The 134,735-nt window shown below is 41.0% G+C and overlaps 2 protein-coding genes and 1 long non-coding RNA gene across 4 annotated transcripts; all 3 read left to right on the top strand.

Moving 5' to 3' along the window:
• Positions 1 to 23,127: 23,127 nt before the first annotated feature.
• On the top strand, positions 23,128 to 94,875 carry pold1.L (polymerase (DNA directed), delta 1, catalytic subunit L homeolog). Of its 2 annotated transcripts, none has more exons than XM_041568545.1 (27): positions 23,128 to 23,283; positions 25,760 to 25,958; positions 29,430 to 29,543; positions 33,258 to 33,398; positions 35,389 to 35,514; positions 35,766 to 35,934; positions 36,774 to 36,888; positions 37,805 to 37,934; positions 39,629 to 39,795; positions 41,116 to 41,220; positions 42,792 to 42,932; positions 48,114 to 48,224; positions 49,634 to 49,825; positions 50,965 to 51,053; positions 51,331 to 51,447; positions 52,788 to 52,901; positions 53,831 to 53,978; positions 60,625 to 60,720; positions 61,230 to 61,367; positions 62,530 to 62,705; positions 62,849 to 63,001; positions 72,501 to 72,603; positions 75,726 to 75,858; positions 77,653 to 77,766; positions 89,765 to 89,817; positions 91,536 to 91,633; positions 94,048 to 94,875. In XM_041568545.1, the coding sequence occupies exons 2-27, from the start codon at positions 25,769 to 25,771 to the stop codon at positions 94,142 to 94,144; spliced, it is 3,330 nt and encodes a 1,109-aa protein (XP_041424479.1). In that variant the 5' UTR covers positions 23,128 to 23,283; positions 25,760 to 25,768; the 3' UTR covers positions 94,145 to 94,875.
• A 15,718-nt stretch (positions 94,876 to 110,593) lies between these two features.
• spib.L (Spi-B transcription factor L homeolog) lies at positions 110,594 to 125,702 on the top strand. The gene is given in 6 exon segments (NM_001086179.1): positions 110,594 to 110,666; positions 114,993 to 115,017; positions 115,523 to 115,610; positions 119,320 to 119,522; positions 121,810 to 121,972; positions 124,183 to 125,702. Coding segments are annotated over 6 exon segments (846 nt in total). The 5' UTR covers positions 110,594 to 110,643; the 3' UTR covers positions 124,527 to 125,702.
• A 5,369-nt stretch (positions 125,703 to 131,071) lies between these two features.
• LOC121395638 lies at positions 131,072 to 133,644 on the top strand. The gene is made up of 2 exons (XR_005962606.1): positions 131,072 to 131,301; positions 131,350 to 133,644. It is a non-coding gene; the product is annotated as an uncharacterized LOC121395638 (long non-coding RNA).
• The last annotated feature ends 1,091 nt before the right edge of the window (positions 133,645 to 134,735 follow it).

Genomic DNA, 134,735 nt, shown 5'->3' with positions numbered 1-134,735 from the left:
TGCCTCACAAGGAAACTTCGGGCGACTTCGGAAAACGCCTGTCTGTGGCCAGACCCTTACACTGGGTTAGCTTTAGTGCACATGCTCCTGTTTGATGATTTATTCCAAACTAGGAGCGGAAGTGACCCGACTGAAAATGGCAGCCAACAACCCTACTGTGACCTCTGAGTTTGGGAAGACAAACCTGGATAACAGGGGAGATGGGGAGGGGAGTGCCCTTGAGGAGCAAATTAGCCAAAAAAGTTAAAAACCCCTATGGGGCATATTTGTCAAAGAGTGAAGTTAGAGTGGAATTTCACCAATCTCCATTCATTTCTATGGCATTTTGAAAAACGTATTTATCAAAGGATGAACTTTCACCCATTGATAAATACTCTTTTAAAAATGCCATAGAAATGAATTAAGAGTGTCAGATTGTGGATATCTCTAACGTCACTCTTTGATAAATATACCCCTATGTGTTGTTTAAGTTGACCATACACCTAAAGATACATAAGTATAAGCAGATCTTTGCCCAATTTGGGTCATTTGTCCCCAGTACTGTTGGTCTACAAAGATAATGGTGGGGCAGACTGTTGTGTGAGACCCATAAAACTGCTAATAAACTGATGAATGGGTCTGTAGGGGCAGAATCAGCCCACCTTTACTACTTCTATACATAGTTTTGGCAAACAACTAGCGCATGCCAGTAGAACTGAACTCGGACCTTGACAACCGTAAAATAAACTGGATCCGCCAGAGAGAGAGCACAAAGAGCTTCTTTAGAAGAGAGACAAGAGCTGAGGTGTATGAGACCGTCTCCATCTACAGGCAAGTGAACTCTTCTTATTGGCCGGGGAGGGGGGGAGAGAAGTATTGTATATCATACAAACCATGACCGTGCAATTTACTGTTATATTTATATACAAAGTGAAAAATATAGTTTCGAGAAATTCAACATTTGGTTTTCATACCACGACTTCTGTGTCAGGAAAATGTTTTTTTTTTTTGCTTAGAACAAATTGTTAGTGACAAGAGTCTAATGGATGTCAATGACAATAACTGTTTCCTTTTCGTAATTAATCTCTAAATTGGAGTAGAAAGATAAAAAAATTAAAGAAAACCGTGCAGACAATCATTGGCATGCAGATCCTTGTTGTTTATTGTTTTGTCATGGAATCCTGGGAAGGTCATCGCATCAGATCAGTGTTTATAGCCCACTAAATATACAGCACTAAAGCACAGAAGGATGAGTAGGTATATTGTAGGTACATATGTATGTATATAATCACACGTCTGTTTTTTGTGTGTGTGTATTTATTACATAGGGATGGGCTTTCTGCATCAGGTTGAACAACAAACTATTGCTTGTGGCTGCAGCATTAAACTGGGCTGGTATATTACATCAGAGGGTAAAAACAGGCTGAGGACAACAAGCTTACACGTCATGTGACTGCAGAGTGATCACATACTCCTGAAACCAGTCAGTGCTGTTCTTCCGGATATCCTGCTACTTTGCTTGTGTAAACAAACGGGCTACAACCTGCTCTCTGATTGTGTAAAATATACATTTGGTAACGCTAGGCTCTAGTACTGATGTATGTAAGGATATTGCACTGCTTTCGACTTGATAAAGTCAAATTTATGGGGCATCCCCAACGGCTAAGGCATTAACCCTTTCCCTGCCAGCCGTTTTGCCCTAAATGCAAACATCTACTGCCAAGCAGTATTTAGACTTTTTGTGCTCTTTCAATTTAAAGGGATCCTGTCATCGGAAAACGTGTTTTTTTCAAAATGCATCAGTTAATAGTGCTACTCCAGCAGAATTCTGCACTGAAATCCATTTCTCAAAAGAGCAAACTGATTTTTTTATATTCAATGTTGAAATCTGACATGGGGCTAGACATTTTGTCAATTTCCCAGCTGCCCCTGGTCATGTGACTTGTGCCTGCACTTTAGGAGAGAAATGCTTTCTGGCAGGCTGCTGGTTTTCCTTCTCAATGTAACTGAATGTGTCTCAGTGAGACATGGGTTTTTACTATTGAGTGTTGTTCTTAGATCTACCAGGCAGCTGTTATCTTGTGTTAGGGAGCTGTTACCTGGTTACCTTCCCATTGTTCTTTTGTTTGGCTGCTGGGGGGGAAAAGGGAGGGGGTGATATCACTCCAACTTGCAGTACAGCAGTAAAGAGTGATTGAAGTTTATCAGAGCACAAGTCACATGACTGGGTCAGCTGGGAAATTGACAATATGTCTAGCCCCATGTCAGATTTCAAAATTGAATATAAAAAAATCTGTTTGCTCTTTTGAGAAATGGATTTCAGTGCAGAATTTTGCTGGAGCAGCACTATTAACTGATTCATTTTGAAAAAAATTTTTTTTCCCATGACTGTATCCCTTTAAGGGCTTTTAGTTTACCCAGGAAAACTATATATTGTGTTTTTTTCAGGACAACATGAGCTTTCAAAATCTGCTAGAATTTTGGTGTAATTCTACTTCTGTAAAAAGATATAGGCTTCTAAGTGTCTAATAAAATAAATCATGTTTCACATAGTACAATCACATATATCAGAAACAGAATTTATTTTATGTACAAGAACACAGCAGATTTGGAAAGTTCTATGTCTCCTGAACGCACCAATACCAAATATATATAGTTTTATGGAGATTTCTCACTTGTATAGATCAAAATCTGCAGGCAGTACACTACCAAATTTATAAAGCAGTGCTGCACAAAACGGCATACTTCTGATTTGAAGGCCATACACTCCACTAACAGTAGGTTTACCCTAGAAAACTACCCATTATTAGAAAGAGCAGATTCTGGCCAATCAAAAATGGGTAAATAGATCTATATACGCTAAACTACCAAGTTCCAATTCTTTCCTAAATTTATAATTTTTTATAGAAATTGGTGAATGTTTTGAAAAATGACCACAAAGCTTCCAGTCTACAGCATCATATCTCCTACACATCATTAGATACCAATGCCAAACATCCTGAATATGATTGTCAGGAGTCCACTGAACAATTTGATGCCCAATATGTATTGGTTTACCGAAGTATGTGGCATATAGGGGCCCCAAAATATAGACACCCCATTTGAGCTATCAGTTCTTCCAAATACTGCAAAATCAACACATTTACATAGATTTGGGGGGAACAAAGGTAGAAAACAGTATGTTCACCACAGAAAACCATACATTTTTGGAAATTACACATTCCCCCGAATCCAAATTGGGTATGCATGTCTTTCTACTCCAAAGCACCAAGCCAAAAACCTTTACTAAATTTGGCAATTTTGGTGACACTTCCAAAAATCACCTCAAAATTTCCACCCTGCAGCATCGTATTTCCTACATTTTATAAGGTATAATGATAAATCACCCCACATATGAAAGCCTTGGATCCTCTGAACATTTTTATGCCCAATATGTATAGGTGAACCTAAGCTCATGGCATATAGGGGCCCCAAAATGAAGACCCCCTCAATATGGTCTGTCATTTCAGGTACTGCAAAATCAACACATTTACATAGATTTGGGGGGCGCAAAGTTAGAAAACAGTACATTCACCCCAGAAAACCATACATTTTCGGAAAGAACACATTCCCCCGAATCTAAATTGAGTATGTATGTCTTTCTACTCCAAAGCACCAAGCCGCAAACCTTTCCTAAATTTGGCGATAAAGGCAGCTGTTTTTACATTTCTGAAAATCGCATAAAAATATTGAAATTGGCCACATTTATCTCACCCAATTTCTAACATACAATTGGAAAACACCCTAAATATTGACGCCATGTTTTGACTGAACAGTTTGATGCCCAATATGCATAGATATAACCAAAGCAGCTTGTGTGGACCTCAAATAAAATTAGTGCATATGAATTTTCTCCGCTGCCCTTTTGCCTTCTTTGAACAAAGAACTGTGACTGCGCATTGTCTGCCACAAGACCCTCCTAACAGCACAAAGACCCCCCAGAGCCATATATTTTTGGAAAGTACGCATTCTGACGAATCCAAAATAGGTAATTATGTCTTTCTACTTCAAGCTACCATACTGCAAAGCTACGCTAAAGGCAGGGGTTTTTATGACATTTCTGGAAATTGGCTAAAAATATTTCAATTGGCCGCATTTATCTCACCCTATTTCTTACATACAATTGTAAAACACCCTAAATATTGACGCCAAGAGTCTACGGAACAGTTTGATGCCCTGTATGCATAGATATACCAAAGCAGCTGTCATGTGCGGACCCCAAATCTCCGCTGCCGATTCGCCTTCTGTGAACAAAGACCTGTTACTGCGTATTGTCTGCCACAAGACCCTCCTAACAGCACAAATATCCCCTAGAGCTATATATTTTTGGAAAGTACACATTCTGACGAATCAAAAATAGGTAATTATGTCTTTCTACGCCAAACTACCATACTGCAAAGCTAAGCTAAATGCAGCAGTTTTTATGACATTTCTCAAAATCGCCTAAAAACATTGCAATTGGCCACATTTATCTCACCCAATTTCTTACATACAATTGTAAAACACCCTAAATAATGACACCAAGGGTCCTTATGGAGGAATTCAGGGATGGAATTCCAGAGGGAAGGAGCAGCAAGATAGAAGGGTTTGAGACGAGAGGTGGCAGTGAATGTGAGAAGGTGACTCTGAGAGGAGACGGCCAGGAACATACGAGACAAGTGAAGAAATGTAGTGAAGAGCAGAGGAGTAAAGGGCTTTGAATGTTAACAGAAGGATTTTACTTGGGATTGAGCAGGTTCCCATTTAGGAGAGAGCAGGAGGTTCCTAGTTAGCAGAGTTTAAGATTGGCCGTAGAGGAGAGAGATGGGACTCAGGAAGACTTGTTAGCAGGAAATTGCAATAGTCTATTAATATAAAGCTGGCCATAGATGTTGAGATTATTAAAAGATCTGATCGTCATCGTGAGACCACGATTATCTCAGAACGATCGTACGAATTGTCCATCAACTAAAAAGACCCATTTGCCTGGAAAACAAAGGGGAGCTGCCTGCTTGGCCCTGCAAACATAGAGAGATTGCACTGGAACCGACAAAGATTTTTTCACCTGGCCGATCAATTTCCTGACGGATGTCGGCCGAAAATTCGTAAGATGTACGATCGTTCGAATCCCACTAACCGCACGATAATTTCGAAGGATTTTTCGGACTTCACTAAAATCGGTTGTTCGGCAAGAGAAATCTTTGAGTCTATGGGGAGCTTGTGAAGTAGAGCCAGGCACTTGCAGATTTACTGCAAAAAGTTTTATTTCACAACATCAAGTGATAAAGGGCTTTGCCCGAAACATGTTGTGAAATAAAACTTTTTGCAGTAAATCTGCAAGTGCCTGGCTCTACTTCACTTATACTAATATATTTGCCATTTACGGACAAAGGCAGGGCAGAAGGCACGTAAAAGGCAACACTTGGAACCAGTTATTTATACAGAATTGCAATAGTCTAAACAGGATAAGATAAGGGCATGGATTTGTGTTTTGGTTATTTGTGAAAGAAAGGGGCGTATCCTGGCAATATTACGAATGAAGAGACTGCAGGTTTTGGCAGCAGTATTAAAATGATTAGAGAAGGAGAGAGACTGGTCAAAGATGGCCCCCAAGTAGCATGCTGAATTATTAATGGTCATGCTATCAATAGTAATGGTGAAAGGAGAAGGGCTTGGTTTGGGTGGGAAGACCATGAGCTCAGTTTTGGTCAAGTTGAGCTGGAGGTGGTGTTGGTTCATCCAGGAGGAGATATCTAGTCGGCAGTTTTGCTATCTGGGTCTGATTGTCAGTAGTTAGTGAAGGAGTGTCTAAATACATGTGGATGTCACCAGCATACATGTGATATTCAAGGCCAAATGAAGATATAAGGTTTCCTAAAGAGAAAGTATACAAGGAGAACAGCAGAGGACCAAGTACCTAACCCTGAGGCACCCGAAGCTACAATGAACTGGGGGAGAGGATTTGTTATCAAAAGTAACAGAGAAGAAGTGGTCAGAAAGGTATGAAGAGAACCAGGCTGCAGGTGATCCCCGATACCAGATGAATGGAGAATTTTTATTAGAACAGAATGGTCAGTATCAGAGGCAGAAGATACGTCCAGGACAGTGGTGGGCAAACTTATTAGTCAACTGAGCCAAATATCAACAAAACAGCGATTGAAATTTCTTTTGGGAGCCAAATTTTTTAAACTTAAAATATATATATAGGTCCTATAATATATTTTAATTTAAAAAAAATTTAAATACTCTTATTAAGTTAAAAACAATGCACCTGTTTTAGCAGACAATGGCAACTCTTTAATTTTTTTTTAGAATATCTTCTTTGTTCTTAAAATCCCTGAATAACTCTTCAGATGCATTTATAAAACAACGTTTTATGTATTCACCATCTGCATATGGTTTTCCTCTCTTAGCAATCTCTTGACTAACCACAAAACTTGCAAAATGAACATTGTTGGAATATTGCATCCAGTGCTTAAATACAGAACTTGATTTTTTTGACTGTTCTGAAGTTCCTCAACTGCTTTCCTCCTCGCATCACCGACAGGATATTTATTATTAAATGACACGTGTTTAGTTGTAAAGTGTCTCTCCAAATTTGATTTCTTGTTATGCGCCAATCTTTCCTTACAAATAACACAGGTCGGAAGGCCATTTACATTTTGAATAAATGCAAAAGTCTCGGTCCATTAAACTTTAAATTCTGTTTTTCGTTGCTTTTTCTTTGTAGCCATGTCAAACAGGGCACCTATAAAAAAGTTTCATTTTAAAATAAAGCCGCCAACACCAAATAATGAAAACTCTGTTGACAACTGATTGAACAAAAGTACCTGTAGATCCTACAGTGTTGGTCAGGATTTGCGGCTTCACAGCAGATTCACCCGTGCGGGCAGGGCAGCCATCAGGGGGGAGAGTTGTAGGGGGCCCGAGGGTAAGGGGGCCCTGCCACACTTACTTGATTAGCCCGGCCCCCCATCTTTCTGAGAGCTGCTGACTTCGGGAAGGCATGGATGTTTAAGGGGCCCTGGCCACCAATTTTCTCATAATGGGGGGGGGCCTGGCCACAAATTTTTCTTTGTCCTTCCACCAAAATTTTTTTAATGGGGGGGCCCTGACCACCAATATCTTTATTTTTTATTAACATGTGGGAACCCTAGCCACCAATATTTTTTTTGTTTTTTTACTGTGTGGTGGACCTGTGGGGTGGGGAGGGCAGACCTGTAGGTGGGGCTTGCGGTGGGTTCAGCCCAGGGGGCCCAGGAGATTTTGTCGTATGGGGCCCTGCGATTTCTGATGGCGGTCCTGCGTGCGGAATTAGCAGAATTGACTGTTGCTCATGAGACTGCAGACTGTCACAGGCTCACTCGTGCATGAAACTGCACTGCGTATCCCACCCACACCTGCGCCTGTGTCTTCCGCAGCGGCTAGCCGCTGGCGGCGCCTAAAGACCACCCCCTGTTGCCACGTGCAACGAAAATGTGATCGCACTGTACGTGCGAGGCCGCACCTGGAAGAACCAAATTCAAGGGGCTAAAGAGCTTTTCCTGGTGGAATGTTCAGATTTTAACGTTTCATTTGTAGACGGATGGAGTGAGTTGAATATGGAATATGGAGCATTCATGGGTTGGATTTATTATTATTTATGAGTGCATTATAGTATTATTGTGTAGCCTGGGATAGGGCAGTACTAAGGCAGGCCATAAGAACTTTATAGTGGGGGAAGTCCTGCAGAGGGGCAAGGGTATTGATAGCAGCAAACAGAACCCAGTTGTATCTTTTTACCAGAGAATCAGGATCAGAGGAAGTAGTGATGGAGGAGAAGGAAGACCTGAGAAAATGAGATAGAGAAGTTATATCAACAGCGCGGGTGTTACAAACCAGAATTCTTGGTTAAGGGTTAGTACAGGGGGGAGTGTTCGAAACAGAAAAAGAGATAAGATGGTTATCTGAAAGGGGAAAAGGGTCACTGTTGAATGCAGAAAGATTTCGATTTTTAGTGAAGATCAGATCTAGATCTAAGTGACAGTCCTTATGGGTAGATGTATTTGTCCACTGCTGGAGATCAAAGAAGGTGGTCAGATGGAGAACTTGTGATGGCCACGACTGAGGGGGTCATCAATGTGACAATTGAAGTCGCCCAGAATAATTGCCGGGCTGTTGGAGCATTGGAAAATAGATAGCCAAGATTCAAAGTCAGGGAGATTGGTAGAAGGGGGTCTGTAAATAACAGCTAACCGGCAGCAAGAGGTAGAATAGTTGAACTGCATGTACCTCAAAAGGAGTAAACAAGAAGGAAGGAGGTGTAGAGATTAGTTTATAGCAGCAATGAGGGGACAACAGAATGCCTAGTCCTCCCCCCACGGGGGTATGAGCAAATACTCTGTAAGACTACAAATTCAGTTATTGCTACTAGTTTATTACTCATCTTTCTATTCAGTTCCTCTACTATTCATATTCCATTCTCTTATTCAAATCAGTTGCTAGGGTCATTTAGATACTAGTGATCAGATGGCTGAATTTGCAAACTGGAGAGCTGCTGAATAAAAAGCTAAATAACTCAAAACCCACAAATAATAAAAAAATTAAAACCAATAGCAAATTGTCTCAGAATATCATATGTATGCCCTTATATCTGCTGTTTTGGGCAGAGCTCTAATAAAGAAGGATGTTACACAGTGAATATATACATGAACTCCTGAGTGATTTCCAAGTTTTTGCCCATAATATTAGTGGCAGTTCCAAGAAAGTCCTGCAGAGGGAGCTACAGATTTAGATTTCCTTCACTTTTTCTGCCTCACGGTTTAAAGTGGCGTCAATACGAGAAGGAAAGACATTGTCACATTGTCCAATAAAATGAGAAATACATAGGGGCAGATTTACTAAAGGGCGAATTGTCATCAGCGGCAGCTTCGCACCCATCACACCACTTCACCAAGCGCAAATGTGCTATAAATACGCCATTTTTTTTACTTATAGGGGGGAGCCCTGACCACCAATACCAATGTTGTTTTTAAAAAACTTTTATGAGGGCCCTGGCGCCAATATTTTTTTTTTTACTTATAGGGGGAGCTCTGACCACCAATACCAATGTTTTTTTAAAAAAAAAATTTTTATGAGGGCCCTGGCGCCAATATTTTTTTTTTACTTATAGGGGGGAGCCCTGACAACCAATGTTTTTTTTAAAAAACTTTTATGAGGGCCTTGGCGCCAATATATATATATATTTTTTTCTTATAGGGGGAGCCCTGACCACGATTACCAATGTTTTTTTTAAAAAAAAACTTTTATGAGGCCCTGGCGCCAATATTTTTTATTTACTTAGGGGGGAGCCCTGACCACCAATGTTGTTTTTAAAAAAACTTTTATAAGGGTCCTGGCGCCAATAATTTTTTTTTTTACTTATAGGGGGGAGCCCTGACAACCAATGTTTTTTTTAAAAAACTTTTATGAGGGCCTTGGCGCCAATATATATATATATTTTTTTCTTATAGGGGGAGCCCTGACCACGATTACCAATGTTTTTTTTTAAAAAAAACTTTTATGAGGCCCTGGCGCCAATATTTTTTATTTACTTAGGGGGGAGCCCTGACCACCAATGTTGTTTTTAAAAAAACTTTTATAAGGGTCCTGGCGCCAATAATTTTTTTTTTTACTTATAGGGGGGAGCCCTGACCACCAATGTTTTTTTTAAAAACTTTTATGAGGGCCCTGGTGCCAATATTTTTTTTTTTTACTTATAGGGGGAGCCCTGACCACCAATGTTGTTTTTAAAAAACTTTTATAAGGGCCCTGGCGCCAATATTTTTTTTTTTTACTTAATGGGGGAGCCCTGACCACTGTTTTTTTTTAAAAAAACTTTAATGGGGCCCTGGCACCAATAGTTTTTTTTTTTTTACTTATAGGGGGGCCCTGACCACCAATGTTTACTTATAACTTGTGAGTGAGGGGGTTTACTGTTTTTAGCACTAGGACCAGGGGGCCCCCGTGATTTCTGATGGTGGCCCTGCAGGCAATGCACTAATGCACTCAAGGAGTTAATCTTCCCGTGTGACATACAATAACCTGCAGGGATTCCAGACGCTGGGTAAGGATTGTGTAACACGACTTTACACAAATAAAAGCCTGACCCACATACACACACTGAGGAACATTTGGGGAAAGTCCGAGGCGACTGGGTAAATCCCACATTGGCTCTGAATGTTGGATCCTAAAAAGATTCCATTGCATCATGGACCATTTAGTTTAAAGGTGAAATAATGATTTTCCTGATAAGAAAAGGTAATTTAAGTTAATGTGACATAAGTAGGTGACACCACTAGAGAGTGGGTGAACATTATTCTGCTGGACAGGCTGGAAAGCCCAGAGAGTGTCAATGTTTTACTCATTACTGTGCAATGGTGGGATGGAGAATGTCCAGGTTCTTTATTCTCTGTCTAATAGAAAGTCCACCTAGAAAATAACTGTGACAGTGAGACTCTATAATCCATGATCTTACGTGATTATTACTCAATGCATTGTAATGAACCTTGTTTTTTTTCCCCCCTAAACCACCCAGTGTTACCCCTTCTGCCCCTGAAAGAACAGTCAGCCATAGGGTGGGGTACAACCCCTAGATGGGGGTCAGAGACACAATTTGAAAACTGAAAAGAATCAGAAGAAAAAGGCAAATAATAAAAAAACTATAAAAAAATAATTATGAAGACCAATTGAAAAGTTGCTTAGAATTGGCCATTCTATAACATAAAAAAGCTCATTTAAAGGTGAACCACCCCTTTAAAAAAGAACAGAACTGACGTATACACGACTATAACCCACATTATCTCCAGTCTTTGTTTCTATATTGATTTACTATTCATTAATAGGTTACTATTAATTAGAAATTAGCCTGAGCTTTATAAACGATCATTTTTAATGCTTCATGATTATTCTTTCTTTGAAGAAGGATTTGGCATGTCCCATGGGGGGAATTTTCTACCTTTTCTAACAAAACCGTTCTGTTATTATAACCCATTCTATAATAAAGTTTAGTGGTCGCACCTATACAAATGGACTGCGCACAGACATCTTTAGTCTTGGGAAATACCTTTATTAGGAAATATGGATAATAGCAGGTTATCCTAATGAACATGATGTAGGTCATACTCTTTGTCTGTTGTTCACAAACATGGAAACAGAAGCTGCTACAAGTCTGGTACACGTGTGCTAGATAGATTTCCAATAGAAGAAAAACCCTCTAGTAACCCTTTGTTGTGACTGTTTTGTTACAGGAGCTCATTGTGCAAAGGGAATTTTTTTGTGCCCTGGTAATTTAATTATTTCATTTGCAAAGACCAAACATGAAGAGGCTTCAGTTCCAAGTCTGCCCTGTTTAATGGAGAGGGGGTGCAAATTTGGCATGTGGGGAGGGCTGAGCAGAGGTAGGTGGTGGCAGCAGCAGTTTGGGTGAAGGCACGTTATACCCTAATACACAAGTAACTCTTGGCCCTGCTCTGCTAGTGTGTTCTATCTAAGCACCTCACCAATAGGTGAACAGGTTAGTGATTTAATTCACTGGAGGGCAGGACAGCCATCAGAAATCGCAGGGCCCCATACGACAACATTTCCTGGGCCCCCTGGGCTGCACCCACCACAAGCCCCACCTACAGGTCAGCCCTCCCCACCCCACAGGTCCGCCCCCAACCACACAGTAAAAAAAACAAAAAAAATATTGGTGTCTAGGGTTCCCACATGTTAATAAAAAATAAAAAGATATTGGTGGTCAGGGCCCCCCATAAAAAAACATTGGTGGCCAGGGCACATTAAACGTCCATGCCTTCCCGAAGTCAGCAGCTCTCAGAAAGATGGGGGCCCAGCTAATTAAGTAAGTGTGGCATGGCCGGGCCACCCTTACCCCCGGGGCCCCCTACAACTCTCCCCCCTGCCCCCCCCTGATGGCTGCCCTGCTGGAGGGTGCAGTTCTTCTAAACATCACCAGCATTTGCCAGGGATCCCAGGGATAGAGCAACATCAGAACACTTCTCTGTTTTCCCTTCTGAGCATACATTCCTCCTTGACTCTAAAAATAATTAGGGGCACATTTACTAAGCTTGAGTGAAGGATTCGAATGAAAAAAACTTCTAAGTATTTTTTTGGGTACTTCGACCATCGAATAGGCTACTACAACCTTCGACTCGAACGATTCGAAGTAAAAATCGTTCGACCATTCGATAGTCGAAGTACTGTCTCTTTAAAAAAACTTTAACTACATACTTCGCCAGTTTAAACCTACCTAGGTACAATGTTAGCCTATGGGGACCTTCCCCAGCAGTTTTCTAAGGTTTTTTTGATTGAAGAAAAACCATTCGATCGATCGCTTGAAATCGTTCGATTCGAAGGATTTTATCGCTCAATCAAACGATTTTTAGTTTGATCGAAGGATTTCGCTAAATCCTTCGAATTCGATATTCGAATTTGAAGGATTTAACTTCGAGAGTCAAATTCGAGGGTTTATTAACCCTCGAAATTTGACCCTTGATAAATGTGCCTCCCCATGTACATTGAAAAAGAGCAATTTTACAAGTTTATTTGTAGGTTTCCTTATTCTTTAATAATTCTCTCCAGATTAAAAACTGAAAAGCAAATTTAAAGGGGTTTGTTCATCTTTGAGTTAACTGTTAGTATGATGTAGAGAGGGATATTCTGAGACAATTGGCAACTGGTTTTCATGTATTAATATTTGTTGGTTTTTGAGTTTTTTAGATTTTTATTCAGCAGCTCTCCAGTTTGCAATTTCAGCAATCTGGTTACTAGGGTCCAAATTCCCCTAGCAACAATGCATTGATTTGAATAAGAGACTGGAATATGAATAGGAGAGGTCTGAATAGAAAGATGAGTAATAAAATGTAGTAATAACAATACATTTGTAGCCTAAAGGTGGCCATACATGGGCAGATTTAAGCAGCCAATATTGGTCCTATTCGGCAGTTTATCTGCCCGTGTATGAGTCGTTCCAATGGGCCTCGCCAATCAATATCTGGACATAAATCGGGCGGATATCGATCAGGCAGGTTTGATTTTGCCTTACGATATAGACCTACATCAGCTAATTATAATTTGAATGTTTGGCCATGATCGGATTAGCCCGAATATCGACCTGCCTTCGGTGGCCATATCGAAGAAAGATCAGCTTGTTTCATGACCTCGCCAAATGAGCAGATTTTATAGTGTACTGCCACCTTTACAGAGCATTTTTTTTCAGATGGGGTCAGTGACCCCTGTTTGAATGCTAGAAAGAGTCAGGAGAAGAAGGCTTAGAATTGTCCATTCTATAACATACTAAAAGTTAACTTAACCCCGTTAAGAACAATTGGTTTTCTTTTCACCATTCTCTCTGGTTTCTGTGTATAGGCAGTTTAATCTCATTGCCGGCACATTGCCAGTGTTTCCATAACAACATTTCAGACACTGACCACCCTGAGATATCGGTAAATGAAGGATCTGGCAGTCTCTACAGTGAAATCTCAATTTTACATCCCTGGATTTTAAGTTTTTCCTCATTTTACATTGTTTTTTCTTTATAGTTCCACTTATATATTATGCATAATACATTTCCCTGATTTTACATTTTTCCTGGATTTTACACCATTTTTTTCTGGTCCCCTGAAAAACATAAAATGGGGGTTCTACTGTATTAGGAACACTGTTGTGCATTCTGGGAGTGAGTCAGTAGGGGGCAGTATGTGGCCGCTGGTTCCTCCCCGCAGAGCTTACCCTATAGTTTGCATGACAGAGCTCCATGCAGACACTGATCACTAAGTTGAGCAGCAGCCTCTGATAAGATCACAAAGTTGCAGTAAATTTAGATAAAGGATTTTGCACATCTCCAGCTCAAACCACTGAAATAACGCTCAATATAAGATGTCCTCTTAACCCTTTACTGTCACAGATCATGGAATAGGTGATGCCGCTCAATAGGGAAAAACGTGTTGCCAGGGGAACCGGATGGCACTCATACAAACCCTTGACACTGAATAAGAAAATGTACAGACATCTACAGGCTATTAAGGACACAATACAAATACATTCAAAAATACACCTTGATGGTGGCCCTGTTTGTCCTACAACGTGCAAGAGATGCGGAGTATAGGTATAGGACCTGTTATCCAGAATGCTCGAGACATGGGATTTTCCAAATAACACATCGTTCTGTAATTTGGATCTTCATACCTTAAGTCTACTAGAAAATCATGTAAACATAAAAGGGATACTGTCATGGGAAACTAATTTTTTTTCAAAATGAATCCATTAATAGTGCTCCTCAAGCAGAATTCTGTACTGAAATCCATTTCTCAAAAGAGCAAACAGATTTTTTTATATTCAATTTGGAAATCTGACATGGGGCTAGACATATTGTCAATTTCCCAGCTGCCCCAAGTCATGTGACTTGTGCTCTGATAAACTTCAATCACTCTTTACTGCTGTACTGCAATTTGGAGTGATATCACCCCCCCCTCCCTTTCCCCCCCAGCAGCCAAACAAAAGAACAATGGGAAGGTAACCAGATAATAGCTCCCTAACACAAGATAACAGCTGCCTGGTAGATCTAAGAACAACACTTAATAGTAAAAACCCATGTCTCACTGAGACACATTCAGTTACACTGAGAAGGAAAAACAGCAGCCTGCCAGAAAGCATTTCTCTCCTAAAGTGCAGGCACAAGTCACATGACCAGGGGGAGCTGGGAAATTGAAAAAATGTCTAGCCCCATGTCAGATTTCAAAATTGAATATTAAAAAATCTGTTTGCTCTTTTGAGAAATGGATTTCAGTGCAGAATTCTGCTGGAGCAGCATTAACTGATTCATTTTGAAATTTTTTTTTTTTTTCCCATGACAGTATCCCTTTAAATAAACCCAATCGGCTGGTTTTGCCTCCAATAAAGATTAATTATATCTTAGTTGGGATCAAGTACAAGCGACTGTTTTATTATTACAGAGAAAAAGGAAATCATTGTTACAATTTGGATTATTTGTATAAATTGGAGTCTATGGGAGACTGCTATTCCATAATTCGGAGCTTTCTGGATAACGGGTTTCCGGATAATGTATCCCACACCTGTAAAATGATAATGGCATAAAATCTTGAGAGCCACATCCAGCTCATGACCATCCGGTGACAATATGCAGTTATTTTGCAGTGACGCTTGAGTGAGTCCACTGCTCTCCAATCAGGAATTTAGCTTTGTATAAAAGAAAAGAAATGACAACATTTAAAGTGGACCTGTCACCCAGACACAAAAATCTGTATAATAAAAGTCATTTTCAAATGAAACATAAAATCCAATTTCTATTTTTTATATAAATATATATATATATATATATATATATATATATATATATATATATATATATATATATATATATATATACTTGTGCATGAATAGCAGGGACCTTCCTCATGTGTGTGTGTATATATATATATATATATATATATATATATATATATATATATATATATATATATATATATATATATATATATATATATATATATATATATATAAGCAGGATCAAAAGGCACTCACCATTCAAAAGTGTTATCGCCGGGTGCTAACCAGTAAATCAATAAAAAGTTCAAAGAAAGCACTCACGGCATTGCCCATCAGGTGTGATTCAAAGTGTATTTATTCATGCATGGTGCATCAACGCGCTTCGGCTCTCATCCTGACGACGACTCTATGAGAGCCGAAACGCGTTGATACACCATGCATGAATAAATACACTTTGAATCACACCTGATGGGCAATGCCGTGAGTGCTTTCTTTGAACTTTTTATATATATATATATATATATATATATATATATATATATATATATATATATATATATATACTGTATGTATATCTAAAGTAACGGCACTCCCAGGCTTTGTATAGCAAAAAGCAAATATGGTTCTTTATTAGTCTCAATGTTTCGAGCCCGCACAGGGCTCTTCATCAGGAGAATAAAACAAACCACAAGGGCCTGAGGAAGAGCCCTGTGTGGGCTCGAAACGTTGAGCCTAATAAAGAACCAATTTTGCTATAAGCCTGAGAGTGCCGTTACTTTCCATATATCTATAACCGATCTTACTGGCACCCGGGTCTCACCTAAGTTAACGGTGTGCACCATTGCATCATACATATATATATATATATATATATATATATATATATATATATGTTTGAATACATATGATACATATGCAATAACACTTTCTTAATTTTTTGCAAAATCCTGGTGTTGCTGGTCTTTCTTTCTATATTTTATATATATATATATATATATATATATATATATATATATATATATATATATATATATATATATATATATATATATATATATAACAAACAGGGGAAAGTTGTGCTCACCACTATTTTTTAAAATCATTAGGCGGGGGTGCAATGAGGGTGTGACCACAAAAAACATATAGACAAATACAGGAGTCCTCTGCACTCAACTCATTATCAATATATTTAAGACAGAGACATTTTGTGCATACTGCTACTGAAAAATGCCTTACCATTTAAACAAAACAGGGATTGTTTGTCCATATATTGCAATATATTTAAGCTGGCCAACTACGTCAAAGTCATCCCATATCTGGCCAGTCCTATGCTCAATTTTCATCTGATTCATTAAGAATTAATATATATATATATATATATATAATATAATATATATATAAATGTGTGTGTGTATATTTATTTATTTAGCTTTTTAATTAGCAGCTCTCCAGTTTGCAATTTCAGCAATCTGGTTTCTAGGGTCCAAATTCCCCTAGCAGCCATGCACTGATTTCAATACTAGAATATGAACAGGTGAGGCCTGAATAGAGAGATAAATAATAAAATGTAGCAATAATAACACATTTGGAGCCTTATAGAACATGTGTTTTAGGTGGGGTCAGTGACCCCCAATTGAAAGCTGCAAAGAGTCAGAAGAAGAAGGCAAATCATTCAAAAACGAAAGAAAATAAATAATAAGGACCAATTGAAAAATGACTTGCTCCATTGACTTGAAAGAGAAACCTTCTATATAAAGCATTTTGAAAATATGTTGGAGCAGTATAAACAGAGGCTGATACCAATGTTTTTTGGGAGCCATGTTTTTTAGGATTTGCACGTTCCCTGTACACACAAACATACACATACAAACTCTCCACTGGCGTAACTACCTATACAGCAGACTCAACAGCGGGGAGGGGTCTGAACAACTGGGGGGGCCCAGACTATGGGGTCGGCTGCATCCCCACCCCTCTTAGCGGGGTCAGGGGAAGGACTGGTTTTTTTTGGCAGGACTGCAGATTTTTTGGCAGGGGGGCCCAACACTACCAAGTTACACCACTGCAGCTCTCCAAATTAATCTCCCAAAACAAAAAAAGGAAGTTGCTCTCACATAGTAACCACAAGAAAACACTCAATATGATAACTATGCAAATAGTCAATAAAACCCTGACATAGATCTCTGTAATACAATCAATACGGTGGGCGATGTTTGCAGAGAGCAGAATGATACGATTAATATTACAATAAAGAACAAGAGGGCAGTTAAAAAAAAATTGGAGGGGAAAACCAGAAACAGAAATCCCCAATCTGCTCTTGTTCATTCAATACCCTTGATTATTCATAGTTGTTCAGCTATAAATACTTATCAGGAATTATGTGGCATTGTTTGGCATTGAAATTTGGTTAGTTCCACATTGTAAATTTAAATCCTAATATTCCTTATTCCTGTGTAAGGCTACATGGCCAAAGCCGATAAAGGGGAGCAATGTTTTAGTGGTTTCTGGGATATTATCAGCTTAAAGGTGGCCATACACGGAGAGATCCGCTCGTTTGGTGATGTCGCCAAACGAGCGGATCTCTCCCCTATATACCCACCCAAGGTGGGCAATATCGGGCTGATCCGATCGCGGGCCCTAGGGCCCAACGATCGGATCCTAACGCATAGTAATGGGCGGTTGGATCGCAGGACCGCATCAATGAATAGATGCTGCCGCGATCGGACGGGATTTTTCGTCCCATCCGATCGAGATCTGGCCAACTTTCGGCCAGATAACGATCAGGGAAGCCCGTTGGGAGCCCTATACACGGGCCAATAAGCTGCCGACACGGTCTGTCGGCAGCTTTTATCGGCCCGTGTATGGCCACCTTTACACTGCTAACGTCAGGCTTTGGGCTGAGTTGCTTGTATTCAGGTATAATAGAGAGTTTTTCATGATTTTGCATATTCTTTATTTAGTTTTCTTATTTTCAAACAAGTATGTGAAACCTATAAAAAAGAAAAAGAGTTCATGAAAAAGAAATGAAAAGGGGATTCTCCTCAACACTGGACTCAACTGGATTGTGGAAGTGAATGATCTTAATTGTACATTATTTTAACAATAAAAATGTGAACTGGTTACACACACTTGTTTTGTTTTACACAATGGGAATCCTAAGGAGGGGGGACTGGGTAAGGGTGGATCAGAGCATCTCAACACTGTTAGTTTTTCCTGCAATCTTTTATTTATTAATGGTTTATTTAAGGTTTCAGTGTTTGAAGGAATCCACCAAATTCCACTGGATGCCGTAATAATAGAGGGTTTTTATATACTGCCCTCCAACAGGTTTCCCTTATTGATATCCAGGGTTGGACTGGGCCGTTGGTACACCGGGAAAAAACCCATTAGGCCCTGGGTTTGGTGGGCCCTGCCGCCCAGACCCGCTCCCTGCACATGACTCTGCCGCTGCTTCTGATCTCCCTACCTGGCCTCCGCCATGGCCGCAAGAAGAAAAGGGTACGTGCAGGTGGGCTGAAGGGGGGTTGCGGCTCGGGATGGGCACCAGCGGGCAAGGTTGGACTGGACCCTTGGGGGCCCACCGGGTTCCATACCTCCATGTGCGCATGCGCGAATGCCGGCATGTATGCGCACCGCCTAGCTAGTTGCAAGTTTGTTTTTTTATGGGCCCAGCCAAATGGGGAGCGTGTCTGGCCTGGCGGGGGCCCATGAGGGTCAGCACCTATGGGTTTTTTTCCCATTGTCCCGTCGGCCCAGTCCGACCATGCCAGTGGCTGGGGTGCAGAAGGTCCTGAGATAGCTTCTCCAGTGGACCCTGGGCCCCTCAGTCCGACACTGTCAATATCCATTGGATCGAGGACAGCATCAGTTCATTAATGTGGTCCTCATATCGACTGCCTGAATTTCCGAAATGGTGATCCGATTGTTGGGCCCTTGACCAGCCTGATATCTCCCAAGATGGGCAAATCGGGGCAGTATCCGCTAGGCAACCTCTCCAAACGAGCGGATCTACACATGTATGGTCACCTTTAATGCAGTGGCACTTGCGTCTGGCTCCATAGTAAACAATTGTAAAAGGTGTAGTTTACCTTTAAATTAATTTCTCGTTATAACATAGACATTGATATTGTGCTTGAATCCCTTAGGGGATTTAGATTACTTTCATGGAGATCTTATACAATATATAGATCAATGGCTGTTTTCTCATTTCTCATTTGGGGGGGCCACAGGGAGGATATTCCAGATACGTCGGATCACATGCAAATTACGGGCATAATCATAACGAAACCAGTGCATTAAAGGAGTAGTTCTCCTTTAAGTTAACTTTTAGTATGTTATAGAATGGCCAGTTCTAACCAGCTTTTCGGCTGGTCTTCATTATTTATTTTTTATAGTTTTTTTTAATTATTTGCCTTCTTCTTCTTCTGACTCTTTCGAGCATTCAAACGGGGTTAACTGACCCCACTTAAAAAAAATAGATGCTCTGTAATGCTACCAATTTATTGTTATTGCTACTGTTTTTTTTAGTCATACTTCTATTCAGGCCTCTCCTATTCATATTCCAGTCTCTTATTCAAATCAGTGCATGGTTGCTAGGGTCATTCCGGCCCTAGCAACCAGATGGCTGAAACTGCAAACTGGAGAGCTGCTGAATAAAAAGCTAAATAACTCAAAAACCACAAATAATGAAAAATGAAAGCCAATTGCAAATTGTCTCAGAATATCGCTCTCTGCGTCATACTAAAAGGTGAGCAAACCCTTTAACCTCCAGTTATAATTTATCACTGTTGTTTCAGCCAAGGAAGAGCTGAGTTTAGATTTCCCCAACCTCTCAGCGTTGTTATGTTATCACCTGCTTTGCATATAAACAGTTGGAAGTTTGTATAAAGCCAAATGATAATCACAACTTTATATTTCTTTCTTTCTTCTTGTCACAAATAAAATATATGGCCTTGTAGTATCTTCAACTCACCACACGGTCTGTCAGGGGAGGAAAAGAGGAAGTTCTCATTTTTCTCTAAATTTCCTTTTCCCCTCACCTCTTCTGTAGAAATGTATTCCCCCTTTATTTCCATAATGAATGTCCTTTCATCTCTTTGTCAAATGGAGGGAACAAAGAGCACAGTGTAGTTACAAAGGGTAACTGCCATTAAATAAATGATTTTAAAAAAAAAAGAAGGAAGGTAAACAGTAAGAACACATTTAGTTCTATAATTAAGTAGATTTCTGTTGTGTAGATTTTAAATTCCACAGACACGGGGCATTGTGAACTTTATTTTTTATCATATAAGCACCCTATTGGCTACTGCCCAGACCCTCAGGCCTTTTATAGTATGAAGCACCATACTTTAAGGCTACTAAAAACATTTAAAGGGTCTTACAGTCATAAGATGTTATTTTGCAAAATATAAAGTGATCATTCTAAGCAACTTTCCATTATACATTACTCAAACTATTGTAATGTATACTTTTGTAATGTTTTTATAATGTAATAAAATTCTTTGTATATGTAAAACTGTTACTATAGACACCATCTCTCCCTACTATACCTGCTATTTCACAGTCACAGTCCCTTCCCAGAGACTATTATCCACTGTTACTATAGACACCATCTCTCCCTACTATACCTGCTATCCCACAGTCACACTCCCTTCCCAGAGACTATTATCCACTGTTACTATAGACACCATCTCTCCCTACTATACCTGCTATCCCACAGTCACACTCCCTTCCCAGAGACTATTATCCCACTGTTACTGTAGACACCATCTCTCCCTACTATACCTGCTATCCTACAGTCACACTCCCTTCCCAGAGACTATTATCCCACTGTTACTATAGGCACCATCTCTCCCTACTATACCTGCTATCCCACAGTCACACTCCCTTCCCAGAGACTATTATCCCACTGTTACTATAGGCACCATCTCTCCCTACTATACCTGCTATCTCACAGTCACACTCCCTTCCCAGAGACTATTATCCCACTGTTACTATAGGCACCATCTCTCCCTACTATACCTGCTATCCTACAGTCACACTCCCTTCCCAGAGACTATTATCCACTGTTACTATAGGCACCATCTCTCCCTACTATACCTGCTATCCCACAGTCACACTCCCTTCCCAGAGACTATTATCCCACTGTTACTATAGACACCATCTCTCCCTATTATACCTGCTATCCCACAGTCACACTCCCTTCCCAGAGACTATTATCCACTGTTACTATAGGCACCATCTCTCCCTACTATACCTGCTATCCCACAGTCACAGTCCCTTCCCAGAGACTATTATCCACTGTTACTATAGACACCATCTCTCCCTACTATACCTGCTATCCCACAGTCACACTCCCTTCCCAGAGACTATTATCCCACTGTTACTATAGGCACCATCTCTCCCTACTATACCTGCTATCCCACAGTCACACTCCCTTCCCAGAGACTATTATCCACTGTTACTATAGGCACCATCTCTCCCTGCTATACCTGCTATCCCACAGTCACACTCCCTTCCCAGAGACTATTATCCACTGTTACTATAGGCACCATCTCTCCCTACTATACCTGCTATCCCACAGTCACAGTCCCTTCCCAGAGACTATTATCCACTGTTACTATAGACACCATCTCTCCCTACTATACCTGCTATCCCACAGTCACACTCCCTTCCCAGAGACTATTATCCCACTGTTACTATAGGCACCATCTCTCCCTACTATACCTGCTATCCCACAGTCACACTCCCTTCCCAGAGACTATTATCCACTGTTACTATAGGCACCATCTCTCCCTACTATACCTGCTATCCCACAGTCACAGTCCCTTCCCAGAGACTATTATCCACTGTTACTATAGGCACCATCTCTCCCTACTATACCTGCTATCCCACAGTCACAGTCCCTTCCCAGAGACTATTATCCACTGTTACTATAGGCACCATCTCTCCCTACTATACCTGCTATCCCACAGTCACAGTCCCTTCCCAGAGACTATTATCCACTGTTACTATAGACACCATCTCTCCCTACTATACCTGCTATCCCACAGTCACACTCCCTTCCCAGAGACTATTATCCCACTGTTACTATAGGCACCATCTCTCCCTACTATACCTGCTATCCCACAGTCACACTCCCTTCCCAGAGACTATTATCCACTGTTACTATAGGCACCATCTCTCCCTACTATACCTGCTATCCCACAGTCACACTCCCTTCCCAGAGACTATTATCCCATTGTTACTATAGGCACCATCTCTCCCTACTATACCTGCTATCCCACAGTCACACTCCCTTCCCAGAGACTATTATCCCACTGTTACTATAGGCAACATCCCCAATAAGCAAAATCCTAAAATCTGGCAAATTGCAAGTCATCATGAGTTATAAGAAACCCCTCATCACATCCAAACATTAAACTACTCTAATGAAATATGCCACTTGGTATAAGACTGACATGCTGCCACTATTTCACCAGTTCAGGCTGTATATTCTTTTAATTTAGCAGGCAATTGTTAAGGAAGATAAACCATAAGAAGGAAGACATTGTATTCCCAGATACTAAGCAGTATTTGGAAAAAGTAAATGGTTTACTGCTGAAAATATATCGTTTTCAATCAACCTAACTGAGACAAAACTAACAATAAAACCTCTGGTATCATCTACACTCTAGTATACCATCCATGGGTTATTATGCCGCCCAAGAATGTTGAGCTGCAAGCCTGCAACTCTCACCACATGGCAACAAAACTACTTCCGCCACACTAAACAAGGCGCGCTTTCCACAACTCCGCCCCTGACATCACTCGCAAGCGCCACGGACAATATGGCGGTAACGCTTCGCATTGGATGCTGAGAATAGAAGGGCTTTCTATAGGCGTCAGGTTTCCACGGCAACAGCAGCAGCAGAAGAGGGAGGGGGCACCTGCAGGAAGGAGTATCTTTGGCGGGAGAGTGGAAGCGTTGAGCAGCAGCGGGAAGTAAGGTGTGTGTGTGGGTTTGTGTTGGGGGATGTGTTCTACGTCATTTTTATACTAATTGTGTCCCTTTAATTGATATAACATTGTCCAGTTTAGTAGAAACAAGGAAGATCTGTTTCCTGGAACCCATAATTGCCCCTATCCATAATGAGACATTGTCAGTCTTGCCTAGAGATGTGGCTGCTGCAGAACTACAACTCCCATCATCCCTCCTGACAGGGCTGCATAATTATCATTAGCTGTTGTTGTGTTATAACTCCCAGCAGTCCTGTGTCAGAGGGGGTTGCCAGGAGTATATTGTGTATGTAGTGAATATTTCCAGTCAGTGATCAGAAGCCTTTTCCATCTCTGAATGACTTCTTGACTATCAGACAATGTTACAATGGGCTTCATTTGCATATGGAGGATCTGCAGACCTGATATTGCTCTCAAAAAGATTATTGTGGCCCAGATATGGCTCAAGATTTGGTTTGAACTCATTGGGTGACGATCTGGTCCCCTAAAATAGTTGGACAGCTCTGCGTGATAAAGGGGAACTTTCAGGAACATGAAAATGTAATATAAGCTTCATCATACTGAAATAAGAATAAGAAATAAGAAACTTTCTAAATACAATCAATTAAATATTCTGTTCTGTTTCTAAAATAATCAAGTTTATCTTCACTATCCCTCTCTCAGCATCTGTTTCTCTTCATTCTCTTTTCATGCAGCAGTTGGGTGTCAGATATTCATTGACAGTTAGATCCAATATATGTTATAGGGGGGCTCCTTTTGCCTAGAACAGAGGTCCCCAACCTTTTTTGGTTGCAAAGGAAACTTTTTTGCAAGAATTGGGGTGAATAGCAGCAACTGCACATCCAATTTGTCGCGCGCCAGCATTAATTGCGGGCTAGGCTTGGTGGCCCAGTTCAGGACTGTCAGTGGCCCGATTCTGAGCCCGGTGGTTAGGGGCCCCTGGCCTAGACATCATGAGGAAAATTTACTAACCTCTGAAAATTCGCCAGCGACGGCTTCGCTCACATCGCAAAACACTTTGCCAGGCGTAGATTCGCCAGGACAACTATAATTCACTAAAATCCGAAGTTGCATCCAGGGCACCGAACGCTGGCGAAGTTGCACTAGCGTTACTTGCGGCAAGCGAATCACAATTACACTAGTGTTGCCTCATTTACATACGACGGGAAGTTAAAGTTCAATGGACGTATATGTTGCAGCAAATACATTACACTGCACAATAATAAAATAAAGTTGTTATATTGCCCTACGCATGAGCCCAGTGTTTAGTTTATGAGCCATATGTTAGGAACTGTAGGGGGGAAGCCGGTTACCCCACAAAAAAAATGTACGCTCTTTTGCAGCCTATCACCCTGAAAAAGGAAAAGACGCCAGCGTTTTTTTTGGGACTTTTAAAAAATTTTTTGAGGAACTCTTATCTACTCTATTGCACTTTGCCTGGTCTGAGGTGGCGAAGCCAAGGCTGGTGCAAGAGGTAACGTTCAGTAAAATTCGCATTTTAGTGAAATTGCGTAATTACGTCCATTCGCGAGAGCGCAAATTCGCCAGGCGTTCGGGAGCGAAGTACCGCTAGAGTCTATTATCTCCTTTGCTAGCGAAGTTATGCCAGCGACCGTAAATCAGCAAAGTACCGAAACTACGTCATGCTGACGAATTTTGCTAGCGTTAGTCACTTCGCTCTTTAGTAGATCTGACCCTATGTCTCTCTACATGCAGAATTTGTGCAAAAGGCAGTTATTTTGTTAGATTGTGTTTGTACTGGATTCAGTTATTTAAATGAGCTCGGATTCATCCCCTATAAGATATATTGGATCTACTACTGGGCGACTAGTATGCCCAGTGGCTACTAACAAACTGTAGACTCCTTGGCTATAACTAGCTGTCCCTCAGCCAATGTTGTATCTGGCTGTAAATACTTCCTGCACTAAAACATTTTGATATCAAAAGGGCTAGTTCACCTTTAAGTTAACTTTTAGTATGTTCTAGAATGGCTAATTCTAAGCAAATATTCGATTGGCTTTAATTTTTTTCTTTCTTATAGTTTTTAAATTATTTGCCGCCTTCTTCTGACTCTTTCCAGCTTTCAAACGGGATCACTGACCCCATCTAAACAACAAATGCTCTGTAAGGCTGCACATTTATGGTTATACTTACTTTCTATTACTTGTCTTTCTATTCAGGTCCTCTCCTATTTATATTCCAGTCTCTTATTCAAATCAACGCATGGTTGCTAGGGTAATTTGGACCCTAGCAACCAGATTGCTGCTGATTAAAAAACAAAATAACGCAAAACCCACAAATAATAAAAAATTAAGACCAATTGAAAATTGTCTCAGAATATCGCTCTACATCATACTAAAAATTACTCTGACCCCTCCTAGCATGGCTGCTGGTAATGCCGTAAGCACTTTGACCTATTATACTACTTTTTTTATTGTTATAATACTTTCATGTTTTGCAGGCAGCAAAAATGGATTTCAAAAGAAAGAAAGGACCATCTTCCAGCCTGCCTTCTTCACAGACCAAAAAATTAAGAGGAGACTGGGACGACGATATGCCTTCTCAGTTTGAGGAGGAACTGGCCTACCTGGATGAAGTCGAAGCAGACATGGCTATGGAGCTGAGTGAGGGACAGCTCAGTGCTGATATTCTGCCTGTTGGTAAGTAGAATATTCCAGGTTTGCTTCCCTGATGTTAAAGGAACAGTAACACCAAAAGCTGCAAGTGTATCAATCTAATTAAAATGTAATGTACTGTTGCGCTGCATTGGTAAAACTGGCATGTTGGCTGCCCGTAAGACTAGTATAGTTTATATAAACAAGCTGCTGTGTAGCCATGGAGGCAGCCATCCAAGCTGCTGGAAGAATGGAGAAAAAATGCCAGTTAAATAGCAGATAACAGAAAAAACACAATTGTATTAGTTATGTGCTATGTAACCTGTGCCTTTTCTCCTTTTTTTACAGCTTGAATGGCTGCCCCCATGGCTACAGAGCAGCTTGTTTATATAAACTATAGTAGTACTTATCTGCTATCTACTGTGTATCCTGTGCTTGAATGGCTGCCCCCATGGCTACACAGCAGCTTGTTTATATAAACTATAGTAATACTTATCTGTTATCTACTGTGTATCATGTGCTTGAATGGCTGCCCCCATGGCTACACAGCAGCTTGTTAATATAAACTATAGTAGTACTTATGTTATCTACTGTGTATCCTGTGCTTGAATGGCTGCCCCCATGGCTACACAGCAGCTTGTTTATATAAACTATAGTAGTACTTATCTGTTATCTACTTTGTATCCTTTGCTTCAATGGCTGCCCCCGTTTACACAGCAGCTTGTTTATATAAACTATAGTAGTACTTATCTGTTATCTACTGTGTATCCTGTACTTGAATGGCTTACCCCATGGCTACAAAGCAGCTTGTTTATATAAACTATAATAGCACTTATCTGTTATCTACTGTGTATCCTGTGTTTGAATGGCTGCCCCCATGGCTACACAGCAGCTTGTTTATATAAACTATAGTAGTACTTATCTGTTATCTACTGTGTATCCTGTGCTTGAATGGCTGCCCCCATGGCTACACAGCAGCTTGTTTATATAAACTATAGTAGTACTTATCTGTTATCTACTGTGTATCCTGTGCTTGAATGGCTGCCCCCATGGCTACACAGCAGCTTGTTTATATAAACTATAGTAGTACTTATCTGTTATCTACTGTGTATCCTGTGCTTGAATGGCTGCCCCCATGGCTACAAAGCAGCTTGTTTATATAAACTAGTAGTGTTTCTGATGCAAACACACCAGTTTTACCATTGTATGCGAACAGCATTATATGTTAATTACTTTAAAACGACTTTTTTGGTGTTAATGTTCCTATCACACCTTGTTCAAAAGACGACCGCAAAGGGAACATTCTATCGATATCAATAACCTTAATTTGATGCATCTTCTTAGACTTTGGTCGTAGTCAGAGCAAGAACATTGGTATCTATATTTAAAAAATAAATGGTAGATCTTGCTGAAAAAAAAAATCTTTTATAAAATGTATTGACTAAAAATTATTTTTTGGAAAACACCAAGGAATATGGAGGTTATACCTGCAAAATTTGCTTTCTGACATGATCCATACCATATGGTGTTACTTCAGAGGAGGAATTAACTGGATACCTTTTGCTGATGGGATGCCAAGATGGCTGAGTTATATATTCTGAGACATATGCTTTATGAAGACCGATTTGTATAGGAAGCTGTGTCTTTATTGTGCAAACAGTTTGTATGGAGTCAATGTGCAAGTGGAATCCTCCACAGCTCTGTGTCGAGATACATTAGATAGAGAAATCCTATATAATACTGCAGTTAAATATATATTCTCTAACTTTTTTTTAATCTGGATATATGAGTCATAGTAGTAATAGTTGTTGTGGGGAGATTGGCTCTTCAATTGAACAGAGCTGTCGTCTTTTGAGATAATCCATTTCCCCCGTTCCCCATGTGATATTATGGGGTCCATTTATCATGCTCAATTGTGCAACTTCCCCCCAAAGAATGTATTAGACCTAACTGTCAATCAAAAACTGACCACCTACTACATGAAGACAGAATGAAGAGAAACAGGTTGCTCAGAGGGGGGAGAGTGAAGAGTAACTTGATTATTTTATAAATGGCACAAGATATTTGATTATATTGAGAAAGTTTCTTATTTCAGCAAGATGTAGCTTATATAACATTTTCAATTTTCGCGATAGTTTAAAAAGTGGAGTAATGTGTCTTAGCCTCAATGTGGAAAGGTCCTTGTCCACACCAATCGGTACTGGAGAAAAAAAATATGGTGGATCGCAGCCAATGAAAAAAAAAATCACCTACCTTCTGAAAGATAAGCTTGACAAATATGAACTAATATGGAATCCATGGACTAATAAAGATAACCTCACACAAGACATGGGAGTCTCAACAACGATGCTAAGATGTCATTTTAGCCTTTAAAAAGTAGTGAGCATGAGCAAGAATGACATGGTGACAGCAGCAAGTTTACGTAGCATTGTTATGATTTTATTTCATTTTATTTTTTTTACTGTATGTTTTGATATATTTTATTTTTTCTATTTTTCGCTTTTGTGCAAAATTAAACTTGAATAAAAAGTAAGTTTAAAAAAAAACCAAAAAGTGAAGTAAAACATTACTGTTGATGTTGCTCATAGCAACCAGTCAGATGTTTGCTTTTGTTTTCTAGCTGTTGAAATCGAATAGCTGATTGGTTGCTCTGGGCAGCATCACCTTTCTTTACACAGCATAATAAATAGGCCCCTATAAGTTTAAGGTAGGGATGCACCGAATCCAGGATTCGGTTCGGGATTCGGCCAGGATACGGCCTTTTTCTACTGGATTCGGCCGAATCCTAATTTAGGGGCGGGGAGGAAAATCGCATGACTTTTTGTCCCAAAACAAGGACGTTAAAAATATTTACCCCTTCCCACCCCTAATTTGCATATGCAAATTCGGATTTGGTTCTGTATTCGGCAGAATCTTCCGCAAAAGATTCGGGGGTTCAGCCGAATCCAAAATAGTGGATTCGGTGCATCCCTATTTTTAGGGCTTTAGCACACGGGCAGATTCGGGGAGATTTAGTTGCCTGGCGACTAATCGCCTTTTCTGCAGGGCGACAATCTCCCTGAACTGCCATCCGCCTGCTTTAATGAGAAAATGCCAGCGCCAATGCACTCGCGGCGCTTCGATTTCCGAAGTTCCTCATGAGGCAACTTCGGGAATCGAAGAGCCGCGAGTGCATTGGCGCTGGAGTTTTCTAATTATAGCAGCGGGAAGGCAGTTCGGGGATATTGTCGCCCTGCAGAAGTGTGGCGATTAGTCACCAGGTCACTAAATCTTCCCGAATTTGCCTGTGTGCTAGCTCCCTTATTTGTCCAGATGTCTGTTGCTCTTGTAATGATGATTCTCGTGCATTTCTGAATATTTATTGCTGCTCGCTACTAAATCACTGGCTGATGCAGCTGTTTGGTTCAATAACTGTGTATACTATTTGTTTTTTCCTGCTGTTCAAAAATTATTACTGAAGCATTATTCCAGCTTTTCACTTTTATTCCACAAATGTTGCATTATTGCTGCCCGCAGGAAAACTCATCTCTGACAATATCCCTCCAAAGTGGTTAAGGCCACCAGTTTCACTCACCGACCCCAAAGAGCAACATCTTTGCTTTCAACAGGTTGAACTGGACCACTATGTGGGTGAGTAATTTGGCTTCAGGGCCACCAAATGTACAAAACAGATTTCTCAATATGAAAATACCATTTACAGCCTTCGGAAATTCAGAAAATGTTTGACATTCCGTGTAATCTTCCTAAATACTACATTGCATAACGCGCTCCTCTTTGTCAGATATTCAGTTGGCTTAACTGCAGGACTTGTTGTTTACAGGAAATAATGGACATTATCATATATACTTGGATATAAGCCCCTGATAACTGATAGTAGAACACTGGTCCTTAGGATAATGCATGTTTTATCAATGAAAATAAACCCTTTTTAAATGGCCTGGAATTGCTTGAGATTTCCACGCCCGTTTCTTTACTACAATATGGCTATGCTTTTCCTCCGTGCTTAGAGACCTAAAACAGTTGGAGGTCTTCTTTTTGCCCAGAGCGCTGTAGAAGCTTCAGTTGGAGTCAATGAGAAGGGATTGGAAGCAGAGGAAAAATGGTGTAGAAAACACAAGAATATATGTAATTAATTTCCGCAAATGATAGAAAAGGGTGATGGCAAAAGGAAGAAAAATGTAAAAGAAAAGATGGGGTTGCACAGAAACAAAATGGCTAGAGTAGAAGGGAAGGAGAGGAGCAAAACGATGTGAAGGTATAAGATAATCAAGGCCGTATAGTAAAGAGCACGGGTATCGCAGCAGAGGGAAGAGGATGAATAGCTGAGAAAAGCCTGGAAGAGAGATTAAAAAGGCAAATGGATGATAATGACCACATTTTTGGACAGGTTACTAGTACAGTTATAGGATCTGTTATCTGGAAAGCCATTATCCAGGAAGCTCAGAATTACGGAAAGGCAGTCTCCCATAGACATTTTTATAAATGATTTCCTTTTTCTCTAATAAAACGGTAGCTTGTACTTGATCCCAACTAAGATATAATTAATCCCTATTGGAAGCAAAACCAGCCTATTGGGTTTATTTCATGTTTACATGATTTTCGAGTAGACTTAAGGTATGAAGATCCAAATTACGGAAAGATCCATTATCCAGAAAACGCCAGGTAATAATATAAAATAAGTAAAAAACCATAAATAATAAAAAAAAATAAAACCAATTGCAAATTGTCTCAGAATATCACTCTCTACATAATACAGTTAACTCAAAAGGTGAGCAACCCCTTTAAGACTTCTTTTCTAGACACTAAAGGGCAAATTTATCAAGCGTCGAATTGAAAATTCCAAATTTGAATTTTCAAGTTTTTTTTATGGTCAAAACTGTCAAATTCGACTAGAGAGTTATTCAATTTGGAGTCAAAAATAGAGTTTTTAAAATTTGAATTGAATTCGATTCGAGTTTTCGGGTCAATCCTATTCACCCGAGTTTAGAAAATTAGATTTTTTTTTTTTTTTTAAAAAAAAAAATAAATTTCGATTGGTCAATTTTATGGGACTTTAAAAAAAAACCAAAAAAAAACTCCAATGAAATCGAAATTCAACCCTTGATAAATGTGCCTCCCATTGATAATGAGACTTCAAAATTTAAGCATATGATTTGTAATTCAATTAGGTTTCAATAATTTTTATTGAAAATTTTTTCCAGGAAAATAACAATCATCATAATGACATCATCGATATTAGTAAGATTTTTACATCAACATATAAACTTGACTGTTTTAATCAATGAGACCTTAACAAATATCATTTGCTAACATATAAAGATACATAGATAAAAAGATAAAGTTGTCTTCTGTTGAGAGCAATCTATGTTTAATTATCTATTGTAGTTTCTTAAACTTATCTAATGCGTACTTTGCGTATTCTTACGCGTAATACTAAGTTGAATCAAAGAGTGTGAGTTGAAGTAACTTACGCGTTACGCGTTAATTATGCGTAACATTTTATTTTTACACGTATGTTATTAATGCGTAATGCATATTTATCATATGCTCCATTCTCGTATATCAATTTCTTGATTCTTTTATTTCTCTTGCGGAATTTAACTTAGTTTTAATACGCAGTGCGTATGCTGTAATTTACATGTTAAATCTGATTATGCGGATGAACATGCGTATAAATCACCAAGTTGGTGCAATTGATAGAATGATTTGTAATTCAATTAAAGGAGAAACCTGCTCCAAAGGTCCTAATACTTATAACAGTGTTACACGTATGGGATCCGTTATCATTCATAAAGTTCTGAATTACGGGAAGACCACCTCCCATAGACACTGACACTATAATATCTCTAAGTCATGCCAGTAGCCATGGCCTATGGGAGAAACATGGGCAACTTCCAGTTAAATGGATTAAAACAAATCTGGAGAGAATTCCCCAGTATTGTGTTAGCTGCAGTGTTCGTGCCCAACTGGGAAGCCATTCCACACACTGACCAATACGATTGCTTCCAGATCAGTCTCAACAGAACCACTGGTGGGCTGTACTCTTTGTTCTGCACAAACAGGGAAGTGCATTTAGCAAGATGATTGTCAGGTCTATAAGCTTTAGGGAACTTGCAGGTTAAAAAAACCAAAAATAAAACAAAGGGCGAATACACCCAATTTACTTTAGGAATTTCCCTGGTAACTTTTATTGTTCATTTTCAGCCGTTAGCTTGAAGTGTGTGCGGGTAGGCGGGTGGCCATTGTTGTAATAAATCTTTCTTCTACCTCTAATTAATTGATATTGGTTTAGTTTGTTTGTATTCTACTTAGATTTTGGAGATTTCCTCACTTCCCAAAAAATATATTGGCAGTGTTAGCCAGGGGATCAGAAAAAAAGGTACATCTTTGCACAAATTAGTTGTACAGGTATGGGACCGGTTATCCAGAATGCTCGGGACCTGGGGGTTTCCAGATAATGGATCTTTCCGTAATTTGGATCTTCATACCTTAGGTCTACTTGAAAACCATGTAAACATTAAATAAACACAATAGGCTGTTTTTGCTCCCAATAAGGATTAATTATATCTTCGTTTGGATCAAATACAAAGTACTGTTTCATTATTGCAGAGAAAAAGGAAATCGTTTAAAAAAAAATTGGGATTATTTGGATAAAATGGAGTCTATGGGAGACAGCCTTTCCGTAATTCGGAGCATTCTGGATAACGGGTTTCTTGATAACTGATCCCATACCTGTATAAATGTAATATTTTAAAAGTCAATGGCAAACTGTGTCTTGTTACCTGCATTACTTTTATTTTGTGGGCAAAATTGTTACAAATACCCCTCCATAGACTATTCGGGCAGCGGCCGCTGGTGAGATTTGCTACCCGTGATTATTTATGTGCGATTGCGGGCGAAAAAAATCTCCCGTAAATGCGTCTCCATTTGACTTAACTGAAATCGATGGCGGTGAAACTAACGTATCGAAAAGTCGCCGAAGTTTCAATTTCGGGCGACTATATTTCTGCCAACGATTGCAGTTTTTTTTTCAATTGGAGATGCATTTTCTGGAGATTTTTCTCTCGCCGTGCATAAATAATCGCGGGCGACAAATCTCCCCCTTGGCCATTCAATTCAGTCAGGTGAATATCGCCAAAAATGCAGAGTGATAATCTCCTGATGTATGGTTGCACTTGGGACATCCCTGCTCTACATCTATTATTATTATTAATATTATTAACATGTATTTATACATCTATTGCTTCCTTGCTTTTTCTTTCAACTCTCATCCCTTAACAGTCTCAGGCATGCTTTGCTGGTGTCTTTTTATGTGTGTTCTGACTGTTAATGTTTCCCTTGCAGGAAGTCATGTCTCGGGAATGCTGGGAGCGACAAAGGGACCTGTACCCATCATACGCATGTTTGGGATCACAGAAGAAGGAAACAGTGTCTGTTGCCATATCCATGGCTTTGCTCCTTACTTCTATGTGCCCTGTCATACTGGTATGTCCTTAATAAAAAGAAAACAGATGCCTGTTAGAAAGGAATTATAACGAGTATTTAATATATGCTTCAATTCATGGAACTAAGAAAGATTCAGAGTATAATTAATTATACTGCAGTAGCAGTCCACTAGCATTCATTTGGGAGCAAACAGTCGGGCTTGGGAGCAAACAGTCGGGCTTGGGAGCAAACAGTCGGGCTTGGGAGCAAACAGTCGGGCTTGGGAGCAAACAGTCGGGCTTGGGAGCAAACAGTCGGGCTTGGGAGCAAACAGTCGGGCTTGGGAGCAAACAGTCGGGCTTGGGAGCAAACAGTCGGGCTTGGGAGCAAACAGTCGGGCTTGGGAGCAAACAGTCGGGCTTGGGAGCAAACAGTCGGGCTTGGGAGCAAACAGTCGGGTTTAGAAACTTCCAAGGAACAATTACTTTATATTGAAAGACAGTTACCTCCATTACATTATCTAGGCAAAAAAAGAACACATTAGACTTATCAATCAAAATATGACTGACAGCTGCAGGTAGGGAGGTAAATTGCTGAAAGGGGCATAGTGAGGAATAACTCAAGATTGGAAAGGGACAGAATTTATAATAATAATCTATATCAGGACTAGGGTTGCCACTTGGCCGGTAAAAATTATGCTTGATGCCAAAGTTATTAGTGGGGGGGAAATTATGAAAGTATAGTTTTATGAAGTTTTTTTTCCCCATTAAAGGTTGCAAAAAGACACACGTCCAGCAAGTTCAACCTTTTAAGTCTATATATAACCTGCCTAACTGCCAGTTGATCCAGAGGAAGGCAAAACCCCATTTGAAGCCTCTCCAATTTGCCTCAGAGGGGGAAAAATTCCTTCCTGACTCCAAAATGGCAATTGGACCAGTCCCTGGATCAACTTGTACTATGAGCTATCTCCCATAACCCTGTATTCCCTCACTTGCTAAACACCATCCAACCCCTTCTTATACCTATCTAATGTATCAGCCTGTATCACTGATTCAGGGAGACAATTCCACATCTTCACAGCTCTCACTGTAACAAACCCTTCTGAATATTTAGCCGGAACCTCCTTTCTTCTAATCGGAATGGGTGACCTTGTGTCGGCCAGATCTCGATCGGATGGGGTTAAAAATCCCGTCGGATCGCGGCCGCATCTGTTCGTTGATGCGGTCCCGCGATCCGCCCGTTTGCGAACACTAGGATCCGATCGTTGGGCCCTAGGGCCCACGATCGGATCGGCCCGATATTGCCCACCTCAAGGTGGGCATATCGGAGGGAGATCCGCTCGTTTGGCGACATCGCCAAACGAGCGGATCTATCCATGTATGGCCACCTTTAGTTGCCCTTCTCTGTACCCTCTCTAATACAATAATGTCCTGTTTGAGTGAGAGACCAAAACTGTAAGGCATATTCTAGATGGGGCCTTACAAGTGCTCTATACAGTGGAAGAATAAACTCCTCCTCCCGTGAATCAATGCTCCTTTTAATACAGCTCAAGACCTTATTTGCCCTTGATGTTGCTGACTGGCATTGCTTGCTACAGACAAGTATGTTATCTACAAGTTAGTAGATCTGATCTTGTACAGGTATGGGATCCATTATCCAAAAAGCTCCGAATTACGCAAAGGCCATCTCCCATAGACTCCTTTTTATTATAATAAACCACATTTTAAAAATGATTTCCTTTTTATCTCTAATAATAAAAGAGTAGCTTGTACTTGATCCAAACTAAGATATAATTAATCCTTATTGGAAGCAAAGCCAGCCTATTGGGGTTATTTAATGTTTACATGATTTTCTAGTAGGCTTAATGTATGAAGATCCAAATTAGGGAAAGATCCGCTTACCCAGAAAACCTCAGGTCCCGATTATTCTGGATAACAGGTCCCATACCTGTAGTTCTGAGGTGGATGCTGAATCAGAATAAGCACTCATGAAAAAAATAATATAACTTTTTTTTTTTTCATTTATTTTTTTCTTTTATTGGGCTCTTCAGGTTTCAAGCAGGAGGATTTAAGTGACTTTAAGAAGGAGTTAAATACAGCTGTGATTAAAGACATGCGCTCCAACAAAGACGGCATCTCACAGGCCGTCCTTGCTGTGGACGTCTGCCACAAAGAAAGTAAGTATTTTGTATGTAGCTAATAGCATTATTGGGCCCTGTGACTTGTGTATAATCTTAACTAATTTGTGATATTGCCACTATATTTCTGATTGGTTTTGTTTGTTGTCATTTGTTTTAATTAATTCTATATCCCTGTGACTGTATTGTCATAAGCTAATACACTCTACAACATACTGCTCTGGTATCTTAAATGCTTAATTAACTGTGCAATTTGTGTGACCAACCAGTAACATTTTGTATTATCACAGATATGTATGGATACCATGGGAAGAGGATAATGCCTTTTATGAAGATTACCATGGCTCTTCCACGTCTCATTGCCCCCGCAAAGCGTCTCCTAGAACAAGGCTTGCGGTTTGGGAGGCACCCCATACATTGTTACCAAGCCTATGAAGCAAACATTGATTTTGAAATCAGGTATTCTCACCAGTCACAACCTAGGATCCTTTATAATTCCATCTTTCTGCTGAGGAGCAGAAATAAATAGTATCAGGGCTAAATTGTTCCCTTTCTATTCTGCTACATTGATATTTACATTGAAGTTGGGCTCTCCTATATTCCCGTTCTGTCCTTTTTCTTTTTCCCATAATCCAGTGAATCACAACTAGAGGGTCGCAAGCTACATTTTGGTTTTCACACCCTTCGATGTTGCTCCCAGAGGACCCAAAGCAGTTACTTTTTAATTTTTAGCTCAAAAGCAGGTTTTGTATGTATAAAGACACTTGTAAACTGCCAAAAAGAGCCTCCTGCAGGATACTGACAAAAAGAGCCTCCTGCAGGCTGGCCATTTATATGTAGCTACCATATAGCTCAGGGCTGGCTCCTTGTGTGGTCCCCCACCCACCTGCTGTGTTTGTTTACCGTGTGTAAAATTTAAATGGTATCACTACAGAGATTAACTGGCCCCTGCATTGTTTAAACCTCAATTTAAAACTTTAATCCCCTGTATTGTTCACACTTGTGACACCTTTATTGTTCACACCCCTAAAGCCCTGTACTGTTCACACCTGAGACCCAGAGCTACTACAATTAATGTGGATATGATCTTTTGGTAAAATGGGTGTGGTTTAAAGTGGGTGTGGTTACAAACAGGGAGTGGTCAACACTGGCTTCCATTATCGGTCCCCCACCATGTAAAATAGAAAATTTTGGCCCTTCGATAACACAGAAGTTGGACAGCACTGATATAGCTGATTATATCACTTTGCTGGCAACCCCCGGGAATACTCAATAGTATTCAATGACTTCTGTCGTAGGTTTATGGTGGACAATGATATCGTTGGGTGTAACTGGATTGAGCTCCCTGCAGGCAAATACCGTGTGCGGAAAGAATCACAAGATGAAGAACCTTCTAAAGACAATCCCAGCAAGGTAAGAATGAAGACTCTTCTTCTAATTAAAAGTTACAACTCCATAAAGAAAACCTTGGGGAAAAAGGGTAAAAGTAAAGAACCAATCCTTAAAGGAGCAGTAGACCACTATGTGTATCTTTAGTGAAACAAATAGGGCATGTACTGAACATGCCTATTGTTTTAAGACCCAAAAATCTAGAGGTTTTTTTTTTTTCTCAAGCTAAACAGGGAAACTGAAGCTACTTCATGTTAAGTCCTTGTGAAGTAGATAATTAGGTTCCCAGTGATTAAAGAAGTAAGTACACCCTATTCATTGAATTTAAGCTGAATTAGAGGATATACTCGGGCTGCCATTCGGGGAGTACAAGTGTACTGGGCCCGGGCCTGATGGGAGGCCCGGTAGTGCCAAACTTTTCTGGGCACCCCTTGACAGCCCTGAAGCCATGCCGCCTCTTTCTGAAGACGCAAAATGCGGAAGTGCCGAACAGCCGAAATCCTGAAGCAGCGAAAAGACCCGAAGTCATGAAAGGAGGCGAAGTTGAAGTCCTGAAGCCACGAGTTCAATTCTACTGAACACCAATTTGTGTTTGTTAATTGTTTTTAGTTTTTTTAATCCCCTGGCCACCAAAGTATTGCCCATGCTGCCAATGTTTTTTTAAAAATGTTTTTTGGGGCCCCCAATTTTTTTAACTTGTGAGGGGGGACCTGGCGCCAATTTTCCTTTTTTTTTAGCACTGATGTCTGTGTGGTCTTTTAACTGTGATGTGGAGTGGGCGGGATCTGGGGCGGTGCTTGGTTGCCTGGGTCGGCAGGGCCCACGGAGCCCCAAATATTTTGTTGTACGGGCCCCGTGATTTCCCTGGGTATACAGCCCCTTTAAATATGCTGTAGAATTGATGTGCGGGTTTTATATTGTCAGTATGACTGTGTTGCAGGTGTCCCTTGCTCAGATTGAGGTGGACATCAGCTGGGCTGATCTGATCAGTCACCCTGCAGAAGGGGAATGGCAGAAAATTGCCCCTCAGCGAGTTCTCAGCTTTGATATTGAATGCGCTGGAAGGAAAGGTAATGTTAAGTTATATTTTTTTTTTCTTTTTTAAGATTTTTAGTGTTGGTTTGGTGAACTAGGGTCCTATATTTCCTCCTTGGGATGTAGACAAGTCAGTCAGAAGTCTGGTCAATTGGCCTGTGTGTGACCATTCATTGGTTGCACAAAGTGTCGAATAGATATCAACCATTCAATTAATAAGAGACGTGATGCGTTCTCTATGGCCCCGGCTTGGTTTTTCAGAACGACAGAGGGCAAGGTTTGTGGTCTTGCAAGCCAGCTGATTAAATCTTCATTGTATATTCTTTCATTCATATTAAAATTTTTTTTAAAAAAAAGTGTCTCTCTATATATAAGCCAGTGTGTTTGGACTGAGCTGCCCAGCCCACAGGTATAGCAATAGATCAACACTTACCCCCTACTTATCCTGGCATCTAGAGAAAAGAATTGTAGATGATTGTTGGTTATGTGCTGTGCTAGCTAATAAGTACTTCAAACATATATGTTGTTTGTTTCTTTTATTAATAGGCCATTGTAGCAAATTGTGTGTCATTCAGCAGCTGCGCAATATGTTGGCCTCTCTAAAAATGTTTGTTAATAATAATAATAATAGGGACGCACCGAATCCAGGATTCGGATTCGGCCAAATCCTTCTGCCTGGCTAAACCAAATTCGAATCCTAATTTGCATATGCAAATTAGGGGCATGGAGGAAAATTACATGACTTTATGTCACAAAACAAGGAAGTAAATGTTTTATTCGGCCGAATCTTTTGCAAAGGATTCTGGGGATCGGCCGAATCCAAAATAGTGGATTTGGTGCATCCCTAAATAATACATGCCCTCATTATATAAATTTCGTATTTAAAGGAAAACTATACCCCCAAAATGAACACTTAAGCAACAGTTCATATCATATTAAGTGGCATATTAAAGAATTTTACCAAACTGGAATATATATTTAAGTAAATATTGTCCTTTTACATCTCTTGCCTTGAGCCACCATTTCGTGATGGTCTGTGTGCTGCCTCAGAGATCACCTGACCAGAAATACTACAACTCTAACTGTAACAGGAAGAAGTGAGGAAGCAAAAGACACAACTCTGTCTGTTAATTGGCTCATGTGACCTAACATGTATGGTTTGTTGGTATTTTTGTGAGTACAGTGAATCCTACGATCCCAGGGGGCGGCCCTTATTTTTTAAAATGGCAATTTTCTATTTATGATTACCCAATGGCACATACTACTAGAAAAGTATATTATTATGAAAATGGTTTATTTACATGAAGCAGGATTTTACATATGAGATGTTTTATGCAATATCTTTTTATAGAGACCTACATTGTTTGGGGGGTATAGTTTTCCTTTAATCATTGAAAATGAATCACTCTCTTTAAAAGGGTTATGATACTCCCTTTCTTTTAGGGATGCACCAAATCCACTAATTCAGATTTGGCCGAACCCCCCGAATCCTTTGTGAAAGATTCGGCTGAATACCGAACTGAATCCAAATCCTAACTTGCATATGCAAATTAGGGGTGGGAAGGGAAAAACATTTTTACTTCCTTGTTTTGTAACAAAAAGTCATGCAATTTCCCTCCCCACCCCTAATTTGCATATGCAAATTAGGATTCGATTCGACCAGGCAGAAGGATTCTGCTGAATCCTGGATTCGGTGCGTCCCTATTTATTAACTACACAACTTTTCCAGGTGTTTTCCCTGAGCCCGACAAGGATCCTGTGATCCAGATTGCAAACATGGTGCTGCGCCAAGGAGAAAAGGATCCATTTATTCGCAACGTGTTCACACTGGGCACTTGTGCAAGCATTGTGGGTTCCCAGGTGCTCTGCTTTGAACGGGAGGATGCACTTCTCAAGGTAAATTGCAGCTATTCCAACCGGCAGTACTGCTCCACCTCTGCACTGATTCTTTATTTTAACATAAATTGCTATAGTTTGCACTGCATTATTTGGCCAGACAGACTTCTCTTTTTTTTTTTCTTTTTTAGGGGTGCGCTGAATCCAGGATTCATTTTGGTATTTGGCCAGGATTCAGCCTTTTTCAGCAGGATTTGGCCAAATCCATGTGCCTGGACAAACCAAATCCTTGTGACCATGTGACTTTTCCTTAAAAACAAGTAGAGAAGGCGCACAGATCTTTCGCCCCTTCCTTGCCCTAATTTGCATATTTAAATTAGGTTCCAGATTTGGTTTGATATTCAGCTAAACAGCAGACTTGGTGCATCTTTTTTTACAAACTTTTTGGGATCTATTTAAGTATCATATTTTTTTGTTTTTTTTTTGCCACACAGTGGGGCTAAATTCACTGCAGTGTAGATATTTGCTGTAAGTGTTAAGTATTGATAACAAGCAATATTTTATGCTTTAGTATCGATCTGAGTTGCTGTGGGTACAGCTCCTTTGTGTAAAAGCAGCTCAATTAACGTGTTCATATTAATCTCAGACATACCCTTAAAATCCTTATTTTGCTTAGAAAGTTTATCAGCAACATGCAGCCCTCTCCCAATTTCCATACTGTTGATGCTGACAATACTAAGCTTCAGAATTACATGCTGATGGTTATTTCTGCAGCACACCCTACCTAATCCTCTCTATACTCACATATAATTCTCTCACATCTTATTGTACCTGTTCATTTCCACCTGTTGTTAATATCACTCCTTTCCTGGAACTTTCCCTCTACCATTCAGTCCTACTTTCCACGTCTTATCTGCTGTTAAGTTATACAAATAAAATCAATTGAAGCTTTCCAATGCTTGTTTACCTATCCCACTTATTCTCCAACTTCCCCATCTACCATATCATAAATAAATAACATATTACACCCACACACAGGTTTTTTTTTTTTAATTTTAACCTTGAAACAAACTGACATATAGACCTCTGGTCTATTGTGTATTCCAGACAAACATTTATTCCCCAATAAATTCAATTTGCTGAGTGGAAGGTTTTAGCCCAGCATTACTATCGCTTTATAGGCACAAATAACTCTCCATATAACCCCAAATCCCCAAACCGTGCCATTTGACTGACAGGCAGCTAACGTTCACCCGAGATGATCCACCTATGGGTCACATGTACAATTACTAAATAAAATGTGATTGTGTCTTCAGTTTCCCTGTTACTCCAAAGCTTGCTTGTCAGTAAATTTATTTACTATGTACTGTCCGTCCCTAGGCTTGGGCTGAGTTTGTTCGCATTATCGACCCGGATATTATCACTGGATACAACATTCAGAACTTTGACATGCCGTACCTGATCAACAGGGCCCAAACGCTCAAGGTAACAAGCTCCTCTAACCCTGCATCTTTGTCTTATAGGTCTAAATGGCTACTGTGAAGGCAGTCTGCCATAGTTACACCATTGTTAAAGGGATACTGTTATGGGATTTTTTTTATTTTTTTTTCAAAAAATCTGACATGGGGCTAGACATATTGTCAGTTTCCCAGGTGCTCCCAATCATGTGACTTGTGATCTCATAAATGTCAGTCACTCTTTACTGCTGTACTGCAAGTTGGATTGAAATCATCCCCCTCCCTGTCCTCCCCAGCAGCCTAACAACAGAACAATGGTAAGGTAACCAGATAGCAGCTCCCTAACACAAGATAACAGCTGCCTGGTAGATCGAAGAACAACACTCAATAGTAAAAACCAGGTCCCACTGCGACACATTCAGTTACATTGAGTAGGAGAAAGCAGTTCCATCCTAAAGTGCTGGCTCTTTCTGAAAGCACAGTACCAGGCAAAATGACCTGGGATGTAGACCAAAAAATGCCTGCGGCATGGCACTCGCAGCGCTTCATTTTCTGAAGTCAGCCAAAGTTTCCTCGCCATGCCGCAGGCATTTTTTTATTATAGCAGGGGGAAGCAGTTCTGGGAGATTAGTCGCCCCAAAGAAGAGGCTATTATTTGCCAGGCGACTAAATCTCCCCGAATCTCCAGGTGTGACCTTACCCTTAAGGAGAGAGAGAGCACTTTTTGTGCTTAATGCATTTTGATATATCTGCCCCTTATAGTAGTGTTGGTGAGATTACGATGCTATGCATGTACCCAGCTTTATGGGTGCTTGGGGGGGAAAAGAGATCAAACACGGTAGCGCCCTAGAAGAAATGTTTCAATACTTTGGTATCTGTAAGCATTCTACTTCTCTTTATACTGTTCGAAAGAATCTCTTTCTGTCTTCCATGCTAATCTTCACCAGTTCTTCATTTTAGGGTCTCCCAAAGATTTTTCTATACACTGTCTTTTGGAGATCACCAATTCATTTGGCCTTGCATACAGATGATATCTATATTTATTAGGGATCCACCGAATCCACTATTTTGGATTCCGAGCCTAGAGTCCTTTGTGAAAGATTCGGCCGAACCCCCAAATCATTTTGTAAAAGATTCAGCCAAATACCAAACCAAATTCGAACCCTAATTTTCATGTGCAAATCAGTATGACAAAAAGTCACATGATTATTCGGATTCGGTTCAGCCAGGCACAAGGATTCGGCCTAATCCGAATCCTGCTGAAAACCAAGTCCTGGATTCAGTACATCCCTAATATTTATTTTCAGCACCTTCACAATCCCTGGAAATTTTGGCTCCTAGCTATCTCCTGGATTGATCAACTTCATTTAAAATTGAGAGTGCCAAAAACTAAACAAAATCTGCCACCTCTTGGTTTAATATGTTTCTGATTACAATTTGCCCCCTTCCTGGTGGGCTACTGTAGGTGCATGTTGGGTATGCTATGCAAAAGGCAGCTGAATTGTAGCCCAATCATTTGTAGCGTTTTAGTTGATTTTCCTGGATGAGATATTGTTCTTTTAGGAATAATGCTAACAACTATATTTTTCCTACTTCTAGGTTTCTACTTTTCCTTTTCTTGGCAGAATCCGATCTCTCAAATCTGTTATCCGAGATTCTTCTTTCCAGTCCAAACAGATGGGCCGACGGGAGAACAAAGTCATTAACACAGAGGGTCGGGTTCAATTCGACTTGTTGCAGGTATCTGTTGCGTTAGCAGTTTGGCATGACATCTGCTAGTGGGTTGGGCAGACTGTGGTGGTACAGGTATGGCATCAGTTATCTGGAAAGAAAGCAAAAAGGTTGGAGCAAGGCACTCAAAGGTCACGCAGGGATCAGACAAATGTAGAGTAAAAATATAAATCTTAATTAGTATAAGCTACTCGTGCCTGACGTGTTTCGTGTCGAGGACACTTAGTCATAGGCAATATCAATGACAAACAAGGGTCAATATTTAAAGACCAAACCACCAATCACAAATAGATGGGGAGGGGAAACATATAATTGTGTTCACAATTTTACAATTATCCGGAAACCCGTTATCCAGAAAGATCTGAATTACGGAAAGGACATCTCCCATAGACTCCATTATACTTGATCCCAACTAAGATATAATTAATACTTACTGGAAACCAGCCTATTGGGTATATTTAATGTTTACATGATTATCTAGTAGACTTGAGGCATGAAGATCCAAATTATGATTAAGGTCCCTTGTCCAGGAAAACACCAGGTCCTGTGGATTCTGGATAACTGGTCCTATACCTGTACTTTCATTCTTGTTGGCGAGGATACCCAATTTCGGTCAGCTGTGAAAATAAATGTTGTATACCCAGTTATGTGAATGAACACTTGCATTGATGGGGTGGAATGGGTCAGGCATATTAGGGCAGTTTTTAAACAAACGAGGGTACATTTATGTCTTGCAGCCCATTAGCTGGTCCAGATCATGCCCGTCTAAAAGTTTGCATTCCCTCCCAGTGAACAGATAGCACTGGGGGCCTGTGGAAACCAGTTTGATATGGTCATTAGCAAACAAGCTAGCCAGATAGCTGTCTTGCTTATCCCCAAAAGACTAAAAAGCAGTTGTCAGGTGTTGGCATTGGACCCTGTATGGGCCAACTTCACACATCTACTTTTTTACTGATTAATAAAGAGTTGTCTATCCAGGATCCTATAGCTGTTGAACTACATCTTCCAACATCCTGAGACTAATGAAAGGAACAGAGATGCAAGTGAAGGATCTTCGTATGGTTTACAATGCTGAGGTCCCATGTTAGCGTGCATTCATTCCAGAGCTATCTCTATCAATCCTTTTCCATTCATTGATCTGCATAGAGTTTGTTTACAATGTCATTTGTCACTTACTTTATGATGGCAGTGCATATAGTAATGTTGGGTTTGTGTAAGCAGCTTGTATGCATACGTTTAGTAAAGAGGAAACTTAGGTTTGCAATTGCCTCATTTCTCTAAGGGAATATTTTTAAATCATAGGAGAAAAGGCAGCTTCTGGCCCAATGGTGCAACTACACACAGGACTATGAGAAATCTTCAAAAATTTATTTCAAAGCGGAATGCGGTGCATCGCACTCCGCTTTGAAATAAATTTTTGAAGATTTCTCATAGTCCTGTTTGCCGTTGGAATTCCTTTGCTGTACTCTGTTGTGGGGCTTGCCGAACCTCTGCCAGTGAGCACCAGGCATATTGTTGTCATCTGTTGGGTGTGCGGGATCCTGCTTTGTTCCTACCAATGGTGCAACTGCCATGCTGCACTGCCAGCAGCCCAGTGAAACTGGTGAAAATTTGCCTTGGGAAAAGTAGCCATAAGAAAAAACGCCCATTAACTTTTATGCATTCCGAGAAAAAAAGTCGCCATAAGAAAAAACGCCAATTGACTTTAATGCATTCCGAGAAAAAAAAGTCGCCATAAGAAAAAACGCCAATTGACTTTAATGCATTAGGACAAAAAAGTCGCCTTAAGAAAAAACACCCATTGACTTTAATGCATTCCGAGAAAAAAGTCGCCATAAGTAAAAAAACGCCAATTGACTAATGCATTAGGACAAAAAAGTCGCCATAAGAAAAAACGCCCATTGACTTTAATGCATTAGGACATAAAAAGTCGCCATAAGAAAAAACGAGCATTGATTTTAATGCATATGGAGCAAGAAAAATTAGTTGCACCTAAAAACGCTGATTAACTTCTATGCGCTTCGTGAAATTTCAGTGCAGTTTCGCTAATTTTTTGCCGAAGTGAAAAGAGACATTTGCTCATCACTAGCAATAATAAATTGCCCGTAAAGAATCTATTGGCTGGATTTTATGAGTTCTAGCTTTTGCCCATGATACATATATGTGTGTATAGCAATGCCACTGTTTGCAGTGCCATTAGCCACGGGTAGAGCCGACTCACTTTATGACATTTATGACGGCTGTTTGTGTAGTGATGTTGTGTTTGGGAGTTTTCAGGAAGGTCAGTGGGAGCAGCTGATGTATTGACTAGAAAAAGGGGAAATTCTTCCTGAATCAAAGAGATGGCTCGATCATTAAGCGGCGGCTTTTGGCACTATGTGATGTTTCTCTTTCACTGAGTTCTGTTTATCGAAAGGTAAACACACTTGTTACTGGCTTAAAGGGATATTGTTGTCTGGATACAAATCATTTCCATTTGACTGACACGTTTTAATTCACCTCTCTAAAGTTGGCCATAGACGTTACAATTATGATCTCTCCTGGAAAAGATGTTTCCAAGAAAGATCATTTGTTTCAATACACATGTGTAGAGCTGAAACATCGGATATACATATAGAAACAATAGAATTCTACCTGTATCTGACAATTCAGCACTAACAATGGCCGATGTTCAGGTGTCTTCAAAGGCGCCCAATCAAAATTTTCCTGCCAGCTCGCTGATATAGGTCGGCTCGTCTCCCACCATACACTCACCGAATATTGTACAAAAATTAGTTTGTACAATATTATCTGTTAGTCTAGGGCCACCTTTAGGGTTATTGTGGCTTTTTTGTGCTTTCATGGTGCAACTATTTTCTGCTCTTATTTGCTTTGGTCTCAAGTAATTTGTTCTCAAGTAATTTATGAACTCAAGTAATTTATGTATATTTTATTCATATACAGTAGAAACCCCCATTTTACGTTTTTCAGTGGACCAGGAAAAATGTATGTAAAATCCGGGCAAATTTAAAATCATAGAAATGTATTAAATGGGTCGTACACCTTTCAGCTTTTTTCAGTTGGTCTCAGACAGTTCACCAGAAATAAAAACTTTCCAATTACTTAATTTTTCACCTTCTAAAGCAGCTCTTGGAGAGGGGGGGGGGTCGCCGACTCTCGAAATTGTTCTAAATTGATACATTTACCGTATATACCCGAGTATAAGCCGAGTTTTTCAGCATCCAAAATGTGCTGAAAAAGTCTACCTCGGCTTATACTCGGGTCAGCGGTACCCGACCCGAGTAGCTGAAATTGCAGTCACTTTTAATCATTCCTATACCAACAGTTCACTTGGGGAGAGACTGCAATATCCCACAATGCCCTCTGTTGGTTATATGAAAGAATAACAGTACGCCCTCTGTTGGTTATATGAAAGATTAACAGTGACTGCAATATCACACAGCACCATCTGTTGGTTTTATGAAAGAATAACAGGGACTGCAATATCACACAGTGCCATCTGTTGGTTGTATGAAAGAATAACAGGGACTGCAATATCACACAGCGCCCTCTGTTGGTTATACGAAAGATTAACAGTGACTGGAATATCACACAGCGCCCTCTGTTGGTTATACGAAAGATTAACAGTGATGGCAATATCACACAGCACCCTCTGCACATGGTAGTGGGACAGTGGGACAATGCACACAGTAATCCGTTTGGCAATTCTCTGTCACCATCAGTTTTGCAAAGAAGTCCGGTTGATCGCTGGGGGGGTCGCTTTGGCAGAATGTGCGCTGCTGGGAGACAGGGCTGTAGTTGTGTCTAGGCTTATACTAGAGTCAATAAGTTTTCCCAGTTTTCGTAGGTAAAATTAGGTACCTCGGCTTATACTCGGGTCGGCTTATACTCGAGTATATACGGTAGTTGATCCATTTCTTATCTTTGTCCCTGCTGAGCAGAATCCTTGAGTTTCATTACAGGCAGCTGTTAGAATTGATACAATAGTTGCTAATACTCCAGAGATGCTGCTGAGAAATGGATCAACTAAATGTTGCAAAATTTTAACTGTTTTGAGTCTGCACCTGAATTACTGAGCTGCCAGACTGAAACACCAGAGACAGGGACATTCAACTTGGAAAAATGGTAAAAAATGGAAAGCACTTGGAAAAAAGTCTTTATTTCTGGAGAACAATTGAACTGAAAAAGCATTTGGAAGGTGAACAACCCCTTTACAGTAACTTTTTCTTTAAGAACTGAAAGGATATAAGCACAGGAGTCCGTTTTACTTTGAGATACAATATTTACTGTGTTAATAACAAGAGTAAAACATTGCAGTGTTAATGTTACACTATGGGACTCTCTGTCAGTCACATACACAAGCTAAAGCAATAAGTGATTGGTGCAGGACTGTATAACGGGCAGACTCATTGCAATTGACCATTTATAGGCAGAACCCTGGCACAATATACATCTGGTTAGTATTTTAAGCCTCTGTATTTCATAAATAATAACATTCATAGAGGGAAAAAAACAGTTTTTGAGTACATAAAGACAAAATTTCGATGTAAAATCCGGGAAAACATTACTTAAATGGACCCATTGAAATGCATTATAAATTGGTGGGACCACAAATAAAAAATGTTAAATGCGGGAAAACTTAAAATCGAGATTGCACTGTAGTACAATTTATCTTATGTACATAGTGCTGTACAGCAGAACATGGCTTGCTTTAGGGAAGGAAGGAATTACCTGACTCATGTGTTTTACCTGCAGTAACCTTCATTTGTCTCACGTGCAGTTTGTCACCCGCAGGTAGCAGAGATTTCCCATCACCCATGAGGAGACTATAATTATATTAGGGCCCATGAGTATCTGGCATTTACTAATCCACAACTCACTATAATCTAAGATTCTTGCTATATAATATGGAAACATATGCAAGAGGATTCTGAGAGTCAATCCTACTATTGGTTAGTCCATCTCCCCAGTATAGGAGCTAAGCAATAAATCATTTGGGTGCCAGTTTTATCAGGTAACCCCCCAGTGAGCCCTTCTTACTTAAGTAATGAGTCCAGTTCTGTTAAATCTTATACTATCTTATGTGATTATACAGCCCACCCCCATACGTTTAGTCAATGGGCCAAGTCTTCTTTTATTAATACATTTCTCTAATTTTACTTGCCTCTCACCGCTGCTCCTTTATTTCAGGTTCTCCTGCGAGACTATAAGCTCCGTTCTTATACTTTAAATGCTGTGAGTTTCCATTTCCTACAAGAACAGAAGGAAGATGTGCAGCACTCCATCATTACTGACTTACAGGTACCATAAAGCCCTAAGATCGTGTAGACTGATATGATCTATTAGGCGCCTCTGTTAAAGGGAAAGTATGCCCTATTTATCTGTTAGTTCTCATTCTTTTATTTGCCATTAAACTAATGGAACTCATTTTCATAGATGTCAAAAGTAACATAATATCCGTTAAGTGGTTGATGTCCTATCTGGCAATTTAGTTTATGTTTAAAGAGAAGTCCACTGTGATTGGCTGTTGGCCTAATGCCTAGAAAATAATAATGTTGAAAGTAGGGATGCACCGAATCCACTATTTTGGAATCATTCGTGAAAGATTCAGGGAAATACTGGACCCTAATTTGCATTTGCATTTGCACGGCTAAAACATTTTTTACTTCCTTGCTTTGTGACAAAAAGTCACATGATTTTAAGAATTCGGTTTGGCCAGGCACGAATATTTAGCCAAATCCTGCTGAAAAAGGCCGAATACCAAACCAAATCCTTCATTCTGTGCATCCCTAATTGAAAACACTTACGGTATGTGCAAACTAGGGTCCTTCAGATGGTTGGAAAGTGTCAGTTTTCAGCATTCCTTGTCTTTTATCTGTCATTGGCAGTTCTAGTTTCCTGTATGGAGGGTCACGGGTTGGCCCGTGTATGATCTGCCTCATTATTGGACTTTATCTGTATTAATTACTAATCAGCATTATATTGTGACATTTCTATTCTATGTGTACTTAGGGTTGCCACTTGGCCGGTACAACATCCGCCCAGGCCGGAGCCAGTATTACAAATTTACCGGCAATGTAGTTGTTTTGCCTGTAGCCATTGGCCTGCCCACCTAAGCCCTCAAGCAGCCTAGAACTTACCCTTTCCCTTCCCAGATCTCCTCCTTGTAGATCCCTGCTGCAGCATAGCTATGCCCCTTTTTACATCACCCACCACCACCTTGTGACATCATGATCCTCCCCCGCCTCTGGCCAGCCGGTAAAAATTTGTGCGAAAGGTGGTAACCTTATGTGTACTGTATAGTGTGAGTGGGTCCCTGAGCTCAGTAAGTGACAGCAGCACAGAGCATGTGCAGTGAATCAGCAGAAAAGAAGATGCGGAGCTACTGGGGCATCTTTGGAGACACAGATCTTTACTGCTAAAGGGCTGTGGTTGCCTTGGGCTGGTGCAGACCCCAAAGGATAATGTGTACAACATTTCTAGCCTACTTCTTTAGTTTGGCTTTACTTCTCCTTTAAACTAGGCATTGGGGTAAAATAAAATCCGATGTAGCGAATTCGCATGCTTGTACTTTTCGATTTGTCCTAAAAAAACAGAAAACATTTGGGAATAAGAATCTGTGTGTTATTCTATAGAACGTACATCATGCTGCCAAATCACCTGTATATAAATCTAAAAACTGGATTCTGTCTTCTTTCCTTTTGTATCAGAATGGCAACGAGCAGACCCGCAGGCGACTGGCTGTTTATTGCCTAAAGGATGCCTACCTGCCCCTTCGTCTCCTGGAGAAACTTATGTGCGTCATCAACTACATGGAAATGGCACGTGTGACTGGCGTTCCCCTCAGTTACCTACTGTCTCGTGGCCAGCAGATTAAAGTGGTGTCTCAGCTTTTAAGACAGGTCCGAGCTTTTAATTGAATTTTAACAATCACCCTGAAATGCCTGTATTCTCCAGTAATGGATTAGGTGTGACCTCAAAGTGTCCAGTTATATTATTTATGCAATGTGCCAGTTGCAGGTAGGCCGCCATTCATACACCATCTCTATTGAAACTCATGCCTCATATACACACTTCTGCTTATATCGGAATCCTGTAACTGGTACCATCCCTGCTATTACTAGTAAGCACTCTGTATTTCTGCTAAAGAGTTAAGGTGGCCATACATGCACTGATATTATCGTACAAAATTAATTTTCGTGCGATATTTGGTGCATGTATGGTGGGAAAACAAGTTGACCGATGTGGACATACTGGTTATACATTTGGTTATACGTGTGTGTTGAAACGAACGATCATTCTTGGGAAGATCTTTTCCAGGAAGGCTTGTAATTGTTACGTCTATGGCCACCACACATGGACAGATATAAGCTGCCAACAGATTAAGTCGGCAATTTATTGGGCAGTATATAGGCGCTCTGATGGGCTTCCCTGTTAGATTTTTGGCCGAAAGTCAGCCAGATGTTGATTGGCAGGTTTACAAATTCCGTTGGTTCGAGGACCATATCGATTCGTTGATGCGATCTTCAAACTGACCACCCATTTTCTCATTGTGATCCTATCTTTGTGGGCCCATGATCGGATCAGCCCGATATCTCCCACCTCAAAGTGGGTATATTGGGAAGAGATCTGATTGGCGACACTGTCAAACATGTGAATCTCCCTATGTATGTCCAGCTTTAGCCATTATTTGGTTAGCATAGAGCTGTTTTACAACACACTGGCTGTAAATGATATATCTCCTGGAGCTTAAATGCAGTGTATACCCTCAAAACATATTAATTTAAAATTACTGAGCACTTTTGCAGCAAACAATTTTTAATTTTTTTTTTTTATTTAAAATTGTTGCGGGCTGTAAAAAGGGCAACATAACGTCTAATGTTTGTACTTTGGGCATTTTGTATAAACACTACAGAAAGCAGTGGCCAAGCTTAGGATTCGGTAGAATTCTTTGGGAAATGTGTATATTTACAACGACTTTAGGGTTCTGCCTATCTATCAAACTATAAAACTCAATTTGAATTCTTTTTGGATAACTTAGGCCATGAAACAGGACCTGGTGATGCCTGTGGTCAGGTCAGAGGGAGGTGAAGATTACACTGGGGCCACGGTCATTGAACCCCTGAAAGGGTAAGTACATTATACAATGTCACATCCACCAGGTAGCAAAATGTACTGAATATACTGAACTTTATTACCACTGGTTTATGGAGCTGCTTGTCAGAATACACGCGTGTCAAGGATGCACTGCAATAATGTTGACATCATAGAGAAACCACTCCTTTAAAATATTTTATTATATTATAACATGCAAGGCGCATCTCCGAAGCCCTGAACTAACACTTATGTCCGCTTAGTGTGTTTGTTGTACGATCCAGTGATAAACATGCCTATGATGTAATTGCAGGTATTACGATGTGCCAATAGCCACTCTTGATTTCTCGTCTCTGTATCCATCTATTATGATGGCACATAATCTATGCTACACCACACTGTTGCAGTCTGGATCTGTAGAGAAATATGGGTAAGTGTGCCGCTAACTATTACTTCAGTGCACCATATATTTGGAGATTCACATATACTTGATTGAATTGAGCCTTAATCTTACCTTCGTAATGTTAAAGGAGATCTAAAGCTTAACTAAACAAGTAGGCTGGAAATTGTTTTGGGCTTCGGTACCAGCCCAAGGCAACCACAGCCCTTTAGCAGTAAAGATCTGTGTCTCCAAAGATGCCCCAGTAGCTCCCCATCTTCCTTTCTGCTGCACATGCTCCGTGCTGCTGTTACTGAGCTTAGGGACCCACTCACAATATACAGTACACATAGAATAGAAATGTCACAATATAAGGCTGATTAGTAATTAATACAGATAATTACTACATGGCAGCACAGAAACCAGTGCAATTAGCATCAGAATTTAATAATCAGCCCTGTAGCATCAGCTTATATTACAGGGGAAGCTCATTTTCTGCTGGATAATTAGTGACGAGCCCTAAGCTTAGCTTCTCAACAGCTGCTCAGAGCCCACTGAGCATGTGAGTGTCACAGACACTTTCCAAGATGGTGACCCCCTGTGACAAGTTTGAAGTCCTGGATCATTGCTGCTATTGACTAACTGAAACGTTAGGCTGATGCAATAAGTTCAGTATATAAAATGTCATTTTTAGGCATATTTATTTTTAGGGTTTAGTTCTCCTTTTAAACCATTTCAAAAATGTAGATAGACCATGCTTACTTAACCCTGTAAGTATAGGCCAATCTTGAGCACATCTGCAGTTTACTGTGTATTACACCAAAACTATTGCCAGTCAGTTGGGAAAGCTGAGAAATCCCATGAAGTGACCCCCTTATCTGCTCTGATTACTCAAAAGATCCCTCTCCAAACAAGCAGCTGTTCCTGTGTATGTTCAGTGTTCCCTAAGGGCTAGTCCACACGAGGAGATTCTGGGGGGGTTTTGTCGCCTGGCGACTAATCGCCTCGTCTTTTGAGCCACTATCTCCCCGAACTGCTTCAGCGTTTTTCCCCATAGGCTAGAATGAAAAGTCGCCTGCGCTAATGCATACGCGGCGATTCGTTTTCAATAGTCGCCCAAGTTGCCTCAGTAGGCAACTTCGAGCGACTATAGAAAACACATTGCTGCGTGTGCAGTAGCGCAGGTGATTTTTCATTCTAGCCTATGGGGGGAAACGCTGAGGCAGTTCGGGGAGATAGTGGCTCAAAAGACGAGGCGATTAGTCGCCAGGCGACAAAATCTCCCTGAATCTCCTCGTGTGGCCTTACCCTAAGTACTGACCCGGGGCTTGGTTTGTTGGATCTGTGTATCACTTGTATTTTAACCCTGTGTGTTTTCTGGAACTGTCCAGGCTCAATCCTGAAGATTTTATCAAGACCCCGACTGGAGATTGTTTTGTTAAGGCAAGTGTAAGGAAAGGACTGCTCCCTGAAATTCTGGAAAACCTGTTGTGTGCCCGGAAAAGGTAAATAAGTAAAGAATGGGTCTCTGTCTGTCTTAAGTTCAAAAGGGACTTGATATATCCAGCGCTACCCAACTTCTCTGATGACATCAGAGAGAGGCAGGCTCTGGGTATTGAGAGTTTTTTGTTTTTTTTAGCTGAAACCCATTCATAAAATTGTATCACTAGTCTGTTATGTGGTCATACACTGTTTAATTGTAAAGCAATCTGAGCAGAGACCCTTCGGATGTGTTTTGTGTTGATTTATGTAAGATACCATGTATTCTATACGTTTCGTGTGGACCCTAAATACATACTAAACAAAGAATTGCACTCACACAGCTTCAAAAAAAGTGTATTTCTTTGTATTAGCCCACCATTTTGTTCAGCAACAGTGCCCTTCCTCGTGCCAAACTTGTGGGTGTGTGCCTATACACACTGCTACTGTCCCTTTAAACACCGTTGTACATCCATTGACATGTGCAATGAGCTTTTATAAGTTAAAGCTTCACTATCTTGATTAAAGATAACATTTACAATGTGCGCTTATGCTGATTTTTAGTAGGCACTGGTGAGCCACATAATTCGGCCTTTATCTACTATTGCCAGGAACAGCAGGAAGTTAGATACTAAATTACTAAATAATGCTTCTCTGAGCCTGCTCAGTTCCAGTATATGTGACTCTGTGACTTCACAAATGCCAAAATGACTTATATATATTTACATCGGCAAGAATTTCATCCGGGGCTCAGCTTGGGATTTGCTATTGGAAGTTGTGCTGACACATATTGTGAGACACGCCATATTGTACTGCCCATAACTTTCCTTTTTCTGAAGCTGCCACCCCGCTATACTCCAGTGCTGTTTTTTTTTAGAGAATGCTAGTAGTTGTAGCTTAGCACCAGCTGGAGCACCATAGAGATCATCACTGAATTGACATCCTTACATTTCAGGGCAAAGACAGAACTAAAGAAAGAGACTGACCCTTTTAAACAGAAGGTGCTGGATGGGCGTCAGCTTGCACTGAAAGTGAGCGCCAACTCTGTGTATGGCTTTACAGGAGCACAGGTTGGCAAACTGCCCTGCCTGGAGATATCACAGGTAAGGCTAAAGCATGCAGAGACCTGGACTTCAACAGTTGTTTGCTTTATTAAATGGAAAATACATAGAATTTCTAAAGGTGGCCATAGACCCACCAATAATATGGTAGGAAACAAATTTTCATTCAATAATTAGGGCATGTATGGTGGGAGATGAGCCGACCAATAAATTGTCAGAAGGCTCGTCTGTCCAGCCGGCTGGAATATTTTGATTGGGCACATTTGAAGGTACCAGAACATCGGCCATTGTTAGTGCTGAGTCGTCGGATACAGGTAGAATTCTATAGTTTCTGACCATTCAGCTCTACACGTGTGTAAACTAACGATCTTTCTTGGAAATAACTTTTCCTGGAAAGATCGCAATTGTAACATCTATGGCCACCTTTAGCAACTTATGCTGAGATCCTTAATAGACATTGCTTAGACATGGCAAGCAATATGTTCGTTCCTACACATATATAAAGGCAGCTATCATAGGAATGTATTGTCTGCACAATGGTGGTCCAATGCCGTGGGATTTGGGGTGCAATTCTGTCTTAAAAGGAATTGTTCTGTGTAAAAATAAAAACTGGGTAAATAGGCTGTGCATTTTATTCTGAATGCTGTGGATCAATTGCAAACTCACTGAACAGTTATGTCCCATGTGGCCCCCCCTTCAAGTCACTGATAGGGTTGCCACCTTTTCTGGAAAAAAAATACCGGCCTTCCTATATATTTATCTTTTTTCCCTATTAATAACCTTGGGATCAACCGGCATTTTTACCGGCCAGGCCGGTAAAATACCGGCCAGGTGGCAACCCAGGTCACTGACTAACTGGAGTTAGAGAGCTAAAAAACAGGAAGTAGTGTTCTGGCTATTATGTTACACATCCAGTCACTCCAGCCTTTATACATTACATTTTTGCCGAACTAACTATATTAGAAACATTTTTTATTTTGCACAGCCTATCTATTTACCCAGTTTTTATTTTTACACTGAACTGTTCCTGTAAGACTTTAACTGGATGACCAGGTTGCCTTCAAGTTACTCTCATTGACTGCTTAAAGTGCTTGCCCATGTGCTTGTCAGGCAGTTGAAAATGTAACTTTCCAAGTGGCAGTGACAAAATGTTTGCACGAGTGCTTTCAGGCATTTGTAATTATGGGCAGTTTGGGGTGATTTAGTGCATCTCCTGAGCTACTGGACACATTGAGTAAGTGTCGAAAGAATTTATTTGCTTTCATTTTTATTTTCTCAGAACTTGAGCAATATATATAGTATGAACCCAAGTACTAGGAATGCCTTAGATTTTCAAAGAAAAGGGGAACCTTTCAAAACATTATTATTATTTTTCATAATAACTTGAGAACATATAGTGTATCCACATAATATGGTTATGGGAGTGGCAGGGTGATTATTAAAGGGAGAGCAAAAGAGAACTGGAAATCATAATAGAAAAGAGAGGACGGAAAAAGGAAAAGGTGAAGGCAGAAATGGAGTAAAGCATCTGGGTAACGGAGAAAGAGGTTGTCACAGTAGAGAGACATGGACAACTGAGAAACTGGAATTAAAATATATTTCATATAAGATGGAGGCAGAACGGGGAAGGTGAAGAAAATTCAGCTGAGTTGTTTCATGCTAAATAAAAACCCTGAGAGCAACTTCCTAAAGGCATGCGTTATTCCATAGAATCCATATACCCTGTAATTTGCACTTTATGCAGCAGGTGAATCAGACATTTATAGTGCAACCCAAGTCCAAGGCTGAGATTCAAAGTATTCCCTGGCCCAATAACAAGTAAATGCCTATGGCATCTTCTAGCAGCCTCTCTGGCATTTTACAGAATAAACAGATTGCCAGTCCGGGGCCGGTGCAAACCACAAGTATGGAGAAGTGCGTTTGGGGTTTAATGGATGCAGTTTTTGCACACAGTTTTGTGATTTGCAAATTGAGACCTTTTGTCTATAAAGTAATACCAGGCCTTGCTCAACTACATCCCAGTGGAAACTGTTGGATTACAACATATCTTCTATTGAGATTCCCATTGTCTTGCTCTGCTCTTGTAGAGATCGTTAATGGATGCAGTTCCCACTTTCTCAACTCCAGAGTTGGTAGGGGGCCCCACAATGTTTTTATTGCATTAAATATAATATTGGGACTAAGGGACCATTAAGCTTTGTCTTTTTGTGTCCATATTGCCCCCAACTGATAAGTGCAGAGCTTTGCCATTAGCAGGAAGTCTCCATGCAAAACCGTGAGAAGCATCGGCCCATGACAGCCCCCAAGCTGCAAGTCTTCATTTCAAAATACTGAGAGGAAAACCAGGCGCTGAGCACATATCCTCTCAAGGTGTTTCAAAAGAGGGGAGAGAGCATCTGTAGGGGGTTTTGTTCAGCTGCCTTATCTTCTCTATACACATGGTTATAGTGTGTGTCAATAGAGCAGAAACTCAACGTCTGACCTGCTGACTTATGTATGAACACAAGGGACGCCCTGCTGCAGAGTAAAGCTGCCCATAGACTCAAAGATCTGATCGTACGAATCGAGGATTCGTACGATTTTCGGACCGTGTGTGGAGAGTCCCGACATTTTTTGTTCGGCGGAGATCGGTCGTTCGGACAGGTTAAAAGATTTCTGTCGGCTGCGGGTAATCTCTCTGCATGTATTGCCGATCGTACGATTTTCAGTGGGAGACTGTCACTAGCTTTTGTCGGACATAACTTTCGTACGATTGCTGTCGGGCAGAACATCGGCTGATCTGTTCTTTTACTACTTTATTTGATCGGAAATGGTTAGTGGCAGGTCGGGAGATGAGGAAGTCCGATCGCACTTTGATTCGTACGATCGGATCGTTGCGTCTGTGGCCAGCTTAAACGCCATGCATAGACTCAGAACAATAAAACTTTAAAGGGGAACTATCACGAAAATAAAAATGTAATATAAGCTTCATCATACTGAAGTAAGAAACTTTCTAAATACAATCAATTAGAAATTCTGCATTGTTTCTGAAATAATTCGGTTTATGTTCACTATTCCTCTCTCAGCATCTGTTTCTCTTCATTCTCTCTTCATGCAGCAGTTGGGTGTCCGATATTCATTGGCAGTTAGATATATCTTATAGGGGGGCTCTTTTTGCCTAGAAGATGGATTAGAGCTCACTCTATTAAAATCACCAGACATCATGTCTCTCTACATGCAGAATTTGTGCAAAAGGCAATAATTTTGTTAGATTTTGTTTGTACAGGAATCAGTTATTTGAGTGAGCTCTAATACATCTGCTAGGAAAGGAAGTCCTCTTATAAGATATATTGAATGTAACTGTCATTTATTATCTGACACCTAACTGCTGCAAGAAGACAGCATGAAGAGAAACTCAAAATAACTCAAATAACTGATTCCAGTACACACAAAGTCTAACAAAATAACTGCCTTTTGCACAAATTCTGCATGTAGAGAGACATGATGTCTGGTGATATATAATAGAGTGAGCTCTAATACATCTTCTAGGCCAAATGAGCCCCCCTATAAGATATATTGGATCTAACTGTCAATGAATATCTGACACCCAACTGCTGCATGAAGACAGAATGAAGAGAAACAGATGCGGAGAGAGAAATAGTGAAGATAAACCTGATTATTTCAGAAACAATGCAGAATTTTTAATTGATTGTATTTAGAAAGTTTCTTAATTCAGTATGAGGAAGCTTAGATTACATTTATGAATCTGAATCCCCTTTGATCACTATGAGAAAATCCACCACCATTCACTTTGGCTGAGGGATGTTTCAGGCTGGGACGGATCCTCCTGATTGTTTCACTCCCTGTAAAACTCTAAATCTGACACGGTTGTCGCCGTAGCCCTGCACTGTCAGGGATCTTCAGTTCTTTTAGAGAAACGCTTCATAAGGGAATTATCATGATTGTGTTTCCATCAAACCTTCACTTCCTCACTGGTGGCTGAAAGCACTTCTGGCAGGACAAATTGGAAACGATTCTTAGTGATATTATACAGTCTCGGCGTGGGCAGGGAATTTGGGGAAATTTCAAGAAATGTTCTTAATGTCTCAGACATTACTATTTTATTAAGGTCAGTGGTGTGACTAGACGTGGCTAGCCAGGGAGCATACTCTGTTTTAGGGAACCACCATCCATTCAGGAGACCAACACATACTATTACAAAGGAATCTGTATGCGTACAAATGAGTATCATGTTTATTTCCAAGTGCATAATTTATATATTTGATAGTCTAGGGTTTCAAAGCTCGTTGGCTGCTCGAAATCCAATAATTTGCAGCTTTTAAACATTTCATCCAATAATTAGTCCTTAGGTTTCCGGATAACGGATCCTATACCTGAAATATAACTAAGGACTAATGATTGGATGAAATGTTTAAAAGCTGCAAATTATTGGATTATCCAGAAAGCTCCAAATTACGGAAAGGCTGGCTCCCATAGACTCCATTATAATGAAATGATCCACATTTTTAAAAATTATTTCCTTTTTCCCTGTAATAATAAAACAGTAGCTTGTACTTGTTCCCAACAAAGATATAATTAATCCTTATTTGAAGCAGAACCAGTCTATTGGGTTTATTTAATGTTTATATGATTTTCTGGTAGACTTAAGGTATGAAGATCTAAATTACGGAAACATCCATTATCCGAAAAACACCTGGGCCTGAGCATTCTGGATAACAGGTTCTATATCTGTACACCCCTCTTTATGATTTCTCCAGTTTGGTCAATAACAACCAGATTGGCTGAATAAATCTGCATGTGCATAGGACTGTTTGCTATTAAAGAGATGATTATGATGATAACTTAAAGGGGAAGTAAAGTCTAAAATAGAATAAGGCTAGAAATACTGTATCCTACTAAACATGAACTTACTGCACTACAAGCCTAATCAAACAAATGATTTATGCTTTCAAAGTTGGCCACAGGGGGTCACCATCTTGTAACTGTGTTAAACATCTTTGCAAGACCAAGACTGTGCACATGCTCAGTGTGGCCTGGGCTGCTTAGTGATCGTCATAAACGATCAAAACAGCACAAGTCAAATAATATTTGCCAGAAGCCGATACAGCAAGACTGATTAATAATCAGAATATACAGACTGCACTGGGTCCTGTGTTGTCATGTAATCTAATGTGGATTTTATAGTTTTTGTATTGTTTATTACAAACTTTCTCCAACTCTGCAGAACCAGTGGCTGTAGCAAAATAATCCTCCAAATAGAATCTGTTTATCTGTTTAAATCTGGCTCCATGATCTTTGTCCCTGCATCTGGAGTTGGAAACGGTAAAGGGGATGTAAAGGCAAAAATAAAATCCAATACAAATCTCTACACAGTCACCGCTCTACAGGGAAACAAACAAAGCTGCTTGAGTTCTGCATGGCTGGGAAGTTAGGTGGGGGCTCCCCCTGCTGTTCATAAGTATGATTGTTTCCCTGCAGAGCAGTTAGGGACTGTCTGACAATTCCTATCCACAGCAGTTAATGAAGGGGGAATTTCACTGCATACAGTCAGGTTTCTTATAAAAACTGTACACCTTTGGATATAGCTTTCTTTTTCATTAAAGAAAGTAAAAATTGGATCTTATTTTTTTGCCTTTACATTCCCTTTAACCTCATTTTGAATATTGAATTACATTTTCTTTGCACCTTGTGGGCATTGTTTTGTCGCTACAGTTTTTCATAAAATTACACTAAAAATAACTGCATTACCTTTCACTTATTGGATCGTGTCTCTCTGCTTATTGACTGTCACCAAGTGAATTGGGTACTAATATCATTATATACATTGCATACTGGAAACAAGGCCATTGTAGCACATGCAGGGGAACTCGTGTACAGTACAGCTTACTTGTGATTTACCAAAATGGACATTTCCCCCATGGTTCTCTGGAATTCTGGAGAAAGCATGCATTGTGGATAGAAACCTTGTCTAAACAGCGAGTCTTAGGAAATTAGGATATGTAGAATATTTTGCTGTAAAGCTCAAGAGCATGTTCTGAGGATCCCTGTAACTGTGTTAGGAGAACTAAAGCTTAACTAAAGAAGTAGCTAGAAATGTTGTACATGATGTTTTGTGCTTCTGTACCAGCCCAAGGCAACCACAGCCCTTTAGCAGTAAAGATCTGTGTCTCCAAAGATGCCCCAGTAGCTCCCCATCTTCTTTTCTGCTGATTCACTGCACACGCTCTGTGCTGCTGTCACTTACTGAGTTTAGGGACCCACTCACAATATACAGTACACATAGAATAGAAATGTCACAATATAAGGCTGATTAGTCATTAATACAGATAATTACTACATGGCAGCTCAGAAACCATTGCAATTAGCATCAGAATTTAATAATCAGCCCTGTAGCATCAGCTTATATTACAGGGGAAGCTCATTTTCTGCTGGATAATTAGTGACGAGCCCTAAGCTTAGCTTCTCAACAGCTGCTCAGAGCCCACTGAGCATGTGAGTGTCACAGACACTTTCCAAGATGGTGACCCCCTGTGACAAGTTTGAAGTCCTGGATCATTGCTGCTATTGACAAGCTCAAACTTTAGCCTCTTGCAATAAGTTCACTATATACAATATGACATTTTTAGCCATATTCATTTTTAGGGTTTGCTTCTTCTTTAAAGCAATAACGCGCTGTTGTTTTGTTTAGAGTGTCACTGGATTTGGCAGACAGATGATCGAGAAAACCAAGCAACTGGTAGAATCCAAATATACTCTGGACAATGGATACAAGGCTGATGCCAAGGTAAAAGGCTCTTTGATAGGATATGGAATTAAAGCAGCCATACGTAGGTCGACTCGGCCCTACCTTCCACCAGCAGGCCTCCCTGACCAGTACTGACTTCAAAATTGGGCAGGTATCCCATTGGGCAATGATTGTATCAGCAGTTGGCCTAGCGCGTGGCTGGTGAAATTGGGCCGGAACCAGTGGATCTGGCTGTGTATGACCAGCTTTAAACATCACTCCCTCTCATAAACTAAGATTTACTGCACCACATCTGTTGAATTACAGTGCCCAGCATCATACCTTTTTTTGGACACGCTTCTCTAGAAACCATTAGCAAATTCTGGTGGATACAAAATATCATTATAGCATCAATACTCCATGTACAGCAGGGATCACATGCCTGTTCAGAATTCTAAGGCAATGTATATTTTCATTTATAGTCCTGTTTGTGTGCATTGGTCTCCTCTGCCAGACTTTAGCTCTGTTTATCAGCATGCCCAAGTCTCAAAGGCTCCGTTTGCTCACAGGTGATCTACGGTGACACGGACTCCGTCATGTGCAAACTTGGGGTGCAGACAGTGGCAGAGGCCATGGAGCTTGGAAGAGAGGCAGCAGAATGGGTGTCCAGTCATTTTACTCCTCCAATAAAACTGGAATTTGAAAAGGTAAGGCTTTTTAGCTGGGCTTATGATTAAGCAACTGTAAAACTCCATGGTTCACAGTGAAGTGCAACATCAGAGCAGCCTTTCTTTCTCCTGGCAACTTCCTTGACTACTTGGTGGTCAAAAAATAACCAGCAGGTGGAGCTGTTGTAACAACATTAATTCAAGTTAACAGTACATGTATCCTTTAATATCTTGCAATTAAAAATTAATAAATAATGAATGCACATTGCAGAAGTGCTTAGAGTAGCACCCTCATCAATTTTATATTCACTTATTTTAAAGGTTTGCTTATCCTTCAATTTGATCCTTTCCTTCTCCTTTAAAGGGAGTGTTCACCTTTAAACAAACTTTTAGTATGACATAGATGGTAATATTCTGAGACTATTTGCAATTGGTTTTCATTTTTTATTGTTTTTAAGTTATTTTGCTTTTTATTTACAAGATTGCTATTTTTGCAGTCTGTTTGCTTGGGTCCAAATTACCCTAGCAACTGTGCACAGATTTGAATAAAAGACTGGAATATGAATAGGAGATGACCTAAAAAGAAATATGATTAATACAAAGTGTCAATAACAATACATTTGGAGCTTTACAGAGCATTTGTTTATAGAATGGGGTCAGTGACCCTCATTTGAAAGCTGGAAATAATCAGAAGAAAAAGGCATTTGAAAGCTGGAAATAATCAGAAGAAAAAGGCAAAGAATTAAAAAAAACTATAAAACATAAATTATGAAGCCCAATTGAAAAGTTGCTTAGAATAAGCTATTCTATAACATACTGAAAGGTGAACTACCCCTTTAATGAATATGATGGATACATGGATAGATAAATTCATTCATGTGTAGATATAATGTAGTTTCTTCCATATAATAGAAATGCTCTCTCATCCTGCTTCAGTTGCTATGGTGTTACCCGCTCGATACGGTGTAGACTTCCAAGGAACTTTGCAGCCCAACCCACCTACAGAATTGTCAGTGGCCAAGGCAGATTGGGTGCTTATGCTACTCCTGATTGCACTGGGTGTTCCACACTCTGCATTTTAGTAGTTTTGTCCTGTGAACCCGGAAATGTAAAGACTAGAATAGAAAAGGGAAGAAATTTGTTTCATTGTTTTTTTTGGCACAATATAATAGTTCACTATTCCCTGTTTTCTGATTCCCAGGTTTATTTTCCCTACCTGCTGATCAACAAAAAGCGATACGCCGGCCTGTACTTCTCATCCAGTGCCAACGCTCATGATAAGATGGACTGCAAGGGAATAGAGACTGTGCGGAGAGACAACTGCCCACTTGTGGCCAATTTGATTAATACTTGTCTGCAGAAAATTCTGATTGACCGGTATGGAGGCCAGCATTGCAACTTTCACTGCTGTAACCAGGGCTAGAAAGAAGCCATTTTGGGGGTTTTGAAGCTGCATTGTCATCCGAGTGGGCAAAAAATCTCCCTTGTGCCATTGTCCTAACTTTTACTTTATATTTTAGGGATCCAATGGGAGCTGTGGAGCATGCTAAAGACGTGATATCTGATTTGCTGTGTAATCGGATAGATATCTCGCAGCTGGTGATTACAAAGGAGTTGACTCGGACGGCTGATGAGTACGCAGGGAAGCAGGCCCACGTGGAGCTTGCAGAGAGGTAATATATGCACAGGTGGACTGCTTAGTGTTTAGCTTGTCCTTTACTCTTGTGCTGTGCTCTTGGGTTACTGTTTACTGTCTCAGCCTGGAACTCTCCTGTAAGCCGTTATTTAATGCAGGCCAAGTAGTGCCTTACAGGGAGAGCATGCAACCTACTGTTAGGTAACATTTTTGGTACGTGTTAAGTATGAGAATACAGCTTGTTGTGCATAAAGGACCGTCATCAGAATTCGCAGGCCCCATACTTTTTGTGGACGTCCCCCCTCCCCACATGTAAAAAAAAAAAACATTGGTGTCCAAGCCCCCCCCATAAAAAGTTTTTTTTAATTGGTGGCTAGGATCCCCCCATAAAAGTTTAAAAAGATATTAAAACTTTGGATGGTTTAAAAAAAATACCATTGGTGATCAGCGGAACTTACCTTTCAAGATTTCTTACCTTCTGCTCCGTTCTGCGGCTTTGGCTTCAACTTCTACTTCAGCTCCTACTTTGGCAGTGCGGCTCCTGCTTTGGCAGTGCGGCTCCTGCTTTGGCAGTGCGGCTCCTGCTTTGGCAGTGCGGCTCCTGCTTTGGCAGTGCGGCTCCTGCTTTGGCAGTGCGGCTCCTGCTTTGGCAGTGCGGCTCCTGCTTTGGCAGTGCGGCTCCTGCTTGGGCAGTGCGGCTCCTGCTTGGGCAGTGCGGCTCCTGCTTGGGCAGTGCGGCTCCTGCTTGGGCAGTTAGGATCCTACTTCTCCGACTCAAGATGGACCTGACTAGTCCAGGAAGAGCAGCATGGCCAGGCCCCCCTTTAACACTAAAAAGCTGCTAGGCCAGGAATGATCCCCCCCCCCCCCAATGTCCCCCTGAAGGCAGCCCTGAGGACATATGCAAGATTTCTTCTTTGAAAATATAAAAACAATACATATAAATACAGCCCCTATAATTGCAAATGTATGCGCTGCCATATCCTTTTTTTATTCACTAAACTGTAATGTAAATGCTCAATCAATGGAAAACAGGCCAAACATAAGCAGTTCTTTACCTCATTTGGCCAACCAAGTTCATGGCCGTGTTGTCAACTATTCTATTTTACCTTTGAATTAACTTTTTGTATGATGTAGAGAGTAATATTCTGAGACAGTTTCCAACTGGTTTACATTAAATGTGTTTGTTTTTTTAATTCCTTATCTTATTATTCAGCAGCTCTCTTGTTTGCTAGAAAACAATAAAAATAAATTCGTAGCCTTACAGAGCATTTGTTTTTTTAGATGGGGTCCGTGATCCCCATTTGAAAGCTGGAAAGTGTCAGAAGAAGGCAAATAACTAAAAAAAAAATATAAAAAAAATAAATAATGAAGACAATTCAATATTTGCTTAGAAATGGCCATTCTATAACATACTAAAAGTTAACTTAACGGTGAACACCCCTTTAAAACAAGCTTATGCAGACTTCATGTTGCTTTTTGGGATTAGCAAGCCTGTGCTATGGATGTATGGCAGTTTATAGGCCTATTATCTATTGGACACACTATTGGAAGCGGCCATTAATCTGGCGACTGGAATCTGGATGGGAAGAGTTGGCAGGTTTTATCAACCCTTGTACGGGCATCTTAAAGGAACAGTTCAGTGTAAAAATAAAAACTGGGTAAATAGGCTGTGCAAAATAAAACGTGTTTCTATTATAGTTATTTAGCCAACAATGTAATGTATAAATGCTGGAGTGACTGTATGTCGAACAGAACAGAACACTACTTCCTGCTTCGCAACTCTCTAACTCTGAATTAGTCAGCGACTTTAAGGGGGGCCACGTGGGATATAACTGTTCAGTGAGTTTGCAATTGATCCTTAGCCTGCAGCTCAGATTCAAAAGCAACAGTTTTGACCCATGTGGCCCACTGTTTGGCTGCAGCCTAGTGACCAATCAGAGCTGCAAAGCAGGAAGTAGTGTTCTGGCTATTATCATAGACATCCAATCACTCCAGCCTTTATACATTACATTTTTGGCTAACTAACTATATTAGAAACATTCTTTATTTTGCACAGCCTATCTATTTACCCAGTTTTTATTTTTTACACTGAACTTTTCCTGAAGACTTCTAGGGCTCTCTTCTAGTCTGTGTGAGCCAAGTAAAGAAGCATGGCTGCAAATATGGAGAGTGGCAATGTCTGCGCACATAAAAAGGTGATTGATATCTAATTGGGGACCATAAACAGAACCTAAAATATAAATTTAGTATGTTTGCCTTTACAAACCAAGTATGAGATATAAGGTTCTGACTCGCTGACGACCGCACAGCCCTGTTATTCCGAAATCTTTGACTCCACTGCGAAACAAGGCTTCAAGCAACCTCGCTGAAGCCTGCACGCACTGATCTGTGACCGAAGGGAAACGCCGAAATAGCACGTCCCACCCAGGGCAACAGCTGTGTCTGTAACTGTCTGTTGTTGTGGAAGGAGGAGGTGGGGGCTGTGTGGAAAGTAATATATTGCATTGCCCAAGATAAAAATTGCATGGACTTCCTGTAACACTCGCACCGCTTCTGGTCATTGCTCAACCCCAAAGTCTTCTCTTGCTTTCAGCACTTGTTGCTTCTATAATGGTTATTTCATGAAATGCTCCTACATCGGAGTGGCCACTACAGATCATACAGGGGCCACAAAATCCATCCTCTAACCCTATGCATATAGGCAGCTATAACCAGCCTATCACACATCAGGTGGTTTGCAACCCTCCAAAGTTTATAGTTGACCTTTTAAAGGAACAGAAACACCAACAAATAACAGCATTTTAAAGTACAGTAGAACCCCCATTTTACATTTTTCAGGGGGACCGGGAAATAATTATGTAAATTCTGGGAAAATGTCAAATCAGGGAAATGTGTTTAACTAACTTTTTCTTCAAGTACTGAAAGGATATAAGCCCAGGAGTCCCGTTACTTTGAGATACAATACTTAGTGTGTTAATAATAAGGATTAAACATTGCAGGGTTAATGTTACACTATGGTGGGCAGGTGCAAGACTCTCTGTCAGTCACATACACAACCTAAAGCAATAAGTGATTGGTGCAGGACTGTATAAGGGGCAGACTCATTGCAATTGACCATTTACAGGCAGAACCCTGGCACAATATACATCTGGTTAGTATTTTACACCTCTTTATAATACACAAATAATAACATTCATAGAGGGGAAAAAAGTAGTTTTTGGGAACATCAGGACAACATTTTGATGTAAAATCCGGGAAAACATTACTTAAAATCAGGGAAATGCATTATAAATTAGTGGGGCCACAAATAAAAAAAAATTAAAATGTGGGACTTATCAGGGGACTTAAAGGAGAAGGAAAGGCTAAAAGTAAGTAAACTTTATCAGAAAGGTCTTTATAAATACACCAGTAAACCCTCAAAAGTAATACTGCTCTTGTGTCTTCTTTCAAAAGAAACATCACATTTCTTTCCTTCTATTGTGTACACATGGACTTCTGTATCAGACTTCCTGTTTTCAGCTTAAACCTCCAGGGCTGGGGCTTGAGCATGCTCAGTTTGCTCCTGTCTCCTTTTTCCCTCCTTTCCTAATCTGAGCCCAGAGCTATGAGTAAGCAGGGAAGGGACTCAGGCATGAAGTGATGTCACACCAAGCTAATATGGCAGCTGCTATCCTAAACAAACAGAAAAAAGCTTTTATAGCTGTTACTCTGGTATGGTTAAGAGTTCTGCAGAATAAATATAGTGTTATAGCTTGCATTATTGTGGCTAATCTATTGGCAATAAACTGCTTTGGTAGCTTTCCTTCTCCTTTAAAATTGAGGTTTCACTGTAATTAAAATATAATGTATCGTTGCTATGTGTCAGTAAAAGTTATGTGTTTGCTTCAGAAAGACTACTATAGTTTATATAAATAGGGAATTGTGTAGTCATGGGGGCAGCCATTAAAGCTAAAAAGGAGAAAAGCCACAGGCTACATAGCAGATCAGATAAGCTCTGTAATAGAATACAATGGGATTCTACAGAGTTCATATGTTATCTGCTATGTAACCTGTGCTTTGAATGGCTGCCCCCATGGCTACACAGCAGCTTGTTAATATAAACTATATTAGTGTTTCTGAAGCCAACACGCCAGTTGTATCAGTACATTATATTTAAATTTCTTTAAAACAGGTTACATTTTCTTTTTGGAGTTACTGTTCCTTTAATTCTATAGATCAGGGCTATGCACTCTATATAGTGGGCAAATTGTCATTGCAGGACTACCAAGAATCTGCTGGGGTTGTCTTGATTGTATTGATGCGTGTACGTCCAGCTTTATATCTCTGTTCTGTGGGAACTCCATCCAATTTTTTTTTGTTTTGCATAATGGTTTTAAAGTTACTTGCAGCTGAAAGCAGTATTTGTCCCTTTTAGCTTTTGAAGCATTATGTATATACAGCCCTTCCCCAGCCAAGACTCCAATTCCTATAATGCTTCTTCCATCTTTCAAATGGGGGTCACTGACCCCATCTAAAAAACAAATGATCTGTAAGGCTACAAATGTATTGTTATTGCTACTTTTTATTACTCCTCTTACTATTCAGGCCTCTCCTATTCAGCCTATCAGTCTCTGATTCAAATCAATGCATGGTTGCTAGGGGAATTTGGACCCTAGCAACCATATTGCTGAAATTGCAAACTGGAGAGCTGCTGAATAAAAAGCTAAATAACTCAAAAACCACAAATGATATAAAATGAAAACTAATGGCAAATCGTCTCAGAATATCCCTCTCTACATTATACTAAAAGTTAAGTCAAAGGTGAACAACCCCTTTAAAATAAATTGTGTAATGCAAAATGAAAATTGGGGTTGGACTAACCATGTAAAATTAGGCATGGCTTAGAAATGCTACACATTGAGGTCTATTTATCATGCTGTGTAAAAAGTGGAGTGAAACGTTACTGGTGATTGTGCTCATAGCACCCAATCAGAGCTTTGCTTTTGTTTTCTAATTGTTGAAATCTAATCGCTGATTGGTTCCTCTGGGCAACATCAACGGTAATGCTTCTTACAACTTTTTACACAGTATGATAAATAGTCCCCTTTATTTTGTGGGGTTCTGTACCAGCTTAAGGTCACCACATCCCTTTTAAGGGTCAGTCCACACGAGCAGTTTCGGGGAGATTTAGTCTCCTGGCGACTAATCGCCTCTTCTTCTGGGCGACAATCTCTGAACTGCCTTTGATTGTCTTCCCATCCGCTATAATGAAAAGTCGCCTGCGCTAAAGCACACGCATCGCTCCATTTTCCGAAGTCGCCCGAAGTTGTAAGCCACTATACAGCACCCTTCGCTGTAACTGTTTTATCAGCAGGAGTCCTTTATGCAGGGGAATTATTTGTGCACTGAGAATCTAATTATCTAATTCACAAGGGCCAAACATGGAGTCACTTTCGTTGTCCTGTTTAGCTCTTGAAATATCAGAAACTACTGTATGTTAATAAACAATCGGTGAAAGGTATGTTCAGCCCAAGCTGTTTTGTCTGAACCCATGTTGAACAAGGGGTGTACTGACGCTAAATGGGATAAACTTGATTATTTCATAAATGGTACAGAATTATTAATTAATTATATTTAGAAAGTTTATTTCAGAAAGATAATGCTTTTATTACATTTTAGTTTTCGAAATGGATGCTTCTGACATTTGGAAACCATTGCGGGGGGTCGTTGCTCTTGCGCTAGTTGTTAGGAAACCCTGATAATATAGTGAATAAAGTAGCCCCTATTGGAAAATATAAGGATATTATAAGTCACTGAGGAGTTCCAAGACCAGATAAAAACACAAGGCCGAAGGTCATGGAACTCCGAGGTGACTTCTAATATCCTCATATTTTCCAACAAGGGATACTTTATTTATTGTAATACACAAGTTTCAGTGAGTCATGTGACAGAAATGACATCAGAACTCACTGTTTATAGCTGATGACATCAGAACTCACCGTTTATAAGGATATCATTTACAGGATATTCATGGCTTTTGAGTATGCTAAACGTATATATAAAGCTGTCATTGTGTGGGCACGACTTTGTCTATGTGAAAATGAAATCGGCCTTCATTATTTCCGTGCATTTCATTGTTTGTGTTTTCATTTTTCAGTCCTGCTGCCACTGCTAAACCATTTTATAAAGTCCCACGTTGCACCTATGATTGAGCGCAGCAGAAGCGGTGCCAGTACTTTCCTTTGCCCAAGATGGTTTGCTCTGTCGACCTCGGATACAGACGTGTTCTTTTTTTCCGCTCATTGCTCCTACTGTTGAGAGGGGCCTCGCCCCCAAAATCTTGAGGGAGACACATGTCCTTCCTGTGCACAATTTCACAGGTGCCTGTCCCCCTCCCTTCTGCGGTATGGCAAGTACCTTCAGCACCTTTCCTCTCCCACCCACCTCTGCTGTTTGTGTGGGTGCGGGCCCCTTTTGCCCTGATAGTTCGCGCTCTGTTGCCTTTGTGTATAGGAGAGATGAGATTCCCTTGGGTCTATGTGTAGGTCTGAGCCAGATATCAGGGGAAGGGAGTGACATAGAGCTCACTCTGTGAGTCACATTCCCAGACTCTCGTAGTCTCCCACTGTTCACAAGCACATTCAAATGATCTGTGACTCACACCAAGTTAGCTCTGCACGAAAAGGCCAGCACTAAATTCATATGCGTCATTGCTTGGGGTCATGAAATATCGTAGGGTAGGATAGAGCACTCAACCTGCAGCCTTTTTGCTGCAAACAACTTTATTCTATCACAACATATCTCAGGTCACATGGATCCTTTTTCAAGTGTGAATTAAAAATATAAACAAAACACCTTTTAAAGGAAAACTAAAAAACACAAAGTAGTGCTACACACACACTCTCACCGCTCTTTGCAGCGTCGGGTGCCGTTCACATACAAGAAAATACTTCAGCAGCACTCCGATTATGGTGAAAAAATTGGTACTTTATTCGTGCCTCAAGCTAAGCGACGTTTCGAGCTTTTCCAGCACTTTATCAAGCTTTTAAAGGAAAACTATATACCCCGGAACAATGTAGGTCTCTCTAAAAAATATATTGCACAAAACCGCTCCTAAAACCCTGCTTCATGCAAATAAACCATTTTCATAATAATATACTTTTTTAGTATCCAAAAAGTAAATGTACAAGAATAGGCACTTACAGCAGAGATTAACTGCTCAAAAAATGTTTATTTGCCGCACAACATGTCTCAAGCCTACAAGGCCAAGTGACACTTGACAAAGGGCCTCATAGGATTGAAACGTGTGGCAAATAAACACTTTTTGAGCAGTTAATCTCTGCTGTAAGTGCCTATTTTTGTACATTTACTTTTTCGGTTATATATGCAACCCTAAGGCTGAGATGAACACGAGTATTGGCCAATAATTCATTATTGCTAAGTTTCGGGACTCCCAATTAAATCCTCTTTTTACTACTTTTTTTAGTAGTATGTCAATTAACAGACAGAGTTCTGTATTTTGCTTCCACACTTCTTCCTGTTACAGTTAGAGCTGCAGTATGTCTGGTCAGGTGATCTCTGAGGCAGCACACAGACCATCACTAAATGGGGGTTCAAGGCAAGAGATGTAAAAGGGCAAATATTTACTTAAATATATATTCCAGTTTGGTAAGATTCTTTAATATGCCACTTGATATAAACTATCTGTTTTGAGGGGTAAAGTTTTCCTTTCACACTAAACCCACAGTGATGCTCCTCCCCCTGTGACATCACCAATTAAATTCAAATTCGTCCGTTAATGCTGCAAAAACAAGTCTTTCTGTTTTTCTTTACAGTCCATGGTTCACCTTGTCCCATAAAACTCCCATTGAGTGTCACCTTTATATAAACAATACTGTGCCAAAACCTTGAAATACTGAAACATTTAAAAACATTGTTACAAAAGTTGCAATTATCTTAAAACCTGTAACAATCACTTAATGCAAAGTTACATTGTTGAGTGTAGGTACTACTCACAAAGCGTCTGCCTAACCAATTTGATCCACAGTAACCGGATCTCTAGAGGAAATATATACCTTGAATCTGTTAATAAAACGGTACTAATTCAACAGTATTCATCTTCTCTACTAGCCTACATAGTATAGTACTATAAATTAGTAGAGTCATAAATTAAAGTAGAGCTATCGTACCCTAGCTCTAGATCACTAGTAATATAAAAAATGAGGGCCGGTATCAAAGAAGTCTGAGTATCTTGCTTAAAGTTCTGTATATGTACCCCTTTATTCTAATTTTGATATTCCTTCCCATGTGCCCTAAATATACTAGTCTACAAGGACATTTAAGCATATATATATATGACCCCTTTCGAATAACAGGTGGCATAAAGTCTAACTCTGGTGCTTGGGTCATGAGTGTTTGAATCAATAAAAATTTAACATATGAAAAAAGGAATGGATTGGCAGCCTGAACTACAACTTCCTTTCCCTCAACTGCAGGATAACCATATCTGGGCCTATCCAATAAGCCACTTCTGTTACAAGTAACTAGGATATAAAAAATAACCCTTTACAGAATACACAAGCTCCAAATTACAGGAAGGCCGTATCCCATAGACTCCATTTTATTCAAGTAACTCCAAATTTTTAAGCATATTTCCTTTTTCTCTGTAATAACAAAACTCAATCCCAACTTAGATAAATCAGTCCTTATTGAAGGCAAAACCAGCCTATTGGGTTTAAATAATTTTTTAGTAAACTTAAGGTATTGAGATCCAAATTACTTAAAGGAGAAGGAAAGGTTAAAACTAAGTAAGCCTTATCAGAAAGGTCCCCCTAAATATACCAGTAAAACCCCAAAGTAGTGCTGCTCTGAGTCCCCTGTCAAAAGAAACACAGCATTTCTTTCCTTCTATTGTGTACACATGGGCTTCTGTATCAGACTTCCTGCCTTCAGCTTAAACTTCATTGCCCTGGGCAAGAGCATGCTCAGTTTGTTCCTCTCCCCCCACCCCTCCCTTCTCTACTGTAATCTGAGCCCAGAGCAGGGAGAGACTCAAGCAGGAAGTGATGTCACACCATGTTAATACTGCAGCTCCTATCCTAAACAAACAGAGAGCTTCTAGAGCTTTTTACTCAGGTATGGTAAAACATTCTACAGAATAAATATAGCATTCTAGCTTGCCTCTATTGCAGCTAATCTATTGGCAATAAAATGCCTCTGTAGCTTTCCTTCTCCTTTAAAGATCCCTTTACCTGGAAAACCCCAAGTCCCGAGCATTCTGGATAACAGGTCCCATAACTTATAAATATACAATACACATTTTCTCATGCCAACAGATCCTTCGTTGATATCTTGTTATAGTGGCCACAGATTTTAAAGAAGATGAGAATAAATATGGCGATGAATAGCAAATGACAGTGCTTTTTATGCCAGAAAATTAAGGTTTTTATCTAATTAATCCATCTTTATTTGGATTTGCAGACACATTTAGTGAGCAGCGGTTTAAGTCTTGTTTCATAGCTCATATTCCCGGCTGCCTTTTTTTTCCCCTACAGGATGAGAAAGCGAGACCCCGGCAGCGCCCCTAATTTGGGAGACAGAGTTCCGTACGTGATCATAGGAGCTGCGAAAGGAGTGGCAGCTTATATGAAGTCTGAGGTGAGCCCTTAAGCCTCCCAAAGCCTGGCCTTCTGAAAGTGTGCGGCTCTATGCCATGGATTTGGGGATCCAGTCTGAGGATGACCTCTATGGTGCATGCAGGTGTACTGGGCATATACTAGTAGAAATATAGGGTTTTTTCTATTATTAGGAAGATTTGAAATTACTAATATTGGGAAGACCACAGACCCGTGGTCTGAAAATATACATATAGTTGCCCCGACAGTGGCTTTAACTGTGTTTGCAGAGAAGCTGTCATGTGAACATTACTAGCCAGGTCCTCTCATTCTAACAAACACGGACACTTGGGGTGGTAGGTGCTTAGCTAGTAAAACAAGCTTTCATCTGCAATAAAGCTCATCAATATGATCCCCTTTCCATGAGTCACACCTGACTGGTGGCCCACTGAACCCCACGCTCTCCTAAGCACAATGACACACGGAGTACGTCTGCACTTTTGTCACAGAATAAAGGATCATTTTGAGACTTATGGACTAAAACTCACGAGTGCCAATTGTCTGAAAGCACTTGTTTTACTGCTTGTCAGGCATGTTGAATATGTGTGTTTCCAAGCATTTATCACTTAAAGGAAAACTATACCCCCCAAACAATGTAGGTCTCTATAAAAAGATATTGCATAAAACAGCTCATATGTAAAACCCTGTTTCATGTAAATAAACCATTTTCATAATAATATACTTTTCTAGTAGTATGTGCCATTGGGTAATCATAAATTGAAAATTGCCATTTTAAAAAACAAGGGCCGCCCCCAGGGATCGTAGGATTCACTGTACTCACAAACATACCAACAAACCATACATGTTAGGTCACATGAGCCAATTAACAGACAGAGTTGTGTCTTTTACTTCCACACTTCTTCCTGTTAAAGTTAGAGCTGCAGTATTTCTGGTCAGGTGATCTCTGAGGCAGCACACAGACCATCACGAAATGGTGGCTCAAGTCAAGAGATGTAAAAGGGCAATATTTACTTAAATATATATTCCAGTTTGGTAAGATTAATATGCCACTTAATATGATATGAACTATTTGTTGCTTAAGTGTTCATTTTGGGGGTATAGTTTTCCTTTAAAAGCTCTTTAAAGGGATACTGTCATGGGAAACATGTTTTTTTTTCTTCAAAACACATCAGTTAATAGTGCTGAAATCTGTTTTTCAAAAGAGCAAGCTGAAGCCAATTGAGAAATCTGACATGGGGCAAGACATATTGTCAGTTTCCCAGGAGTCCCCAGTCATGTGATGTGCTCTGATAAACTTCAATCACTCTACCAGCAGCCTATCAGCAGAACGATGGGCAAGTAACCAAATAACAGCTCCCTGATACAAAATAACAGCTCCCTGGTAGATCTAAGAACAGCAATCAATAGTAAAATCCAGGTCCCACTGCGACTCCATCAGTTACATTGAGTAGGAGGGACCCACTAATTCTATAATTAATAAGCATTTTCAATATATCTTGGTAGAATAGGTCAAGTTGCTAAGATTTTGGTGTCCTAAATGTAATTTGCTGTGGGGCTCAATAGTATCTAGTAATGCCACTGCCTTTAAACCTGTCATAGAGATAAATGAAGGGTGATTTGAGGCCTATTTGTCCCAACTTCTAAAAGCACTAGTGAAATCTCCCTGTATACTTAAAGGAGAGGGAAAGGACGTATTTACTTGGGGGTGCCAAAAGTTAGTCCAGTAATCGCATTTACTTACCTGAAACCCTTGGCTGGTGCACCTATAAGGAGAAAACTGCCCCGACCCGGGGTTATTCCAGCGAGCAAAGCAGACTGCTTTTTTTTTTTTTTTTCGGCTGTGAATGCGCAGTGGAGCGAAAAGCTGAACTTTAAAGAAAAAGTCGCCTAATTCGTTCTACTGCGCATGCATCTGCCCCGAGAAATTTGGCAGTATAAGAAGCCGGAATACGACCGCTCGCTGTAAGAATCCCAGGCAGATGCAGTTTTCCGCTAATAGGAGCATCAGGCAGAAGTATCAGGTAAGTACATGCGATCATTTGGGGGTGCCTAACTTTTGGCACCCCCAAGTAAATAGACCTTTCCTTCTCCTTTAGGAGTATAGGGGAATGCTGAAGGGTCACAAAAAGGCATCCTAGGGTCACATCACCTTAAACTCAATAGGGGCTTTTCCACGCCACCCTCGGTAAACATTGCGTGATAGAATATGAGCCCTGGAGATCCTTTTTACTAGAACTGCTGCTTTGGGGCTTTATGCAAAACCATTTGATTGCTTCAGTCTGTGGCCTGTGAGCCATAGTCTCCGCTGACCTTTTTCTGAGATTTTCTGAAGGACTCCTAAAGTTGTTGTGTAGTAACAATCACTAATCACAAGACAAGTTGTTTTTTTTTCTTTTTCCCCCCCCCATGTAACACCACATCGTCAGCCTCGCTCCAGATGCTCTCACTTTATTTGCATGTGGTCGGCACAAAACTGAGGTTTTAATTGCACTATTATTAATAGAACTGTGTTAACATTTTTGTTTGCTGTATGACTGAGCTGGAAATACTGTATTAGCCTTTTGGGCTCAGCGTGCAGCATAGAACAAGACCCACATTAGCATGAGCCTAGCTCTGGTGCACAATTCAGTGTTAAAAGGGAAAGGCTTGGAAGCCCCAGCAGGTTTCCATAGAGAGCAGTGGCCCACCTGCAAGCCTCAGGTGCACCATGGGAGAGAGTTAAACACAGGTTGCACTTCTGCTTTTTCATTTTTCAGAGCCCGGTCTAGCAGGGAAAGTGCTTCCCTATCACCAGGGACAGGCGGCTGCTTTCTTCTCTTCAACTTCTGCAATGTACCTATTCATTGAGCTGAGTCAATATCTGACACAGACCCTTTTTGTCTTCATGGTTCCCCCTGTTCCCCGGCTCTAGAGGAACTACGTTAAGCCATGAAAGGCAATAAAGAATACATTTCATGAACTAGCTGCACAATGGTATTGGCACTGAACACAAACAGATTTTCACAATGCCTGGCGTTCAGCAAAAATCAAGTGACTGTTCTGTTGAGATATGGCTGCAGTAACTTCTGAAACTCCCAGAAAGTTTATGAATGCAAAGTCTTTGCTGTCATTATATTTATAGGACTTTTTCTTGGTTCCATTTAGGACCCCATTTATGTGCTAGAGAATAACATCCCCATTGACACCCAATATTATCTGGAACAGCAGCTTGCGAAACCTCTTCTCAGGATTTTTGAGCCCATTCTGGGGGAAAGCAAGGCCGAGAGTATACTTCTGAGTAAGTACCAGTACTGGACTGACCGCCAAAGGCTCATTCTTATTGGCTGTGTAATGTTTGCCCCACATATATTATACATCAATTGGGAGTCCACATCTGATTTCCAACTTAGTTAAGCCTAAGGGACTCGCCCCAGTTCTCAGGCAATTATATGCAAAAGATTCCTTTATCAAAAGATAACTGTCCCGAAGCTTTTTTTCAGTAAAAAATATCATTTTATTTAGATTAGCATTAAAACTCCGATACATACTGACTCCACCAGGCCCACCTTACACGTTTTGCACCCTCCGGCGCTTAGTCATAGGTGTATCTCCACATATACCAGAAAACATTGTTGTTTAACCCGATCCTTCAGAACCAGGAAAGTGACGAGTTCCCGTGTTTTGTCAGATTTCCCTTGAATTGCTTCAATTTAACTGACTTATAGGGGTTGTTCACCATTAAAAAGTAACTTTTAGTATGATGTAGAGCAGGGATCCCCAACCTTTTTCAACATTCAAATGTAAGAAGGGTTGGGGAGCAACATAAGCATGAAAATAGTTCCTGAGGATGCCAATGAAGGGCTGTGATTGTCTATTTGTTAATGTGGACTGGCAGCCTACAGAAAGCTTTGGCAATACAACTGTTTTTATGCAACTAAATTTTTCATCCAAGCCTAGAATTAAAAATAAGCTCCTGCTTTGAAGCCACTGGGAGCAACATCCAATGGGTTGGGGAGCAACATGTTGCTCACGAGCTACTGTTTGGGATTACTGATGTAGAGAGTGATATTCCGAGACAATTTGCAATTGTTTTTGTTATTTGTGATTTTTGAGTTATTTAGCCTTTTATTCAGCAGCTCTCCAGTTGGCAATTTCAGCAATTGGGTTGCTAGGGTCCAAATTAACCTAGCAACCATGCACTGATTTGAATAAGAGACTGGAATGTGATTAGGAGATGCCTGAATAGAGACATGCGTTGTAAAAAAAAAATAGCAATTTATAGCCTCAAAGAGCCTTTGTTTTTAAGATGGGATCAGTGAGCCCTCATTTGAAAGTTGGGAAGAGTCAGAAGAAGAAGGCGGCTAAAAAAACCTGTATAAAATAAACAATGAAGACCAGTTGATTGCTTAGAATTCATAAACCGTTCTATAACATACTATAAGTTTATTTAAAGGTGAACAACCCCTTTAACAAGATCAATGTGGACACTGCAATCTGTTTAGCCAGTGACCACACAGATAGGGTCAGTGACAGTCACCAATATCGTCCTTTTTGTGACCAACTTACGGCTACTAATTATAAGCAGGCTCATGGACACGGTCTCCAATGTTGCATTTTATTCCATGATAAAAACAGCTATTTGCTTCTGCTTAATGTTTTTTGGAAGCATTTTGCCATTTCTACATACAAAAATGTGATATTGGCTGCTATTATGACTTGGACGGCACCCTGCAGTATTTACATAAGATCAAAACTGTCGCCTTTCCCATAGACTCTTTATTGTGCTCATTCTGCAAGAGATCGGCTTTGTATGCTGCTGCAGCCAATCATACTGCACAGGCCCCATGTGACATATGTTTAATAGGCTGACAGCTTGACCATCACTTCATCTGTATTTGAACCACCATTTTGGCAATGATTTATTTATTGACCTGGCAAAGCATATTTTTTTAAATTGAGAGCACCCAATATTCCAAAACTCATTGATGGAGTGTTGAAGGCCAGGTTGTGCATACAGTAAGGAGAAATGCTATGAAACTGTACTGAATCCGATGCTGCAGCAAGCTGCTGATGAATCTTCATCTTCTTTCAGAGGGAGAGCACACGCGCTGCAAGACAGTACTGACTGCCAAGGTTGGAGGCCTTATGGCATTTGCTAAGAAACGCAGTACATGCATTGGCTGCAAAGCAACACTGAATCATGACGGTAAGTGACCGGGGAAATTAAAGGGCAAAGACCCAAAGGGAGATTTGTCACCAGCATTAAAGTGGAACTATTGCAAAAATTTAATTTCAGTATGCGGAAGATTATATTAAATTAAGAAACTTTCTAAATACAGTCAATTAATAATTCTGCATCGTTTTTGAAATAATCAAGTTTATCGTCACTATTCCTCTCTCAGCATCTGTTTCTCATCATTCAGGAGTTGGGTGTCTGATCCAAAATATCTTCTAGGGGGGCTCCTTTTGCCTATAAGATGTATTAGAGCTCACTCAAATAACTGATTCCAGTACAGGTATGGGATCCATTATCCAGAACCTGGAGCTTTCTGGATAATGGATCTTTCTGTAACTTTGATCTTCATACCTTAAGTCTACTAGAAAATCATGTAATCGTTAAATAAACCCAATAGGCTGGTTTTGCTTCCAATGAAGATTAATTATATCTTAGTTGGGATCAAGTACAAGGTACAGAGAAAAAGAAAGTCGCTTTTAAAAAATTTTGATTTGAATAAAATGGAGTCTATGGGAGATGGCCATTCCGTAATCCGGAGACAGGTTTCCGGATAACTGATCCCATACCTGTACAAACAAAATCTAACAAAATAACTGCCTTTTGTACGAATTCTGCTTGTAGAGAGACATGATGTCTGGTGATTTTAATAGAGTGAGCTCTAATACATCTTCTAAGCCCCCCTATAAGATAATGGATCATTCATCTGACACCCAACTCCTTAATAAAGAGAGAATGAAGAGAAACAGATGCTGAGAGAGGAATCGTCAATATAAACTTGATTATTTCAGAAACAGTACAGAATTTTTAATTGTTTGTATTTTTAATTGATTATTTTTTCAGTATGCTGAAGCTAATATTAAAGTTGAATTTTTGCGATGGTTCCCCTTTAAATATCCGCCACTGTGGGTGACCAACCCTCATGTGTCATTGCCCTAAAAGGGAAAGCGTGGCTCCTTGGACCATAGCTATGAAATAATAGTGTCATCACGCTCATAGAAACAACTCTATCGTCAAGGTTATAATTTAATGTGGACTTTGTAAATGATTCCTTGATCTTTCAATCAGCCCATACATGAATAACTCTAGGAATGCCTTTTTTGAGGAAGTTTGGGGATGTAGTGAACACCTCTGATTAAAAAGGGTGCCTGATTAGATGTCCTTCACTGCCTGCTTGGCCCCAGAATTGAGGCAGGGACTTTTAGACCTGATGCCGACTCACTGGGGTGCATTGAGCCATGCAAACTGGATCTAACTAGTGCCAGCTATCTGGTAAATACTTCTTGTTTATATGTAGATGAGCCCAACCCTGGCCCTCCAACTATCCACTGCTGAGACATGCATTTCAGCAGTGGGACAAGTTGGGTATTATAACAATACAGGTATGGAACCTGTTATGCAGAATGCTTGGGACCTGGGGTTTTCCAGAGAAGGGGGTCTTTCCATAATTTGGATCTCAATACCTGAAGTCTACTAAAAAATCATTTTAACATTAAATAAACCGAAAATACAAGCACACCAAGTAGTTGAAGCAAAGCAAAGAACGATTGGAGGGGGGGGGTCAGGGCCCACCGGGGCTGCCACATCAAGGCCTTCGTACCCCCCCAAGAACCCCAGTCTCAGGCCTCACTCCCCAGCAAACTTCTCTTCTGCCCTCTCCCACCCCCCTCACATCGCTTACCTAATTCACGCTCATTTGAGGGCGTGGGCGGTTCAGGCAGGACAAGTGGGCGGTTCAGGCAGGACAAGTGGGCGGTTCAGGCAGGACAAGTGGGCGGTTCAGGCTGGACAAGTGGGCGGTTCAAGGCTGGACAAGTGGGCGGTTTCGGCTGGACAAGTGGGCGGTTCAGGCAGGACAAGTGGGCGGTTCAGGCAGGACAAGTGAGCGGTTCAAGCAGGACAAGTGGGCGGTTCAGGCAGGACAAGTGGGCGGTTCAGGCAGGACAAGTGGGCGGTTCAGGCAGGACAAGTGGGCGGTTCAGGCAGGACAAGTGGGCGGTTCAGGCTGGGCAAGTGGGCGGTTGAGGCTGGGCAAAAGGGTGGTTCAGGCTGGACAAGTGGGCGGTTCAGGCTGGGCAAGCAGGTGGAGGGGGAGGAGGTCACACTGAGTAGCACGGGTCTGGGCTGGCGGGGACCACCGGCTTTTTTCCTGTTGTCCTGCCGGCCAGTCCGATGCTGCCTTCATTTGAGTGCCTGCTCCATAGTATATTCGGTTTATCCACTCCCCGTGCTGAGGGCTAAGGGCGGTGCACCTGGGCCTCTTCCATATTGTTTTGAGTAACAACTTTACTATCTGGAGACCCCCATTCAAGTTCATTTATGTTAAATAAACCCAGTAGGATTATTTTGCCTCCAATAAGGATTAATCATTTCTTAGTTGGGATCAAGCTACTGTTTTATTATTACAGAGAAAAAGGAAATCAATTAAAAATATTAGAATGGAGTCTAGCGGGGACGGACTTCTTGTAATTCAGATATTTCTGGATAACAGGCTTCCCATAAGGATCCCAAACCTGTATATTGTTTAGATGACCTACAGTATACTCTCAATTCTAGTTTCTAAAGCAGGAGAACATCTAACTATCCTGTACAAACAAACAGGGAGCTGCAGAATTCTTCTCTTAAAGGAGAAGGAAAGGTTAAAACTAAGTAAGCCTTATCAGAAAGGTCCATCTAAATATATCAGTAAACCCCCAAGTAATGTTGCTCTGAGTCCCCTGTCAAAAGAAACACAGCATTTCTTTCCTTCTATTGTGTACTCATGGGCTTCTGTATCAGACTTCCTGCCTTCAGCTTAAACCTCATTGCCCTGGGCAAGAGCATGCTCAGTTTGCTCCTCTTCCCCCACCCCCTTCTCTACTGTAATCTGAGCCCAGAGCAGGGAGAGACTCAGGCAGGAAGTGATGTCACACCACATTAATACTGCAGCTCCTATTCTAAACAGAGAGTTTCTAGAGCTTTTTACTCAGGTATGGTAAAATATTCTACAGAATAAATATAGCATTCTAGCTTGCACTATTGCAGCTAATCTATTGGCAATAAAATGCCTCCATAGCTTTCCTTCTCCTTTAAGTATCTTTCTTCTTTACTTTGATAAATCCCCCCCCCCTCCACAAGATCTCTCTTTAATCTGCTGAATACAGGGAATTTCTAATTCTGCATCGCTGTTGTTGGTCCAAAAATGGAATATAAGCGTGGGGGTTTGTTTACCCGGAATCCTGAGATAATTCTTGTCAGTGCTGCTGCAGAGTTCCTCCTTTCTCAGTCTCTCTCTTATATTTATACATTTCCCTCCTGCCTTTACCCAATATTCTGCTGACCGAAGGAAAGAAATGTGAAATATCACTGATGTAAACTGAGAAAATCCGATCATGGTTTTAGGGGCTATGTCATGTCGGAAGATCATTTTTTGGGGACCCCTGGCCAAAGGGCATACAGTGAAACCTCAATTTTACATACTATTTTTTTTGGTGGAGCCACCAGTATATAATGCATTTCCTTGATTTTACATTTTGCCTGATTTTACTCAATTTATTTCTGATCCCCTGAAAATTTTAAAGTGTACTTGGTTCATATTGTAAGTAAAAAGTAGCGGACAGGTATAGGATCAATTATCCAGAAAACCTGTTATGCAGAAAGCTCTGAATCACGGGAAGGACCTTTCCCATAGCCTCCGTTATAATCAAATAATCCAAATTTTTAACAATGATTTCCTTTTTCTCTGTAATAATAAAACAGTATCTTGTACTTGATCCCAACTAAGATATAATTAATCCTTATTGGAAGCAAAATCAGCCTAGTGGGTTTATTGTGGGGTTTATTTCTCAAAGGTCGATTGTTGGAGCTTTATTTACCTCTAATGACCTTGAAATTCAAATGGTATCTTGTTTAAGAAAAAACACGAATGGCAAAACTTGAATTGAACCAGTTTTTGGTGGAAAAAAACTAGAATTAATCGAATTGAGTCCTCGATTCGAGTTTTTGGGCAAGACCCTCAGAAAAACTCAAACATCAAGCAGGCTGTTAATCTCTTCAAATGGTTCAAGGGACTTCTACAAAACCTCGACTGGTTTTAGATGGTGTATTTTCGGATTCAAGCTATTTCCAGGGTCGGGGTATAATAAAACTCAAATATCGTTTCAAGGCTTAAACTTATGAGTTTTGACCAAAAAATACAACTCGAAAACTCACATTTTCAAGGAAAAAACCTTAATAAAGCTGCCCCTTAATGTTTACATGATATCCTAGAAGAATTAAGGTATGAAGATCCAAATTACTGAAAGATCCGTTATACAGAAATTCCCAGGTCCCAAGCATTCTGGAAACAGGTCCCATACCTGTACAACCATTGCAGGAATCGGTGGGGGGAAAAAACAACATTGTTGCAAAATTAATTTACAGATCTATTTTATTTCAGCAACTTTTTAACACATTTGTCATTTTTCACCTTCTAAAGCAGCTCTGGGAGGGGGTCGCCGACCCTGTAAACTGTTCTAAATGGATATATTTAGTTGATACATTTCTTATCTTTGTCCCCGCTAATCAGAATCTCTGGGTTTCATTAAAGGCAGTTGTTAGAATTGATACAATAGTTGTTGCTGAGAAATGTATCAACTAAATGTTGCAAAATTGTCACGGTTCAGACTCTGCACCTGAATTACTGAACTGTTCGACTCAAACACAGGGACATTCAACTTTAAAACTTAGATAATGGAAAGTAATTGAAAAAAGTCTTTATTTCTGGGAAACAATCTGAAATTAATTAAACTGAAAAAAGTGTTTGGAAGGTGACCGATCCCTTTAAAACAAACCCCTTAAAATCATGGGCACCCCAAAATTGTCGTTTAACAACCATGGACTCTTCTAAGCGAAAACAAAGTTACTCGATGTATAAAAATCTATAAACAGATTGCAAAACACTTCCAGCTCATCATTTCCAGTGTCTGTAATGTCATCAAGAAATGGCAGTAAAGGGGAAGTGAAGATGTGCAAAAGCAAGATGAACGGTTTATATGTCTGTCAGAAAGCAAAGGCAAACTCTTGTATGATTGCAGAGGAGCTGCAGGAAGATTTGTCTGGCGCAGGAGTTCTCTTGCACCGTTCCATGGAGAACAGCAAGAGGAAGGTTTAGGAATGACCCTCACAGGCCCCTCAATTAAACATCACTGAAAATCTGCGCCAGGCATTGGCCCAAGAAGGGTAGAAGAATAAGACGTGATCTGCAAGGAATAGTGGGCAAAAATCCCTACAGCTAGAGCTCAAAGACTAATATAAAGGAAGGTGTACCGTTCCCCTTTATACAGGTATGGGATCCATTATCCGGAAACCCGTTAGCCTAAAAGCTCCAAATTACGGGATGGCCGTCTCCCACAGATTCCATTTTATCCCAATAACCCACATTTTTTATAATTTCCTTTTCCTCTGTAATAATAAAACAGTACCTTGTACTTGATCCCAACTAAAGGTGGCCATACAGTATAAGATCCGCTCGTTTGGTGAGGTCGCCAAATGAAAGGATCTTAACCTGATGTCCCCACTAACGGCTGGGCGATATCGGGTGAATCCAAATGATCGGATTACAATGCTGCACAGATGGGTCACAGCAACGTATCAACTAGCCAATGCGGTCCTGGATCGGAGGACATAAATCAAACTTGCCCGATTGATATCTGCCCGATCGATATCTGCCCGATTATAGCTTGATATCGATCGGCGTATAATTACAATATAATTAATCCTTATTGGAAGCAAAATCAGCCTATTGGGTTTATGTAATGTTTACATGATTGTCTAGTAGACTAGAAAAGTAGGGGCAGATTTATCAAGGGTCGAATTTCGAATAAAAAAACTTTAAATTTAAATTAGGGATACACCAAATCCAGGAATCCTTCTGCCCGGCCAAACCGAATCCTAATTTGCATATGCACATAAGGGGTGGGATGGAAATTGCATAACTTTTTGTCACAAAACAAGGAAGAACATTTCCCCCCCCCTTCCCACCCTTAATTTGCATATGCAAATTAGGGTTCGGTATTCGGACAAATCTCTCGCAAAGGCTTCGTGGGGGGGGGGGTTCGCCTGAATCTAAAATAGTGGATTCGGTGCATCCCTAATTAAAAAAATATCTTAAGTTTTTTTTCAGGTGAATAGGCCGTTTTCCGTCGAATACGAAATGGAAGTAACATCCAAATAGGTTCTATTAGGTTCCCCATAGGCTAAACCCGCAATTCGGCAGGTTTTAGATGGCGAATGGTCGACGTCGAATTTTTAAAGAGACAGTACATGAATTTCAATATTCGAATTTTCAAAAAAAAATTCAAATTCATGAAACTCCTCGGTAACTTATAATATCCTTATAATTTACAAGAGGGGGTACTTTATTCACTATATATATACCATTGGCTTTGCTGATATTTACTGTGGATTTCATAGGCATTCACCGAAACTATGATTCGTCCTTTGTTCAGCAGGATTTGGCTGAATCCAAATACATGGCTAAACCAAATCCTAAAAATCATGTGACTTTTTTTCTTCTTCACACAAACAAGGAAGTTAAAATTGTTCTTATTGCCCCTCGTTCTGTGCATCCCTAGGATTCATGGCCCAGCTCTTTCCATCACCATTACCGTGCTGTTCAGGGTGGGTTTTCAAACCCCATTATAATGTCACATTTTCCCCTGCAATAGGAATTTCATTGATCCTTTTCCCAGTGGGATTTAAAGGGGTGGTTCGCCTTTAAGTTAACTTTTAGCATGTTATAGAATGGTTAATTTTAAGTAACTTCTTCTAACTCTTTCCAGTTTTAAAATGGGGGTCACTGACCCCCAACTAAAAAACAAAAACTCTGTAAGGCTACACATTTATTGTTATTGCTCATCTTTCTATTCAGCCCCTCGCCTATTCATATTCCAGTCTCTTATTCAAATCAATGCCTGGTTGCTAGGGGAATTTGGACCTTAGCAAGCAGATTGCTGAAACTGCAAACTGGAGAGCTGCTGAATAAAAAGCTAAATAACTCAAAAACCACAAATCATAAAAGCTAAATAACTCAAAAACCACAAATCATAAAAGAAAAATGAAAACTAATTGCAATTGTAGAGCAGGTGACTGCAGAATCCGACAACAAATGTCCTTTGTCAATAGGATTTTTCACTGTGTTTTTTTTAGAATTGAGTTCCCTTTAAAGTGGACCTGTCACCTACACATAAAAAGCTGCATAATGAAAGTCCTTTGCAAATTTAATGAAACATTTTTTGGGGGTTTCATATTTAAACATCCATACCTGTTATAAAGGTGTTTAAATATCTAAACTGTCAATCAAATATTACCTGCCCCGCCTCTATGCCCGTGGCATAGAGGAGGGGCAGACAATTACTTTCACTTTCCATTCAGCATTTCCTACATGTCACTGCTCTCCCCACATTCCCCCTTCCCTCCTCAGGCTCTATAATTGTGTAGGGACCTGCACATGGACATTAGGTCCCCCATTCTGGTGCATACACAAGATTTTGGGGTGATACACAATTTCCCTTAATAACTGTGTCCACAAAATGGCTGCTGCCTGCTTGCTGTGTTTGTATAATTCCAAGACAGAAGGAAACAAAATTTAAATAATAAATACAGTGTAAGTAAAGTTTATTTTGCTCAACTAACATGATAGAAAAGAATTTTAAATTATTTCTTAGGGTGACAGGCCAGGGGACCTGTCACCCTAAGAAATAATTTAAAACTGTGTCCACAAAATGGCTGCTGCCTGCTTGCTGTGTTTGTATAATTCCAAGACAGAAGGAAACAAAATTTAAATAATAAATACAGTGTAAGTAAAGTTTATTTTGCTCAACTAACATGATAGAAAAGAATTTTAAATTATTTCTTAGGGTGACAGGCCAGGGGACCTGTCACCCTAAGAAATAATTTAAAATTCTTTTCTATCATGTTAGTTGAGCAAAATAAACTTTACTTACACTGTATTTATTATTTAAATTTTGTTTCCTTCTGTCTTGGAATTATACAAACACAGCAAGCAGGCAGCAGCCATTTTGTGGACACAGTTATTAAGGGAAATTGTGTATCACCCCAAAATCTTGTGTATGCACCAGAATGGGGGACCTAATGTCCATGTGCAGGTCCCTACACAATTATAGAGCCTGAGGAGGGAAGGGGGAATGTGGGGAGAGCAGTGACATGTAGGAAATGCTGAATGGAAAGTGAAAGTAATTGTCTGCCCCTCCTCTATGCCACGGGCATAGAGGCGGGGCAGGTAATATTTGATTGACAGTTTAGATATTTAAACACCTTTATAACAGGTATGGATGTTTTAATGAAAAATTTTTTGGGGGTTTCATATTTAATTTGCAAAGGACTTTCATTATGCAGCTTTTTATGTGTAGGTGACAGGTCCACTTTAAAGGGATTCTGTCATGATTTTTATGGTGTAGTTTTTATTTCTAAATTACACTGTTTACACTGCAAATAATTCATTCTACAATATAAAATTTCATTCCTGAATCAACAAGTGTATTTTTTAGTTGTAATATTGGTGTGTAGCTGCATCTCAGGTCATTTTGCCTGGTCATGTGATTTCAGAAAGAGCCAGTGCTGCACTATGGAACTGCTTTCTGGCAGGCTGTTGTTTCTCCTACTCAATGTAACTGAATGTGTCGCAGTGGGACCTGGATTTTACTATTTAGTGTTGTTCTTAGATCTACCAGGCAGCTGTTATCTCGTGTTGGGGAGCTGCTATCTGGTTACCTTCCCATTGTTCTTTTGTTAGGCTGTTGGGGGGGAAAGGGAGGGGGGTGATATCACTCCAACTTGCAGTACAGCAGTAAAGAGCGACTGAAGTTTATCAGAGCACAAGTCACATGACTGGGGGCAGCTGGAAAACTGGCAATACTGTATGTCAAGCCCCATGTCAGATTAAATATAAAAAAAATCTGTTTGCTCTTTTGAGAAATGGATTTCAGTGCAGAATTCTGCTGGAGCAGCACTATTAACTGATTCATTTTGGAAAAAAAAAAAGTTTTCCCATGACAGTATCCCTTTAAACAAACCCAATAGGCTGGTTCTGATTCCAATAAGGATTAATTATATCTCAGTTGGGATCAAGTACAAGATACTGTTTTATTATTACAGAGAAAAAGGAAATACATTTTAAGAAATTTGGTTTATTTGGATAAAATGGAGTCTATGGAAGACTGCCTTTCCGTAATTCTGAGCTTTCTGGATAATCTGTTTCCGGGTTAACAGATCCCATACCTTTTATTTATTTATATATATATATATATATATATATATATATATATATATATATATATATATATATATTGTATTTATTTCTATTTTGTCCATGGGCTTATATGAAACACAAGTTGCCTCATAAGCATTTTCGAGACCACATGAAGCAGCTGCACTTGTTACTGGATTGTATTTATTCTAAAACATCTGTTCCCGTTGCTGAACGTGTCCAGGACGAGAAAGCTTCTCTTTCCCCTGCACTAAAGATAAAGCTGCGGCTGACCCTGCGGTATTGTCTGTGTCTGCACAATGGCAGGAAACCGGGGGGTCCGGCACAGCCACAAAATTGCTGACTTTCATCTTGGGAAATATAACCCCTGGTTTTGCAATCCACACAGCAAAGCAGAACTAAGCAGAGACCTGGGAATTTGCTTAACTGTCTATTAATGCACGGAATGGCGATCCAGCCATGGACTTCATGGCATCTTGCTTTATAAACAGTCTGCAGTGGGTTGAGCATATTCAGATACTGACTGGCACATGGGCTACTTGTGCTCCCACATTCAGGCTAATGGGCTACTTGCGCTCTCGCATTCAGGCTGATGGGCTGCTTGTGCTCCCACATTCAGGCTAATGGGCTACTTGTGCTCCCACATTCAGGTTAATGGGCTATTGCTCTCCCACATTCAGGCTAATGGGCTACTTGTGCTCCCACATTCAGGCTAATGGGCTACTTGTGCTCCCACATTCAGGCTGATGGGCTACTTCTGCTCCCACATTCAGGCTGATGGGCTGCTTGTGCTCCCACATTCAGGCTAATGGGCTACTTGTGCTCCCACATTCAGGCTAATGGGCTACTTGTGCTCCCACATTCAGGCTAATGGGCTACTTGTGCTCCCACATTCAGGCTGATGGGCTGCTTGTGCTCCTCCCACATTCAGGCTAATGGGCTACTTGTGCTCCCACATTCAGGCTAATGGGCTACTTGTGCTCCCACATTCAGGTTAATGGGCTACTTGCGCTCTCGCATTCAGGCTGATGGGCTGCTTGCTCTCCCACATTCAGGCTAATGGGCTACTTGTGCTCCCACATTCAGGCTAATAGGCTACTTGTGCTCCCACATTTAGGCTAATGGGCTACTTGTGCTCCCACATTTAGGCTAATGGGCTACTTGTGCTCCCACATTTAGGCTAATGGGCTACTTGTGCTCCCACATTCAGACGAATGGACTGCCGCACTGAAGAGGCCACGTACACATGAACACATGACAGTGATGGTATATTACAGTATATAGTGCACTTCATTAAAAGTCTGTATATAATATATTTTCCAGAATGAATGACAGGTATGTGTAGAAGGATACACTCCCTGTATCATTAAGGTCCCACTTCCAGCCTTATACACTCAGCATGCTCCTACCCATGACAAGGTGCAATCTGTACCCAGTGCCTTAAAGCTTTCATTAGCACAAGGGAACACTCTATATACACTTGCCGTGAGCAGGCTTTTATTAATTACCGTGCAGGCACTCCCACTGTGCAAGTAAATCACATGCATCTTCCATGGCAGGGTCAGGTGGCACCTACCAGGAGGCTTTTCAAAATCAGATACTACATTTAGGGGCAGATTTATTAAGGGTCAAAAAAAAAATTTTATGGTCAAAACTCTCAAATTGCGAATTGTCCAAACTCGATCCGAGTTATAATTCGAATTTTGAGATTTATCATACTCTGGCCCTTTAAGAACTCAAATTTGACTATTCGCCACCTAAAACCTGCCGAATTCATGTATAAGTCAATGGAAGAGGTTCAGGAACGAATTTGGACAGGTTAGTAACCTTCCTGAATTTTCAGTGAAAAAACTCGAATCGAGTTAAGTCGAATTCGACTCAAATTCGATTGAGTTTTCGAGTGTAAAATTCGTACAAGTTTTAGATATTCTTTTTTTTTTATTAAATAACCCCCCCCCATTCGAATTTCCAGTATATTGGAATTTAAAGGAGTTTGTCATGTGATTACAAATTCACATACATTCGACCTTTGATAAATGTGCCTCCCCATGTTCCATACTGGAGCAAGGGGAATTGTGGGTAGAGTTGGTAGAGGTAAAGTTGCCACCTTTTTAAAAAAAAAAAATTACCGGCCAGTGTTGAGGGCGGTAACTAATGGGTGGGCCGTGATGAAAAGGGGGCGGGCAGTGGGGTGTGATGCAAAAGGGGCGGGAGCCACATTGTGAATGGGACAGAAGACAAAGAAAAGTAAAGTTTCCACCAGAGGGCCAAGAGCTTTTGTTAAAGGAGAAGTAAATCCTAAAAATGATTGTGGCTAAAAATGTTATTTTATATACTGCACTTATTGCACCAGCCTAAAGTTTCAGCTTGTCAATAGCAGCAATGATCCAGGACTTCAAACTTGTCACAGGGGGTCACCATCTTGGAAAGTGTCTGTGACACTCACATGCTCAGTGGGCTCTGATTGGCTGTTGAGAAGCTAAGCTTAGGGCTCGTCACTAATTATCCAGCAGAAAATGAGCTTCCCCTGTAATATAAGCTGATGCTACAGGTTTGCTGATTATTAAATTCTGATGCTAATTGCACTGGTTTCTGTGCTGCCATGTAGTAATTATCTGTATTCATTACTAATCAGCCTTATATTGTGACATTTCTATTCTATGTGTACTGTATATTGTGAGTGGGTCCCTAAGCTATATTAATACCATTTTTGTCTTTCCACAGGTGCTGTGTGTAACTACTGCAAGCAGCGAGAGTCCGAACTCCTCCAGAAAGAAGTAGGTTGTGTGCCCATCTAGAATTGTAATTATTCACTCCACCCTGCCAAGTTATCTCACTATTATAAGTCCAATGAGTATACACAGTCCATAAGCCCTAGGTGGGTCTGTTAAAGGGATACTGTCATGGGAAAACAATGTTTTTTTAAAAACACATCAGTTAATAGTGCTACTCCAGCAGACCCCTACACTGAAATCCAATTCTCAAAAGAGCAAACAGATTGTTTTATATTTAATTTTGAAATCTGACATGGGGCTAGACATATTGTCAGTTTCCCAGCTGCCCCCAGTCATGTGATTTGTGTTCTGATAAACTTCAGTCACTCGTTACTGCTGTACTGCAAGTTGGAGTGATATCACCCCCCCCCCCCCAGCAGCCAAACAACAGAACAATGGGAAGGTAACCAGATAACAGCTCCCTAACACAAAATAACAGCTGCCTGTAGATCTAAGAACAGCACTCAATAGTAAAATCCAGGTCCCACTGTGACACATTCAGTTACATTGAGTATGAGAAACAACAGCCTGCCAGAAAGCAGTTCCATCCTAAAGTGCTGGCTCTTTCTGAAATCACATGACCAGGCAAAATGACCTGAGATGCACCTACACACCAATATTGGAACTAAAGAAATACACTTGCTGGTTCAGGAATGAAATTTTATATTGTAAAGTGAATTATTAGCAGTGTAAACAGTGTCATTTAGAAATAAAAATCATGACAGAATCCCTTTAATGCAGCTATACGCAGAGTGAACGGGTGTATATATTTATAAGCAGGATTAGTGCAGTAATTAAATCAACAGTCGGGGAAACCCGTGTTCAATTCCCGCTCTGTCTCACAATGGCCTTGAAAATAGAACTTCATTTCCCAAACCCTCCGGCAGCCAAGCCTGGATTTCTACCTCTGCAGGGAATTGCCAAATCCATATTTTGTTTTTTGATTCAGCCAAATACCATGAACACAGATGTTTTGTCATTGTAGGTCCAGCACTTCAAAGCCACATGGAATGAAGGGTTCAGTTTCTGCTTGACTAAATGGCACACAAGGCGTTCTTAAACACGCCAATTTTAGTGTAAATACAAAAGTATGGCGGAAACAACGGGCATTGTACCTATTCCTTGTAAATTCAAGTTCCCCACAATCCTGCTGTTTGAGCATTAAGCGTGAATCATTGCATTAACCATTTTTATGTGCATGGTAGTGCCTATTCCTGTGAGATTTTCACCAAAATTTACATTTGAAAAACACCTTGGGGCTCGTTTATAAACAGTGAGCAAATTTGCACCTAGGCAGTAACCCATGGCAACCAATCAGATGATTGCTTTCAGTGCTCAACCTGCAGCTGACTGAAAAAAGCTAATCACTGATTGGTTGTTATGAGTTACTGCCCAGGTGCAAATTTGCCCACTGTGTAAATGCCCCCTTGTGTGATTTAGTATAATCTGACTGGAGCAAGAACTCCTTGCACCCTATGAAATCTATGAACAGCAGGGCTGGTCAGCTCACTAGCCCCCCAGATGATGTAAAACAGCTGCTTGTGAGTTACAGTTCAGCAGACACAGATTGTACAGTGTTGCATGAAATTATGAGCACTACATAGCGATGAACATGATCAAAAAAAAAGTCACATTCATAAATGATTGTGAATCCCAGGCTGGCAGGAAGCAGTGCGTCTTTGCAGTTCTCACTTCCTGTTTGGATTTATTTCTCTCTGCAGATCTCTCAGCTTTCGGCCCTAGAAGAGAAATTCTCTCGTCTGTGGACTCAGTGTCAGCGGTGCCAGGGCAGCTTGCATGAGGAAGTTCTATGCACTAGGTGAGGGATCTGTGTGTGTATATAGTGAAAATAATTACCCCCTATTGTAAAATATAAGGATATCCATGACCATATAAAAGTCACCAAGGAGTTCCATGACCATATAAAAGTACGAAGCCGAAGGCTGAGTGCTTTTATACAGGTCATGGAACTCCGAGGTTACTTTTATTCTTCAACAAGGGGTACTTTATTTATTATATACACGTTTTAGTGAGTCATGTGACAAAAATGACATCACTACTCACCGTTTATATCTGATGATGTCACTTGTCACCATTTATAAGGACATAATTTACAAGATATTCATGGCTTTTGTGTATTTTATATATATATATATATATATATCTAGTCCCAATATTTTCAAGTCAGGCTGCCAGGCATATATAGTGGAAGCCATTCCTTTGCTGGAGACACCAGGCTTATTTATGGTGCAGCAGCAACTAGTGGCCTTGCTTGTTGTTAATAACAAGTGTGTGTCTCATCTGCTGATAACAGAATTGGGAGGAAACAAACCAGTGCGGCGTCTTATATTGTCTCCAAGTGTGAATATATATCAGCTCTCACTGCCAAATCAGAGTGACAGACTTTTTAAGACCCCCCCCCCCCATATCTGTAACACTCCTGAGGGATTCTTTTCCTTATTCCCAAGGGAAAAACAAACTTCTTATACAACTCCAAATCCTTTCTGCGCTCAGCAGCTGCCAGAGGCGGAACTAAAGGAGGACTCTATGGCACCCATAGAACTCTTATCACCCAGCCTGATAGCACCCGGCCTATCTTATAGTAAGGGGGGAGACCGTCGCACAGTCCCGTGAAGCAGGTGCTACTTGCAGACAGCTGTTTAAAGATGGGCAGCTCAGGTGCAAAGGTCCATGGGAACAGTACAGAGACCATGACAGGCCGAATGCTTTATGGCTGCCTTGTTTTCTCTTTCGTGGCTTGAAATTTACAACCTCCATAAATGTTTCCTTGAAGCCAACTGAGGGTATTACTGTATTTAATATTTGTTTTCCATGGATACATCTGCCAATATTTCAGTTACTGGTTAGTGTGTGTGATTCACCTTTGCCCTCACTTCCAACTGCCCTGGGGAGTAGCCCCCCCCCTGTTCCAACTGCCCTGGGGGAGTAGCCCCCCCCCCCTGTTCCAACTGCCCTGGGGGAGTAGCCCCCCCCCTGTTCCAACTGCCCTGGGGGAGTAGCCCCCCTCTGTTTCAACTGCCCTGGGGGAGTAGCCCCCCTCTGTTTCAACTGCCCTGGGGGAGTAGCCACCTTTGTTCCGACTGCTTTAGGGAGTAGCCCCCCTCTGTTCCAACTGCCCTGGGGGAGTAGCCCCCCTCTGTTTCAACTGCCCTGGGGGAGTATCCACCTTTGTTCCGACTGTTTTAGGGAGTAGCCCCCCTCTGTTCCAACTGCCCTGGGGGAGTAGCCCCCCTCTGTTTCAACTGCCCTGGAGGAGTAGCCCCCCTCTGTTTCAACTGCCCTGGGGGAGTAGCCACCTTTGTTCCGACTGCTTTAGGGAGTAGCCCCCCTCTGTTCCAACTGCCCTGGGGGAGTAGCCCCCCTCTGTTTCAACTGCCCTGGAGGAGTAGCCCCCCTCTGTTCCAACTGCCCTGGAGGAGTAGCCCCCCTCTGTTTCAACTGCCCTGGGGGAGTAGCCACCTTTGTTCCGACTGCTTTAGGGAGTAGCCCCCCTCTGTTCCAACTGCCCTGGGGGAGTAGCCCCCTTTGTTCCGACTGCTTTAGGGAGTAGCCCCCCTCTGTTCCGACTGCTTTAGGGAGTAGCCCCCCTCTGTTCTGACTGCTTTAGGGAGTAGCCTCCCTCTGTTCTGACTGCTTTAGGGAGTAGCCCCCCTCTGTTCCGACTGCTTTAGGGAGTAGCCCCCCTCTGTTCTGACTGCTTTAGGGAGTAGCCCCCCTCTGTTCCGACTGCTTTAGGGAGTAGCCCCCCTCTGTTCCGACTGCTTTAGGGAGTAACCCCCCTCTGTTCCGACTGCTTTAGGGAGTATCTCCCCCCCCCTCTGTTCTGACTGCCCTGGGGGAGTAGCCCCCCTCTTCCAACTGCTTTGGGGAGTTGCCCCCCTCTGTTCCGACTGCCCTGGGGGAGTAGCCCCCTGCCCCCTCTGTTGTTCAGAAGTGCATACAGATCAAACATAACATCACAAACACTAGACAACAAGAAGTAAAGAGAGTCCTGCCAACTGAAGCTCAAGAATGAACCTGCCTTGAGAAAACTGTCCCAAAATGTAAGTTTCCTTAGGGAAATGGCCCCTCGTATCAGAATAGGAAGTAGACTGTCATTACAACAGAATACACATATACAGAAATTAATATAAATCAATGTATATTGCCCATTGCAACAACATTATAATGATATTTATATGTCTAACATTCAAACTCATTGTCCCCCCCCAGCCGCGACTGCCCAATCTTTTACATGAGAAAGAAGGTACAGAAAGACCTGGATGACCAGGAGAAGCTGACCCTTCGCTTTGGACCCCCAGCTTGGTAGGACCCCGTCCCTATAGGAGGCAGTAGACAGACTGAGACTGGCTCTTTCCTCTCCTGTAGGGAATGGAATCAGGAGTGGGGCTTGTCATTTCCCAGGTGTGTTTGCCAAACACAGATACGGATAGCGGCCATCTTGTTCTCTGCAGAAAAACTACTGGATGTTGCCCTCAGCTGTCACTGAACTGGGAGTATACACAGGACTGGTGATTTGGGGGCTTTGTCAGCATTTTGGGGGCCTCCTTATTACCTTTTATATTTACAGACAAAAGGCTTTTAAGGCACATGGGGGGTTATGTAATAAAAGACACTGCATTTTCCCAGTAACTCATAGTAACCAATCAGCAGCTACAATTTACTGGTCAACTGTTTAAATGCAAACATCTTATTGGTTGCTATGGGTTACTGCTCCTGGGCAAACTCAGTGCCTTATATTCCATATGGGGGTTAAGCTGTAGGTTGCCATACACTATCAATGCTACAAGCCACACAATATCACCATGTTATGGACGGCCGGCTGCTCCATTCACATCTATTCTCATATCTATCTCATTTTGGGCTTTGGATACAAGCGGAGAGCTGCACCCCTGATTCTGCCCTCTACTATTTGGCTTTTCTGGGCATGTGCAGACCTCTGTTTTGTCACATGTTCTATTTCATCCTATTGATGGATTCTGATTTTTTTTTTTTTTGTACCAATAGCAAATATAAAAGTAATAAAATATTTTTCAGTTACTTGTATTTCCCGTGGGGTCTTTTGCCTGAGGAATGAGAAATTCTTGCCATAAAACTGTCGTTTTATCTGTATACTGTACATCACCCTATACTGTCTATACTGCATGCATGTAAGGCACAGAGAACAGATACAACCAATTTACATTTATCCTTATTTTTCTATGACTTTATTTATAAGGCTATCTATCAATACTACATCATCCTTTGTGGATATCAAAAGGAAACTACCCCTCCTAGCCATTAGAGCTTGTGCTTTAAAGGAGAACTAAAGCTTAACTAAAGAAGTCGCTAGAAATGTTGTACATTATGTCTTAGCTTCTGTACCAGCCCAAGGCAACCACAGCCCTTTAGCAGTAAAGATCTGGTCTCCAAAGATGCCCCAGTAGCTCCCCATCTTCTTTTCTGTTGATTCACTGCACATGCTCTGTGCTGCTGTCACTTACTGAGCTTAGGGACCCACTCACAATATACAGTACACATAGAATAGAAATGTCACAATATAAGGCTGATTAGTAATTAATACAGATAATTACTACACGGCAGCACAGAAACCAGTGCAACTAGCATCAGAATTTAATAATCAGCCCTGTAGCATCAGCTTATATTACAGACCAATCTCATTTTCTGCTGGATAATTAGTGACGAGCCCTAAGCTTAGCTTCTCAACAGCCAATCAGAGCCCACTGAGCATGTGAGTGTCACAGACACTTTCCAAGATGGTGACCCCCTGTGACAAGTTTGAAGTCCTGGATCATTGCTGCTATTGACAAGCTGAAACTTTAGTCTGGTGCAATAAGTTCAATATATAAAATATGGCATTTTTAGCCATGTTCATTTTTAGGGTTTAGTTCTCCTTTAAATTTCAATTCCGAGAGCTGCAGAACAAAAACAAATTTAAAAACCACAAGGAAATGAAAAAGAAAGGACGAATTGCAAATTGTCTTGGCATCCTACTGTCTATGTTACTAAAAGTAATAAAAGTTCATTTTCACTTGTACAACCCTTTTGCGTAAGTAGGCGCAATATGCTCTACAAATGTGTAAGCCCTTGGGTTTGATGACGAAAGTCCCTGTTGCCCACACTTTGCCTGAGAGCTTGGGGGGGGGGAAGTGATCATGAAGCGTCAGATAAAGCTAATCTGTTTCCTCACAGATACTATCAGGAGCAGTAAGGGGGCCGTGCAATAGGACGCTGCAGACGCCACACTTCTCTAACGCTGGTAACTGGGCGGGTTCATGTTTCCAATGATCGTTTTGGGAAGGAGGCTGCTGAGTTGGCTTTGCTATTATGTACAGCAGCCCTATTCCTTAGTAACTCATCTCCATCATTTGGTAAAAATATTCTCCAGTGAACACGGAGGTTGATCCAATCTGAAAAAACACTTCTCCTGTCTGTGCTGCACATATATATATATATATATATATATATATATATATATATATATATATATATATATATATATATATATATATATATATATATATATATATATATATATATTTTTTTTATATATATATATATATATATATATAAACAGCATGGAGTCGGTGCACTCAGAGCACAAAATGGATGCCTCGGTGCTGGAACCAAACATCAGTATGCAATTTTCAAAAAAGGTCCGCACACACAGGACTTAGGTAAAAAAGAAAATATCTTTTATTCAACGTTTCGGCTCGGACACTTGAGCCGTCCTGAGGACGGCTCAAGTGTCCGAGCCGAAACGTTGAATAAAAGATATTTTCTTTTTTACCTAAGTCCTGTGTGTGCGGACCTTTTTTGAAAATTATATATATATATATATTAATTATATAAACATTAATGGGGTGGTTCACCTTCAAACAACTAGTTGGTTTCAGATAGATCACCAGAAATAACAACTTTTTCCAATGACTCTCTATTTTCTATGTGTGACTGTTTTTCTAATATTGAAGTGTAAAGTGTCATTCTTCACCTTCTGAAGCAGCTCTGGGAAGGAGGGGGGGGTCGCCGTCCCTGTAAGCTGTTCTAAATAGATACATTTAGTTGATACATTTCTCACCTCTGTCCCTGCTGAGCAGAATCTCTGGGTTTCATTACAGGCAGCTGTTAGAATTGATACAATAGTTGCTAATACTCCAGAGATGCTGCTGAGAAATGTATCAACTAAATGTTGCAAAATTGTAACAGTTTAGAGTGCACCTGAATTACAGTAAAACAGTAAAAAATAAATACTGTAAAGTAATTGAAAAAAGTCTTTATTTTTGGGGAACAATCTGAAAACAAAAGAACTGAAAAAAAGTGTTTGGAAGGTGAACAACCCCTTTAAGGGCAGGACTCCACGGACGATTCCGGCGCAATCTGGCGCGTTTTGCAAAAACGCAGGCGTCACATTGGATGCAACGGAAATAAGCATCTGCATTAGACAGTCGTGTCGCGTCTCATCAACGCTTCGCATCCGTTTTTGCACAGCGCGTCGGCTCTCGCTGGAGTCATCCGTGGAGTCCTGTCTTAAATGATATAAAAACAGGAACAAGTCTGTCCAGCCCAATAAATCCACCAGCAGCTCACTAATCTGCTTTAGCTTTGTGCATTGATTGGGGTATTGCACACACCCGATTGGTCAATAATGCCATTAAAGGAGTGGTTCGCCTTTAAAAACTTTTAGTTTATTATAGAATGTCCGATTCTAAGGGCTCTTCCAGACGAGCGTTTTTAGCTGCACTCCCCTGCGTTCCGGTTTCATGCGTTCAGCTGCAGGGGAGCGCAGGAGTAGACGCACTGAATTATTGTCAATGGGGCTGTACTCACACAGATGCATGTAAACGCCGAACGCAGGTTGGGACGCAGTATGTTGCATTTTTCCTGCTTTCGGCGCGAACATGCATCTGTGTGAGTACAGCCCCATTGAAAATAATTCTGTGTGTGTACTCCTACCGGAGCGCAGCTAAAAACTGTCTGTAAGAGCCCTTAGCAACTTTTCAATCGCTCTTTAATATTTATTTTTTTTATCGTTTTTTGGATTGTTTGCCTTTTTTTCTGAGTCTTTCCTGCTTTCAAATGGGGGTCTTTTTTCTATTGTCGCTCGAAATCGCCTAGCGAGGCAATTTCGAGCGACAGTAGAGAAAAGATCGCCGCGTGTGTTTTTACGCTGGCGATTTTTCGCGATTCCCCATAGACGCCAGCGCAAAAGTTTCCCCAGCGATTGCGGCTTAAAAGTCGCGGCGAAAAGTCGCCGCGAGTCAAATCGCGGCGCTATCGCCTAGTGTGGCCTTAGCCTAAGTAGTAGCTGATTCCCAGCACCATGTCAGACATCTTGCTCTTATCTTAAATATAGAGATAATTATGTCATTTGTGTCTTCGTTATATTACACTGGAATGAAACATGGGGATAAAGGACAGACTTGTTCAGTGCTGGGCTTAAAGCTTCCAATTACAGGAACAAAGAACCTAAGTTGTACCAAGTTATTCTCTTTCAAAGAGTTGGTCCTTCAGAACGGGTTCCAATTCTACTTCTTTGAATAGCTGAATAACTTTATTTTGTTCTGCAGAAGTGATCAGACCTTCACTGAATACCTAGAATCCCTGCCATAAAGCAAGACAGGACTGCTGTTCTTTTTTCGATAAGGAAAAAAAAGTCTTGTGAGCACAGGCAAATGCACCCCCATGCAATCACAGAAAAAGAGACTAATCCCCCATATGTTATAGACATTGGGGTCATTTATCAATAGTGGGCAAATTAGTCAATGGGCAATAACCCATGGCAACCAATCATATTCTTGCATTCATTGTTCTACCTGCAGCTGGCTGAAAAAAAGCCAATCACTGATTGGATGCAATGGGTTACTCCCCACAGGAAAATTTGCCCAGTCTTAATAAATGAGCCCCACTGTGTGCTCAGGTGCGGAAACCCCTAGCAACCAAAAAGATGTATGCTTTTAATCAGAGGGTCAGTAAATGTGGTTGCTATGGGTCTGCACCTGGGAAAACATATTTTCTTTTATTAAAGCTCCATATATTATATTCTGAATTCAAGTACAGGTAGGGGGCCTGTAATACAGAATACTTGGGACCAAATAACGGATCTTTCAGTAATTTGGATCTCCATACCTTCAGTCTACTAAAAAATCATGGAAAAATTAAATAAACCCAACGGGATTGTTTTGCCTCCCATAAGGATAAATTATATCTTCGTTGGGATCAAGTACAAGCTACTGTTTTATTATTACACAGAAAAATAATGAAATAATATTATATGGAAACAATGGAGTCTGTGGGAGACGGTCTTTGCGTAAATCGGATCTTTCTGATTAATGGATCTGATACCTGTAAATATATTATTTTGCCAAAGTTTCACATTGTTTTCAGAAACATTAACTGTCCTTATGAGAGCCCTCCTCTACAGTTGCAGGTTCTACACCCCCAAAAGTGACTCCAGTGCTTTAGTAGCTTCCAGGTCACCAAAGTTCCCTCTAATTTCTCTTTGGTGCACTTTTGTGTGCAGAGCCTGTACAATTAGGTGTTTTATGCAGAATTCTTTGCACCAAAATTTGTATTCTGCACATGCACAGGCACCAACCCTATAGGAAAATACAAGTGAAAGGGCTGAGAGGCTTCTTTATAATATGGACAATCCATGTATTTAATGAAATCATTAAAGGTGAGAGGCTTCCTCAAATCTCTGGTTCTTTAAATAGAAAGTGGAACTAGTTCAGCAGTAAAAACCCATAACATGCAGGGCACTGGACTGTACCACTTAGTGGAAGCATGGGCACCAAAATCTGTGAGCGGACTCCTAAAGCCAGTGGCTGAGAGGTGAGTAGTAATTTGGGCACGGAGATCTGTTCAGGGGATTGGTCTCCCCAATGAACTGGCTTATTCCCACTCTGTATACATACTGAATTTCCAATATCCTCACCTCTACTATCATTGCTAATTCTGACAGTTTACAAGTAGGGTTTAGGGTTAGGTTGTACTGCCATCAAGGAAATCTGGGCAACTACAAATAAAATGTTGGGGTTGTTAAAAAACTAAAGCCATAACTTGGTATAGCTGGAAATTCACCTGTAAAAGCCAAGATTTTCAACAGCTTTATAACCGTAATGATCCAGTCCTTTAATGTTGTGCACTGGAGTTCCCCATCTTGGATCTTGGCAGGCCATTTTTAGTGTGTCAGTGGCACTGCACATGCTCAGTGTGCTCTGGGCTGCTGGGAAGAGGCTAAGTTTAGGGGTTGTTGGAAACTCAATGCTACAGGTCACATTTGTGTTCAAAATGCACTGATTACTGAGCTGCCATGTAATGTGAATCTGAATTCATAACGATTTAGCCTTTCATTGTGCCTTTTATAATATGTTTTTACTGTGTATTGTGAGCCGGTCCCTAACCTCATGCAACTGACAACAGCCCAGGGCATGTGCCGTAAGTCAGCCATAAATAACTTGTAAAATATATGGTTATAAATATTGCTTTGTGATTTCCTTTATGTGATGTCATTTATATATTACATATTATTACATATAAGTAATAATACACCCCAACATTGGCTTGAAGCTCTATGAGCCTTATAAACCCGGATGGCTTGTGGCCTTCTAATTGTAATCTCTTTATAATTTAAAATTTATATTTTATATGGGTTTACAGTTGCTTAACTACAGAACTACTACTAGTAGAGTAGAAAAATATTGGACAATACATAAAATGTTTCTGTTGTGATGTCCTGCTTGCTCTCCCCCACTCTTTTACAAACTATATGTGGCTCATAGCTCAGGTTTTTGCAACCTTCCTAGACATTTGTGGTGAGATTATATCAAGTAAACCATGGTGAAATCTAGACGTCATTGTCCTTATGCTTTGGAAACATCTGATACTGCAATCCTTGAGCTTCTACAGGGAATGGAGAAGGTGTAACGAGGGGAGGAAATCCGTATAGGCTAAACTGACCTAAAAACTGTCAAAAATGCATTCTGAATGTAGCTCAGTGTGTGCACCATAAATAAATATTTTTTGGAAAATGTATAAAATACAAAAATATATGCGTGGACTATGGAGGGAGGCTATGGACCATACCATTGCAGATGTGAGATAGGGGCCAGTAGAAGAACCTAATGGGAGACACAGGCTTCAAAAAGCTATTAACCAGGGTGGCTCTATTCTTTCCATGTTTGCATATTGGGAGGCAGAACTATTTTGGTGGGATCCATGTAGGGTCAATTACTCTGTTGCCCCACAGAGAACCAGCGGTAGCCTGGAAAAATTGGGGGATTGAAGGTACAGCATAGCAATATGACAGTGGTAAGACTTTATCAGTGTTGCTTGCTGCAGACCTTTAGCAGTACAAATCTAAGGAAGGGGAGTTGGAAGTTGTGCTTCAGAAACAGCTAATGGGCCATAGGCTGCAACGTTATAAACTTTATAAATATCGGGCACAAAAATAATCAGTTTTTTTTTATATTGGATCCTGCCACAACTCCACACTGCTCAGCTATCACAGTATGAGAGATAATTATAATTTGGTTCATGACTTGCGAATCTTTGGATAAATATCTCACACAAGTATTCTTCTCCTTCGACCTTTGTTTCTGTCCCATGCTGCTTTCACACCGCGCAAACTGAAGCATCGTTGAGATTCAGGTGAATTACCTCCTGGGTCTGGAACTGGCTTTATAACACCAGGTGTACAGCGGCTTGAGCAAACATTGTTGAGAGGCCTAGATATGCGCTGCAGTAAATCTCACCAGTAATACAAGTGTGCCATAAAAATCACTGAATGTGGCTGCACTGGAGTGATTTCTGGCTTAGAAAAAGCAAGGGTGGCTTGACCCCTGTGTGAATAACTGCATCTTAATTTCAAGCTTGAGCACATTGACTCCATAAACCTTATACTTCTGGCAAACATGGAAGGATAAAACCCTCATTCTCTCACAGCCATCAGATTTGTTGCACTAGGGCAGGAGTGCCCACACTTTACTAATGTGAGGTCTACTTTTAGTGAGTTTGTCCCAATATGATCTACATCCATAAAAGCATTGTTAGCATTCTGTTCCATGGAAAATAATAATTAAATATTGATTTATGAGACAATGTGTATTGCTTTATTTAACAAACAACTATTTCTTATGTAACCTTAACATAATAAATATCTGAATGAAAATCATGAAACGGAGTAGACAAGCTGTTTATTGACAGTGTCTTGAGATCTACTGATCAACAACTAAAGGTCTACAGGTAGATCCTGATATACCTTTTGGGCACCCCTGCACTAGGGAGTTCCAGTATAGAAGTGTCCAGATGATCTATAACAGTGGTCCCCAAACTTTTTTGCCCCAGAGACCAGTGTAAAGCCAGAATTGTTTTGCAAGGACCGGAGGGTCTGCGTCAAATTCGATGTGTCCACGTCAAACAATGGAAACATTTTTATATTTTGAAAAAATCTAGGGCGGGGGGTTATGTACTATGGCAGTGGCCCCTCACCCTTTTTTTGCCCCAGTGTAAAGCCTGAATTTTTTGCAAGCCCAGGGAATGGGCGTCAACTGTGCGCGACATGTCAAATTCAGTGCGTCTTCATCAAATTCAGTGCGTCCATGTCAAATTGGGTGCGTCCGTGTAGAGTTGCCACTAGGCTGGTATTTACAGGTCATGGAATGCCGAGGTGACTTCTAATACCCTCATATTTTCCAACAAGCGGTACTTTAGTTAATATAATACAAGTTTTAGTGAGTCATGTGACCAAAATTACATCATTAGTCACCGTTTATAAGGATATAATTTACAAGATATTCATGGCTTTTGTGTATTATATAGTGAATAAAGTACCCCCTCTTGTAAAATATGAAGCTATTATAAGTTACCAAGGAGTTTCATGACCGTATAAAAGTATGAGGCCGAAGGCCGAGTGTTTTTATACAGGTCATGGAACTCCGAGGTAACTTCTAATATTCTCATATTTTGCAACTGGGGTTCTTTATTTATTATAATACACAAGTTTCAGTCATGTGACAGAAATGACATCAGAACTCACCGTTTATAACTGATGACATCAGAACTCACCATTTATAAGGATAGAATTTACAGGATATTCATGGCTTTTGTGTATTATAAGTATACATATATATATATATATATATATATATATATATATATATATACATAGTGTGTATATACATCTTACAATAAGGGGGGTACATTATTCACGGTATAATTACTAACATACAGCATATAATTATGCAGATGAATCGGTGTTGGACTGGCCCAGCTGGAGACCAGGAAAACTCCCAGGTGTCAGTGGGCCTCTTGCTTGTAATCATTTGGCCTATTTCATGGTCTTAATAAGAGGCTTAATAATGGAAGAATAGAGAATAGTATGTAGAGAAAAGAGACTAGGAGAATAAAGGGGTTAAGCGAGGAGTGGAGGTAGCTAGCTTGGACCATAGGTTACAGCCCAGGTGCAAACATGTCCAGTATTGATAAACAAGCCCCACTGTTCCCCATTATTTCTCAACTGCCATCCCAAGGCACCTCAGTATGAGCATCTTCCCTACCCTTCCTTACTATATTCAACAGTATTATTAAAACTGCCAGCTCCTAAACTGACTGTAGGTCACGTGACCGGCACAGTAGTTACTTTGAAAATAGCTGTGCTGGTCACATGATGAAGATGAACACAATTCAGACAGGAGACTTATGAGGTAACTTGCCTGTAAAAAATTAAGCGGGAAAACCATGAGGTGACATTCCAGGGTCCCCACCAGTAAATAAGCATTCATGTCCCTTAAAATAATTAACCTTTATTCATGTCTGCATTTAGTTACACATAAAAACCCCTGTATTTCTCTTTTTTCCTGGATTTCACACAGAACTTTCATTGTTTGATTCCTGACTTCTCCTTTAGCCGGTGAGTCCCTTGCCGTTGTGGCAGTCTGCTTCGGATTTTGCAACAACACAAGACTTTATTTATGAAGAGAAACAGGGCACCTGAAATCTGCAGGACCTCTAGGGTCTGAGGGGAAAAATTCATGAATCAGGGATCTCTAAAATACTGCCCTCTGTTTAAGTAACTACAACTCCCAGCATCCCCTGTCAGGCTCTGGAACTTGTAAAGGTGGGACAAGCAGAACAATGAACTGATCAGGTCACCAAACTGTAACATGGCTTTGTAGTTATTGGACTTTGCCCTTTGTGGCATTTTATATTCATTAATAATAACTCCCTTTTTATTTCCACACAAAATCAATTCCCTACGGCGGCTCACAAATTCCAACGCCAGACGCGGTGCCCTTGCCCGAGGGGAAGAAATGGGCAATTAGCACCACTTATAGATTAGAGGCCTATCTTGATTAACAAGTAGAACAAGGAAAAATGTCATTTACTGAAACAATGGAAAATGCAATATTTTAGAAAAAATCTAGGGGTGGATTATGTACTATGGCAGCAATCCCCAAACTTTTTTGCCCCAGAGACTGGTGTAAAGCCAAAATTTTTTGCTAGGACCAGGGGGGCATCAACTGCATGTGACACATCAAATTCAGGTGCGCCAGCATCAGAATCAGTGCATCCTCATCAAATTCTGTGTCCTCATCTAATTCAGTGTGTCCCCGTAAAATTTGGTGCGTCCGCGTCAAATTCAGTGTGTCCTCATCAAATTCGGTGCGTCTGCATCAAATTGAGCGTCCGTGCCAAATTTGGTGCAGCCTCATCAAATTCGGTGCGTCCTCATCAAATTCGGTGCGTCCAAATCAAATTAGGTGCGTCCGCGTCAAATTCAGTGCGTCCGCGTCAAATTCAGTGCGTCCACGTCAAATGCGGTGCATCCTCATCAAATTCAGCGTGTCCTCATCAAATTTGGTGCGTCCAAATCAAATTCGGTGCGTCCGCGTCAAATTCAGTGTGTCCTCATCAAATTCGGTGCGTCCAAATCAAATTTGGTGCGTCCTCATCAAATTCGGTGCGTCCGCATCAAATTTAGTGTGTCCGCATCAAATTGAGTGCGTCCACGTCAAATTTGGTGCGTCCGCGTCCAATTTGGTGCACCCTTGTCAAATTCGGTTCGTCCGTGTCAAATTCAGTTTGTTCTCATCAAATTTGGTGCGTCCTCATCAAATTCAGTGCGTCCGCATCAAATTTAGTGCGTCCGCATAAAATTGAGTGCGTCCATGTCAAATTTGGTGCGTCCGCGTCCAATTTGGTGCACCCTTGTCAAATTCAGTGCGTCCGTTTCAAATTCAGTTTGTCCTCATCAAATTTGGTGCGTCCTCATCAAATTCAGTGCGTCCGCATCAAATTTAGTGCGTCCGCATCAAATTGAGTGCGTCCACGTCAAATTTGGTGCGTCCGCGTCCAATTTGGTGCGTCCTTGTCAAATTCGGTGCGTCCGTGTCAAATTCAGTTTGTCCTCATCAAATTTGGTGGTCCTAATCAAATTCGGTGCGTCTGCATCAAATTTGGTGCGCCTGCGTCAAATTCGGTGTTGCCGTGTCAAATTCAGTGGGTCCACATCAAATTCAGTGCGTCCTAGTCAAATTCGGTGCGTCTGCGTCAAATTCAGTACGTCCTCATCAAATTCGGTGTGTCCTCGTCAAATTCGGTATGTCTGTGTCAAATTCAGTGTGTCCTCAGCAAATTTGGTGCATCCATGTCAAATTCGGTGCGTCTGTGTGGTGCGTCTTCGTAAAATTTGGTGTGTCCACGTTAAATTCAGTGCATCCACGTCAAATTCGGTGCATCTGCATCAAATTCAGGCGTGCCAGCATCAAATATAGTGCGTCCATGTCAAATTCAGTGCGCCCGCATCAGATTTGGTGCCCCCCTGCCAAATTCTGTGTGTCTGCGTCAAATTCGGTGCATCGTCGTAAAATTCAGTACATCCACGTCAAATTCAGTGCGTCCGTGTCAAATTCGGTGCATCTTTGTCAAATTTGGTGCATCCACATCAAATTCAGTGCGTCCGTGTCAAATTCGGTGCATCTTTGTCAAATTTGGTGCATCCACATCAAATTCAGTGTGTCCGCGTCAAATTCAGTTTGTCCGCGTCAAATTCAGTTTGTCCGCGTCAAATTCAGTGCGTCCGCGTCAAATTCAGTGCGTCCGCGTCAAATTCAGTTTGTCCTCTTCAAATTTGGTGCGTCCGCGTCAAATTCATTTTGTCCTCTTCAAATTCGGTGCGTCCGCGTCAAATTCAGTGTGTCTGCATCAAATTCAGTGCGTCCTCATCAAATTCGGTGCGTCCTCGTCAAATTTGGTGCGGCCTCATCAAATTTTGGTGCGTCTGCGTCAAATGTGGACTCGGTGGCCCAGTTCAGGTATGTCCGCGGCCCGGCAGTGGGCCGCAGCCCATGGTTGGGGACCCCTGTACTATGGAAGCAACATTTGTTTAAAAGCACTCATCTTATTGGTTGCTATAGGTCACAGCACCAGGGCATGTCCCTTGTATTGAATGTGGTGGTATAACTTTATTAAAACGCCAGTTTTTTTAAAGAAATATGGAAATGTTGTGGTGACCAAATCCATTAAGATTCCTCCAGGGCTCCATGTAAGAACAGGATGGAGGGAGGCTGCTTATCTCTGCTCATTAGTGTGGCTGCCATGACAGGAAATTACAATTTAGGGGCTTAGTTTAATCACCAGCACAAGCTTTAAGCTCTTGTGTAACTTATCAAGTAGGTGCATGAGGCATTTGTGGTTGTTATCAATGATTTGGGCCTGTAGGTGCCTTAGCGGCCATTAATTACCTCACCAGCAATGGTTTCCTCTCCCCCTAAGGACGAGGGGCTATTGGGATTTGGGTATTTTTTTTCCTGTCAGTTTATCATTCCCCTGTGATGGTGCAGAAAGTGTTCCTCGCCCCATGCCCCTTAACGCTTCTGCCAGTCGGGAATATTGTGGTGTTTCTCTCGTCTTGTGCCCTCCAGTTTGTGACTGTGCTATTTGGAGAGGATGAGGTTCCATTAGATATAACAGTGGCCCCGTGAGGAAAGATCATTCTTCACTCAGCCCGACACACATAAATAAATTTAAATACAACCTTTTTGTTTTTGCTGTGGGAAACAGGTTTCCTGCCATTGATCTGGTCCCTGGTTCCTCGTCAGTAATCAGAACCAGGGACTGGAAATCAAGCAGCCAAATATGGCCGACCCCCAACTCTATGACACAGCCCTGTCTTAGGATGTCCAGTACGGGGTGCAGGGCGACTGTCAGAGCCATTTGATTTATGAGACAAGGTGAGAACATTGCGTTAGGTGTCACTTAACCAGGAGCAGCAAATAGCCTCCCCTTTAACTCATGAGGCAACTTCGGGCGACTCCGGAAAACAAATTGAGCTGAGTGCCATCCTGCCAGCGATTTATATTTTAGCCTGCAGGAAGACAGGGGAGGCAGTTTGGGGGGAGATTAGTCGCACCGGAGGAAGAGGAGATTTGTCGCCGGGCAGGGCCGGAACTAGGGGTAGGCAGAGTAGGCACTTGCCTAGGGCGCAAAGCTGAGGGGGGCGCCAGACACGTACCTGCTCTGCCGCCTACCCCGTGTCCGGTCCCATCTCTCTCGACTGCCGCTGGTGTCTTTAGCTTAAATGCGCTTCTGCGCATGCGCAAACACATTTCACGCATGCGCGCTGGATTGAAGTTTTGCGCATGCGCAGTCGAGCGCGCACTGAGCTGGCGCTGTGGCCCACCAGGTTGCCTAGGGCACCTGGCCTGGTTGGCCCGGCTCTGTCGCCGGGCGACTAATCTCCCTGAATCCGCCTGTGTGCCCTGACCCTAAGAGATGAACTTCTCTGTTTAATCCATAAATTCAACTTGTGAAGCAATTTCGCTCTCTGCCAGTAGCATAACTACCATAAAGCAGAGCCTGGGGAACCCAGGCTGTGAGGTTCTCTGTATGGTAGTCCTCATTTTTAGCCATATCTTCTCCTTTAACTTGGCAAGCAAAAAGTTACAGGAGGTAGGTGTGAGAATTTGCATGCTAGAAGATTTTTGCCTTCACATTGCTCTTTGCTTCAAGGAGAACTAAAGCTTAACTAAAGTAGCTAGAAATGTTGTACATGATGTTTTGTGCTTCTGTACCAGCCCAAGGCAACCACAGCCCTTTAGCGGTAAAGATCTGTGTCTCCAAAGATGCCCCAGTAGCTCCCCATCTTCTTTTCTGCTGATTCACTGCACATGCTCTGTGCTGCTGTCACTTACTGAGCTTAGGGACCCACTCACAATATACAGTACACATAGAATAGAAATGTCACAATATAAGACTGATTAGTAATTAATACCGATAATTACTACATGGCAGCACAGAAACCAGTGCAATTAGCATCAGAATTTAATAATCAGCAAACCTGTAGCATCAGCTTATATTACATCCAGGGAAGCTCATTTTCTGCTGGATAATTAGTGACGACCCCTAAGCTTAGCTTCTCAACAGCTGCTCAGAGCCCACTGAGCATGTGAGTGTCACAGACACTTTCCAAGATGGTGACCCCCTGTGACAAGTTTGAAGTCCTGGATCATTGCTGCTATTGACAAGCTGAAACTTTAGGCTGGTGCAATAATTTTCATTATTAGCCACATTCATTTTTAGGGTTAGTTCTCCTTTAAGTGATTCAACCTTGTTGGGGTGAGGGGAGGGACGTTAGAACTGATCCTTCAAGTGGCACCAGTCCCCCAAAAAAATGAGGGGAGCATGGCTGCTGTGGCTGGGGAGGAACCACTGCTCTGTGGTTTGTATCTCACTTTACTATAATCTTGGCCTGCTTGAAAGGGTAATATATTATTTCATGCAAATATATATATAAATATTATATAAACACCATCGGAGCAAATGTTCGGGTGCCTTCAGACTCTGGCACACTGCTGGGCATCCCCTTGTGGGTACAAAGTTATAGATGGTGGGAGGCAAGCTTGAAGTCTAATAAGGTTGAGGTTTGGGTTGAACGAATATGTTCTACTCCAGATATTAGTGGAAGCTGAAGGGCAGTTAGGCTGAGTTAGGCTGAGATTTAGGCTGAACACCTCATTGACAATACAACAAATGTTTTAATAGATCAAGGTAAGTAAGTAACAAGGTAAGTGGAGACCTCACCACCTCTTTTGGCCAAAAAAAAAACAGTTTAAACCTAAATAGTTTAAAATTTTCTATTACAGTCACAGGGTGGTCAGTATTTCCCAGGACCAACCGCAAAACACATATTATGTTGCAAAATGCTTGGGCTGCAGAGGTGTTAACACGCTGCAAGGCCAAATAATGGATTTCCTCTGTTGTCACAACTAATGCAATAGGCAGGAGGATTGCACGCACTGGAGAAACCCAACAACTAGACTTGAGCAACTTTCCAAGTACAGTTATCTGCCATGCTAGTATCACTCTACACATAATTATCCAAAATCATCTGTTCTTCCCAAACGCCAAAATGTTTGACTATTCCTTTCCTGATATCAATGTCTTTATTTAATTATATAGTTACGCAGCACTATATACCTTAATTTATAAAGAACAGGGGTCTTACAGTTATAGAACAAACAAGGGTTACAAGCGCAGCAAAATATGTTGACGCTCTAAAAATATGTTGATAATAATAATGATAATAATATACGATAACATAAATTAGGGATCTGACTCCATCATCAGCCTTTGGCCCTGCATGTCTAAAATGATATACATGGGCCCTTTATATATAAAAACATTGATTGTTACAGAGAGATCCCTGAGAACAGCAGCGTGTGTGTGTCTTAGCCAATAGTCTCCCCTTTGCTATTGAGACTTTTAACACCCCTCTGGGTTTAATAAATTTAGAAAAATTCGATTTTTTTTTTCCCAATAAATTCGGATGTTTTAATTTTTTGAGTTTTTGACATTCAGACTTTAATAAATAACCCCCGAAAAGTTAATTTTTAGGGTTAGTTCACACAAGGAGATTCGGGGAGATTTTGTCACCTGATGACTAATCGCCTCGTCTTCTGGGCGATAATCTCCCCCAACTGCCTCAGCGTGTCTTCCCATAGACTATAATGATAAGTCGCCTGCGCTAAAGCACAAGCAGCGATGCATTTTCCGTAGTTGCTCGAAGTTGCCTCACGGAGGAAACTTCTGGCGACTTGGGAAAACGCATCGCCACGTGTGCTTAGCGCAGGCGACTTTTCATTATAGCCCATGGGAAGACACGCTGAGGCAGTTGGGAGAGATAATCGAGGCAATTAGTCGCCAGGTGACAAAATCTCCCTGAATCTCCTCGTGTGTCCTTACCCTAAAGGTGAACCACCCCTTTAAATACAGCATCATTTCTCAGTAGTAACAATAAGATGCCACTATTAAACCTAATTCAGGGGGGAAAAGATAAAAACAAAACTAAAACTATGTATAAAAAAAAGTTAAAGTACACATAGGCCAAGCCAGGAGCAGACAGCAAACAAAACAAATGAAGGGATTTAAAAATAATTCAGAGTTTCAGCCGCAGACAGGAGAATCTTCCAAACAGATAAGCCTCAAAATTCTTATCTAGTTCTTTATGAGTGCAAGGTAAACACAGTATTTTGTTAGGCAAACACTGCTGGGTTATCAACCAAGTATCACTCCCCTAATACCCAGCGACTAATAAGACTATTTTACAGGTTGATGAAAGAAAAATAAAAAGGCTGTCCTATTGTGAAATCGCTGGCTCCACCCGCATCATAGGGAAATTTTGAAGTGAGCTCATGTGCCCTCCCCTGGGGGAAGATTTAAAAAGGCGAGCTGAAAGTTGAAGCACAGAGTACAGAAAACCCAGCAAAAGGGTTCGAAGTGCATCATTTTAGGTTTCACTCTGCTCTCAAAATGCTCAGCCTGGATTCACTCCGGTAAGTGATGGACTGTATTTTTGAGGGGAAGATGGGTTTTAATATTTGGTGTTGAACTGAATCTCTGTAAATTTAAAGTTTTTACAGCAGAGCATGAAAGGGACCCCTATGTGAAAAAAGAAATTGAATTATTAGCTATTAACTTCTTTTAAAGACAAATTGAGGATCCCTATCCCTTTCTTATTGTTTCCAAAGATGCCAAATAATAGAAACAAGTCAAATATTCAGGGGCACGGCACATTGTACTTTATATTCTAAAGGAGCGGTATAGTTTGGGTGCATCATATAGAGGGAACGGCACTGGCACCTTCCTTCATTTCTATTTACATTATTATTATTATTATTTTTATTATTATTATTATTATGTCTCTGCGCAGAATGAATATAAAGCCATATCTGTCATGTCAATGTATTATGGTGGGAATGTAGTCCCCACTGGCCACAGCCAAAGCAATCCTTTCTCCCATGTGGCATTTAAGATGAAGGCAAAGCATTGTCATGTGACTTAGCACCAAAAATGATGTTATGGCTCAGTCATTGGTCCAGATATGGCAATTTTATAGATTCTGCATGTAAAAGTGTCTGGAGCAGAACAGCAATACAGAATTAAAACTGTCACTTTCAGTTTGTAGGGGTATGTCACTATGATAAAAATCATGGTTTCTGCAGAAATTTTGACTTGAACGTCATATATTTCAGGGACAATCATACTGGTCTAGTGTTATCAGACTGGTCTCGGTAGCAGTTCTAGATAAAGATATTGTGTATGCGTGTGTGTGTGTGTGCATCTGCTACAACACAAAGAACGATAACTTTGATAATATTTGCTTGATACTTGTCTATAAATGCTTAACAGAAGACAAATTCATAGGGAGACTCGTGCATGTGGATGTCGAAGTTTCTCCGTTTGAATGTGAGCTACCATGCTGCTTGATCTGATAATTATAGAGTACATGTAGTCTAATCCATAGACGTTATTCATTAGTCTAGCTCCCTAGAGAGTCTAAAATGAAAGCCACTTAAGCTTGATGTCTTAGATACTACTGGAACTACATCAGCACAACTAAAATACTGTTTTGGACTGGGTGGGTAGGTGTTTGAAGGATTGTTGACCAAATCATGGACTACAATGAAGGACTGGATTCAGACTTGGGTCTAACCAGGGACTAGATTGTCACCAACCATGGTAGAATGATATGTTCCTCTATTCCCACCCAGAGAAGATGGCTTTTCTTTACAAATGCACGTGATGATTAGGAATAGCCCCTTTACGCTTCACCTTCTTTCTTCCATTGTGGTGAAAGGTCTAAAGTCCCTGGGCCCAGTTGAGGGGATCACAGCCAAGAACATTTTGAGCTGAGAGCCTCCCTACACCATATTGGTTCAATCTAATGATAATCTTGTCTAAGGTTCTAGTTTGTGTCACGGGTACTAGTCTGACTTACATACAAATGATTTTATTTTGGGCCTGTAAGGTAATTTTAGCATTCTGTTTGGTACCTTTACGCGGTAGAATAGTTGAGTCTCTCTCTCCTGTTCTTACACTTTCCCTCTTATGCAAACGCGGCCCCTTGGGAGATGAAGCTTCATAGACTGAGTTATATCTTGTGGGCGGCTGGAACTTTATGCCCCATGACTTTGAAGGGGAAGACAACTAAATGACAAATAAGTTATTCTTGGGCAGACAACTTTAGTGAGCTGGAACTTTCCATGTGGAAAATGTGAGGAGCCGCTGGGTGAGACGTTTGACTCCATATTGACAATGGTGCTTTCTGCAGAGAAGCTCTGGGTGCAAGATGCTGAGCCGTGCAAATGTCATTTGTATTCAGGGAAAAAGGAAACACAAAAGTAGAAGTGAGCAGTATGGAAACCTTAACCCTATGGGTACCACCAATCCCAAAATGTTTATAGGCAATTCCTGTGACACAGTAGATATGTTCAATAATTTAAGCCAATGGACCACTCAGATATTGCTGCAAAATATGAGATTATCACATGACCCTCCTTTTTGGGAGAAGGGGTCACCACAGCTTGAGATCGGCAGTTGTTCTGAGCAGTTGCAGGTCAGGCTGCCACTTGGAGTTCTTTCATATACTTAATGCAGTTGTCTATTACTAGATATATCCAGGTTTCATAACATAGTGTTGCTTCTTCTGCCTTGCCAGCCTTTCTTGTTTCATTCTGCATATTAAACTGAAAAGCTCCAACAATTGTCCCCTGCAGCTCCTATTGAATTGGCTTTTAGGTCTTTCCCTTTTAAGACAAGAAGGGAAGTGATTTCAGGTACTTTTCAGCTGGCAAAGAAAAATCCAGTGTTTATTTTGGGGTTCAAGCACCTCTTGGATGTAGAACATTTGGCCAAGGGACTGTCTTCTCTTGACTTCCCCCCAACACGCCTAGATCTGATACATGTCAACTACAGTGGGATTCAGATAAGATCTGTAACCGCTGAGGTTGAAATGCACTGTTGCAAATATAGCTAGAATTTCAGCCATAAGGGTAAGGGCACACTGGGCGATTCGAGGAGATTTAGTCGCCTGGCGACTAATCGCCTCGACTTTGCGGCGACCAATCTCCCCGAACGCCTTCCCTCACTCTGCGCTGGCTAAAATGAAAAATTGCCGGCGCTAATTACACGCGGCGATTCATTTTCCGAAGTTGCCTCACGAGGAAACTTCGGGCGACTTCTGAAAATGAATCGCCGGGTGTGATTAGCGCCGCCGATTTTTCATTTTAGCCAGCGCAGAGTGAGGGAAGGCGTTCGGGGAGATTGGTCACCGCAAAGCCAATGCGATTAGTCGCCAGGCGACTAAATCTCCCCGAATCGCCCAGTGTGCCCTTACCCTAAAACATGCCTGAATTGCCGATTTGGGAGAGAAACTAAAGAAGACCTAACAAGTTACTTACTGTTCCATTTACAAGCAGAGAAATCACTTAAACATTTAATGGCAGTTAAAAAAAATGCTATTTTAGTAACTGGGTGGCAAAATGCCTGTAAAACACCCATTTCCCATTTTGCTGCATAATAAAGACAGGGGTGGTTCACCTTTCAGTTAACTTTTAGTATGTTATAGAATGGCCAATTCTAAGCAACTTTTCAATTGGTCTTCATTATTTATTTTTTATAGTTTTTAAATTATTTGCCTTTTTCTTCTGGTTCTTTCCAGTTTTCAAACAGGGGTCACTGACCCCACCTAAAAACATATATCTCTGTAAGGCTACAAATGTATTGTTATTGCTACTTTTCATTACTCATCTTTCCATTCAGGTCTCTCCTATTCATATACCAGTCTCTTATTCAAATCAGTGCATGGTTGCTAGGGTCATTTGGACCCCAGCAACCGATCGCTGAAATTGCAAACTGGAGAGCTGCTGAATAAAAAGCTAAATAACTCAAAAACCACAAATAATAAAAAATGAAAACCAATTGCAAATTGTCTCTGGATATCACTCTCTACATCATACTAAAATGTAATTTAAAGGTGAACAACCCCTTTAAAGTACAAGAACGACCCTGGAGTAGAAAATGAATACAATGTAATTAGTTGCTCGCTCTGCAGTTGCCAAGTACTCCCCAGTCTGCTCATGCGGGTGCCAAGATCACTGTCATGTGATTTGTACATGTCATGCACAACAAAGGCTGATGCCCATGCGGGTGCCAGGGTCCCTGTCATGTGACTAAGGCATGCAATGCACAAATTACAGCCTTCATTTCCTACAACTTGTGACCCCGTCATTTTGTAAAACTATATTTACCAGCATTCTCTGACGGACAAAGGCTGGGAATTTGACTTCAGAAACCCCAGCAACGGCACCAGTCCGATACCAACTACACGTGTGGGCATAGTCACTATGATGTTTAAAATCTATACAAAGTCATCTTATTGCCTTATATTGGGTGGGTGTATATTGCTTCTTGAGCAGCTGCTTATCTATTATAGGGACACATTATTAGTGATGTCATCTAGGCAATGATGACATCATTGTGGGTGCCTAGTGATGTCACATTGAAGTTAAAAATAGTGTATCCTATTAAAACGGCTAACGATATTAGAACAAGAGCCTGAAGAAGAGCATTCCTGCAGCCTTGTGCCTTTATATAGCCATTCGACGTCTCAGTGTGACTTCTAATATCCTTCTCTTTTACAATTGGGGTTACATTATTCCCTGTTTAAATGTCTGGGTTCCCAGTATTACAAACAACTCTTGCCTAATGTGTTTATATACCTGTGTAGAAATATGTCGACATCCCATGAGATGGAAATTCCTTTAACTCCCTGCAGGCAATGGCTCTAATTCTTGTTTTCCCATTTTATTCCCCACTAGGTTTGACAACTCTTTCAGCTGCCAGGTAAGTTTCACCGAATTCCCCTTTCTGTTTATTCACGTTCTCTTTCAACAACAATCACCTTTAGTTATATTTGCATTTTTCCCCTGTCCCTTTATCTCTTGCTCCATTTTATTGTCTCCCTCGGAGCACAGGTTCCTTTGCAGATTTGCATGTGGGTTGCTTGGGATCTTGATGCACCTGACCATGGAAAGGAATGATGATTATAATAATAATTATAATAATAATAATAATAGGCACTTGTCTTCCTCCCCCTCTGTGTTAATCCGGGAGCCTGATCTCAGTGCTGGGCCTGATAGACATCTCGGCATGTGCTCTAACATGCAGGGGATGGTGAGAGACAGGAAACGACAGTGAGATAATGTCACCTCCATCCAGTCCCCCCCACCCAGAACCTCTAGTGCCTCAGCTTTACTATCACTCAATAACAAATCCGGTATTCATTTTATTCTACATTTTATTCTATTGAGTGCAAATGTCCTTAACTGGTTCTCTTTTTCTCCCCCAGTATCCAGATGCCATACTCCACGATCTGGAGGCATTTAATAAACATGGCAACAGCTACTCGCAGACCAGTGAGTCTGACACCCACACAGGTAATAATCCTGCATATCATGTCTACTGTTTGTTTCATATGACCAGTAAAGCATCTACTACTGGCAAATGAAAAAGCTATGTACTCTAGTACGGGTATAGGATCCATTATCTGGAAACCCATTATCCAGAAAGAGTTATGGGGAGGCCATCTCCCATAGACTCCATTTTAATCAAATAATTCGCATTTTTAAAAATGATATCCTTTATCTCTGTAATGATAAAACAGTAGCTTGTACTTGATCCCAACTAAGATAAAATTAATCCTTATTGGAGGCAAAACCAGCCTATTGGGTATATGTTTAAATCATTTTTAGTAGATTTAATGTATGCAGATAGTGATGGCGAATTTCTCCTGTTTCATTTCGCCAAAAAATGTGCTAATTTCCTGCGAAATTCACGAAACGGTGAAATATTTTCATTGATATTCTAAATATTTTTGACGTCAGTGAAAATTCCGAAGCCGCGACTATTCCGACACTGGCGACAATTCAAGTCAATGGGGGCCTAGAATTGTCGCTGGCGTCAGAATATATTTTTGTGGCAATTTCGCGAATGTATTTGTCGTCGGCGAAACACGGAAATTCGTTGTGAATTCGCGCCTGGCGAATAAATTCGCCCGTCACTATATGCAGATTTAAATTACAGAAACATCTCTTTTCCAAAAAACCGCCCAGGTCCAGAGAATTCCGGATAACAGGTCCCATACCTGTATACTGGAATATACACACCCTAACAATACTTTGTAACCACATAACAACATAATTCTATATTCAGGGCAATTGTAATGAGAATAGGGGCACAACAATTCCCTGTGTTGGAGCGCACCATTATGGATAAACCAACCTGTAGCTCTCCATCTGATATTAAACTACAGCTGTGGGCATCCTTGAAACAGCCGAAGGTTCTCAGTGGATTCTGGGAGGTGTAGTTAAACAACATACAAACTAGTAGGAGTCAGAAGTACATTAGGCTCATATACCAGTAAGGAACATACACGGGAGAGTAACAGAAAGAATGAAAACAACAGCAGGGAGGGAATCTCCAAGAAGTCAGGCACATGGAATTATTACTCATCCAGGCATATTGATAAAGGGACAAACACTGGCAGAATATTTACTTTTAAAACTTGGCTTTATGGAAAAAAAACTCTAACATTAAACATGAGGCTTTAAAGGAGAACTAAAGCTTAACTAAAGAAGTAGCTAGAAATGTTGTACATTATGTTTTGTGCTTCTGTACCAGCCCAAGGCAACCACAGCCCTTTAGCAGTAAAGATCTGTGTCTCCAAAGATGCCCCAGTAGCTCCCCATCTTCTTTTCTGCTGATTCACTGCACATGCTCTGTGCTGCTGTCACTTACTGAGCTTAGGGACCCACTCACAATATACAGTACACATAGAATAGAAATGTCACAATATAAGGCTGATTAGTAATTAATACAGATAATTACTACATGGCAGCACAGAAACCAGTGCAATTAGCATCAGAATTTAATAATCAGCCCTGTAGCATCAGCTCATATTACAGACCAACCTCATTTTCTGCTGGATAATTAGTGACGAGCCCTAAGCTTAGCTTCTCAACAGCCAATCAGAGCCCACTGAGCATGTGAGTGTCACAGACACTTTCCAAGATGGTGACCCCCTGTGACAAGTTTGAAGTCCTGGATCATTGCTGCTATTGACAAGCTTTAGGCTGGTGCAATAAGTTCATCTCATAATATATGGCATTTTTCAGCCATATTTATTTTTAGGGTTTTGTTCTCCTTTAAAGTAAAGCTGTCATCTGAAAATGCCCCTATTTAAGCACTATTTAGTGGTGGGTTTCCTTTGCTTTGCTAAACTTTCTCAGTCGTTCTGCAATGTCGTATTGGGCTCCAGGTGGCACCACTGAGGGCTGAATGCTTCGTTATAAAGGTAACTAGAATCTCAGCCCGTCGGCGCTGCTGCTTTGCCAGAGAAATGAAGGAAACAACCACATTTCCAAAACAAAAATAAATTGCTGGACGAGCCATTGTTTTTGAACAATATATTTCCCTGCTCTGACAGATAGCGTCCATGCACAGAGCCCGTTCTCCTGCTTGAAACAAAGAGCAAGTGAGCTCCATGCAAATAATCCACCGGGAAATTTGCAAGATGGGTGCAAGGAAAAAGGGAGTTGACCGTTAGATATGCAGTAACAAAGGTGTCACTGTCCCAGTCCCCCCATATCTAGCCAGCCCCACACCCATATTTTAATATCTGCATTTTGTTAAGGAAATCCATCTCTGTGATGCCATTGTCTTCTTTGTTCAGCACCTTAGACTGTTGCCTTCCTATCCCATTAACCCACTGGCTGCTAAATGTGCAATACAAAAGAATTCCACTACCTTTAGATTCTGCAACAGGGGTGATCCCAAATTTATTCCATAATGCTTCCAGACACTGCAATCACAAACACTGAACTATTTACTAAATGAGCCAGCAGCGCCCAGTACCAAATCCTTATACAGCCCCTTCCTTAGTTGTATACAGTGAAACCTCAATTTTACATCCCCTGATTTTAAGTTTCCCCTCATTGTTGTTTTGAGGTCCCACCTATATATTATGCATAATACATTTCCCTTATTTTAAATTTTCCTGGATTTTACACCATCTTTTTCTGGTCCCCTGAAAAACGTAAAAATGGGGGTTCTACTGTAGTTACTGGAATATATCCGGCCTCAAAAACCCTCTTACCGACCATATAAATAGGTCAGCCATTGCCATCACATTTGGGGCAAATTTACTAAAGGGCGAAGTGACTAACGCTGGCGAAGGAGACTTCGACGATTTACTAACGGGCGCCGGTGAAGGAGATAGACACTAGCGCAACTTTGCACTCTAACGCCAGGCGAATTTTCGCTCTGGCGAACGGACGTAGCTGCGCAAATTGACTAAGATGCGGATTTTACTGAACGTTACCTGTTCCGCCAGACTTGCCTTCACCAACTCAGACCAGGCGAAGTGCAATGGAGCGTATAAAACTTTCTACATTTTTTGGTTGAAAAATTTTCTAAGTCCCAAAAAACGCTGGTTTTCAGGGTGATAGGCTGCAAAAGTCGGTAACATTTTTTGGGTACCCGGCTTCCCCACTACATTTCCTAACATATGGCACATAAACTATACACTGGGCTCATGTGTAGGGCAATATAACAACTTTATTTTATTTTTTTTAAGCTTCCCTGGACTTGTGTAGTGTAATGTATTTGCTGCAACATATACGTCCATTCATATTCAACTTCCCGCCGTTTGCAAATTAGCCAAGGCTATCGCAACTTCGCTTTGCTTGCCGAAATAACGCAAGCACAACTTCGCCAGCGTTCGTCGCCCTGGACGTAACTTCGCACGTTAGTGAATTAACGTCTGGGCGAATTTACGTCTGGCGAAGTGTTGTGATGTGAGCAAAGCAGACGCTAGCGCAAATTCCGCGCTTAGTGAATCTGCCCCATATTGTGTAAAGGAACTTTGCATTAATACAGTTGATGGGAATCTGTTTGCTGCAACATTCTCTATAAACCTTTCCCTAGTGATCACGAATAGAATGCAACGTCCTGTTGGTGTTTATAGAGAGAATATGAAATACACACATTTTCCCCTTTGTAATTCAGGGTTTCAGAATTATTCTTGCCACTAATGTATAACAGAAATTCTCTCTGTAATGACATGGCACTGTTTTTTTGGTTTTGCAGACCTCCTGTGGAATCTGATAGAAGCAGAGGATCCATGTTATGAGACATATGAGAATATACAGTTGACCTCACTGCAGAATGTGCAGCTGCCCTACCTTCCGGGCACCTATCCCCAGTACTGCCCAGACACTGTTCAGAATCTAGATGGAACAGTACCATGCCCAGCACCATGCCCAATGCCAGAAGACTTATATATTGCTGCGGTAAGGACCCAATGATCTGAACCCTCTAATATGCATCAGCTCCGGGAACCTGTTGTTGTGCCTACACATGCCCAGTAGCATTCCGGCTTTACCCTGATCCATTTAGATTGCACCAAGTTACACCTACCCACGCTGCAAACCACCACAAACTCCACTTTCAGTTAAGCTTTGTTCCTGCCCATGTCTGTGATTCTCGACTAACCCGCAGATATAGGAACAGCTTGGTGGACTGACCTCAACATCTAAGGTTATGAAGTACATTGCAAGCACACTTGTATGTGGCAAAAAACTGCTTGCCCTGACCAGACACAGAAGACCTCATCATGCTCTACATTAAGGGGCAGATTTATCAAAGGTCGAGGTGAAGTTTTGAATTGAATAACTTCAAATTTCAAGCTATTTTTTGTGTACTTTAACTAGGGAATAGTCCAACTTCGATTCGAATTTGAAAAAACTTCGAAATTCTAATTTTTTTGAAGTACTGTCTCTTTAAAACTTCGACCATTCGCCGCTTAAAAGCTGCCGAAGTGCTGTTTTAGCCTATGGGGGACCTCCTAGAACCCCTATTGGAGGCAATTGGGGGAGTCTAGGGAGATCAAAGGTCGAAGTTAAAAAAACATCAAATCAAATACGATTCGAAGTAGGCTGAATTCGGCCCACTTCGACCCCAAAAAAACTTCCTCCATTTGGTTGGTCTTTTTGAATTCAAAGTTTGAAGTTTATTAAACTTCGACCTTCGATAAATATGCCCCTAATTGTGCAAAATAGCCATGAAATGCTAAGGATCCCTAGAACCCCTTATCCTGGTCTGCTCCTTATAGGTGGCCATAGATTAAGGTAGCCATTCACGGGCAGATTTAATCTGCAAATTCAGGCCTTCAGATTAATTTTGCAGTTTATCTGCCTGTGAATGGGGAACTCTGACAGACCCACCCGATTGGGCAGGTTTGGTTTTTTTCATCAGATTGGGGTCCACATCGGCTAGTTAATGCAGCCCCCGCTCTGACATCTTGTATACCTGCCATTGTAGTCTGTTGTAAACCCTAGGGCCAACGATTTGATTAATAACCGATATCATCCACTTTATGTGGGCATATTGGCGATAGATCTGCGACCACACCAAACTAGCGCATCTAATAGTGTATAGCCAGCTTTACTCAACCTTGTTGAATCTTAAAGGGATACTGTCATGGGAAAAAAAAAATTTTTCAAAATGAATCAGTTAAAAGTGCTGCTCCAGCAGAATTCTGCACTGAAATCCATTTCTCAAAAGAGCAAACAGATTTTTTTATATTCAATTTTGAAATCTGACATGGGGCTAGACATATTGTCAATGTCCCAGCTGCCCCAAGTCATGTGACTTGTGCTCTGATAAACTTCAGTCACTCTTTACTGCTGTACTGCAAGTTGGAGTGATATCACCCCCTCCCTTTTCCCCCCCAGCAGCCAAACAACAGAACAATGGGAAGGTAACCAGATAGCAGCTCCCTAACACAAGATAACAGCTGCCTGGTAGATCTAAGAACAACACTCAATAGTATAAACCCATGTCCCACTGAGACACATTCAGTTACATTGAGAAGGAAAAACAACAGCCTGCCAAAAAGCATTTCTCTCCTAAAGTGCAGGCACAAGTCACATGACTAGGGGCAGCTGGGAAATTGACAAAATGTCTAGCCCCATGTCAGATTTCAAAATTGAATATTAAAAAATCTGTTTGCTCTTTTGAGAAATGGATTTCAGTGCAGAATTCTGCTGGAGTCGCACTATTAACTGATGCATTTTGAAAAAAACATGTTTTCCGATGACAGTATCCCTTTAACTTGAAACCATCTGGCAATTCTTAGGGGTGATGGCTCAAACGAGGGTATCAGAATGGGAGTGAATGAGTTGTGGCTTTACAGCTGGATCTGAGACCTCTTCCAAACAAAGAATAGGGGCAACATTTTCAGTCCTGACAGATTGACTTCCATCCCATGAAATTGCTTGATGGTCTTATCAAACATGCTCCTCAAGCCAGATGATAAAGTATTAAGCCAAGCCACCTGAAGTCATCTGAGCATGGAAGGGTTAGGCAACTGTCAGGCTGTTAATTAAAGGAATCGAATTGAAATGAAGCAACGTGAGGTAACAGTGCTTGCCCATAAACAGTGAGTGAGCTCAGAGATGTGGCCATTCTATAGCATGTCCATACTCACACTTACATATCTCCTGCGTGTCCTTTCATAAAGAACATTATAAAGGTTAATTTGGCATACATATACTAATGTCCTGTCTCTTTCTCCAGCCATATCCTTCCTATGCTTCGTATTCAATGCCGGGTAATGTGCCGAGCCCACCTCTTTCGGAGGAGGAAGATTTTCGCCATGCAGAGAGTCCACCCCTAGAAGTATCAGACAGTGAATCTGATGAGAACTTCTCTCCAGGGGAATGCATTGGTTACGACCCAGGTACTGTCTCACCTAAAGACTCACACATGTAGGGCAATGAGGAAAGAACCCTTCCAAGGCTCTGTCTATTTGGGGCTTATTGATGCCCATTGCCTTTTATTTGCCATTACATGATAATCATTTATGTATATAATGGTATGGCCCATAGGAGCTTATCGTCTTAGGTCCCTACCACATACACACAAGAGTCAGTAAACCTGGTTTTATATGGGGTATTTTGGGGTAGACTTTAACTCTGCCTCATTTTATTGGAACTTGTTTTTTGTCTTGAGCATTAGGCCATTAGCATGCTGTAATTGGCCCCAGGTAGTAAACAGTGTTATTTAAAGCCCTGGTCAATATATTTACTCATATTAAAGAGGAAGAACATCTATGAAACATTTACAAGCAGGTCCCTTATCAGTGGGTGTCAATATATCAGGAAGACCCTACCTTATTCCCAAACAGCCTCACTCTAAACCCATTGACTGCTGGTAAATTGGAGTTGCACGCAAGGCAAGGGCAGTTGAAGCTGATTATAGAGCCCGGACATAAATCAAGGCAATAAACAGTTCACAAAAAAATCAGTCTCTAAATATATTGGGACCATAAACCAATACATAGATAGGAATGTGACGTGCAGCCTAATTAACCCCTCCCGCCATTCCAAAACAAGGATCTGAAGCCAAGGAAAATGTAGGGAACAAAGCACATGCTGCTGTCCCGTGATAAGCCGGAGATAACCACATCCAATTACAGTCCGGCAGGTCGGGTGTAAAAAAGATTAGTGGGAACAATGTAATTGGTGTTCTTAAAGGAATCACAAAGGGAATATAATCTGTGCTGTATTTATCAACCCTCGCAGCAGCAATAGTTTAGTTTTAGGTGCTTTCAAAGGGGTGTGATTGACTCAAGTCACTTTTTTGTCTTTATATCCTCAACACTGAAATGGGCCAGGCTACAAAGCCCAAACCTGCAGCCAACAAACCATAAGAACATGTACAGAGTTTGTGCAATCATTCTATGTTCCCCAGCTGCCTTATCCTAATCCAAACTAACAATATACTATATAGAAAAGCATAAACTCTACAGGCATGGAACCTGTTACCCAGAATGACCTGGGCTTTTTTTTGTCATTTGTATCTCTATACCTTAAGTCTACTAAAAAAACATTTAGGTACTAATTAAACCCAAGAGGCTGGTTTTGCTCACAATAAGGTTTAATTATATCTTAGTTGGGATCAAGTACAAGGTACTGGTTTATTATTACAGAGAAAAAGGAACATTTTAATTATTTGATTAAAATGGAGTCTATGGTATGGGATCTGTTATCCGGAAACCCGTTATCCAGAAAGCTCCAAATTATGGAATGGTGTCTCCCATAAACTCCATTATAATCCAATAACCCACATTTTTAAAAATGATTTCCTTTTTCTCTGTAATAATAAAACAGTAGCTTGTACTTGATCCCAACTGAGATATAATTAATCCTTATTGGAAGCAGAACCAGCTTGTTGGATTTATTTAATGTTTACATGATTTTCTATTAGACTTACTCTATGAAGATCCAAATTATGGAAAGATCCCTTATCCAGAAAACCACAGGTCCTGAGCATACTGGATAACAGGTCACATACCTGTATAGCCAAAAGTATCCGGGCACCTTCTAGCTATTGGGATTGGCTATTTAAGCAGTAAAATGGCTCAATGCACAAAGTAAGATCCATACAGAGGACCAGTACATAACCCCATAAAAGATAGGGGAGCGCGTAAGGGAAGTGTTCTTGCAACTAGTATCATGTATTGAAATGTACAAGAGCTTGCAATCTTGGGACAGAAGGGAACATGGGCTAACATAAGTGGAATGGAAGGATAATGGAATGGGAATGGCAATTGACTAATGGAACAGGGGAGTGAATAATCAGATGGTTCAGAGAGGTATAGGACATCTAACTCTCTAGTATAGAGCAGGCCCGGACTGGCAATCTGTGGGTTCTGGCAAATGCCAGAGGGGCTGCTATAAGGTGCCATAGAAAGTCAGTATTTGGTGGGCTGGTGGGGGGCTGTTTGGCCTCTATGTGGGCTGATTGGGCCTCTGTGTACCTGAAATGCCAGGGCCTATTTTAATTCTCAGTCCAGACCTGGTATAGAGTCACTGAGAACCTACATATATTTATTTCCGAGACATCCCAGTCAAATACATGCATTAAATACAAATCTCAACTCTTTAGGTGTACGCAAGAAGGTGCGTCTGTACAAATTCCTGCTGGAACTTCTGCTGAACGGCGACATGAGGGATTGCATCTGGTGGTTGGACCGGGAGCGAGGGACCTTCCAATTCTCCTCCAAACACAAGGAATTGCTGGCTCACCGCTGGGGCCAACAAAAAGGCAACCGCAAGAAAATGACCTACCAGAAAATGGCCCGCGCTCTGCGTAACTATGGCAAGACCGGGGAGATCCGCAAGGTGAAAAAGAAGCTGACGTATCAGTTTGACAGTTTACTGCTGGGGGAGAGGAATGTTGAGCCAACGTTGAATGCTCTCTCCCTAAACCTGACCACATCCTCTGGGTAAATGGGACCAAAGAGACATTCTCTCTCATCATCAACTTTTGTTTTGACTTTTTTGAGATTGGGTGGGATGGGAGCGGGGGTTGCGGTTCATAATCTTGGCCTAAGTACTTACTGAAGCCTATGAAAAGGACAACCATGAAACTGCCATAGGAGCCGTCCAACCCTTCACAATGGACCTTTGTGAGCTCCTCAGAAAGAGGAAAGTGACGGAACTTAAATGATGTGGTAGTGATGTTGGTAGAAAACCGTAGATTAGGAGTTTAGAGAATGAAGAGGAGACAGAATGATGTAGCTTTGCATTCTGATCATGGACAGCAGCTCTTCAGAAGACTATATGATATCACCAGGCCACCGTACTCTCTCCAGTCTATAGTGAGACCATTTTGTCTTCACTTCTGTTTTGCTTCTATTTTTTTTTCTTTTACCAATTTGCTCTACTTTTTCTTTTCTTCCATATTGGATAGACTAATATAGAGATAAATCAATAGAGCATTGTTATTAGCGAGAGGACACCGAGACTTGTCTCTCCGTTTGGCGAGAAGACGGTGCTTATAGCGCGGACTCTGCTCTTCCAGGAGCCTTTTAAGGAACTCTTAGATAACGGTTATTTTTAACGTACAGAAATATACATGGAATGCTTTTTTTTTCCACCACTTGGACTTAACTGCTGTTTGTATCAGTTGCAGTGTATGTGTAGCAACCCAGGGAAATATCAATATCCAATCCTGAATAAGGTTCTGTCCCACTGCCTAAATCAAAGGGGTGTTCTGGGGTCTCTCTCCTACTTTCAATTCTTAGTCCATATCTGATTTTCATTCACAGGGGATATTTTCCCACAAAAAAACGTTTTCCCATTTTGGATTTATTTCCTACAATGGTTTCAAGACTTTTCATTTTTAAGCTGACTTTCTGCCGTCTTTTGGTTCCCCCTTTAGCCATGGGGTTGGCAACCTCCTGGTTGTGTTACCAGGCCCTACCCACAGCCAGTTATGTTGTAGCCCCCTAGGGAAGAGCCTTACCCGGCTTATTTGTGTATCATTGATTGGATTGGTGGTGAAGCTGAAGGCAGGGGCTCTTGGCATTGTAGGGTGGGTGAACCCTTAGCTAAGAGCAGAGCATGCGTATTCTAAAGATGGCAGTAGGGTACAATCTTGAAAAGGCTTGATTTAAAAAAAAATAAAAAAACTTTGTAATGATAGAAGCTTTTTATTATCAGACAGTTCCCTGAAGGTGAAAAATCCCCTTTAAAATTCTGACCCCCTTCCCCCGCCAACTAAATGCCCCTAGTTAAGGGCATTTTAGGAGTTTTATATTTTTTCAATGTCTCATTTTATAATCTGGGTCAAAATGAAACCCATTGCTCCAATGTACAAATCTACGGTTCATTCAGGCAAGGTCTTTCCTTGGCATGAGTCCATGAGCCTCCTGTTGGACAGACCGGATCCAATGTATATCTATGGGTGCAGCGCCTGAACTAACAGAAACGTTTAGTTATAAATGGGTTGTCGATACATGAAAGCTGGGAATTCTGGGAGTCCAGCAACAGCTGAAGGGATGCAGTTGAGAATTCTTAAGCCTTTTAGGACAAAGGACAAACATATTGGGTTTGCTAAGGGCAGAGACACACGTGGAGATTCGGGGAGATTAGTTGCCTGGCGACCAATTTCCTCTTCTTCGGGCGACTAATCTCCCTGAACTGCCTTCCCGCCGGCTAAAATCTAAATCACCGGCGAGATGGCACTCGGAGCGCTTTGTTTTTCAGAGTCGCCCGGTTTCCTCGTGACGGCAACTTCGGGCGACTTTGGAAAACGAAGCCCTCCGAGTGCCATCCTGCTGGCGATTTCGATTCTAGCCGGAGAGAAGGCAGTTCGGTTTGATTAGACGCCTGAAGAAGAGGAATTTTGTCGCCGGGCAACTAATCTCCTCGTGTGTCTCTGCCCTTAGCAAACCCTTGGAACAATTGACATTTGCATATCACTCTGCAATTAAAAGACTCCCTTCTTCTCCTGCACCTTTGATTGACAGTTGGGTACACTAGGGCTTCTAACAGTATCGGGGGCGATTCTTACAGTCTGGTCGGGCAGAGATTGTATGTAAATAATTGTGTTGTTTGTGAAAAGAATGTTAATATATATATATACATATGTGTATAAATGGGTGTAAGTTAATGTGCATTTATTCATTTTCAAAATAAAATTCATGAAACCACATTTCTCCGACTGCTTTGGACCCAAATATCCACCTCATTGTCATACGTAATAATCACCTACAGTTCCGGCGGCAGCAAATCAGTATTCAGCCCCCCCAGTTTGGCAACTACTCAGCAGGTATTAATAGCCTATTTATTTTCTTATGTAGAAGAAGTAAAAACCTTTGAAACCAATGAATGTAAAATTGCTCTTCTCAGCATTTTGTTTCCTAGTTTTCAAGATTTTAGCAGTTTTTGACATATAAAGTATAAAGAAATTTGACACAGCAGCGCCACCTGCTGTTCATTACAGGCAACCAGAAGCAGCGGACATAGAATGATGTTTTATAAGGGCTCTCACACACGGGCGGATTTTCCTGCGCTCCCCTGCGTTGCGCTTTCTTCCGCTCAGTCGCAGGGGAGCGCAGGAGTAGACGCACTCAATTATTGCAAATGCAGGTGGGACGGAGCATTTTGCATTTCACCTGCGTTCGGTGTGAGTACAGTCCCCTTCACAATAACTAAATGCGTCTACTCCTGCGCTCCCCTGTGGCTGAATGGAAGAAAGCGCAATGCAGGGGCGCGCAGGAAAAACCGCTCGTGTGTAAGAGCCTTTAGGCAAATGTTTATTTTAGGGTTGACTTGCCCTTTGAGTGAGAACAAGTACATCATGTGACATTGCTCTGCGTATGAGTATCAGTGTGAATCAGGGTATCAGTGCAATGAGAAGAGAAACATGGATCTTGCTGTACCGGCTCCATTCATTTCATTATCTTTTATACATATAATCCTTATTAGTATTACCATTTCATATGGATGTGATTCCTTATCCGTAGGATCTTGCTCCTCATTGGATCACTAAATATTAGCGTTTAACAATAAAAACAATAGGTACCAACAGCTGAAGGGATGCAGGTTGCAGGCTTTCAAACGGGGGTCACTGACCCCCATTTAAAAACAAATGATCTGTAAGGCAACAAATGTATCGTTATTGCTACTTTTTATTACTCATCTTTCTATTCAGTCCCTCTCCTATGTATATTCCAGTCTCTTATTCAAATTCAATGCATAGTTGCTAGGGGAATTTGGATCCTAGCGACCCGATTGCTGAAATTGCAAACTGGAGAGCTGCTGAATAAAAAGCTAAATAACTCAAAAAACACAAATAATAAAAAATGAAAACCAATTGCAGATTGTTTTAGAATATCACTCTCAATCATACTAAAGGTTAACTCAAAGGTGAACAGTCCCTTTAATAAAAACCCCACATTCTATATATATATATATATATATATACACACACACACATATATATATATATATATATACATATCTCAATATCCCTCTATGCTGGTTTCCCAGATATACTGTAAGTGGGAGCTGCATGTGTGTGTAGCTGTGTGTGTGTATCTAAATGCACATGGAGGGGTATTGGCAGGTATTGTAATACAACCAGTTTCTTCTGTGGGATGAACATATACAGATATTCCAGTGGCAGAGATTCCCAGAACAGGAGAACTAAACCCTAAAAATGAATGTGGCTAAAAATGGCATATTTTATATAGTGAATTTATTGCACGAGGCTAAAGTTTCAGCTTGTCAATAGCAGCAATGATCCAGGACTTCAAACTTGTCACAGGGGGTCACCATCTTGGAAAGTGTCTGTGACACTCACATGCTCAGTGGGCTCTGATTGGCTGTTGAGAAGCTAAGCTTAGGGCTCGTCACTAATTATCCAGCAGAAAATGAGCTTCCCCTGTAATATAAGCTGATGCTACAGGTTTGCTGATTATTAAATTCTGATGCTAATTGCACTGGTTTCTGTGCTGCCATGTAGTAATTATCTGTATTAATTACTAATCAGCCTTATATTGTGACATTTCTATTCTATATGTACTGTATATTGTGAGTGGGTCCCTAAGCTCAGTAAGTGACAGCAGCACAGAGCATGTGCAGTGAATCAGCAGAAAAGAAGATGGGGAGCTACTGGGGCATCTTTGGAGACACAGATCTTTACTGCTAAAGGGCTGTGGTTGCCTTGGGCTGGTACAGAAGCTCAAAACATAATGTATTACATTTCTAGCTACTTCTTTAGTTAAGCTTTAGTTCTCCTTTAAGCCCTCCCTCAGCCCATGCCTGACCTCCAGGTTCCTTTTACAGTCCGCGCCCGACCATGACGTCACAAAATGGGCGGGGCAAGCAGGCCCGCATCTATAAAGAAGGAACCCGGAAGTCGGCAGTCCAAGGTGGCAGATGGGAGAGCAGGAAGAAGAGCTCAACCCGGACCCAACTGCCACCTGCAAATGGCGGTGCAAGGTCAGCCCGTACCTGCCTGACCAGCGGGTATTGGGGCGGCCCGCACATCACTAGAGCAGTCGTTCCAAAACCAAAGGGCTAAAACAAGGAAGACTGAGCCTGTTCTCCAGGAAGCCCAAATTGAAGGTCACTTGGTGCGAGATTTGGAGTGAGATTTGGAGTGAACACTTACTTGCTGCTCGAATTATTGGAACAGAAACGTTGCCTTAGATCTGTAACGTGGTTGTGCTGAATGGGAGCAGGAGCAATAAAAAAGGGTGAAAACAGAGGCGTTACACAGAAATAAATGAATGAGCCCAAGACATAGAGTGTGCATGAGAATAAGGGGACATGCCTCAAATACTGTACATGGGGCTCCCTGTGAGTGTGAATCGAGTGGGTGCTGATACCCAGCAGATACAATGGCTACACATGGACAGACATCGGACAAGAGTGATCCCGGGACAACTAAGTCACCTTCTCTCCATCCCATTTATAATTCCCTGGTTTGTATAGAAGGGATCACTTACTATAGAGAAAGGGAAGAAATAGGGGGCACTGGGCAGATCTCATATAATAAGGAGGAGGGTTGGGAAGCCCAGGAGGGAATATGTTGGTGGAAATAAGGAACAGTCATGTTTGGTACATTGTAGTGAAAACTTGTTTGTACACAGTCAGGACCGACAGTGACTTGTACCAGCCCAGAGCCCTGACAATATACAGAGTAACAGGCAACATGGGGATGACATGAAGCTTCTCATTTCAGCTCCTTCACAGTTTTTTTTTTTTTTTGAAGCTGTAGCACAACCAGGCTGGCGTGAATCATGAGAATGAACATTTCTTTTTGTATGCGGGTATGGGACCTGTTATCCAGACTGCTCAGGACCTGGGGTATGTCATAAGTATGTAACACTGTATGTTCTTATCTAACACTGTATGTAACTCTGTATGTTCTAAATATGTAACACTGTATGTTCTAAGTATGTAACTCTGTATGTTCTAAATATGCAACACTGTATGTTCTAAGTCTAACTCTGTATGTAACTCTGTATGTTCTAAGTATGTAACTCTGCATGTTACGCTGTATGTTCTAAGTATATAACACTGTATGTTCTAAGTATGTAACTCTGTATGTAACTATGTTCTAAGTAAGTAACACGGTATGTTCTACATATGTAACACTATTTTCTAAATATGTAACTCTGTATGTTCTAGGTATGTAACACTGTATGCTATAAGTATGTAACTCTGTTTGTTCTAAGTATGTAACGCTATGTCCTATGTAGGTAATTCTGTACGTTCTGTGTTTGAACACATTTTACAGCAAAATATTTTTGTGCTCTAAATACATGTTAATAATAATCTTTCCATAATGAATTCTGAGCCTTCCGTTTTGCATCTTTCGATTAAGACAAAAAGAATCAAACATCAGCCACGGCTCAACTTTTTCTTTTTTTATTCCAGGACATTTGGTGGGAATGATACAGTTTATAAAATACACAGATAGAAAATACGTAAGTCTAATATGATACACAACGCGCCAAGCTACGAGACAAGCCACCGATAGAGACGCGGAGGGGCCCGCGGGTTTCTGCTCAAACCCAACCCAAACAATTGAGGTTCAGCAGCCCCCGCCGGGCCCCTCACACTCCTCCCACCCCTCCCCCCCATCGATGTATTGGATGCAAGTCCCACTCACTCCCTCCCTCTCACATGGACTTTAATCTAGCGCTGCACTACACAACACAACCAGCCTCACTCCAGAACTGACACAAATGCCAATAAAACCAAGAATACACAAAAATAAGCCATAAAATAGAATGTAACTTCCCTTCACACACAGGGGTATATTTATTTATCAAAGAATGAAGTTAGAGATCACCACAGTCCGCTAGAGTGAAATTCCAACACTCTCCATTCATTTCTATGGGATTTTTAAAAGAGAACTTATCATTGGGGGAAAGTGAAAGTTCATCCTTTGATAAATACGCCTTTCAGAATCCCATAGAAATGAATGGAGAGTGGCGGAATTTCACTCTAGCAGACTGTTGCAACCTCTAACTTCACTCTTTGATAAATATACCCCAAAGACTTCAATAGTGCCACAATCTTCACACTGCCAACGCATTGACTAGAACCTCTTATAGGGTTAATGGACGACACAACGTTCAGTCTCCTAGGAGTTCAGATTCATGGAACCACCATGGATAATGACGGCAGTGAAGGGGTTAAAATGTGATGCTCTTCGTCAGCCTTAGTGGTGTATATGCAGTGAAAAGAGCTGCCCCTAGAGGTGAGAGTGGGGTACTGCAGAGGTGAGTACAAAGAGCTGCCCCTAGAGGTGAGAGTGGGGTACTATAGAGGTGAGTACAAAGAGCTGCCCCAAGAGGTGAGAGTGGGGTACTGCAGGCAGGGGAGTAAAACGTGGGAAGGAGCGACTTCTTTACTGAGCTGCTACTGAAGACTTCACAGATGACGACGGAGCTCTTGTAGTTCACTGTGTATCTATGTACCTCTTGATTATTCATTAACATTTATATAATATTTTATATATTTATATATATACCTATATACAAAGGAAGGCAACCTACCGTTTCCAAAAGACATTAAAAAAAAAAGGACTATGGCAATTACAGGCCAAATAATTCTGTAAATGGTTTTAAAAAAAAAAAAAACAACCTATATAGGCATGATATGCGCAAGGCAAGGATCACTTGCATGTGGTTAATAAAGGTGGCAGTAAACTGAGCCCCTCTGAGTATCATTGGACTACAACTCCCAGGGTTGTACTTTTGGGATTTGGGAGTAGTAGTTTAAAGGTCGAAGGTTGCCCAGAAAAGATTTAAAATGACGGGTTGGAATTTGTAACGAGGGGGAGGGGCTTAGGTTTGTTCTGAGATCAGTTTAGTAAACAGGGCCCCTTGCTGAGAGCAGAGTGAGGCCTAAGAGCGATGCGTATGGGGGGGGGAGACACGTGCATGAGAATGGAATGATCCGACCAGGTACAAGGCGAGAGTGTGAAAGACCCATGGAATGCTTGTATAGAAGTGCTGCACACATACAATAACACAGACACACAATCACATGACAAGGGAGCACCAAGAACGCACACTCTTCCCATATGAAGGGATCACACAAAGGAGCCGCAACAGCTTCCCTATGAGGTGAGTGCCTATGTATTTTCTGTTTTGATTTATTTCCCTGAGCTGCTATGAAGGTGTTAATGGGCTCAGCTTTCATTCCTGCCTCGGTAGCCATTGTCTCTCTGGCAGGCTGGCAACTGCCATAGTCTCCCTGGTGTGTTAAAGATGCCAGTAGGAGCATGATTTAACATGATCTAGGGGCAAGGCATAATATATCCTGGGGATGATCAAGCTCTCCCTATGATGACATATAAGTATGAAGCACAGAGATCCCCCCAGCCAATCACAATTCTGCTGAAATAGAGTGGCCCTATAAGAGTCTGCAGAGAAGTAGAAAGTAGGACATGGCAGGGATGTATCACAAGAGGAGGGAACACACTGGGATTTGGGACCCATTGGCATTTCCCTTTTTCTTTTTTTTTTTTAAAGGGAAGTAAAACGGTACATTAAAACATTGGAGTATAAAAAGGCCTGTCAGTAATTCACTATGAAACCAGCGAAGGAAAGTTCATCTGCCTCTTACTTGTCCTTTATAACTCATACTGGAAGGGAACATCTAATCACAAGAAGATACACCGACTGACAGAGAGAAGTGTAATAATAGAATGGAATACGCACTGTACCCCACTCCCCCCTGCTGACCCGGCTTCTATTGCAGATCTAACATCATCCTCTGCAGATTAAATACATTTCTAATTCTGGATCCAAATTCTAAAGGTTTACTATTCCTTTAATCTAGGGATGCACCGAATCCAGGATTTGGTTCGGGATCGGCCTTTTTCAGCAGGATTCGGCTGAATCCTTCTGCGCGGCCGAACAAAATCCGAATCCTAATTTGAATATGCAAATTAGGGGAGGGAAATAGCGTGACTTTTGGTCACAAAACAAGGAAGTAAAAAATGTTTTCCCCTTCCCTCCCCTAATTTGCATATGAAAATTAGAATTTGGTTTGGTATTTGGCCGAATCTTTTGTGAAGGATTTGGGGGTTCAACCGAAACCAAATTAGTGGATTCGGTGCATCCCTACTTTAATCTTGCAAATTTTGTTTGCTTTGCAATTTTAATTTGGTTATAGATTCTGGATTCAACCTGACAGAGAGCAGGATGGGGTTTAACCAATAGAAAACATGAGTTTAGGGAGAGAGTCCAATTCCCAGTCGTGGCTGTGCTCATTAGTTGGGCATCTGCCTGTGAATAGAATTCCTTACGTTGTACCCTGAGCATTGCACCAGCCAGAGGTACTTCCCACATGGCTTTCCTTTTCTCAAAAATCGGTGGTGCACGTGCAGTAGAGTAAGGCTGGCTAGTGTGGCACAAGGAATGGCAACCAGCTGGGTTCATAGCTTGTGTAGGGGTCTATAATACGCTGCCCTCCTACCTCACATCTGATTGGAGCTTGAGTCTGGACAGGCAAGTTCCTCATTGGGCCATACCAAGAGCCTATCTTACACAGCCAACTTCATTCCCGTGACAAGACTGTAAATAGGATTATTATCAATACAAATATGAGAAGATCCTGAAATAATCCTCAAAATGAGCTAAAGGAATCATTTCATAAGAATGGCCAGTATTCCGGTGCAATCACCTGTAGGACTAGTGCACGAGTGATTCTATTGGCTAATAAAGCCCCTTTCACTTTGCATCACTAACATAGGGGACGACTTCCCTCTGTGACATAAAATGAAGGTGGTAATTTATCATAAACGTCACCCCTCAATAATAAGCCTCAGTGCAGTCAATTCCTTCATCAGCTCCTTGTTTCTTGGCCTGTGCTGCCCCCTGGAGGACTGGTACTGAATAGCTTTTTATACAGGGGTTATGATATCTATCTAGGGGTTTATGATGCATTTGTTTTGGTGATATGTTTCCTTTGAGCACTTTTTTTTTGGTGTCTACACTATAACTAAGCATCAGTGAATACAGATACCCAAAGACATTGGGGTATATTTATCAAAGAGTGATCGCCACAGTCCGCTAGAGTGAAATTCCGCCACTCTCCATTCAGTTCTATGGAATTTCGAAAGGCGTATTTATCAAAGGATGAACTTTCACTTTCACCCATTGATAAATACTCTTTTAAAAAGCCCATAGAACTGAATGGAGAGTGGTGGAAATTTTACTCCATTTTACCGCAGCGTTCCCCAAAGTTTTTTAAACCAGGGACCGGTGTAAAGCCAGAATTTTTTGCAAGGACTGGGGGGGGGGGGGCGTCAACTGCGCAAGACACGTAAAATTCAGGCGCGACATCATCAAATTTGGTTTGTCCACGTCAAATGCAGCGCACCCACATCAAATTTTGAGCGTACACCTCAAATTCGGTGCGTCCACCTCAAATTGGGTGTGTCTGCATTTGATGTGGAAGCACCGAATTTGATGTGATGTGTCAGCGTCAAATGCGATGCGTCAGCACCAAAAACGCTGCGTCATCTCCAAATGTGACGAGTCAGAGTCAAATTCCATGTGTCCGTGTCAAATGCGGACTCTGGGCTCGCCGGCCCAGTTCAGGTATGTCTGCGACCCGGTGGTTGGGGACCCCTGCTCTATCGGACTGTGGCGATCTCGAACTTCACTCGTTGATAAATTA

Source organism: Xenopus laevis, chromosome 7L (assembly GCF_017654675.1).
Source record: "Xenopus laevis strain J_2021 chromosome 7L, Xenopus_laevis_v10.1, whole genome shotgun sequence".
In the NCBI taxonomy this organism is placed as follows: Eukaryota; Metazoa; Chordata; class Amphibia; order Anura; family Pipidae; genus Xenopus; species Xenopus laevis.
Note: the sequence above shows the minus strand (reverse complement) of the source record. Positions and strands in the feature narration are given on the sequence as shown.

Bases quoted from the DNA above. Each gene is read 5' to 3' on its own strand.
- pold1.L (XM_041568545.1), top strand. From the start codon at position 25,769: ATGGATTTCAAAAGAAAGAAAGGACCATCTTCCAGCCTGCCTTCTTCA. The intron at 53,979-60,624 runs GTAAGGCTAAAG...TGTTTTGTTTAG, and splicing joins CCTGCCTGGAGATATCACAG to AGTGTCACTGGATTTGGCAG. The intron at 77,767-89,764 runs GTAAGTGACCGG...GTCTTTCCACAG, and splicing joins AGCAACACTGAATCATGACG to GTGCTGTGTGTAACTACTGC.